Here is a 133,978-nt window from a genome sequence, read left to right on the forward strand (position 1 = left end):
AGACAGATGTACACACAGCTCATTACTCTTCGACAATGAGCAAGATAATTAATCTGAAAATTTATTCTGCTGTAAGCAACAATTCCCTGCTACAATTAATGTGTTGAAAGGAAATGGTGGGAGGCCCATATCCCACATATCCGCAGTAATGTTCGTTTGTGTCCCAAGTTACTGCAGTAATGTAATTAACGCATTAGGATGAATAGAAGAGGATTTAATTGAGCTGAGCTGGCTTGGACCCAGAGCAGGAGATTGCAGGTCAATGGCAGATGGAGATGTGAATGAACATGCCATAAATGTCTTTAGGGCTGAAGGAACAGGGTGGATATTTATCCAGAAGTTAACAACTTGGAGGCTGCCCTCAAATTCCCTGTTCTACAGTAGACAATTTCTCAGTCACATCAAAATGTAAAGAACATGGAGAAGCAGGTGGGTCAGTTTTATCACTTGTGTAAACAAAGAACAAAGCAAGCCACAATTGCATTCTTAAATGCCAGTCGAGCCTCTTTTTCCATTCCTCCTGTTTGCCTCTGAACATGGAAGTTCTGCATGGGGATCCTTTCCGAAATCCATTGGAGCTTGTTCATAAATGATCTGCACTTGGGGATAAGACACCACATCATTTAAGGGGTTCCAAGGTGCTCCAAAGTGATCTCTTCAAACCGGGCAAATGGGCTTTCAAATGGCAAATAAACCACTTAAAAACATCAACTTCACATATACAAGCATAAAATCGTATAACTGGAAATAGACTTTGGTGGTCTTCTCTGCAGGATGCAACTGCAGCACCTCTGGGGGATGGTTGGCCAGCCTCTGGCAACTAATGCCATGTCTGTGGAGATGGAAGCAAAGTCAATGTCATCTTGTCACTGCCCATAGTCAATGAAGCAGAAGTAGATATCTTTCTGGAACTCTCTAGCTTTCTCCATAATCTAGCGCATGTTTGCAATTTGGTCTCTGGTTCCTCTGCCCCTTCGAAATCCAGCTTGCATGTCTGGGAGTTCTTGGTCCACATACTGCTTAAGCCTGCCTTGTAGAATTTTAAGCATAACCTTGCTAGCGTGTGAAATGAGTGCAATTGTGCAGTAGTTGGAGCATTCTTTGGCACTGCCCTTCTTCGGGATTGGGATGTAGACTGATCTTCTCCAATCCTCTGGCCACTGCTGAGTTTTCCAAATTTGCTGACATATTGAGTGTAGCACCTTAACAGCATCATCTTTTAAAATCTTAAATAGTTCAGCTGGAATATCATCACTTCTACTGGCCTTGTTATTAGCAGTGCTTTCTAAGGCCCATTTGACTTCACTCTCCAGGATGTCTGGTTCAAGGTCAGCAACCACACTACCTGGGGTATACGAGACATCCATTTCTTTCTGGTATAGTTCCTCTGTGTATTCTTGCCACCTCTTCTTGATGTCTTCTGCTTCTGTTAGGTCCTTACCACTTTTGTCCTTTATTATGGTTATCTTTGTATAAAATGTTCCTTTCATATCTCCAATTTTCTTGAACAGATCTCTAGTTTTTCCCATTCTGTTGTTTTCCTCTATTTCTTGCATTGCTCGTTTAAGAAGGCCTTCTTGTCTCTCCTTGCTATTTTTTGGATATCTACATTCAATTTCCTGTATCTTTCACTGTCTCCCTCGCACTTTGCTTGCCTTCTCTCCCCCGCTATTTATAAGGCCTCGTTGGACAGCCACTTTGCTTTCTTGCATTTCCTTTTCATTGGGATGGTTTTCGTTGCTGCCTCCTGTATAATGTTACGAGCCTCCATCCATAGTTTTTCAGGCACTCTGTCCAGCAAATCTAAATCCTTAAACCTGTTCCTCACTTCCACTGTGTATTCATAAGGGATTTGACTTAGATTGTATCTTACCAGCCCAGTGGTTTTTCCTACTTTCTTCCGTTTAAGCTTGATTTTTGTTATAAGAAGCTGATGATCTGAGCCACAGTCAGCTCCAGGTCTTGTTTTTGTTGACTGTATAGAGCTTCTCCATCTTTGGCTGCAGAGAATATAATCAATCTGATTTCAGTGCTGCCCATCTGGTGATGTCCATGTGTAGAGTCGTCTCTTGTGTTGTTGGAAAAGAGTGTTTGTGATGACCAGCTTGTTCTCTTGACAGAACTCTATTAGCCTTTGCCCTGCTTTGTTTTGAATTCCAGGCCAAACTTGCCAGTTGTTCCTTTTATCTCTTGATTCCCTACTTTAGCATTCCAATCCCCTATAATGAGAAGAACATCCTTCTTTGGTGTCATTTCTGGAAGGTGGTGTAAGTCTTCATAGAATTGGTCAATTTCAGTTTCTTCAGCACCAGTAGTTGGTGCATAAACTTGGATTACTGTGATGTTAAAAGGTCTGCCTTGGATTCGTATCGAGATCATTCTATCATTTTTGAGATTGCATCCCAGCACAGCTTTCGCCACTCTTTTGTTGACTATGAGGGCCACTCCATTTCCTTTACGGGTTTCTTGCCCACAGTAGTAGAAATGATTGTCATCCGAACTGAATTCGCCCATTCCCGTCCATTTTAGTTCACTGATGCCCAGGATGTCAATATTTATTCTTGCCATCTCATTTTTGACCATTTCCAACTTACCCAGGTTCATGGTTCTTACATTCCAGGTTCCTATGCAATATTTTTCTTTACAGCATTGGACTTTTCTTTCACTTCCAGGCATATCCGCAACTGAGCGTCCTTTTGGCTTTGGCCCAGCCGCTTCATCAGCTCTGAATCTACTTGTACTTGTCCTCTGCTCTTCCTCAGTAGCATGTTGGATGCCTTCCGACCTGAGAGGTTGGTTCATCTTCCAGAATCATAACTTTTATATGCCTGTTGTCTTTGTCCATGGAGTTTTCTTGGCAGGGATACCGGAGTGGCTTGCCGGTTCTTGCTCCAGGTGGATCACGTTTGGTCAAAACTCTCCACTATGACCTGTCCATCTTGGGTGGCCCTACACGGCATAGCTCATAGCTTCTCTGAGTTATTCAAGCCCCTTCGCCATGGCAAGGCAGTGATCCATGAAGGGGAGGGGTCCCTTTACCTTTACCTTATTATTCTATTATATATTCTCTATTAACTATTAGCCTACGTGTTGTGTTTGTATTGTTGTGATTGGTTCTTATTGCAACACAGGGGTTTGTTTTTGGTTCATTGTGGTTCAGTCCTAACAGGAGAGCAGATATTGCCTGTATGCTGAAAGAGAGAGAGAGAGAGAGAGAGAGAGAACGAATGAACACAGAGAAAAGTTCAGGAAGGGCTTTGCACACACACTCTTTCTCTTCACCCAGTGCATTCCCACCACAGATTCAGGAAGCAGTGTGCATATGATGTGAAACACAATCCATAGCCACCCTGTCATTTCCTATGAAATATTGGGTTTGGGGCGCCCCCTCCATTAGATTTGAACTGAATTGAGAAAAAGGAATGACCTAGCTGTGTTCTAAGCATGTACCTAATGCATAGACTACCTTAGAATCTGCCTTCTGTCACCCACATGTGCATACTGGCTCTTGCTTGGGTATATTTCCAGTTTTAGAATCAATCTAATCAGTGCTAGATTCCTCTGCACAGGGTGCCGAGCCAAGGAGACTAATAATAATAATAATAATAATAATAATAATAATAATAATAATATCTGTATTTATATGGGTTCCTCCTGATAAGATCCATAAAAAGCAACTTTACCAAAATGAATTATTGTGAAAATAAGAAATATTTAGGAGAGGGTGCCAAATTTTGTCCTCACTCAAGGCACCATATTATCAAAGTCTGCCCAATCTGCATTTCCCCCTTCATCACTCATGCCTTATCTTGCACAGTTTTGGCAACCCTTTTGTTAATCCACTAGCACTGACAAAATGTTTTTAGCTGGCTATGATAGGGGAAAGATGGTATAGATAGAGATCAAGCCACTTCCCCCTTGCTTTTGCCCATCCAAAGCTGCATTAAATCTGTCTGTAAACTTCAAACATCAAGGCTGCGTTGGCATCAAATATGTTGGCTTGGCTGGAGGCGATGCCTGTGTGTCTAAGATACAGATTTGAAGCCCTGGCTTATTTCAACACTCCAATAATTCTAATGGCAAAAGAGCAACATCAAGTCCTTCATGTATTCAGCAGTCATTACCTTATTTCTCTAAAGATTTTTTAAATCAGTTACAGCTCCCAACTCTTGACATGCCATCTGAGCAAAACTGATTATCTCTTGCGTTGTAGATGGGCTATGTGTCATATGTGGTTTAGCTATCAGATCTTCAGTATCCCTGACTCTGAGATAGTCTCCCTGGCTTATGATGCAATTCAGGCTTAGCTAGTCTGGCAAAGTGAAGGAAGACACACAGAAAAAAAGGCTTGCATGTTGTTTATCTTATCATGTTTAAAATATACATGAATTCATCATGTTTAAAATAAACTACAGTAAGTGGTCTTTTTGTAAAGATGGATCACTGCTTTAGGACAAACAAAAGAAAGTGCTTCTTCACATGGTGCATAGTTAAAATGTGGACCCCCACAGAAGGCATTGGGGTCAGCAGCATGAATTGCTTTAAAAGATGATTAGACGAATTCATAGAGGAGTGAGCTCTTGAAGGCTACTAGCTATTTGGTGCCTCTGCAATTGGAGGCAGGAATATTGTTGAATACCAGTTGAACCACAGGATGTAAGAGCGCTCTTGTGTTCTGGTCCTGCTTGCAGGTTTCCTACATGCATAATAATAATAATAATAATAATTTATTTATTTATTTATACCCCGCCCTCCCCGGCCAGAGCTGGGCTCAGGACAGTTAACACCAGTAAAAGTACAGTAAAAATATAATAGGAAAAAACCCCAATTTAAAATACAGGTTAAAATGCAATTTAAAATGCAGCCTCATTTTAAAGTAGCCGATAAATCAAGACCAAAAGGGGAGGGAAACAAAAGGGTCAGACCGAGGCCAGGCGGAACGGCTCTGTCTTGCAGGCCCTGCGGAAAGATGTCAAGTCCCGCAGGGCCCTAGTCTCTTGTGACAGAGTGTTCCACCAAGTCGGGGCCAGTGCTGAAAAGGCCCTGGCCCTAGTTGAAACCAATCTAAACACCTTGTGGCTTGGGACTTCCAAAGAATTGTTATTTCTGGACCTTAAGGTCCTCCGCAGGGCATACCAGGAGAGGCAGTCCTGTCGGTACATGGGTCCTAGGCCACATAGGGCTTTAAAGGTCAAAACCAGCACCTTAAACCTGACGCTGTACTCCACCAGGAGCTGGTGCAGCTGGTATAGCACTGGATGAATGTGATCCCACAGCAGATCACTGTGGCCAGATCAGGGCGAGAAAGGTAAGGGGCCAACTGCTTGATACGGCGGAGATGGAAAAATGCCACCTTTGCTGTGGCTGCAACCTGCGCCTCCGTGGAAAGGGAGGTTACACCCAAGCTCTTGACAGAAGGCGCTGGCACTAACTGAGCCCCCGCAAGAGATGGTTGTCTGCTGTGAGAACAGGATGCTGGACAAGAGGGGTCAGTAGCTTGGTCCAGTAGGCTCTTCTTGTGTGTTCTTAGGGATCAGATGCAAATAAGGACGCGCCTCTACCCTGTGCCTGGAATGTTTGTGTACAAAGGGAAACTTTGCCTCTCCTCCATGAATTTGTCTAATCCTCTTTTAAATGGCCAAGTTGGTTGCCATCACTGTGTCCTATGGACACAGTTTTACTATGCACTGTGTGAAGAAGTACCGTATTTTTCCTTCTATAAGATGGCCACATGTATAAGATGCCCCCTCTTTTTGGGGACTCCAATTTAAGAAAATGGGAGGAGATACTATCCGTGTATAAGACGACCCCAGATTTTGAACATTATTTTAGAGTGAAAAAACATAGTCTTGTGCATGGAAAAGTACGGTACTTTCTCCCTTAAGCCATTCTTCTCACTGGTACCTAACACCCCCTAATCTTCCTTTTGACCAAGTGCCATGTTCTTCCATTTGTTGCCCAAGTCATTCCAAACTGGAATGGGAACAAATGAATGAATTGGTTCTTATACTGCAAATCATGACTCTGTGTGTTTTAAAGCAGGTCCCCAACACAGACCCTTCCACAATGTTTTCCAAGCCTGACATTCTTTGCCATGCAAGTTTAATGAATGAATTAGGGCATTTAGTACACAGCTGAATGAAAGAGACTTTGGAGAGGCAATTATACTGGTGTTCTGAGATGGCTGCCTGGAGCTTTAGAGGCAAGCACTGATTAAAGTTCTGAATGTTTGCCTGCAATAGTGCAAACGATGGAACAGCTGTTACCAACCAGCTTGCAAATGCAGTGGCCGCAAAGGCCACATGAGTATGGATGGGAGAAGACTTTGCAGTAGGAGACCAGCAACTGGTTGAGGGTGGGGTTTGGGAAGCTATGAGCAGGATTAAAAGTGGCAGTGGGTAAGAGAGAAATTTTCAAGTTTGAGAGCCACCCATAGGAGATTACATTTTAATAACTGAAGGTAAATGAATCAAAGGCTAGAACGAGTTTCTTCTTTAGTAATGCACTGCATCATGCTATTTTACAGGTTCAGACCTGGTCAGTATAGGAAGTAGAACTGTTCAAATGCTACGCTGGGCATGGTCTGTGTGGATTCTACAATCCCACGGCAATCCCCCTAAGCAGGCAAGCACAGGACAGGGGCATGAAATCCAGCTCTCTCAGAACCTTCCCTCTCCAGGCACATGCAGTCTGCTCTGAAGCCACCTTTTGTATTTTGTATCTGAAGTTTTCTTAGCTGTATTATATTTGCATTGAAGTGTAAATAGACCTATTTTTTAAAATCTTACTAAAAATTGTGGTTTGTTCTCTGCAATGGGTGTGAAGAGGAGAAGTCAGCAGACCACAAGTAAAAGGGATAAAAAGGTATAATTGCCACATTCCTAAGCTTTAGTAAGCTGCAAAACATATAAGTGTTTTATTCTTCTAAAAAGGCTTCACGGCCCACTTCCCTTTCACAGGGGTGAAACTAGGCTTTATTTCACCTGGTCAAAGTCCCAGTTTGGCACACAAAGACACACATTTGCATACACACACACACACACACACAGAGAGAGAGAGAGAGAGAGAGAGAGAGAGAGAGAGAGAGGCTGGGAGCCTCAATGGTGTAGGCTTCATCTGGGTCAAAAAACTTGACTAGCCTGTCCTCCCCACCCCACCCCACCCACTGCCGTAACTACGGCACTGCTTTTTGCATTTCTCCCACATACGTGGGATAGGAGGCTTAAATTTTAATCTGCAGATTTAATCCTCAATTCATCTCCTACATAGAGACACATGCCTGATGATGATGATGATGATTAAAATTTGTATACCACCCTTCATCCGAAGATCACATGGCAGGTCACAATGTCTAGGATGCTTCCACCTTTCCTGTCCTTTCCTTTGCCTCTGTTCTGCCTTTGCTACACAGGCAATGAGACCTGAATGAGCCGCCACCCCCATCTCACAAGCATATGGAGTAGCAATCATCTTTATTCCTGCAAAGGTCCACAAAACCACCTGGGCCTCACACAGAGCAGGGCATCTCCCGCAGTATATTTTGAACACTTTGCCTCCACTGTTGCTTGGAAGTTTTTGCTCTTGAAAAGCAGTTATATCCCAATCAAGACATTGATTTCTGGCCATTCAGCTGCCATACTTCAATCAAGTGACATTGTAACACACACCTGGGTAGTCACTTCTTCAAAAGGCACAAAACGAGCGCAGCACCTGCAGCTCCTTTTCAGCTTCGGGAAATGGTTCGTCTTGGTGCCCCAGTTCATTAGACTGAATGCAAAGGTAAGATGGGAGCCAGAAATCTTGTGAAAAATCGGCGAAAATGGGATGCTCTTGCTTCCACCTCCAACAGGGAAAGCAAGTGACGCAGGGCCAAACTAAGTGCAGGAGAACCACAATCCATCTCCACTGGGGAGTCCCCCCCCCCTTTTAATTGGAGTGAAGACGCAGGAGGGAGAAGATGAAAATTTCATTGGCACAGTAACAGCAGCAGCAGCAGGGAGAGGATGCTTGACCTTTCCCTGCAGTTTTTCTTGGATCAAAGCCACTTCCCAAGCTTTCACAGAGGTGGAAATAAATGAGATACTCTTGAATTTAAACCCTGCAGGGGGGATAAGAGGCCAGAAGATTGATGTGTAAAGCTTGCCACAGCATTGCCACGTCTTCAGTCCTATTCACAGCTCTCTGTGTTCATTTTTCAGGGTGGGGGGGGGGGAAATATCAGAAGATTGCTCACACACCTCCCACATGTTATCATCATTTCAACCTCAGTATAGGGGAATAACCTGAAAATAAAGACTTGCAAGTAGTGCCTGAAACATTCTTCCACGTGGCCTGCATGAGCATGCTCAGTCCACCCTTGGCTGTAGTGCTTTCCCTCTCTCATTTTGGGGTTGTTGGGTTTTTTGTGGGGTGAGGATGGGGTGGATCTGCCTGTGTCCATTCCCAGCTTAAAATTCTTTCATTTGGCACATATATCTAGGAACAACACTCTCTTCCATCTGTGGGAACATTAAAAAATCGTTTCTTGGTGTGAACCATAAATTGATGTATCCAGACAATCATACGGCTCTTTCTGCTTTTGAAATGTATTCACGGGTCCTCCAGTTCCAACCACTCAATCCTATTCCCCTCCACAACCCAGTTGTCAGGGTCACAAACGCTCCCCATTTACTCATTTAACACTCCATGCTATTGAAATATTATGGGGCCATTTTAGAGTTCCTCTCCATAGGCTTTTCCTTTGCACATTTTTGTACTTGAGTGTACCCCTTTCTTGTGTGCATAGGTGGTACCATGAGGACTCCAATGCTTCCTCGGGGGGATAACCATTTGTATTTTATTTGAGCTCCTCCCAGCCAGAAGATACAGCTTTGCCACCAGAGGATGTGTCCCTGAAATAATGATTTCCCTAGCATTACAGAACAAAAAGACTAGAAAAGAAGGTGAGGACCTTTAACTAGCCTGTGAGCCGGCCCTACTCCAGGTCTTGTCCACCTAACTAAGGCTTCACTTGACTCTGGTTCCCTCCGGAGACAACATATTCTGCAGCTGCCTTAGGAGGAGAATGCCTCAGTCCACAGGGCCCTCTTGGAACTGTCCAAGGTCCTAGACTTGCACACAACCCTGTTCCCCATTGAGTTTCAAGTTCCCATGGAACTGGGCAGGTGGCAAGTCTCAAATCAGTATTAGCCTGCTATCTTGTTGCACACAAAGCCCTTCCACACCTCTCCAATCTCCATGAGTGGTGTGAGATTCCAGCAGTTGCCGGCATGCCTTTTGGACAAATGAGGCACAGCAAAGACTGTGGTGTCTCTATGATTGTTGTTTAGTCGTTGAGTCATGTCTGACTCTTCATGACCCCATGGACCAGAGCACGCCAGGCACTTCTGTCTTCCACTGCCTCCCGCAGTTTGGTCAAACTCATGCTGGTAGCTTCGAGAACACTGTCCAACCATCTTGTCCTCGGTTGTCCCTTCTCCTTGTGCCCTCCATCTTTCCCAACATCAGGGTCTTTTCCAGGGAGTCTTCTCTTCTCATGAGGTGGCCAAAGTATTGGAGCCTCAGCTTCACAATCTGTCCTTCCAGTGAGCACTCAGGGCTGGTTATGATATGTAGTTTATTTCTATGATATGTGGCATATTTCTATGATATATGATATATGGTTTATTTACACACATTTACAGCCTGAGCCTGCTGTGGGGGGGGCTTCTGAGTATTACATCCAAAGCAATGGCAGCTTCTTTCAAAGGCAGCAGCATCCTTCCCCTGCAGCTTGCCTTTCCCCAAGCACAGTCACATATCACCTGTTCTAGCCTTGCTAACCTAAGCCCTTTTCTAACACAGAGAGAGACCTCATTCAACTGCATCCTCACATCTAGTTCTTTGATGTTTTGTTGTGCTAATGGCTCATTACCCACAGGCTTTCATCTCAAAGGAAATTAGGCTGACTCCATTACCTTTGAACCCATGTTGATTTCACAGGATTAAGGACATCTGGCACACAGTCCAGCACACGGGTCTGACTTAATTAGCCTTCACACATGAGAATTACACTCCAACAACTTAAATACACACCTGGATCTCTCTTAGAACTGGGAAATAACTAGACTCAGGTGTATTTAACGCACAAGCACCAATTAAATTCTAACGTTTACTGAACCCAGACATTTAACACCCACATATCTATTACAATACATTTTGGAAACGGGTTAGTCTCCCCCTTCGGACTTGAAAAGCTTGACTGCCTCTCAAACTAGGAACACCAAGCTTGGCACTAGAGTTCCTGGGCTGGGATTGGCTGTTTTGGTTAATGTTGGGAGGCTGGCTGCCATCTTGAATATGACAGACCCAAATGTGACTTTGGTATAACTTCACCCAATTTTGGGCATGACATCTCCAAACAGCATCAATTTCAAACTCAGCACGGAGGTTCCCAAGGTGGGGAAAGCAGTCTTTGGCAACAGTAGGATGCAGGGCATCATTTTGAATCAAAATAGCAGGCTGAAACCTGACTTGGTTTGACTTCGCCTGACTTTTAGTGTGACAGGTGCAAACTCACAAATTGCATCCATTTAAAAATTGCAATAGTTTTTGGTTTCCACAAATTCCTGGACAGCCCTAGGCGCTCCTCACTATTATTCAATAACCTAGTTCAAGACAAGAGTTAAGGCTATCTCACATTGACTTGCATTCCACAAATTTGGCAACTGGAGGTTAAGGCTGATTGTAAGCAAGAACCATTGCTGATCTTGCGCAATGTCACTAATTGTACTTGCTTAGGACTTACCCTCTTTGCACCCACGTTTCCCTTGGCCTTTTAGGCCCAAATCCAGATGGGGAGGGTGTGGTTCATGTCCTAGTCTCATATTGCCTTACTTTCTCCTAAAGTATGCATTTTTGAATGTGTTATTTGGTGGGAGAACTGCACTTCAAAATTTGAACAAATGTGTGTTTTGAAAGACAGCTGTGTTTGGGTTCATGTATTGTGTAAGGGAGTTAGAATCACATCTAAATTGAACTGAAGCTAATTTCTCCCCATTCCTAACTTGACCGCACTGGACTGTCAAAATGGCACTGCCTGGCCTTTAAACAACAACAACAACAACAACAAATCCTTCTCTCTGACCTTTGCCATTTCCTCTTCTCATTAATTTGCCCACATTAATTACCGGTAGATCATCAACTTTGTATCCAGTAATGAGATTGTTAACTAACTTTGCTTAATCGTTTTAGCTTGGCAATGGTTAAAGAGGCAAGGTTTAAATGCACCAAATCTATTTAGAAGGAAGCAATCAAGATTATTAAATATCCAGAGCAAGTGGGAAAGCAAGCTGAACAACACAGAGGAGAAGATTGCTTTTTCTGCTAATATTTGCACTGGCTTCAAAAAGCTACAGATCTTAATAGAAGCCAACCTCAAAGATTTGGGGAGGATGGTTGTAGTATTGTAATTAGATGGATGTTAGTAGGACTGAGTGGAGGAGACATCAATATTTCATCTTCCTAGTTTCCATTTCATCCTCTAGCCATCTACTCATTCTTTGAAATTCTTTGCTATTCTGTTTTTATTAGAGCTGCTATCACCTTTCACCTTAAGTGAAATATTGAGGGAATTTGGAGGCCCATTTCTAGACAGAACATCTGAAGAATTTAATCAAAAACAGTTTCAGTGGGACTGGCAAAAATTTATTCCCAAGGTTCTTTTGGGAGCTTTGCACGCCTCCGGTGAGCAGTCATCAGCGTTGGGACCAAAAGATAGTCAGGGGGGAATAAACTTTGTGGTTTCCCTCCAAAATCCCAAGCTCTTTATCTTGCCCACCCCATGCCTCTCTTCCTGCATGAAACAACCATGAAACTAACTTGTACTATGTAGTCTTAGAATCTGAAGTCATCCTTAGAAATATGAAGAAACTGTAAGAACAAATGGGACCTCTGTGCATTTTATTTATTCTTTTAAGCAATGCTAGGTAAAGGTAAAGGGACTCCTGGGACTCCTGGAGTTGCGGCATTCATCTCGCTTTATTGGCCGAGGGAGCCGGCATACAGCTTCCGGGTCATGCGGCCAGCATGACTAAGCTGCTTCTGGCAAACCAGAGCAGCGTGTGGAAACGCCGTTCACCTCCCCGCCGGAGCGGTACCTATTTATCTACTTGCACTTTGATGTGCTTTTGAACTGCTAGATTGGCAGGAGCAGGGACCGAGCAACGAAAGCTCACCCCGTCGTGGGGATTCAAACCGCTGACCTTCTGATTGGCAAGTCCTAGGCTCTGTGGTTTAGACCACAGCGCCACCTGCCCTTAAGCAATGCTAGTAGTGTGCAAATGAGACAGAATGAGTGGTAGTGAGACTGGATAGCTCCAAATTCCAAGCACTTTTAACTCTGCTATAAACCAATTTTTATTTTTAAAACCAAATAGTTCTCACATACATTAATATAGACCTACTGAGGAAACCTTTCACATCAAGGGGTGAGGAAAATAGGAAGGACGCTGTTGGATCAGACCATCTAGTCCAGCATCCTGTTCTCATAGTGGCCAACCAGATGCAAGCAGGACCTGAGCACAACAACCCTCTCCTCACTTGTGACCCCCAACAATTGGCATTCAGAAGCAGCAGAGCTGACTTGGGCCCCAGATTTTGGGCGCCCAGTGGCATGTGCGTGTCGCGAATTCCTCGCGGCGCTTTTAGCAGAAACGCTCTGAGTCCCAGGTTTTTCCAGTGCAGTCTTTTTAATGTGAGCTATATACAGGTATTTACAAAAACAGTCCATACAGAGTACCTGCTCCTTAAGGCAAACGAATACTCTCCACCACAGCACCACCATACCACAGCACAACCACCACAACATCACTGTTAAACAGGCTTTCCTTTTAAAACAAGTGATAGCCAATCACATTAACCCCATTCCTGCTGAGTCACTCTGACCCAGCACTTTACAGAGTATTGCATCATCCTGTTGAAGCCTGCAGACTTACTCAGTATCTGTGAATCCCAACAGTGCGACATAATGTGATGTCATAATGGGACGTTACACCGCACATGCCTCAGCGGCTCCTGGAAGACCCAGAAGTCACATCGGAGGCCCTGTGGTATGGGTGCTGAGCACCCACAACAATTTTTTGTGGGTGCCCAGGCCCCCAGGGCCCCCTGGAGTTGGCTCCAGTGTTCGGAAGGGAGAGGAGGGATGGCCTCAAGACGCAGTTGCCATTTTAGTAGCAATCCCTTGTAGATCCCCACATGGTACTCTAGAGATTTTCCAGAGCAGTTTGTGGAGTGGTAGTGGAGGGTCTACTGTTCAAAGGGAAGCAAGTCCAACATCCCACTTGGACAAGACCTTTGCCTTGGAAGGCGTGTTAGCTACTTGGGCAGAATGTGCCCCTGAGCAGGTTGCGTCTCAGTTTCAGCTCTTTGTCTGAATGTGGGCATTGTTGGGATACTGCCAGGGAGACAAAGTCCATCTCGACTCCACGTCGTCTCCGGACGTCCATCGATCTCCCGTAGACACGCAGCATCAGCAATTAGCGACACGAGCTCCAGAAATAGCTTGCCACATTCCAGTGCCGATGCACGCTCTATCAGCAGATAATGCACAGCGAAAGATGCACTCAGGAGAGCATTATTTACAAGTTTATTTCTGCGTTGATCAGAACAAAGAAAAACATGACTGCCTGCTTCAGTGTTCCGGCACAGAGAGAGAGAAACGAAAGCAAAGACACAACAGAAACATCCTGTGAAACAGGAAATACGCAGGCTGTGACACAAACATCCTGCTCCCTTTTAAGGTGGAACGGAAATATCCTAACAGGCTTAACTTCTCCTTTGCTAAAAATGATAAGGAGCAAATGAATATATACCAGTATGCTGTGTTACTGCTTAGCTTAACACAATACTCTGACACAGCAGTTAAGTCTTTTCTTTGAAATAAAATTTAGTGCCTTGTGAACGTAACAGCAGAAGTCACTTCAATTTTGTTTTTAAACCCTTTTAATAAAATGAAACTTTAAGTCCATATGCTGACTTCCAAGTCCCAGCGCTGCATTTCAAGCAGGGCTAATGAAATGGTATAATAAATCAGGCAACGTTTTACAGTTGGAATGAAGATACACACCCACACATCTATGAATTCTTTTTTTAAAAAAAATAAGTGTCTTTTTATTGAAGTTTTCAATATTTACAACCAAATAGCCCACCTCCACTACAAAACCCAGGATGCAACAGGGTGCAAACAATAATATATATGTCTTAAATTCCTTTCCAGATTATACAAAAACAAGAAAAAGGAGACATTACAATATCAAAACTGAACCAACAAAAAATCCTGCAAGCGGTGGGGTTCCCTGCTTCATTTACTGTAGATATCATGTAAGCAATAATGTAAAGTTATTCATAGCAAATGGGTCCTTACATCTCTCACACACACCCTTTCACAGTTTTCATTAAGCTTTTAATTTAGGGCAATTAGCCAGATTTTCCAGCCCTACACCATCAATGACAAACCCCCTCCGAAATCTAGCAATTAGCAACCTCACTGGCACCAATAAAAGTCCAATTAAAGATTTAAAGTATAAGTCTCTTTTTTCCCTCTACAAAATAAATTTAGTAACACCAGTTGCCCTGACTTTGCCAATTTTTGACCCATGATTTTAGCAATCTCTGAAAAAACTGTCCTACAATTGTGTTACCTTAATACAACCCCACCACTAATCGTTTTTTGTTACACCCCCTGCAGAACCAAGGCACACACGCTGCTGTGAATTCTAAATTAATTTTATGAAAATGTTCAGTGTGGTTTTGTGAGCAAGACGTGAGCAAAGCCATTCTTTATCCAAAGGGATCTTTGAATCAGTGGCTAACTAGATACTTATGGGAAGCCCATAAGCAACACAGGAGTGCCACAGCCCTCTTCCCACTTGAGACCTCCAGCGACTGGCATTCAGAGGTCTACTGCCTTTGATGCTGGAGATGGTACACAGCCATTAGGACTAGAGGCTGCTGGATATATTTTTCCTCCATGAATTAGTCAAATCCTGCTTCAAAGCCATCCAAGTTGGGGGCCATCACTCCTTTCAGTTCAGACCTCATGAGCGTATATGTGAAATTGGGGTATATTTTTGCCTCAACGAGCATAACTTGTTTGCATTGAATTCCATTTGCCATTTTATTGCCGACACACACGGTTGAGAGATATTCTTTTGGTCACCTTACACTCGCATTTGGCTGACTTCTATTAACTCAGCCCAGTTCTGATGCTTCTGGAAGCCTCTCTTGCCTTCATTCCAGTCCTCCATCTCTTCTGCCACCCAAAAGTTAATTTGGTGTAAGGGAAGCAGAAGCAGGAACTGGTGGCTTTCTGTGTGCCTACAGAAATTACTAAAATTCCCCATTTCTGGCAGATGAGTTCAGAAGTATGCGTTCCCATGTAGTGTCAGGTGAAACCAACCATCACAGATCATTGTGTTTTTCTGCATTGTTTAGGTCCAGGGCAGCAGTCCCCAGCCCCACTGAGTCAATTTACATCTGGTTTGCATTCAGGTCCTTGATGTCCAACTTTGATGCCCCTAGAGTAACCCCCCAAAGGGCAAGTTCTTCAGCCATGAAGCCCACCAAGTGGCCTTGGGCCAGTCATTGTCTCTCAGCATAGCCAACCTCACAAGGTTGTTGCGAGGGCAAATAGGTTAGGGCACTAGCTGGTGCCCTGAGTTCCTTGGAGGAAGGGTGGGATAAAGGTATATAAACTTTGTGTATATATGCACATCTTTTTCTGCTCCTTTGGTGAGCAGAGAAAATACCTCTCCTGGTAATGAAATAACTATCCTGGTAATTAAGTTCAAGGTATAGGAAAATGATTCACAAAGGACCGGTTGTTACTTCACCTGGATGGTGTGAAAGCCAGTGGAGCCCATGTCCCTTCCGGTGTAACCATTACAGAATGGTTTAACAAGCAATCCCTCTTACCAGGGAATTCTGGGAATTGCAGCTCTGTGAAGGGAACAGGGGTTTCCATATAACTCTCAGCACCCTAAACAAACTACAGTTCCCAGAATTCACTGGGGAAAGCCATGGCTGCTTAAAGTGGCATGATAGTGCTTTAAATGTATGGTGTGATTGTGGCCTATGAAGTGCTTTCTGCAATGTGTGATCATTGTGGAAGGAGGGGGTGGCCTCCAGCAGGGAGCCTTCCTTGGTGTGCCCCACTGCTAGGGCAGAGGGGTCTCCAGCCCCCCCATAAAATATTTGAGGGGGGGCCAGCCCCCCTAAGTTGATGGGTATTGCCATTCAAATAGCATGTGTGCATCACATCATGTGATCGATTATGCAGGGCAGAGCTTATCTGTCCCCCCCCCCCATTTTATTCATGTTGGCACCCCTGTCTCTGATCATTGCACAGTAATGCCACTGTTTTTCCTCCGCAAGATAACAGAGCTTTTTGGCACTGTGGCATCTCTTCTAAGCATCTGAATGACTGGTATTAATGCTTTCCTGAGCACAGCGTGAGGGGAGCCCTCCTGAAGTGACTCATTCTGCCTGCAAAGCACTCAGAAAATAATCCAAGAGGGAGGTGGAAATCTTTCAAATTCAGCCTGAAGAACCGCCTGGCCGATGGGCCTCTTCCTTCTTCCTAATCACTTCATTTAACTCAGCTGTTGTCAGTACACAGGCAGGGCCCCACACTGGGCCAGATTGATCTGTGGATAAGAGAAGCAAGGACCTCCAGCTCCTTGAAAGGATTTATGTCTGGTCTGTTCCATTGTGTGTAAAAGCTAGATGATCGAAGGCATTAGGCAGAACATGTTTCTACAGCAGGCTGGGGTTTTCTTCACAGAGGCCTCCTGTCTTGGTGTGGGAGCTGGCCAGCTTCTGCTCAGGCCCTGGACAGGCTCCTTTGATAATAATAATAATAATAATAATAATAATAATAATAAATTTTATTTATACCCCGCCCTCCCCAGCCAAAGCCGGGCTCAGGGCGGCTAACAACAATAAAAACAATCCAACATTCTAAAAACAGAAGAACCATTTTCTCTGTGCGTCTCCAGTTCAGGTCCACCTCATTGTACAGACCTCTAAAAGAATTATTATTTACATCATGTTTTGGAAAGGAATAATAAAAAAAAGTTATTCAATCTATTTCGATCCAACCTCCAGGCCAGATACTACAGTGGGCTCATAGCACATTTGTTACATTGCTGCCTTGACATGATGGACAAGAGGTTATTGCCCTTGCCATCCTAATATCGCCCATCTGAGGTTGAGATTGGCCAAGAAGTAACAAGAATGGGATGGTGGGGGCATCTGCCCAGCAGCTACCTGGGCAGGGGTTAAAAATTGGCATCATATTATGCATTGTTGCAAGTTGGGGGAGATAGTTTTGATGTCATCTGAAGGGTTTGCATTAAAATCCAACCGGAACCAAATTTCTCCACCAGCAATACACGGGGTTTTTAACTTGGGTTTTTGTTTTTTGCTTTAAATTCCTTTGCTTGTTTCATATTTCAGTGGTTTTTGTTTTCCCCTGGGGAGGGAAAGGGAGGAGTAGACTCAGTAGCCTGACCAGGGTGTTGAAATTACTAGCAAATTGTCTGTTGTATTTGCATGTACTACTTACACCCACTGCCTCTTCTAATATAGCAATCAAGTGCCAAAAATGTAATGGTAGGGAAATTAGTTATTTGGAAACAAAATCCATACAAAGAGGTCTGGCAGCAGTATATATATCCCTGAGCTGCTGTCTTAGCTGATGGCTTACCAGTTACATTGTTACTCTTAATTTTAGAAATTAAATTAGAATGTCAGGAAGACTTTGTGAAGGCCTCTTGATAGCACAACCACTCATGTCAAAGCAATATTTGTTATGGAAGAAAATATGCTGCAAGGAAGAGAATATACTGAGGACATTTGGGCTTCGTGACTGCTCTGTTGTAAGTGGGGTGAGGGGGGAAAACCACTTACAGATGCTGGTGGTGTGTGCTTGGTTTAGGAGGCAGCCCAGAGGTAAAATGTCACTTTTGAGATAAAGGGACACAGAAATTATGGGAATGACAGATAGCTGTTAGATGATGAATTAACAAAGTATGGCCAATAATATATATCCTTAAAGTTGTCCTCTGTGATTTTGCTTTTGATGTTTAATATCTTCTAAACATTTCATTCTAGTAGTAGAGCATCCATCTTTATGTCCATGTAGCAAGGACCTCTGGGATCTTTGCAGGAAGGGGCTGAGCCAATCAGAGACTCATCTTGAGAAATGTTGTGCTAAATGGATAGGGATTCAGAATGCTGACAGCTGAATCTATGCATTTTAAGTTGTTTTGGGTGCAAACCTCTAATGAAGTTATATCAGCTGAGGGGCCTTAGGGTTTGTGCTGCTCTGATCTGCACAGGAATCCACAGAGCAAGGCAGAAAGTTCATGTTGGTCATTGCAGCACCATGGAGAGCACCTAGCAAGCAACTTATTCTGCAAAAGTTAGAAGGCAGTTTTATAATTCCTTTCCTAATGATCCGTGGCATGGAATCTGCCTTTTTCATAGCTGCTACCCAGTAGGTCAGCATCTTCATTGAGCTGTCCTTTACAACCCGAGGGTCTCATTCTAATGCCGAGACAAAGGATTTTGGAGTCCTGATTAAGCTGTGTGCCTCCCATCTGTATATACATTGTTATAAAATGCCACTAAACCTCCAAATACCCCATTCCACAGGAAACCAAAACTGGGTAAGGGTTGTTGGATTGTTTCACCACTCAGAGAATTATGAAAAGCATAACACTATCATATATGCAAGATCTCAGAAAGAGCAACCAAAATGGTCAAAGAAATGGAGTGATTCCCTTGAACCTGTTCTCTGCAGTTGTTCACTCTGTATCAGCAGGAGCCATTAGGTTTTCGTAACTTGCATCTTCTGGAAAAAAAGCAACCTCATATTTCCTACTCATAAATACTTCCTGATGACAGCTAGAAACACTAAATGCTTTTAGCTCAGCACTCTTGTTAATTAGAGTAGCAAACCTGCCTAGATCCAAAATACCCCTTTTTCTCATCTCACTTTCCCCCCCTTCAGGAACCTAGAAGAGCAAATATCTCCTCTCACCCGTAGGAACATCATGTTTCATGTTCTTTTCAGCAATGGTCTAATGCACAGCTACTACAGGGTTTTATTTTTCCTTGTAATGAGAAAGCACTAGGAGCCTTCTGGGGAGTTGGGGTGAGGCTGTAATGGTGGTGGTCCTATTCATCACTGAACATATTAATGTAAGAAAAGCCTTTTGGATCAGACCAGAGGCTCATCTCATCCAGCATGCTATTTTCATAGCAGCCAATCAGATGCCTTTGGGAGACCGGACAGCAGCTCGTGGCCCATCCCAGACTTGAAAGCCAAAGAGTCAGAAATCAAGATGGAATGCAGTTAGGAAGCTGTGGTGAGAGCAAGCCAGTAGGGAGGAGAGATGGAGAAAAAGTCACAGAGTGGACGGGACAGCGGCTGGAAGACTGTGAGAGATTGTGGGTGGGCACATGCACATAAGAGTGTTAGAGAAGAGAATGGGAAAGGTGTGTGCTAGAAAGCAGTGGTTCATAACATAAGAAGAACTCTGCTCACTCAGGCCAGTGCCCCGTCTAGTTCAGCCTGCTGTTCTCAGAGTGGCCAACCAGGGGCCCTGAAGAGACACTTGCAAGCAGGAACTGAGTACAATAGCCCTCCCCCCTCCTGCAGTTTTCAGCAACTGGTATTCAGAAGCATTGCTGCCTCCAACTGTGGAGGCAGAATATCGCCATCATGGCTAGTAGCCATTGATAGCCTTCTCCTCCATGAATTAAAATTATATCCATTTTAATCTGGCTCCAGGCCCAGTTATGAAACAGCACCTTAGTCACTCTGGTAGATGATCTAGGCCAGGAACATCTGGATTTCTGAGCAGCTTCAATACATAAACCATGGTGTCCTTTTCAAGGATCTTGTAGGGAAATGGGTCTTGGGGGGGGCATGGCACGATGAGTGGCTCCAGTCCTTTCTGGAGGGGGCATTCTCCATGGCCACACTGAGGCTCTGAAACTTTCTCCCCAGAGAAGTCCACCTTGTTTCCCTATCAATGACTCATCACCAGGCATCCTTTTTAATAGGTGAAGCACAACCATTGAGCAAGAAGCACCTTCAACCTTTTGCAAGTCCAAAGAAGATGCCTGGAACACGGCTCACTGCCTGAACACAAGAGGAAACTTGCATAGAATTACACCTTTGAAGCTGTTTTGCGTTTGTATTCCACTGGAGAGCTTACGAAAACTCAATATGCACCATTCAAGTCAGACAATAGTTACTCTGTCTCACAGTTTAATATAATAACTGAGCTTTAATGGATCAGAAGTATTCAGATTTTATCTACCAAAGCTTCATATTACTCTGACCAAAATGTGCAAGCCAATAAAGCTCAGACTCCAACAATATTTTTTTATAAAAAAAAAATACCTAGAATGACTAATTTTTTAAGATCATTGGATTGGAAATAACTTTACCAAACTCAGTTAGAACAAAAGTGTTTCTGCCATCTGAGGTTTAAAAGCAATAAAAGTGGAATTAATGGGAAGTCATTTAAAAATAAATTTGAAGTTCTTCTCTTTCTGCTTTCTGCAATGAAGACTAAGGTAAGGGGAGCACTTTTAATCATTGGAGTGGGCAGGAATCCTCTCATTTTGAATTTTGGCATGGCATTTAACCATTTAGAAAGTCAGGGGAGCTGCTTTTTCTAGGGTCACATTCACACCTTGACTTACACCAAGCTGTTGGGAGGCCCTTAACAAATTACCGCTTCGCTTCCAGGATTCTTTGGGGACATGCCCTTGGTGGGACCCCCCCCCCCCACTACTCAGAGTCCAGGCCCACCCACACCTCTCCCATGCCTGCCAAGCTAGCAGGTGAGTGATGGGGCAAGAAGCAAGCTCAAGTCATTCACCCACCCACCTTATTTATTATTGCAATTGATAGCCCACCTTTTCTCCAAGCCATTCAAGGTGGTGTACATGGTTCTATCCCCCCTCATTTAATCCCCACAACAACCCTGTGAGGTAGGGCGAGGCAGTGCCTGGCTCAGTGGGGACTGGAACTCTGATCTCCCAGCTGCACTAGCCCAGCACTCAAACCACTACACCCCTCTGGGTGATGTGGAAGAGTGTGACAGAGGGAATAATAATAATAATAATAATAATAATAATAATAATAATAATATATTTATTAAGGGTGGGCGCCACTACCAAGAAGGCCCTCTGCCTGGTTCCCTGTAACTTGGCTTCTCGCAGCGAGGGAACCGCCAGAAGGCCCTCGGCGCTGGACCTCGGTGTCCAGGCTGAATGGTGGTGGTGGAGAAGCTCCTTCAGATATACCGGACCGAGGCGGAGGGAAAGGGGATGCATCCTCCCCAAGTGTGCCAGGCAGTCTGATTTCCACTGGCAGCCGTGGTCACTGTTGCTTCTCAATTCCAGCTTGCTAGGAGATGGTGCTGTTGGTCCCTCCCAAGGCTCTGGGACCTTGCACAGGAGAGAGAGGGAAGAGAGAAATCTCAGCAAAACTGTACAGGACATTCCCTCCACATGTGCTGAGCCAGGAGGGACAAAGGCTGTGTGTTCATTCACAGTTCAGCAGAATTCAGATCTGACAAGGTGCCACCCTCTGCCCATTTCAACCATTGTTTTTTTCTGTTAGGAATCACTGTCTACATCCATATTCAGGTGGCATCACACATGCAGCATTTCCTTCAAATGCAACACAGTCCCCCATTGTTTCCTCCTTTACACCTGGATGCCAGGTGCAGATAGCAAACCACCACTTTACAGCTCCTGTTCCATATACTATACCAGGCTTGGTGGCACTTACTGATCAAATGCCTGAGACTCTGCCTGTGATGCCAGGGACAGTCTTGTGCCTGCTCCAATCATGACCGAAAGCTACAATTACATTTTGATTAAAGGAAATCTAGCTGAGCTTGTTTTTCTCCCTCCTGTCCCCTCCCCAAAGGTAGCATTTAAGTAGAAGAAACTAGCCCTAAATAATCCTTGCGTCATTGCAATGATGCCAGCTTCCTCTTAGACAACAAGGGGGAAAGGCAAACTTGCTATTTCCAGTGAAATCTTCTAGGTGGGTGTTATTCCCTTAATATGCTCATCCAGTCCAAATGCATTTTGATGAAAATTGCCTTTTCCCTCTCAGGTGAAGTCCTTAGTTGCCTAAGAGGAGGTAATGTGAGTGAATTTTGTCTCCTGCAAAAGAGAGATGCATAGTCCATACAAATCCATTTGCTCCAGGTGAGAATGATTGAGGCCATAGGAGCCAACTCACAGGGGTCAAGGTCCCTTTGCCTCCCCAATAAAATATTTGAGGGGGCTCCCTCCCAAGTTTATGGGCATTGCCATTCAAATGGTGTGTGCACACATCTTGGGATTACCTGCCCACCCCATATTTTATTCAAGTTGGCACCCCTGCTTGAGGCATTTGTTCTTTGCAGATTCCAATAGGAATAGACCTCATCCACACCTCCTGTGGCAGGAGCAAGCCAGCAGTAAATCACACCACACACTTTGGAGTTAACTCTTTATTAGCAAGAACAGGGTCTGCACAGGCCTAACGAACACAGGAACTCATCCCTGGTAGGTCTTGCCTTATTGATCAGTTGCCAAGCCTAATGTTCCCCTCCTCCCCTATGTCTCCTCCTCCCCAGGGTTTTTCCTGAGCAATTGGAGACTGTGCCTGCATGTCTGTCTTTGCTCCTCCTGCTTCATGCCTATTCTGGTTCTGAGAGACCATGGAGGAGGGGAGACACCTATGCCTCTTCCCTAGCCCGATTCACCGCTTTGTTTCTAATCAATGTACTTCCTGTAACTTCCTGCTGAAATCCTTTTACATCACAAATCTTCCAGTTTACTTCTTTTTCACCCCACATTTGTTGTGCCCCTTCAGAAAGCAGTAATGTAATAGAAGTAGGAAAGCACTGCAGAACACCTAAGAAAGTGAAATGGTCCAGTGTAAACCTAGCTCTAGTGTGTTGTATCAATGCCATGTTGCAGAATACACCTGCCACCCATATATATATATATATATATATATATATATATATATATGTATACCCTACCTGGAGGGGCCCCATGGGATTAACCTTTTCTTTTCTGTACATTTATGAACTTGGAGAACTTGAAGATTGGAGAACTGGGTGCAAGCTAACAAAATGAATTTCAACAGGGACAAATGTAAGTTTCTGCACTTAGGCAGGAAGAACCAGATGCACAAATATAGAATGGGGGACACCAGGCTTACTAGGAGTGCATGTGAAAAGGATCTAGGGGTCATGGTGGACCACAAGCTTAACATGAATCAACAGTGTAATTCAACAGCAGGAAAAAAAAGTGAATGCTATCCTAGGCTGCATCAACAGAAGTCTAGTGCCCATATCAAGGGAAGTAATAGTACCACTGTATTCTGCCTGGGTCAAACCACACCTGGAATACTGTGTCCAGTTCTGGCCACCACAATTTAAGAAGGATGTTGACAAACCGGAATGTCTGCAGGAGAGGGCAACTAGGATGATCAAGGGTCTTGAAGCCAAGCCTTATGAGGAGCACTTGAAGCAGCTGTGTATGTTTAGCCTAGAAAAGAGGAGACTGAGAGGAGATATAATAGCCATCTTCAAATATCTAAAGCAGGCTTCCTCAAGGCCCTCCAGATGTTTTGAGACTACAATTCCCATCAACCCTGACCACTGGTCCTGCTAGCTAGGGATGATGGGAGTTGTAGCCCCAAAACACCTGGAGGGCCGAGTTTGAGGAAGCCTGATCTTAAGGGCTGTCACATGGAAGATGGAGCAAGCTAGTTTTCTCCTGCTCTGGGAGGTAGGACTCGAACCAATGGCTTCAAGCTCCAAGAAAGGAGGCTCTGACTAAAACCTTCTGACAGCAAGAGCTGTTTGATAGTGAAATGGTCTCCCTCGGGAGGTTGTAGACTATCCTTTCTTGGAGGTTTATAAGCAGAGGTTGGCCATCTGCCATGGATCCTTAAGCTGAGTTTCCAGCATTGCAGGAGGTTGGACTAGATGACCCTAGGGGTCCCAACTCTGTGATTCTATGATTCTATGTTGAAAAGCCCAGGTTGCAATACTGACTGCTGAAGGTACACACCTGCATTATGAGAAATGTTTGTTTATTACTGCTTTCTGCTTCGTGTTCTTTAACCAGTTCTGATTTGTTAGAGAACCTGACATATACATAAAAATGGAATCTGGGTTTCTCATGCCTTTGCAGCATACTCAGTACTACCAGTGCCTTGTTTCCTGCAGGGGAAAAGTCCAGGGGGCAAATCTGGGTGGAGGGTGCCTTGCTTTGCTTGCAGAAGGTGCCAGGTTCAAGCTGTAGAATCTCCAAGTTGGGCTGGGAAGGACCTCTGTCCCAGGACCCTCTACAGTTACTGCCAGTAGTGCTAGATTTATGGGAAAGCTAAATAATCTATTGTTTAGGCCATCAGACTATGAAAGGCATCTAAATACACCTCCTCCCTGAAAGCCTTACCATGATTCATTTAAAAAGTAAAAAGTAAAAAACAGGGAAAATAGGCTCTAAAACAGACACTATTGCTCTGATAGGAGAAATAAATATCTAATGGCTTCACAATCATTTGTCATATTGCATTTTTAAATCTCTCCCTCACTCTATCTATCTATCTATCTATCTCCTGCAGCTAGATAATTCTGCCATTCAGTTGCTATTTTCATTGTCCTTCCTTGCACATTTTAGGGAGGGCAGTGCTATGGGGCCTCTTGAAGCTGACATAGCTTAGGGCTTTAGCATTTTGCTGATTTAGCCACTCAGCAAATGACACTGAGCTTTAAGGATCATGGTCTGACTTGCTAGAAGGCAGCTTCTTATGTAACTATGAACCCAGGAAATATGTGCTGGTCTTTGAAACAGATTGAGCAAGGCAAAGAAAAACGTTGCACGGATAGAAGTAAATGAAAGACATCTGATTAAATTTATTGGAAGACTAACCTCATTCCAGAGAGGATGCAAAACGCGAGAGACAAAAGTGCAAATAGGAAGATGTGGCTGTTCTAGCACAGACTTTTTGCAACCATCTTCAACTGATACAATGTATTCACCTGCTGCTTGAAGATAATTCTGTGGCCTTCTAGTGGGAATTTTCCCATCAGGAAGGAACATAGCTAATACCATCCCTGACAGCCTCCAAGTCAAGGCCCTTTGCTCTATGGAGCCATTCCCATTCAGACATTTTTCTCTGGACATCTACACGTGAAGTGCAGAGCGCGTCACAAATTTGCGCCTGCCAGCAGAACCTGCATAAAAGTGTAGCTGAAACCCTGTTGTGGTGGTGTCAAAATTGAAATGCTAAACGCGGGGAACCCGTAAAAGTTCCAGAGGGCACAAAACACAACTTGATTTTTGTGTGTGCTTCGTGGGGAGAGAAGCTTCCGGTCCTTCTCCCTCTGCGCCTATTTTGGCTGGTAGCGCCGACACAGCGCCTTAAGGGCCAAGGGCGCAAGGGAGCCCTTTCATTGCTTTCACTTTTGCGGGGCGGAAGTGGGCGGGGCACGCCGCTGGCGAGGCGAAAGAGAAAGTGGCGCGGCGGCGGCGGCGGCGACGACCCAGGTGCCTTTCCCGGCTGGATGGAGGCGCGCCGCTGGCCGGCCTCCCCCGGAAAGGCGCGCCGGAGGAGCCATGGGCGGCGAGGGCTGGCGAGACTCGCTCGTCTACTACTACTGCCTCAAGTTCGCGCTCTCGGCGTACGCCACCCTCTTCTCGGTAGGTGACTCGGCGCCGGGCTCCGGGCGGCTCTCGTGGCTCCCCAGGGCCGCTCAGCGCCGCGCCGGGCGGGGACCAAGCCCAGCCCTTTGTCTCGGGCAGGCCGCTCCTCCATTGCAGCCGGCAGCGCGGGGGGGGGGGGCTTTGCTGTATATGCGCCCCCCGCCGCCGCCGCCGCCTCTCAGCCCCCGGGGCTTTGGTTCCTGGACTCTGCATCTTCCAGCATCGGGTTTGCGGGCCTCTGGCGCCGCCGCTCCCCCCCTCGGCCCCCGCCGTGTGGGAGCGGAAGAAAAGAAGCGGCCCTTGGCCGCCCGCAGCCAGTGCCTTCCCACGGCTGGCTTGGAAGCCGCGTCGATTTTCTCTGTTATTTAGAATTATATACTGCTGGATTGTTTTGCAGACAAGAATAAAACGATAACATTATTGGTAGAAACGGTTAGCAGCCATTTGAAACATTTTTAAAAGATCAAAATCAGCAATAAACTGAAGCAGAAATATGTCACCGTTCTGTGTTATTGGCGAAATCCCCTCCTGGCATGAAGCTCCCTTTGGGCCAGTCACTCCCTGCCCACCTGGCCTACTTCACAGGGTTGTTGTGAGGATAAAATGGGGAGGAGGAGAATTAAGTATCACCAGTTTGAGCTCTTTATGAGAAAGATATAAACAGGAATGTTTGGGGCGGCTGCATTTACACGACATTAGCCACAATCCAGAAGGATCCTGTTGCTTCTTGGAAAATACTGCTGCCTGATGTGGTTTCTCCTCAACCCCCCCCCCCCCAAAACCCCCAGGTGCAATCTAACTAGAAAACTATATGTGGAATAAGCAGTACAGTGGCACCTCAGGTTAAGTCCTTAATTTGTTCCGGAGGTCCGTTCTTAACCTGAAACTGTTCTTAACCTGAAGCACCACTTTTAGCTAATGGGGCCTCCAGCTGCCGCCGCGCGATTTCTGTTCTCATCCTGAAGCAAAGTTCTTAACCCCAAGTAATATTTCTGGGTTAGCGAAGTCTGTAACCTGAAGTGTATGTAACCTGAGGTACCACTGTAATCTGAACATACCCTAACAGCTGTCCTGCTTATTCAGATGATAGCTTATTGAATAGGATTGGGGGGGGGGGGCGTTGCAAGGGCAGGGGAACCAAAAAGCTCATGTGCATCCAGTGAATACTTGCCCACCCCTTCTCTGATGTGAACAGTGCCATGCAGATGTGGCTTGAAGCACAGCAGGAGGAAATAACCTCACTGCATTTCAAGATGCTGATGTGAACACCCCAAAGTGGACCCCTGGGTGTGTTTAGCACAGCACTGTCCACTCTCGCTGGAAGTGGCGCTACCTCTATTCCAGCCCTCCCTGTGAAGTGTAGGCACCTTCTGCATGCTCTACCTCTGCATTCTGACCCTTCCTTTATTATACACATATACAGTCATACCTCAGGATGAATACGCTTCAAGTTAAGCATTTTCGGGTTGTGCTCCGCGGTGACCCGGAAGTAACGGAGTGCGTTACTTCCGGGTTTCTCTGCTTGTGCATGCGCAGACGCTCAAAATGAAGTCATGCGCGGAAGCGGCGAAATGCCGCAGACGCACAGTCATGTGTTACGTTCGCTTCAGGATGCAAACGGGGCTCCGGAATGGATCCCATTCACATCCAGAGGTACCACTGTACTGTACCTTCAACTCAGGATAACCCTGCATGTCCACAAAAAATGTATTTTGTAATAAATGAGTTACTCTTTGATCTGCTGGCCACAGTTTCACCCCCTCCACTAACACATTTTCCCAGCTCATTATAAGGAAAGTTGCTTATTTTTATTTTTATTTATTTAATGTATTTTCTAATTCGCCTTTCATCACCATGCGATATCAGAGAGGGCACCATAATAAAATGCACCAATGTAATCTCCAGTAAAAATGCAGTTTGCTCATGACTCAGATCTCCAGGTCCCCACACAGGTAAACAAAAAAGCCCCAGTCAAGGCTGGCAGGAAAAAGCTTAGACAGATTCTTAGGCAGTTGAGCCTCTGACTGAACATGTGTGCACTTGTGGGAGAACAGCCCCACCTTGCCTAGGGAACTGTAATTAAAACAATGGTGTAACTACCAGTTCCTCTTCAGACAATACATTAATAACTTGTGGAATTTGCCGCCGTAAGCCACTGGCTTAGAGAGCTTGAAAAAGTTTTAAAATTCATGGGGCTTTTTGCTAAAAGGAACTGTGTACAGGGGCAGCATCCTGAGTACCAGTTGTTGGGGAAGAACGACAGACTGGCTGAGAAAATCATGCCTAACTTTGTGTATGTTCAGACCATACTGCAACATTTGAGTTTTGCTTCACGTAATGCCAATCAGAGTGGAGTCCCTAAGGTGGTTGGATGGTGTCTTGTACACCTCCTTCTGGCAACTGGAGCTATCAAAGGAAGGGAATTTTCTTTGCCAAAGATTTTGGTAAAGAAAGTCCAGGATTTAATTTGCGCTCGAATTTTACCAATGTTTGCCCCCGGTCAGAGGTGGAGCTAGCTGCTCCCGCACCTGGAGCGGCATGCACCTGGGGGTGGGGCTAGCTGCCCGTGGAGGCGGGGCGAGTGTCCCAGGGATGCGGGGGGCGCACCAACCACTTCTAGCCTCCTGGGCAAGTGGCAAGTGTTGGGGCGGGGCGGCGATGTCACACCCCACCCTCAGGGATGGCCCCTGGGGCAGGTCACACCCACCGCACCCACCTTTCTCTGCCTCTGCCCCCGGTGTGAGTTCAATGCCAGGGCCCCAGAAAGGCATGATGTAAGGATAAATGGCCTCTGATCAGGTGTGGAGTGCATTTTTCTCCTCCCTGAACATAAGAAGAGCCTGTTGGATCAAGCCCATCTAGTCCAGCATCCTGTTCTCGTGATGGCTAACCAGGTACCTGTGGGAAACCCACAAGCAGGATCCAAGCACTGTCCCCTCTTGTTGTTTTCAGCAACTGGTATTTGGAAGAATTACTTCCTCCATCTGTGGGAACAGAGCATAGTCATCCCGGCTTCAGCCACGGATAGCCCTTAAAGCCATTTACATTGGTGGCCATCCTGGGGGAGTGAGGTCTATAGTTTAACTCTGTGCTGCGTGAAGGAGAACTTGGTTGTATCTGCCCTGAAATTCCCAACGTTCAGCTTCATTGGATGTCCCCAATTTCTAGTGTTGCAAGAGTGGGAGCAGAACTTTGCTCTCTCCACTTTCTCCATGCCATGCATAATTTTAAAAACTTATTTCATGTCGCCTCTTACTCACCTTTTCTCTAAAATGTCCCAAATGCTTCAACCTTTCTTCATAGGAGAGTCTTTCCATCCTCTTCCGCCTTTTGGTTGCCCTTTGCTGATGGCCCTACAGATGAGGGCTGCACATCAGGCATTACAGATGGAGAAGGGTCATGGCTCCTCATAGGTTTGAGCCCCTGCATCTGTTCCTCCATAAATCAAGAAGTAATCTGGATTATTCCATAAATTAACAAGGGAGGACTGGGCTAAAGTACTTGGCCTCTCCTCCTCCTCCTCCTCCTCCTTTGGCGATCACTCGTAGCCGAGTAAGATTGTCTTCCATAAACACGGTTTTAACAATGAGTCTGTAAGTGACTGTGGAAGCCAATTCTGGATCCACACATCCTTCCACAGTGGGGACATCACCTCTTCCTTTGTCTGATGGGTCTGGTAGGGCTGATGAGGCAGGCAGGTGACTCTATCAAGAGGTGCTGAGCAAGCTTGTTTCCTTCAGAAGCTGTTGAGGCTCATCACCTCCTTGGCTTCTGGACTGGAAGGTGGACCTGCCCTCCCTGCTTTTTCCCTGCTAGTTTAACTGCCCCACCTTTGCAAGGTTGGTGTAATTCAGGCAGCCTGGTGCCCCCCAGATTCTTTGGATTATGACTCCCATTGCCTCCAGCCACCATGGGTACAAACTGAGGAAGTGAGCATTTTGGAAGGTGGATAGGCTAGTCTTTCTCCCTGACCTGCTTGTCTCATGCAGATGAGCATAAGAGCACTAGAAGAGCCCCCTCAGGCCAGTGCTCTGTTTCCACAGTCAACCAGATGCCCATGGGATGCCCACAAGCAGAATGTATCCAAACACGCATTTGTTCCCCTGCAAACTGAAGTGGTTCAGTCCAGGCACAGAGGCGGCTTCACGCCTGCCGGCTGATCACAAACTTCAGTTATAAATCAGTCCACTGCTGGTTGAGACTGTAAAAACTTTGGAGGTGAGCTGGTAGCGGTATGTAGAGTAACTGGTGCCGTGCCCTCCTTGTCAAGAACATTTCTCTGTAAATTGCAAGTCTCTTGTTTCTTGCAAGAGTGAGGTATTCTTCGGAAGCTCGCTGTTCAGTAAAACCAGCTGTATGCCGTTATTCATGTCACTGCTTGATATGGATGGGTGACAAAGAAGCTTTTGTTAATAGTACAAAGCTTAATAGTATGACAGGCTTGTCTGCATGAACTTCATGAAAGGAGTGGAACAGAAGCCTTTGAGTAAATGCTGTACTTCTTTGTGATCGCTCCTAATAATTCTACTTCTACCTTGAGCTTTAGTTGAATGTTGAAATCTGCTCCATGAGGAGCGTATTGCCTCAAGAGAAAATTCTATTCCAGTCCCATTCAATGTTATTGAATCCTTTAGTAGAAGTAAATGAGAATGATGTTGTACCACGGATACATGGGCCTGCTTCACTGCGCGATTGGTTACCTGCAGAAGCTATCTGTACTTCGGAACGTGTCAAGGTGCCTTTTCTCTCTCAGCAGGCTTTGTAACATTCACATTCTGCGACTTCGTGAGTAATGGAATGGATCTGCTTTATTGGACAAAGTGATTCTGAGGATTCAGTGTGGTGAGAAACTGCAACAGAGAAGTATTTAGAGCTGAGGTGGCTAACTGCTGCTGCTGCTGTTTAGTCGTTTAGTCGTGTCCGACTCTTCGTGACCCCCTGGACCAGAGCACGCCAGGCACTCCTGTCTTCCACTGCCTCCTGCAGTTTGGTCAAACTCATGTTAGTAGCTTTGAGAACACTGTCCAAGCATCTCGTCCTCCATCGTCCCCTTCTCCTTGTGCCCTCCATCTTTACCAACATCAGGGTCTTTTCCAGGGAGTTTTCTCTTCTCATGAGGTGGCCAAAGTATCGGAGCCTCAGCTTCAGGATTGTCCTTCCAGTGAGAACTCAGGGCTGATTTCCCTAAGAATGGATAGGTTTGATCTTCTTGCTGTCCATGGGACTCTCAAGAGTCTCCTCCAGCACCATAATTCAAAAGCATAAATTCTTCGGTGATCAGTCTTCTTTATGGTCCAGCTCTCACTTCCATACATCACTACTGGGAAAACCATAGCTTTTACTATACGGACCTTTGTTGGTAAGGTGATGTCTCTGCTTTTTAAGATGCTGTCTAGGTTTGTCATTGCTTTTCTCCCAAGGAGCAGGTGTCTTTTAATTTAGTGGCTGCTGTCACCATCTGCAGTGATCATGGAGCCCAAGAAAGTAAAATCTCTCACTGCCTCCATTTCTTCCCCTTCTATTTGCCAGGAGGTGATGGAACCAGTGGCCATGATCTTCGTTTTTTTGATGTTGAGCTTCAGACCATAATTTGTGCTCTCCTCTTTCACCCTCATTAAAAGGTTCTTTAATTCCTCCTCACTTTCTGCCATCAAGGTTGTGTCATCTGCATATCTGAGGTTGTTGATATTTCTTCTGGCAATCTTAATTCCGTCCTGGGATTCATCCAGTCCAGCCTTTCGCATGATGAATTCTGCATATAAGTTAAATAAACAGGGAGACAATATACAGCCTTGCCATACTCCTTTTCCAATTTTGAACCAATCAGTTGTTCCATACTGCTGCTGGCCGGTGTTCAAAAAGCAACAATCTAAAAGTGGGCATCACCAAAGCATCTTTGTCCACCCTGTGTCCACTGTCTCTAGCATCCACACATGTAGGCACAAACCCCACACGTGTGTGTGCACAGATGCTCACCACATAATGGCAGAATGCTGTATTAGCTCTCACAGAAAACAGAGATGCCAAATGAACAAACATCTGTTTTACTGCAGAATATCAAGCATTGGCATGGAATAGCATTAAGGGAAGAAAGTTCCACATAAGCCTCTGATCATGTAAACATGCTCTCTGTTCCGCAGGTGGTTTGCACAGTGGTTTTGAGCAGTTCAGCATGGTCAGTGGGGCACTGTTCCACAGAGAACTTCATTTGCATCCTGTTACTTTGGAACTTCATTTTCCTGGTGATTGAATGTTGTGTGTGTGTGTGTGTGTGTGTGTGCGCGCGCACAGTTGACAGGACAGTGAAAAGGATCTTTTTGGAGGATGCACTGGGTTTTTTGCTTCCCTCTTCTGTTTAAATATAATAAACACAACCAGCAGAAAGTGAAATATCTACACTATATAAATTTAATCAATTAGTAAAGCATCTATAGTTTGAATATTGGGCGGAATATAATTTAGCATTCTGAAACATTCAGTCCATAATGCCTATAAGTGGACCAGCGATCCCAAGGGACATTAACATTGTTTACATCTCATAGAATCACCCTAATTATCATAGGTACTCTCAGTAATGGCTTTCCCCCCTAAGAGCTCTATGTACTTAAGATGCTTATCCATCCAGCAAACCTGTAGGTCAGCATATCATCACCCTCTGTAGAGTTGAGGCCGAGATGGTTTGCTGTGCTTGAGGCCACCAGTGAATGGACTTATGTGAGAGTCCATTTGTTTCATATAACTCACCATTGGAATTTTCCAACAGCTCAGGAGCTTTCCTGGCTGTGGCACCAGCTCCGTTTTTACCTCTGTTTCACTTTCATCATTCAAACCACCAGTCAAGAAATAACCAAGTGTGTGTTAGTCAAAACGTCATGGCCATTGTTGTGCAATAGGCAAACCAAGGGTGGGCAAGATCTGCTCAGCAGCTTCTGTGGGTGATGCAGGATTCTGGTTATATCAGTGGTTTGTCAGGGTCCAGGTTACATTGTGGAGGTAACCAGGAGCCACAGATAAGGGATCGGGAACATCAAGCAGACTCAAAAGTTGGTCAAGTGCACCATATTTAACAAACAAGTCTCCATAGCTGTGATATTACCTAAAACCCACACAGCTTGTTCATGGAAGTGCACCTGTGAAGAAGCCAGCAGCCAATGTTCTGCTATCTACTACAGCTGATGTCTGTTCAGATGTGCCAGAGGCAACGCTGGCTAGTGCCCAAGCAGATTCATATTGATTCTCTATCCCAGCAAACCCAGCGTGAAAAATGCTTTAAAGCTGTCTGCCTTGCTGGGGTGTGTGTGTGTGTGTGTGTGTGTGTGTGTCCGTCCCACTCCACTGGTTCTGTAAGGCTGCGGATGCTCATGCAGGGGCAGTTCCAAAGGGGCAATTTGTGTATATGTACAGTGGTGCCCCGCAAGACGAATGCCTCGCAAGACGGAAAACCCGCTAGACGAAAGGGTTTTCCGTTTTTTCAATGCGCTTCGCAGGACGAATTTCCCTATGGGCTTGCTTCGCAAGACGAAAATGTCTTGCGAGTTCCTGCGATTTTTTTTCACTCCCCACCCCCTTTTTCTAAGGCACTAAGCTGCTAATAGCCTTTTAGCAGCTAATCCGCTAATCCCTTAAGCCTTTAATAGCCGCTAAACCGCTAATAGCGCTAATCCGCTAATAGGCTTGCTTCGCAAGACGAAAAAACCGCTAGACGAAGAGACTCCCGGAACAGATTCTTTTCATCTTGCGAGGCACCACTGTATATGTGTTTCTGCATTTATGGCATATATGGTTCTTGGACAGAACCGTTGTCTAAGTTGTGACTGTGCTGTACGATTGCTAACTGGTGTGGCAATGTGGAAGGCTGAACTTAAGATTAGAAGAATGAGAAATTGAAAATGGCATGTTTGCTCATCGCTAGGAAGGGATAAGGTTTTATGCAGGGTGGATAAAAATCAATGTTTTTTTATAAACTTAAAATGAAAAAAATCAGATTTTTTTTATTTAAATCAGATTTTTTAAAAATTTAAATTGGATTTTTAAAATAAAATGCTTTTGGAGGGAAAATCTTTCTAAAGATAGTTTTCTATTTAAGTTACATTATACCCCAAAGGCTATTCATCAGGAAATAAGGATTTATTTTACGTTTTTCATATGTGCTAAAACTCAGTCTAAGGTTTGTTTGTTTTTTTAAGAAAACCCGTTTAACCACATCAGTTAACAAACATGGATACATATGCTATAATGTTTTTGTTTTAGTTAAATAAATTGTTTATATTGTTATTAAGGAAATTATTATTTTTCTCCTTCCAACAAAGTACAGAAGAAAAGTTGTCCAAATACAAACAGTTAACTTATTAAACCTGACAATAATTTCATAATTATCTGTCTATGTATTTCTAACAGTATAGCCAAATCAGTAATTTTTGATATACCATAACTGTAAAAACTACTCTGAAAATTTATTATTCCAAAATGAAACCTGGATCTGGTTGTAAATATTAAGATTATACCAACAAGAATGAGTCTTTCTGTATAAAAATGATTTAAATCAACTCTTACTGACTAGTGATTTAAATTGTGATCAAATCCACCCTGGTATTATTATTATTATTATTATTATTATTATTATTATTATTATTACAGTGGTGCCCCGCAAGACGAATGCCTCGCAAGAAGGAAAACCCGCTAGACGAAAGGGTTTTCCGTTTTTCAATGCGCTTCGCAGGACGAATTTCTCTATGGGTTTGCTTCGCAAGACGAAAATGTCTTGCGATTCTTGTGATTTTTTCCGCTCCCCATCCCCTTTTTCTAAGGCACTAAGCTGCTAATAGCCTTTTAGCAGCTAATCCGCTAATCCCTTAAACCTTTAATAGCCGCTAAACCGCTAATAGCGCTAATCCGCTAATGGGCTTGCTTCGCAAGACGAAAAAACCGCTAGACGAAGAGACTCGCGGAACGGATTAATTTCATCTTGCGAGGCACCGCTGTATTATTATTATTATTATTATGGAGAGGAATGACCCCATGCAGGCGCTGTGGGGAGGAACTTGCTTGCTTTCTCCTCTTCACAGATGACTGCTGCTGATTATAATATAATGCTGCTTAATTCTTGGGGAAGACATCCGAGGAAAACTTTGGGCAGGCCTGCAGCATTCAAGAAGAGGACTTTCCTGTGAGGCAATGGATCCACTTGTGCTTGTTGGCAGCTTTCAGCTGCAGCATTTCCAATGAGTGGAGGTGCCTGGAGAGCAAACCCTCCTGCCCTGGGTCTTAATTGCTGCTGCTTGAAAGCAAGGAAGGTGGCTAAAGAGCTTGTGAGCAGTTGTCAGGAAAGGCTTTTAAAATTTACCATTTGAGATTGCCAGAGTTAAATACTGAGGGTGATGGAGAATGCATGTGTGCACATGTGTATTCAGAAAGAAATATAGGCAATCCATCAAACTGGGAAGCTGAGAACGTGGAAAGTTTACTTCAGCACCCCCAGGCCCGCTCTCATCTGTACAGAGCTCTGCAAGGTTGGTTTGCATTTCCTTCAGGAATGCAGCAAAGCAGCTGTAGTGGCTGCATATGTGTTGTGTTGTGGCCTAGAGATTGAACTGTGAACCAGGAAGTTGCTTGGAATGGAAGGTAACTGGAGCAAAAGCCGTTTGAACATAATTCTACTCTTAACAGCTGTATCAGCTACATATGAGCATTGTGTTAGCTCTGTTGAAGCTAATGGTCTGTTGAAGCTAATGGTCGGAAACCATCAAGCTGTTGTTTCCCCACTGACCTATGGGGCAGGCAGAAATTCAGCAGATACAGCTCTTTTTTCTCACCTTAAGGCAGAAAAGCTTCACCAGCTGAATCAGATGCCTGCCATGCAGCTAGCTAAGAACAAGGACCCTTGACAGCAAAAAAATCCATCTTATCTTCTCTTCTTTACTCCTCTTCTCCATCCCTGGCACACAATGCTTGGTTATCATGCATTTAAAATTGTATGTACAGTTTAATTTTTCTTGAGTGATTTTCAGTAGCAACTGTGAAGTTTGGGTTAGTCAACTTTTTAGTGAATTTAACAGTGTTTTTAAAAAAATGTTCGTATGATTCTGAATTCTGGGCTTTTGGATAAGCCTTACAGTTGTGTTTTATTTTTATTTATAAAATTATTTATGTGCCACCATTGGGTGGGCATAGGCCTCCTAAGATGGCTGTCATTATCATAGAAACACAACAGATACAATCAAAACTTGAGAACGACAAGCAGCAACATCAACAGCTCAGGTTGCTAAACAGGATGGCTTTCCAGAACCAGGTAGATGTTGATTGGTTAATTCCATAGACGTTGCCATTTTGCGACAAGGGAAATTGAAACCTGCTGCAGGCCTGCATCTTGTCATGAATGTGATATATCTCCTGCCTTGGAAGGCTGCTGCAACTTCTGTTTGCAATACATAAAAGAAGATCTCTGTGCAACTGCTGGGCAATTATGGAGGGTTTACTGGCAAACTTTTATGAGGAGTAGTATAATGGAGTGTGTGCCGGCAGAAGCAACGTCTTCCAAATCGTTCTTCTGACAGCCGAGCACTAATTAAATTCACATCGTAGAAAAGTTCCACTGTAGAAAATCCAAGGCAGGGAGGAGGTTTGTGGGAAACGAAGCAGGCCAGCCCCAGGTATGAGCTTCAGATTCATTTTCTTCTCGTTGTGTTTTCGTTCGGCCCTCCCTCCAAGGTGCTCCAGAGTGGATGGGTTGGGGCTCCCAGTCAGTCTTGCCTTCACAGTGACCCTGGGAAATGTGGCTGAGGGGGCCTGTCTGTCCCAAGGCCACATAGTGAGCTTCATGGCTGAGGTGAGATGTGATCCTGGGACCCCCTGGCCCTCGTTGCATACCCCAGCCTAGACATCCACAATCGGAAGTGGAGGCTGCCTTGCCCCAAGGTCGCCAGAGCCCCATGCCATTGGGTCTGGACTGAGCCATAAAGTTTTTCCATTTGCTTTTCCTCGTCCAACCCAAAGCAGCCACCAGATTGAATGCTTAGTGGAGATTGAAATTGATATTGAAATACTTTATTGTCACTTGCACAACTTGTATACAGTGAGATTACACGAGCACCCTCCACTCAGCTCTCTTAGTCTTAATTTCCCTTGTTTACACACCCACCAAACCCAAAAGTCAGTTGCCCCGTTGTTATCTTTTCATTCAGCAGCCTAACAGCCCACGGATAGAAGCTGTTCTTTACCCTGTTGGTGCGACTAATCATGCTTCTATATCTTCTGCCTGAGGGCAGGAGATCAAGTAAGTGCCGGCCAGGGTGTGATTCATCCCCAAGAATTTTCCTCACTCTCACGAGGCAACATTCTTCTGCTATTTAATCCGGTGGATTCACGGGACAACGCATAATATCTTGTGCTGTATTCACCACCCTCTGTAGGCACTTCCTATCAGTTGATGTCAAACCAGTGTACCACACCGTGATGCAGTATGAATCGGTTGTGGACCGATAGAAAGAGATCATCAAATGCTGATTGACATCATTCTTCCGCAATCCTCTGAGGAGATGAAGCCTCAATTGGGCTTTCTTAACTACCTGGGTTGTATTTATTTTCCAAGTAAGGTCTTCACTGAGATAAACTCCTAGGAATTTCCTCCTCCACCCCAAAGCAGCCACCAGATTGGACGCTTAGTGGAGATGTGGCAGATAGGCGGCCTCTCCATCTGGCAGCAGCACCCACCCTCAAGCCTAGCATGGGTCCGAGTTACAGCCATTGTGGCCTTGTTCAGGTGTTTGCCTGAACACCCAGCAGCTTAAAGTGGGGTGACGGTTTGGGGCCATGTCTCCCCAACACATCTGCATGTCAAGGGTCATCTTCAGACCTTTGCATATTTAGCACAGAAGTCTGCAGGGGCTTCTAGGCACATTTGGCATGTAGAGGCTTCCCTGTGTTTCCTGACGTTGAGGAGGCTTCATGGTTCATTTTGTGCTGAACAGGTAAAGAGATATTTCCATGCACAAGGGAATTTGAATCAGAGAATGGTGGAGACCACAAGGGCCATTTAGTCCAACCTCCTGCAGGCAGATGGCCATCCAATTTCTGCTTAAAAATCTCCAACCACCTTCCAAGGGAGCCTGTTCCACTGTCAAACAGCTTTTACGATCAGAAAGTTCTTCCTAATGTTTGGTAGCAATTTCCTTTCTTGTAATTTGAATCCATTGGTTTGGGTCCTAGCATCTGCAGCAGCAGAGAACAAGCTTGCTCCATCTTCCATGGGACAGCCCTTTAGATATTTGAAAAGGGCTATCATACTCCATCTTCTCCAGGCTAAACATCCCTCACTCCCTCAGTCGCTCCTCATGATGCTTGGTTTCCAGACCCTTCATCAACTTGGTTGCGTTATTGGGCTGGGCGATACCTGGTTTTCAACATCACGATATATCACCAGATAAACGTCACAATATTTCGATATATCATGATGTTTGAAATAAGGCTGGAACTATGTAGAGGTGAATGTGGTAATGCCCTGGCAACTGCTCTGGGTCTAACTAAAACCTTTGTAGGAGCTTAGAACTGGTTTACACATGCAGCAGACTAGGGTGCTAGGATGGTCTGTGTCAGGTGAGAAGGGAGAATAAACTTTTGCCATACATGGGGTTTTTTTTGGGGGGGGGGGGGTTAAGCCTTGCAGGTAGAAAGGTAGTTTTTAACCCAGCCTCTTCCATTCTGTGTTAGATCTCCACTTGCAGGTAGTTCATATCTTGTTCTTCTTAAGGGGAATGTAAAAAAAAATGTAACTTTGTCCATCTTCCACCTTCAGATTTAATTGGTGCAACTTTTTAGAGCATATTGTGCTGCAGTTTATATAGATGAGGGCTCAGAGTTCTGAAGGAGACATTTTTGGGCCTTCTTCTTTAGCAGACCAGGCCGATCCAATGCTTCTGAACTTGCTTGCAGATTAGAATGCAGCTCCCAACCAGATTGTGCACTTACCTGGATTTGCCGTGCACTATTGGTGTGCAAAAAGGGTGCACACAAATGTATATTTCACATACACTTTTATGTGGAATGTGAAATGGCCTGGGGGGGGGGGTGTATTCAAAATGCATACAAGTTAGATGTGGACTTTCTTTCTTTCTTCTCCTTTAAAATAAAACTTGCACAGGACAGATGTAAGGCAGAGCACCAGCAAGGCTGAAATGGGACGGAGTTTCTGTGCAGCCACAGTCATTGCAGAGACAAGAGTCCCAAGGTGTTTTAGTCTAGAGAAAACATTGTGAGAGATGCAGAGCACGGTGTCTGGTAGCCAACATGAGAGAGAGAGAAAAAGCAAAAGCTGCCCATTTAATTAGGCATGGCCAGTTAATTGCTGCTGCTTGGTCAAAATAACTGACCTTTTAAAAATGGAATTAAATCTGGCATCTGCTGGGCAGAAGACCATTTCATCCTTCCCTGTGGTATGTTATGTCGCTAATTGCTAACTATGATTTACTTAGCTGGCTTGTACTTGAATTAAAACACAGCAGACGTGTGCAGTGCAGCAGAGTAAGGCACATCTCTCTTCAGAATGCGCCACGCAGGGATGTTCTTGTGCTCCTGTATTAGCCTTGGCAAGGCTGACTTAGAGTACAATCATGGCAGGGAATGCTGTCATTTTCTGGCACCTAATGTCTCTGGAAGATTCTTCTGCAGAATTCCAGCTCGTCTGGTGGTCTGTCTTTCTATACCCCTTGCAAGCCATTTCTAGCCAGGCGGGTAAACGTCATGGGTGTAGCCGGGGGGGGCAGGGAACAGTTGCCGCCCTAAATAAATCAAAATATCAACAGAGGTTCTGTCTCCCCCCCCCCCCAACAAAAATCCTGGCTACGCCTGTGGTAAACATCCTGTTTGCATTTATTGCAGTGGTTCTGAAAATGGGCTGTAGCGCCCTCTGGGGAGCATTGGAATTGCCTTAGGGGGTGCTAGGAGTAGGCCTGGGTTATGTGCTGGCTGGGCCTGACGGAGTTGTAGTCCAACAATGTCTAGAGGGCACCACATTGGCAAAGGCTGCTCTGCTGGTTCAGTTTCTTGTGAGCAGAGAATACCAGGTATTTGTGGTGTTACCCTTTTAATTTAGCAGCAGACGCGTTGAGTAAGCCTGCCGTCAGGAGCCTCCAACCCTTATTCTCAGGAATACAGGAAGCTGCCTTAGTCAATCTCAGTATTATCTACACAGCGCAAACCTTCCAACATTTCTCCAATGAAAATAGGGACATCCGAAGGAAAAGTGGGACATTCCGGGGTGGCTTCTGTAAATCTGGGACTGTTCCTGGAAGTTAGGGACACCTGGCGGGTCTGTACTGGCTAGCTGGAGTTCTCCTGGTTTCTCCCAGCCCCACCTGAAGATGCTGGGGGTTAAATCTAAGGACTTTCATAAGCAGAACAGATGCTCTCTCACTGCAGACACAGCTTGTAAAAAAACACCCTCTTATTTCTTCACTGGCCCGAACTCCATTGTCAAACTGTTTCTTCTTGAGAGGCTGAACTGATAGTGAGGTGGGACTAGTCCTACTTGGCTACTTGCATCCAGACAACTGATTCATCCACTTTTGTTTGCACAAAATGTCTGAAGAGGTTAAAATACACCCACTGTTTTATTGAGTATACATCCTGGTTTGTTTTGTGGTGAGCTTCGTGTCCAGCCATTATCACCCCACACTTTCCAGGGCACTTTTCTGTCACTCTCCTTCCTGCAAAATGTTTTGTTTTGTTTGCTTTTGGAAGCAGGTTGGTTGTGCAAGGCCAAATCCACTTCAATTGCACAATGTGCATTTGTGGGTCCCCTCTGCAAATACTGACAGCCTACAAGTGTCCTGTGAGCCTCTGATAGGTAATCTGGTGGCAGACACATGTTCACAAAGTCTTTATTGGTGTTGACCTTCCTGGAGCAGATGATGCCTTGTGAAATTGAACAGGTTTGTTAGAAATACTAGCCAAATTGTAGACAAGATGCTGAGGGAGTGTTGGGATTTACTTTGAGGTTCTTTCTTGCAGTGCTTGTGGAAGCCTTAGAAAGCTGTTTGTCCAAAGCTCCAGTGCTTTGTTTGTTTCTTTGCTGGATTAAGATGGCTGAAAGGCAACCCGTTTGCCCTTCTTCATTACCACAGTTCAGAGATGATAGACATAAAGTACATGGTTTTTTGACAGTGCACGGCACTTCAGAGCAAATTGCCAGTTTCAGGCAGATGTATGCAAGTGAAGGAGGCCAATTGTCGTCCATCAACTTAATCGCTATTGGGATGAGAGTCGAGAGCAAATGCTGTAGATGTAGCAAATGGAGAAAAGTCTTCCTCCAACATTCCTGCCTTGAAAATCTTTTTATCCAAACTTCTCTCTCTCTCTCTCTGTGTGTGTGTGTGTGTGGATGTGATGAATTAATCAATTTGTACCTACTTAAGCTTCATTTCAATTGAAGATGAGAAGAAAAGTGTAGTTAAGGTTGAGCTAAAGAAAGCAAGGAAGTAGTGACATTTCAGAAGGTACAATGAGGAAGAGGGAGAGGTGGTGCAACCAGGTGCACTGGGAAGAGAGTTCTAGCTTATCCATGAAGGTCTGGTATTCACCCCAGACACCCCCAGCCCAGTTGCTCTTCTAGCTTCCTGGCCATCTCAAGAACACCCCACATGTTGCCTTCTGAGAGCCAAAATCAATTGATAGTATCTGCCCACCAGAAGAAAATCCCTTTGCCCTCTTATGGCACCATAGTCTTCTTATATGGGCTTGGTGCTCATGAGTGTACCTACAGAGCTACTCCTCTGTGAGCACTATGAGCCTAGCAGGGCAACAAGAGGGTGGTGGTGGGGTATTGTGCATCCCAGCATTCCTCCCAGGGCTTCAACAGCCAGCCACAAAAAGATCCAAAAGCCAAGTTCTGTAGAGCAGTTACTAGTCCCAGTGCTAAACAGTCAAGGAAGAGTTCAGAGGTCACTGAGGTGGAAACTTAGAACTGTGATTGTTAAGGAGGTTTTAATTGTTGCTCAGTTTTCCTATGTGAACTGCTTTGAGAACTAATTCTTGAACAGAAATTTGTGGAACTTGCATTCTTTCCATCTACTATGCCTTTGAGAAAAGTGGACAAATATCTGAAGTTCCTAAACACGTCTCCAATGCTACCATGCGTCTCAAAACTGGATTTGTAAGAATTGAGGCCAGAGTATGGATCACCTCACTAAATTACTGGCTAAGACTATGCTTCGTCCCGTGTGGCCTTGCTCCCTTAACTATTAAGGACGGTTTCCAAGTGGCATGTAAATGCACAGTGATAAAGATTATGACAACCCTAGGCTTCACCTTGCAGATCTTACTCAACATGGGGTATGGTGAAGCCAAAAAAAATCATCTTGGCAGCTATGACATGCAACTTCCCTAACATAGAATCATAGAGTTGGAAGAGACCACAAGGGTCATCGAGTCCAACCCCCTGCCAAGCAGGAAACACCATCAGAGCACTCCTGACATATGGTTGTCAAGCCTCTGCTTAAAGACCTCCAAAGAAGGAGACTCCACCACACTCCTTGGCAGCAAATTCCACTGTCGAACAGCTCTTACTGTCAGGAAGTTCTTCCTAATGTTTAGGTGGAATCTTCTTTCTTGTAGTTTGGATCCATTGCTCCGTGTCCGCTTCTCTGGAGCAGCAGAAAACAACCTTTCTCCCTCCTCTATGTGACATCCTTTTATATATTTGAACATGGCTATCATATCACCCCTTAACCTCCTCTTCTCCAGGCTAAACATGCCCAGCTCCCTTAGCCGTTCCTCATAAGGCATCGTTTCCAGGCCTTTGACCATCTGGGAGCCAGGTGATGGGTACAAACCAGGCAAGCCATCATCTACTTCCTGAGTGTGCATCTGATTCACTGCTGTGGGAAGCAGAGTGTTGGATCAAATGCATCCTTGTGGGTGACTGTGCCAGGCTTTAGAATAGCCTTCCCCAACCTGGTGCCCTCCAGAGGTTTTGGACTCTCTCTTCCCATCTGCCCCAGCCAGCATCTGGAGGGCTCCAGGGAAGGCTGCTTTAGAGCATCTTCCTGATAATTCAGGCTAGGACAAATGGATAAGGCATGTGAGAGAGAATTTTTTCAGCTTCCGTTGGTGCCAACATACAGGGGTAGATTTAAGCAGACTTGACAGATGTGCAGGCAACACATCAGATTGTAACAAATTGCTTCAAAATATGCCTTATTCAAGTCAAGAGAGGCCTGTTATTCCAATAATGGTGGCTATGGTAGAATTATTCTTGTAAAGAACATTTTCTCAAAGACCAGCTTGATGTGTATGATCTCAGAGGAGTCAGTTCCATCCATTCCAAGTTTTCAAACAATCTTCCTTTTGTATTCTTGCTAATGAACAATTGTAGTTCCATGCCTTTAACTGAAATGGGATAATGTTGGTGCTCCCGATGCAGAGCCTATCGTAGAGCTCTCTCCAAGGCTGTGTGAGTGTTTTGCAAGCACCTCAAATTGTTTGCACTCCACTTAATATTTCCCAAATTCAAAAAGTTCTCTCATTGCTGTGAGTGACTGAGGGTGTCCCAGCACTGCCTTTGCAACTCTGGCACTCCAGGCTCCAAGCCATTACAAATTTGAGGGTTTCGGCAAGGGAGACAGAGTAAGCCAGAAAAAGGGACGGAATGAAAAATGTGTCACGCATTGCTGATGACTGTCCTGAGTGCCAGTTGCAATATCCAGGAGCTGGGGATGTCCTGCCATCTCTTAAACTGGGCAATAATTTTTGCTTTGCTTTTGAGAACTGGGCAGCAGGCGAGCTGTGAATATGCCATGAATAAGAGTAATGGCTGTAGCCTTTTGGTAGCTAATTAACTGTTCTTTGTTCATCTCATTTTTATTATTAACACAATTGCTTCATTAACCTTCTGGTTCATCCTTTTAAAATATTTTGTTTCCAACCTTGCTGGAACTCTTCCATGCTCAATGTTGCAGCTCCAATAGGTCATGCAAAGTGTTGAACAAAAAGCTAGCACAGATGCACATTAAGGCTGCAGGGTTGTTTGGGCGGGTGGGCAGGTTCTTGCTGCGCAGTGTGACTCAGGTTTTACAGGAGAAAGTCCCAGTGCAAATTGCGTTGAATGGGGTCTCTCCCACTCTGCTGCCTCCTCTATTCCTGCAGCTGCTTGCCTTAAACAGCTGCTTTCTGGAGCCTCCCTTGCAGGGCTGATACCATTGGGAAGGGGGCTTCATCAGTACTGTGGGGGAAAGGATTAACACCCCCTTTCCCATGCATAATGGCATCAGCCCTAATTGGGTATCCCTGTTTAGAAGTGGGGCAAAGCCTAGAGGCATTTAATGGAACTGTGCATCCAGCTTGACCCAAAAGATGCTTTGATACCTAGAAATTCCCAAGTGAGGCACTTTCCTCCTCCTGTGCCCCTCTATTTTTTTTCTCCAGGTGGCCAAGCTAAAAATGACTTTGATTCCAGATAGTTCCCGGTAGCCCATCCAAGCTAAATCTCCATTGTCAGCCCCTGTAGCTTCGAGTTTCAGCCACACAGTCTCTAGCATTTAAAATATTAATTCATGCAACCTACGGGGGGAAAAGCTTTCCAACATCTCCCCGAGATTTCCAAACAGACTGAGAGCGCCGAGGCAACTCAGTGGCACTTCAGGCCCTTTCTGCAACACCAGCTGCTTGTGGTGCTGAGGCAAAGGGCAAAGCAGCTGCCATCTTGTACCTCTGTAGCAGCCATGCTGGCAGGTAGTTACAAGGGAACCTGCATTGTCTCCGCAGTGGGACCAGGGTTCAGCATGCCTAGTGGGTCACATGGGCACCTGCCTCCTCCTCCCTTCATGATGTTTCTGAACCAGGGTGGATAAAAATCAATGATTTTAAAAAGTATATTAAAAAATCAGATTTTTAAAATTTAAATCAGATTTCTTTTATTTAAATTGGATTTTTAAAATAAAATCCTTTTGGAGGGAAAATCTTTCTAAAGATAGTTTTCTATTTAAGTTACATTATAGTCCAAAGGCTATTCATAGGGAAATAAGGATTTGTTTTACATTTTTCATGTTTGCTAAAACTCAAAGTTTTTTGTTTTTTTTAAACCGTTTAACCACATCAGTTAACAAACATGGATACATATGCTATAATGTTATTGTTTTAGTTAAATAAATTGTTTAAATCGTTATTAAGGAAATAATTATTTTTCTCCTTCAATAAAGTACAGCAGAAAAGTTGTCCAAATACAAACAGTTAACTTATTAAACCTCACAGTAATTTCATAATTATCTGCCTGTATTTCTAATAGTATAACCAAATCAGTATTTTTTTGATATAACTGTAAAAACTACTCTGAAAATATATTATTCCAAAAATGAAACCTTGATCTGGTTGTAAATATTAAGATTATACCAACAAGAACGAGTCTTTCTGTAAAAAAAGAAAAGAAAAAGATTTAAATCAAGTCTTACTGACTAGGGATTTAAATCAAATCCACCCTGTTCTGATCCCTTTATCTGCCTCCCTCTCTTGCTCTGTTTAGGCAGGTCAGGATGTAAGAGGAAGTGGAACTGTGCTGGGCAGCAAGAACTTGGCGATTTTGTCTTGGCTCCAGAACATGTACAGTTATGGGTTCCTCACCTCAAAATGGATATTGTAGAGTTGGACAGAGGCAGATTTAGAGGACCATGACTGGTTTGGTCACACTGACACCACAGGGGATGTCACAGCAATGATTTAGAATGGAGCGTGAGATGCAGGGAGACCTAATGATGGCATCGCACAGGGGGCGCTGAAACCTGAGACCCCAAGGTCTGCCACTGAGTTGGAAAAGGTTCGGAAAAGAGCAACCAAATGATCAAGAGGGTGGAAAGTCTCCCCTATGAGGAAGGGTTGCAGCGTTTTTGGTTTTTAGGCTTAAAGACAAGGTGAATAAGGCAGCATGATAGAAGTTTATAAAATGATGCAGATAGAGCAAAGTTCTTCTTCCTCTCTCATAATGCTAGAAATCCAATGAAGGTGAATGTTGGAAGATTTGGGACAGATAAAATAGACCTTATTGAACTATGGAACTCACTCCCACAGGAGGCAGTGATGACCACCAACTTAGATGACTTAGAAGACAAACCTATGGAGGGCAAAGCTATCGATGGCTACTGGCCACTGTGGCTCTGCTCTGCCTCCACAGTCAGACGCAGCGATAGCCTGATCCTGCAGACTCTTCTGATGTTCTTAATGGCATTCACTCCCAAAGCCCTGCAACCCTGTGACAGATGTTTCCCCTTCCTTCCTCTTTGCAGATCATTGGCCTCGTGATATTGTGCATTGGCATCTATGCCGAAGTGGAAAGGCAGAAGCACCGGACCCTGGAAGGGATCTTCCTTGCACCAGCGCTGATTCTCCTCCTCCTCGGCATAACTATGTTTGCTGTTTCCTTCATTGGGATGGTGGGCTCCCTCCGAGACAACCGGACGCTGCTGAAAACAGTAAGGCTGCTTCCCCCCTTCCTCCACTCCTCGAACTCTTCCAGCTCCAAAGTTCATAGAATCATAGAAGTGCAGAGGTGGAAGGGACCCCGAGGGTCATCCAGTCCAACCCCCTGCAGTGCAGGGGGTAATTCCTGGTGGCCATCCAACCTCTGCTTAAAAACCTCCAATAAAGGAGAGTCCACCACTTCCCATGGGATTCTGTTCCACTGCCAAACAGCTCTTGCCATCAGAAACTTCTTACTAAGGTTCAGTCAGAATCTCCCTTCTGTCATTTGAATCCATTGGTTTGGGTCCTCCCCTCTGGAGCAGCAGAAAACTAGCTGGCGCTCTCTCCCAAGAGCTGACCAGAGCTCTCTCTGCTCTGGTCAGACCTCACCTGGAGTACTGTGTCCAGTTCTGGGCACCACAGTTCAAGAAGTACACTGACAAACTGGAACGTGTCCAGAGGAGGGCAACCAAAATGGTCAAAGGCCTGGAAATGATGCCTTATGAGGAACGGCTAAGGGAGCTGGTCATGTTTAGCCTGGAGAAGAGGAGGTTAAGGGGTGATATAGAATCATAGAATCATAGAGTTGGAAGAGACCACAAGGGCCATCGAGTCCAACCCCCTGCCAAGCAGGAAACACCATCAGAGCACTCCTGACATATGGCTGTCAAGCCTCTGCTTAAAGACCTCCAAAGAAGGAGACTCCACCACACTCCTTGGCAGCAAATTCCACTGTCGAACAGCTCTTACTGTCAGGAAGTTCTTCCTAATGTTTAGGTGGAATCTTCCTTCTTGTAGTTTGGATCCATTGCTCCGTGTCCGCTTCTCTGGAGCAGCAGAAAACAACCTTTCTCCCTCCTCCATGTGACATCCTTTTATATATTTGAACATGGCTATCATATCACCCCTAAACCTCCTCTTCTCCAGGCTAAACATGCCCAGCTCCCTTAGCCGTTCCTCATAAGGCATCGTTTCCAGGCCTTTGACCATTTTGGTTGCCCTCCTCTGGACACGTTCCAGTTTGTCAGTGTCCTTCTTGAACTGTGGTGCCCAGAACTGGACACAGTACTCCAGGTGAGGTCTGACCAGAGCAGAATACAGTGGCACTATTACTTCCCTTGATCTAGATGCTATACTCCTATTGATGCAGCCCAGAATTGCATTGGCTTTTTCAGCTGCCGCGTCACACTGTTGGCTCATGTCAAGTTTGTGGTCAACCAAGACTCCTAGATCCTTTTCACATGTACTGCTCTCAAGCCAGGTGTCACCCATCTTGTATTTGTGCCTCTCATTTTTTTTGCCCAAGTGCAATACTTTACATTTCTCCCTGTTAAAATTCATCTTGTTTGTTTTGGCCCAGTTCTCTAATCTGTCAAGGTCGTTTTGAAGTGTGATCCTGTCCTCTGGGGTGTTAGCCACCCCTCCCAGTTTGGTGTCATCTGCAAATTTGATCAGGATGCCCTTGAGTCCATCATCCAAGTCGTTGATAAAGATGTTGAATAAGACCGGGCCCAAGACAGAACCCTGTGGCACCCCACTAGTCACTCTTCTCCAGGATGAAGAGGAACCATTGATGAACACCCTTTGGGTTCGGTCAGTCAGCCAGTTACAAATCCACTGAGTGGTAGCATAGTCAAGACCGCATTTTACCAACTTCTTTACAAGAATATCATGGGGCACCTTGTCAAATGCCTTGCTGAAATCAAGGTAGGCTACATCCACTGCGTTCCCTTCATCTACCAGGCTTGTAATTCTGTCGAAAAACGAGATCAGGTTAGTCTGACATGACTTATTTTTCAGAAATCCATGCTGACTATTGGTGATCACAGCATTCCTTTCTAGTTGCTCACAGACTGTTAGCTTAATGATCTGCTCCAGAATCCTCCCTCGTATTGATGTCAGACTGACTGGGCAGTAATTATTTGGGTCCTCTCTTTTCCCCTTTTTGAAAATAGGGACAACATTTGCCCTCCTCCAGTCTGCCGGGACTTCGCCTGTTCTCCAGGAATTCTCAAAGATGACTGCCAGTGGTTCTGAGATCACATCTGCCAGTTCTTTTAATACTCTTGGATGCAGTTCATCTGGCCCTGGAGACTTGAATACATCTAAACTAGCCAAGTATTCTTGTACTATCTCCTTAGTTATTCTGGGCTGTGTTTTCTCTGCTGAATCATTTGCTCCAAATTCTTCAGGTCGGGCATTGTTTCCTTTATCGGAGAAGACTGAGGCAAAGAAGGCGAGCAGTTCAGCCCTTTCTGTGTCCCCTGTTTGCATTTCATCATCTTCTCCTCTGAGTGACCCCACTGTTTCTTTGTTCTTCCTTTTGCTACGAACATACCCATAAAAGCCTTTTTTGTTGCTTTTAACCTCTCTAGCAAGCCTGAGTTCATTCTGTGCTTTAGCTTTTCTGACTTTGTGTCTACACGTGCTGGCAATTTGTTTGAATTCCTTTTTGGTGGTTTCCCCCCTTTTCCATTTTTTGTACACATCCTTTTTTAATCTTAACTCAGTTAAAAGTTCTTTAGATAGCCACCCTGGCTTCTTTAGGCACCTTCCATGTTTCCGTCTCATTGGTATTGCCTGAAGTTGTGCTTTTACTATCTCCCTCTTAACAAACTCCCAGCCATCATGAACTCCCTTTCCTTTTAGTATTACTGTCCATGGGATCTCACCCAGCACTTCCCTAAGTTTTATGAAGTCGGCTTTCTTAAAGTCAAGAAATTGAGTCCTAGTATGCTTGGCTGCTCCTTTCCGCTGTATAGTAAACTTCAGAAGAGCATGATCACTCACGCCTAATGATCCTTCCACTTCTACCCCACTAACCAGGTCATCAACATTGGTTAGGACCAGATCTAAAATGGCTGTTCCTCTTGTTGCTTCTCCCACTTTCTGGACAATGAAGTTGTCTGCAAGGCCAGTGAGGAATCTGTTTGACCTTATGCTCTTGGCTGAGATTGACATCCAACAAATATCCGGCTAATTGAAGTCCCCCATTACTACTAATCCGGCTAATTGAAGTCCCCCTTCCTTTTGCATGCTTGGCCATCTGTTCCAGGAAGGCATCATCTATGTCCTCCGTTTGGCTTGGGGATCTATAGTAAACTCCCACAATGAGGTCTCTGTTATTCTTCTCTCCCTTAATTTTGACCCAAATGCTCTCACTTTGGCTTTGAGGTTCTAAATCTTGGATCTCTTCACAGGTATACACATCCTTGACATATAACGCCACTCCTCCTCCTTTCTTGTCTGGTCTGTTTCTCTGAAATAGATTGTATCCCTCCATTATTACATTCCAATCGTGGGACTTATCCCACCAGGTTTCAGTGATGCCTATTATGTCATATTTAGTTTGCTGTACCAAGAGCTCAAGCTCATCTTGTTTATTTCCCATGCTTTGTGCATTAGTGTACAGACATTGAAGTCCATTAATCATTCCCCCGTGTCTCTTATTTAAGGATTTTTTCCTCCCACCACTAGGTCTGCGTGCTGTTTGCTCCATTTGGTCTATGACATTTGGATGATCATCTTCATCAGTTGATAGACTCCTACCTTCAGGAGCACTGTCTCCCTCCCCCACATTAGTCAGTTTAAAGCCCTCCTGATGAGGTTTCTGAGATTTTTGGCAAAAACATTCCTCCCAACCATTGTGAGGTGCAGCCCATCGCTTGCCAGACGTCCATCTTCAAGAAACTGCAGTCCGTGATCTAAGAATGATAGCCATGTTCAAATATATAAAAGGATGTCACAAAGAGGAGGGAGAAAGGTTGTTTTCTGCTGCTCCAGAGAAGCGGACACGGAGCAATGGATCCAAACTACAAGAAAGAAGATTCCGCCTAAACATTAGGAAGAACTTCCTGACAGTAAGAGCTGTTCGACAGTGGAATTTGCTGCCAAGGAGTGTGGTGGAGTCTCCTTCTTTGGAGGTCTTTAAGCAGAGGCTTGACAACCATATGTCAGGAGTGCTCTGATGGTGTTTCCTGCTTGGCAGGGGGTTGGACTCAATGGCCCTTGTGGTCTATTCCAACTCTATGATTCTATTCTATTCTATTCTAAGTAACAGCCCTTTAGATATTTCATGGTGGCTGTCATCTCAGTCTTCTCCAGACTAAACATATCCAACTCCCTCAACAGTTAGTAGTTCTCGAAGTGTTGAGAATTTACTACTGCTCCTTCCTTCTGATATATGGCAGTTCTGTGGGCACAGAGAGGGTCTGCATGGCCCAGGTGTCGACAGGCCCCAAATGCTCAGACATTATTACACCAATTCTGTTTGTATAAGAGGCTATCTGTATCCTTCCAGGTCCAATTCATAGTTCTGCTGGTTACATTTATGGCCCCTGACAGTTTGGAGTCAAGCTACTTGAAGGACCACCTTCACCCATATTAAACCTGCCATGGTGGGTGATGTGGGGAGGGAGGGAGAAGTCTGGCTGTTGGGCACGAAAGTTTCAGCCTTTTCTGTGGTGGCCCCATGGCTGTGGAGCGCCTTGGCTCCTCCTTGCTGTTGTTTAAAGGTAAAGGGACCCCTGACTATTAGGTCCAGTCGTGGCCGACTCTGGGGTTGCGGCGCTCATCTCGCTTTATTGGCCGAGGGAGCCGGTGTTCAGCTTCCGGGTCATGTGGCCAGCATGACTAAGCCGCTTTTTGGAGAACCAGAGCAGAGCATGGAAACGCCATTTAGCTTTCCGCCAGAGCGGTACCTATTTATCTACTTGCACTTTGACGTACTTTCGAACTGCTAGGTTGGCAGGAGTGCTGTTGTTTAGGTGGGCTCTAACAATGTTTCTATTCATTACTGCTTTTAGCAAAGGTGTGGGAAAAGGCAGAACTGGGTTTTGGAAGTGAAATGTTTTACTGTTGCTATTTTATTATTATAGTGTTGGTTGATATTTTATATGATTTTATACGTGGGAAGATTTGGGGTGACATGTCATACTCCAAGTAGATCGACTGAAATGGGTGGATTTATGTAACTTGTGTGATTGATTCGATATGGTGGACCTTCTAAGCTGCCCCAGTTGCTGTGGAATATGCATGCCACCCTATTCTGTTTGCTTCAGATAGTTATTTTGAGAGCCCCAAATGTGCTGCCAAATTGCCTCACAACAGGAGCACCTCTAAAAGATGGGAAGCCTCTACAGGGGTTTGCTTCATTGCCCACGTAAACATCATTTGATGTGAATCTTAATTTATTTTCACTCCAAATTGCTTTTTGGGTGCAAGGGATGACTCTTGGATAAACATCTGTGGGGTTTCTTAAATGATTTTTGCATATGAAGCGCAGAGAAAAATATTTTAATTTTAAAGAAATTTAATTTCAAGAATTGGACAGAATGAGGGCTTCTTTCTCCATCTCCTCCCTTCTCATCCTTCAGAACTATTTTCTGACTCCTCGGGAAGATAGGGGTGGTCTGGAGAAGAGAGAGAGACTGAAGTTGATAAAACAAGAAACTTAATCTCAGGGTGTGGGTTCGAGCCCCATTTTGGGCAAAAAAATTCCTGCATTGCATGGGGTTAGACTAGATGACCCTCATAGTCCCTTCCAACTACTCTATTCTTATGATTTTTCAGGAAGAACAAGAACCCCCTCCAGAGTGTTGGGAGGTTTTTTGCGGGTATATTCTGCAACTTCTCGTTGATGCAATAATAATGCATTAGGGACAAAACAATTAGTGGAATAATGTCTGAAATGTTCAGTATACATCCAGCTCTATTGAACTGCATTAATAACTACATCAATAAAATGTTGCAGAATACTCACACACACACAAAACCCCAGTCTGTAGTGGCTCCATCTTCTCCCTTCTCATCCTACAAACTCTTTTCTGGCCCCTGTTTGCTTTGCAACAAAGTTTTCCCCACCCCTTCAATGGGCTGCTGCAACTGGAAACCAGGCCATATTCCCCCTGCAAAGTCTCGGCTGGAGCATGGCTGTTCCATGTTGTAGTGCTGTTCATTTTTTTTTAAAAAAAAATATTTATTACTTTTCCAACAATTTAAACACTACACAAAAAAAGAAAAAAGAAACAATACATAAAGCAAAAAATAAAAAAGAATGCAATACAATACAAAGACAATACATAACACTAACACATTAAACTAACAAAACCAAACAAAGACAATTTAAAACACCTCAAACATTTTCAATATCTTATCTTTCATTCACTTATTTCAACGACCTCCTCACACCTCCCTTTTTTTATTCCACTTCTATTAATTGTTTCAGCAATTCCTTTCCATCTTCCTCTGTTTTCTATCCTATAATTATCTTAACACATTCTAACCTTATTTTTTTTCCTTTAATATTCTATTAACCTGTTTATACTCATGTTGTAGTGCTGTTCAGGTGAGGCATTGTGAGGGAACTTGATGGCTCCTGCCCACTTGAGCCGGGGGGGGGCGGGAATTTTGCTGTAAAGTGAGAAGTGGCAGGGTGCCCCCACGTTTTCCAGGAAGCACCCAACCCCCAAACGTTGACTTCCTCCTGTCCCCCCACTCCATCACCACCATTGAAAAAGTTGCCCCCAAATTCTTTCCATTTTGCCACCAGCAGACGAGGTGAGAGGGCCTTGTTTCCTCAGCCCTAGAAGTACAAGCCCAGGCAATGGAGTCTTCTTGCTGGCCTTTCTTCAGATTGCAGCTGGAGAAAGATGCTTCCTCCCTCTTCCCATTCTTATGGTGTCTTTGTTCTGCATGCAGGCATTTCAGAACAACTGGCGCGCACACACACACACACACACGCACACCCTTTGGTTTGGCTCCTGTCTGCTCTGTGTAATAGGATGTTGAATGAAACAGCTGGCAGATGCTTCGTAGTTAAACAACAGGGACAAAAGCATTCTTCTGGCTGAGGATGGAAGGGTAGCATTTCTCAGTGGCCTTTGCGGGAAGTCTTAGGTTTAATAAAACTCTTTCATAACCAAGATAGCGGGTGATGACAAATACCGCTCCAGGGCTAAGTGGCAGAATTCGGGGCTGTTTTGACACAGTTTGGGAACTGGTGAGCAGATAGATGCAGCCTGATGTTCTTTTGTAGGCAGGTGCAGATCCCCCCCCCCCATGTTACAATAGATGTGAGAAAAGGAAGTGCTTCCTTTCTGTCATTTCCTATAAGCCTGAATGAAAACTTTAATAGCCATTCTCCTCCTCTTCCCCCAGTCCTTGAAACTGTTACTCTGCAGTTCTGGGGGCTCTCTGTCAAATTATAATTCCAGGATGCTTTGGTTAGCTGGAGGTGGGGAACCAGGGTATTCATAGTTCCAGGTTATGAAATGGATATGTTTAGGGAATAGCAAGGCCTTGTGTTTTCAAAAATGAAATCTGATGGGGGCATCAGTGGATGATGCTCAACCCTTGATGTGCTCCTCTCAAACTCCTTCTGTTCTCAATTTATTGTCTTCATTACACAAGTCTGATTGTTCTTCTGCTGAGCAGGATTATTCTGCCATGTCATGGAGACCTCAGCTCTTGCCCTCCCATATGTTATGACTGGAAGAAGATGAACCCGGAGCAAAAAGGCAAAGGGCACTCTCCAATGGATATTCAGCACCTCTGTATTTTAGGTTTATTGAGAGGAGGCATGGTCCAGAACTCATTCAGGAACAGCAAATCCTTCGGGACTCCATAGGTGGCCTTTGTTTTTGCCGCACAGGAATTGTGGGGTTAAAGACTTTCTCAAGTGGGAGGTGGCTTTCCCCAGTTGTTTGTTCTGGCTACTGTGATCGGTGTGGATTCCACCAGTTAGGACAACTTCCTCTGGACAACAGAGTCCTTCTCTTCCCAGTATCTTTCTCATAAGAACAAAAGAAGAGCCTTCTAGATCAGGCCAGTGGTCCATCTAGTCTAGCATCCTGCTCTCACATTGGACGACCAGATGCCTGTGAGAAACCAGTAAGCAGGATTTGACCCCATGAGCCCTCTTCCCTCTGTGGTTTCCAGCAACTGGGATTCAGAAGCAGTGCTTCCACCAGCCGTGGAGCCAGAGCCATCCTGGCTAAAACTCATCAATAGCCCTCTCCTTCTCCATCAATTTGACTAATCCTCTTTTAAAGCCATCTGAGCTAGTGGCCATTACTGCCTCCTGTGAGAGCGAGTTCCATAAATTAGCTCTGTCTCCTGAATCTTCCAACCTTCAGCGTCATGTTCACAAATTCTAGTGTTAACAAGAGAAGGAGAAAAGCTTTTCTGTGTCCACTTTCTCCATGCCATGCATAATTTTATAAACTTATTCCATGTCCCCTCTTTTGACCATTTGTCCGGAGGAGCAGCAGGCTAGTTCTGAAACCCTGCCCTGATTTCAGCCCCTGGGTCTAATACCCACCACTCCTGGTATAATGTAGAGTTACTCCACAAGTATCTGCTGGATCAGGTCAGTGGCCCGTCAGGTCCAGCATCCAGTTGTTATGGCGGCCAACCAGATGCCCGTGGGAAGCCTGAAAGCAGGACCTGAGTGCAACAGCCCTCTCCTCTTCTGGGGTTTCCAGCATTCGGAGCATTGTCTGGGTGCTACTTAGTAAACAGGGTGCAAGAAGGGAGTGGAAAACGCTGCTGTGGAAAATAGTTGGAGAGCTTCCCTTGTCACTCAGCAGGTAGTTAAAATATGGAACTTGCTCCAACAGGAGGCAGTGATGGCCACCAACTTGGGTGGCTTAAAAAGGCGATGGGGCAAATTCTTGGAGGAGAGGGCTATTGAGGGATACTAGCCACTACAGGTGTACTCTGCCACCAGTGTCAGAGGTAGCAGCGCTTCTGGATTCCAGTTGCTGGAAACCACAGGAAGGGAGAGCGCTCTTGGGCTTGGGTCCTGCCTGAGGGCTTCTTCTTCTAGATGGGTCATTGGCCTCATCCAAATGGCTCACTTTATGTTCTTATGGTGATCTTTCTTGGCTGGTCCGAGTCACATCTTCTAACATGTCAGAAAGACCTGAAAGTTTTTGTCAGTTCAATGACAAATGTGTTATATTATCTTGCTTGTGTCCACACACACCTCCGGCAGTTTTGAAACTGGTGAGCCATACTGTGGCTGCGTGAGAGAGGTGAGTGATCCATTAGTGGTGAGTGAAGTTACACCTGGCATCCCTCACACCACCTAGGTTGTGTTTGGTTAAGGCTAGATCCACACCTGCCACATCTCAAACGTGGGCTGTTTTTGGATTAGGCTAAATCCACTCTCAGTTCCAAACCTCGCGAATGAAATGCTGAAATGCAGTCTTCCAGGGGAGGCTTTTCATTTCGTCCAGTGTTTTTACAAGATCTGTTCTGACATTACAAAATAAGATTGAACTTCGAAACTGAATTTTTTTTTAGGGTATTGCTGTTTCTCCTTTTGTCAGCGCTGCTGGAACAGCCTGAGCAATTCTATGAATGACACTGGCATTTGTCATGTTCTCTTTAATATTATATTCTGTGCCTATCTGACAAAACTCTTTAAGATTGCTGTGTCTGGTATTTCAATTTTTGGACTATTTTGGGGTTTTCTTACAGCAATATTATAGAAAGCAAACATATGCATATGGTGACGAATGAAATGTCAGTAGCCACATCAGTCCTTGTGACATATTGATGCTGATAGTTTCATAGAATTGTAGACTCAAAGGTCATCTAATCCAACCCCCTGCAATGCAGAAATCACGGCTAAAGAAGCTATCCAGTCTCTCTTTGAAAACCTCCAGTGAAAGGGAGTCCACCACCAGCTGAGGTTGTCCATTCCATTTATTGTTAGGATCCAGAGGACATGATTGCCTTGTTTAGCCACTCAGTACCCATGGATACCAAAAGAATGAGTGGGCTCTCTAGAACGCTTCCAGATAGCCCTTCTCCTTAGATCACCACAATCACCTCCACAGCCAGTATATGACTGATGTAGATCTTGTTTGGTACCCACGCTGCTGAGCAGTTGAATATGACTAACACTGCTGAACAAGGACTAGCTCCTGGAATTTTTGTCATGTCTAAGACAAACATCATTAACAACATCTGGTGATAACCAGCAGTTCCCCACCCCCGCCAACCCCAGCAGCACCACCTACTTGTAATTAGGTGAAGTACTTTGCATTATTTGGGAAACAGCTGCTATCTGTCTCCACTTGCAACATCCTTGCTCTGCCTTAGGAAGTCCTCCAGATTGCCCAGTCTCTGCAGCAGCAAAAAAAGCCAGTGTGTGAGAGAGTCTGTTTATTTCAAGAATGTATGAATCACTTTGCATTTAAAGAATACCTACTGAGTGTACAAAAATTGGATATAAATCATACTACAAATAATAAACAGTGTTAAAAACGTGAAGCCAACAATAATTAAAAGCTGCAGCATTGAAATGGACCAATTGGAGAAGGCCTGGGGTGGTGGGGGGAGAATATTGGAGACATAACACTTTGGGGACTTGCTTCACTTCTAGAAGAACATCTAGCTGTGATCTCTGCATTGCAGGGGGTTGGACTAGATGACCCTTGGGGTCCCTTCCAACTCTACAGTTCTTGGCCACCTCAAAACAAAAACACTGCAATCTCTCTCCCCTTTGATTATTTTTGAATTAAATTTATGTTCTCATTAAATGATGGAGAATAGTCAGGGGTGGGAGGAGGAAACACAGAAGAAATTTTCAGCAATGCTAGTGAAAAGTGACCAGCACCAGAACCCAGGTTTAAAAAATGCTGAAAATGTGTTTTGTGCTTTGCAATTTCTGTGCTGTTGCTTTTCTTTCTTTCTTTCTTTCTTTCTTTCTTTCTTTCTTTCTTTCTTCTTTTTTTTTTGGTAATCAATACTATCAGGTTGTTTAACCTCCTGTCTCCTAGCATCCCTGCTCCACTGCAAGCTGAGCTGTGTTTGTATACACTGCAAATCTCTGCTTTCCATTATGCTGGGTGGGGGGACTGGGTTCCTTGAGTTGGTTTTGTTGACATGCTGTGGAGATGATGTGACTGCATCTCCTGGCAGCCGCAGGAGAGCTGTGTGTGACATGTTTTGTCACTGTGTTCTTCTGGAGAACTGATGAGATGGAAGATGCTCTTGCTGTTTAGCAGCTGGCAGGCTTCAGGAGCTGCCTTGTGCTTGCCTTGCTTGCCGCCAGGTGAGCTTTCTCTTGTTCCCCTTGCGGTCCAGTTGGAGTGAACCAGATTTGGGAGGAAGGAGGTGTGTGCCAAGCAGGAGGGGCAGTTTAATGTAACAAAGGATGACACTTTGGGGTTGGGTGGAAATCTTGTCAGTGAGAAGAACTGAGGGGAGCAAATTCTGTGCCAGGGATCATTAGGAAAGCTACTGCCAGTATCATAATGCCATTGTGCAAATCCATGCTGTAGCTGCATTTGGAGGACAGTTCTGGTCACCTCACTGTTGCAGAGTTGGGGAAGTGTTCAGAAAAGGGCAACCAAAATGATAAAGGGGGTGGAGCAACTCCCCTGCGAAGAAAGGGTGCAGCGTTTCAGACTTGTTAGTTTAGAGGAAAGGTGAGTAAGAGCTGACATGATAGAAGTTTAGATAATTATCAGTGACATGAGAAAAGAGGATAGAGAACACAATGGTACAGTGGTACCTCAGGTTAAATACTTAATTCGTTTTGGAGGTCCGTTCTTAACCTGAAACTGTTCTTAACCTGAAGCACCACTTGAGCTAATGGGGCCTCCTGCTGCTGCCACCGCGCCGCTGGAGCACGATTTCTGTTCTCATCCTGAAGCAAAGTTCTTAACCTGAAGCACTATTTCTGGGTTAGCGGAGTCTGTAACCTGAAGCATATGTAACCCGAGGTACCACTGTACCTTGGGTTAAGAACTTAATTCGTTTTGGAGGTCCGTTCTTAACCTGAAACGGTTCTTAACCTGAAGCACCACTTTAGCTAATGGGGCCTCCTGCTGCCACCACGTGATTTCTGTTCTCATCCTGAAGCAAAGTTCTTAACCCGAGGTACTATTTCTGGGTTAGTGGAGTCTGTAACCTGAAGCGTCTGTAACCTGAAGCGTATGTAACCCGAGGTACCACTGTAGCTGTTCTGCCTCTCTCATAATGCTAGAACTCGTGGACATGCAATGAAACTGAATGTTGGAAGATTCTGGACAGATAAAATAAAGTACTTCTTCATGTGGCCAATCAGTTTCAGTATATCTGAAGAAGTGTGCATGCACACGAAAGCTTATACCAAGAACAAACTTAGTTGGTCTCTAAGGTGCTACTTCCACAGGAGGCACTGATGGCCTTCAGCTTGGAATTAAACGAGGATTAGACAAATTCATGGAGGAGAGGGCTATTGGTGGCTGCTAACCAGGATGACTATACAGTAGTACCTTGGGTTACATACGCTTCAGGTTACAGACTCCGCTAAGCCAGAAATATTACCAGTACCTCGGGTTAAGAACTTTGCTTCAGGGTGAGAACAGATATTGTGCTCCGGCGGCGCGGCAGCAGCAGGAGGCCCCATTAGCTAAAGTGGTGCTTCGGGTTAAGAACAGTTTCAGGTTAAGAACAGACCTCCAGAATGAATTAAGTTCTTAACCCAAGGTACCATTGTACTCTGCCCCTGCAGTTAGAGGCAGTAATGCATCTGAATACCAGTAACTGGAAGCCACAAGAGGGGAGAGCACTCTTGTTCTCTGCTTGGGAATTTCCCACAGGCATCTGACTCGCTACGGAGAGAACAGGGTGCTGAGCAAGATGGCCAAAACCAACAGGCTCTTCTTATGTTCTTACGTAACTTCCATCTCTCTGGGTAGTTGTTAAGGCGGCCTCAGCTTCCTCGGTCTCTTGATTTATGATGCAGGGCAACAGCCTTCACCAACCAGGTTGGTGCCCTTCAGATTGTTTTGACTCCAGCTCCCACCAGCCCCAGCCAGCATGGCCTGTGCTCAGAGATGATGGGAATTGTAGTCCAGCGATACCCAGAGGGCCCCTAGTATTCCCACTCCTCCTTTAGAGTTGGCTCTTACTTTGTGTGAAGCAGTCCTTTCCAACACAACAGTGTGAAAAAGCACAAGATGCGTCTCTAGATTTTTAGTTGATCTTGTAGTTAAATCTCAGAGGTGGTTGATCTTTGTAAAGTCATGGGATTACTCCTCCCTTGTGAGAATCTGGCTTCTGCAAGCAGCACAGGGTCTTGTTCATAAATAATGGATTTTAGAGTTCCATTGCTTGTCCTTGGTGTCAGTCTGGTGTGGCCCGCCTCCTTCATTCTAGCTGGCCTCCAGCTGTAAATGTGTAATGAAGGAGAAAAGTGTTCCTCGCTCCTTATTTCAGTGTGGAGATCTGTGAGATGCAAATGGGCAGCAGCCTGCCTCCCTCCCTTCACTCTCAAATATTCCTTCTAAAGGCTGCAACAGCCAAGTCAAGTGTAGCAACAGACAAGCCTGACAGAAATGAGCTAGTGATAGGCACCTTTTCAAACCTAAAGCACATCTTGGAGACAGGATTCTGATCCTTCAAGGCAGCTGAAAGTATAAACACCCATCGTTCTCTGCTTGGTTGTGGAAAGAGCTTACTGCCCTTTCCACATCCACATTTGAATTTGTACCTTATTGTCATCAGTCTCAGATGATGTCTCTTGGGCTTCTCATATTAGTGTTGTTACACATCACCCCAACCTCCAAGCAGTGAGAGACTCCAGGAGTTACAGGAATTTACTCAGCTTCAGTTTCCTTGGATTGAAGTTGTTTTCTCATGAAGTGAGTGCTGCCATGTGCTCCTACGGAGGGCATGAAAGGGATGTGCGTTTGAGGGAAGAACCTGCCCAATTGCTACCCAGTTCTTCAGTGGTGAATTGAGAAAGTTAGTGTATGTGTTTCAAGTCAGCTCACTGTTTTGGCCCCAGACTGTAAGGATGTGCTTACCATGTTGATGGTGGAAATGGCAGGAGTGGCTCATCTGGTGTGATGGAGCCACATCATTTTTCAATATAATTTTTATTCAGTTTACAAATAAAACAAATTAATACAATTCATACAGTTTTTAAAATCCATTCTCTTTTTTTTTACTTCCCTCAACTTGGCTGGTACTCCTTCCCTTCTTAATTTCCTACACATTTCTGAAATCTCATCTAATTTATAAATTAAATCTTGTTTCACTCCAATTCTAATCTTTCTTTTTTACAAAGCTTCATTAAAAGTTACAAGCGATATTTGTTTTTCACTTAAATTATGCATATATTCTGAAAACTTTTCCCATTCTTCAGTAAATCTCTGATCTCGTCGATTTCGGATTCTTCCTGTCAGTCTATCAAGTTCTGCAAAGTCCATCATCTTCATTCTCCATTCTTCCAATGTTGGTAATTCTTCTTGCTTCCATTTCTGAGCTATCAGTATTCTCGCTGCTGTTACTGCATATAAAAATAGTTTCCTATCTTTCTTATTTATCTCATTCCCTACAATACCAAGTAGGAGTGCTTCTGGTTTTTTAACAAAGGTATATTTAAACAGTTTTTTTTCAATTCATTATATATCATTTCCCAGTAGCTTTTTACTTTCTTGCACTCCCACCACATATGGTAAAATGTACCTTCTTTATCTTTACATTTCCAACATTTGTTACATCCCTTGTACATCTTTGCTAATTTCATGGGTGTATGATGGAGCCACATCAATAGTCTCCCACAAGAAATGCAACTCCTGCTTAAGGCAGGATGAGGCTGGCTCTGTGCAAACACACCAGCGGAGCCATTCCAGCACTCCTGCCATGATACCGCTTTAAACAGTCATGGCTTCCCTCAAAGAATTCTGGGAGCTGTAGTGTGTTAAGAATGCTGAGAGTTATTAGGAAACTCCTAATTCTGCTCCCTGAGCTACAGTTCCCAGCGTCTGACAACTAACCGTACATCAAAGGAAACTCTGGGAACCATAGCTCTGGGGGAGGGAACTAGGGGTCTCCTGATCCTACAGCTCCCATAATTCTTTGGGTGAAGCCACGACTATTTAAAGTGGCACCATAGATGTATGGTGTGAATGTGGCCTTAGTTCAGCTTTAGCCTCTAACACTGCCTTTCTGAACCTGTGGGTCCCCAGATGTTGTTGAACTATAACTCCCATCACCCCTAGCTAGCAAGGCCAGAGCTCAGGGATGATGGGAGTTGTACATCTTGGGACCCACAGGTTGAGAACCTCTGCTCTAATACATTAAGTCAGTGTAGGTCATGCCAGATAACAGCAGGCACTGGGCACTCTGGCAGATGCTGCTGGTAGTCATCCAAGGGGCACTGTGAGGCATCCTGAGGCCTTCTGAAGACTGGCTGGTCTGGACCTGTTGTTCCACCTTCCCCTGGGGAGAAGCTGCCTGTTTTTTCAAGGGACATTGCTCAGGTCTGCAGCCATTCATTCTTGTGGCAGGGGGCAGTGAGGAGTGTATGGTCAGAGGACTTGAGCAAAGCCCCAGCTAGGCCTGTGCAGGCATCATTCAAAACCAGTTTGAAGCCCATGTCATGATAACCGTTTCATTATATTTAACCGGCAATGAATTGTGAACAGCCTTCAAAACGCCACAGGGTGGTATAATTGCAAGCAATTTGAGGAGTCCTGTCCCTGTGTGTGCTGATTGCTGGCTGCCGCCTTCCAAAAACCATTTTGCCTCCCCCAAAGTGAGACTGGCTGGCTGCTTCCTTCCAAGCGACAGGAAGGAGAGGAGAGCGGGAAGTGCTGAGATGGACCATGCTCTGTCACAGCTGGCTCCCTCTGACTGGCTGGCTGCCTTCCCTCCTTTCAGCTGCATTTCCCCTCCCCAATCCCTCCTGTGGCGGAACAGTGCCAGCCTCAGCACCTCCCCTAAACCACAGTATTGGTGCTTTAAGAAAGAGTGCTGCCCCTCTGTCTGTGCCTTCCTTCCTTCCTTCCTTCCTTCCTTCCTTCCTTCTCCTGGTTGCTCCTTCTCTCCCTCCCTCCTCAGCTGAGGCACCGCAATCCTGCACACTGCTGGGAAGGACAGCCCAGTCACCACTCCTTATTTCAGACATCAAGATATACTGCTGGTATATCATGATGGTTAGCTGGTGAAAAATCATTATGTTGAAAACCAGGTATCGCCCAGGCCCAACTTCTGACCTGGATGGTCCAGGGATGAGGGATGGTGGCTCACCAGGCAAAACCTCCCTCCCCCCCCCCTTCTGAGGCCAGAGAACATGCCAGGTGGGGAAAGAATGGCCCCTGTCACTGCCATAAGCACTTCTTTCCAAGGAGGCATCATGAAATAGTCCATGGAGTCAACCCTCCTGAAATTATGCCCCAATTTTCAGCAGGGTGAAACAGCCTGCCCTTGAATTTGACCCATATCTGGAGATTTTGGAGACTGGCACCTTTGTGTACAAAACAAGTACTCCACCACTTTTGAAAAAAGATAGGATCTGTATCTGTTTAGCAAAGAACCTAGAATAAAGCAATTCAAATTGAGTACACATATAATCATGTAACATACAAGTGGTTGCAGGGGGCAAATAATAAGTGAGAAGTGCCAAGGTTAAGGGCCTGAAGTTAGTGCAGAGTGAGGTTTGCAATCTGAGAGGTCAACCTTCTGGGGCACATTTGCAAACTGAAGGAGCTGTTGTGGGGAGCATGCACACAGGTACAACCAACAAGCACAGAGAGTCTCTCTCTCTCTCTCTCTCTCTCTCTCTCTCTCTCACACACACACACACACTCAATCTCTCACACACCCGTCCCACCAAATCAGACTTGAAAAAAGCTGTATATCATTTACACCAGTTCAGGTCTCTGAGGGTGCATTTGTGCTTGCAGGGGCCACACGGGTGACCAATGAGTTAGGCTCCCCTTTGTTGATGTATCTGTGATCCCTTCCTGAGACCCTGGAGAATTTCTTTCCATCAGTGGAGGCCGTGCTCGGCAAGATGGACCAATGGCAGCTTCGTATATGAGTTCCAACAGCCAAAGTGGCAGCAGCATGTCTGATTCCCTCCAGCTGAATGAAGACTGAGCAGTCCAGCTCTCCTCTTGAAAGCAGTGGGTGGAACTGAAGAGGGCAATCCATGGCTGTGGGGCTGCCTTGCTGGCACAGAGCCTTTGTTGCCTGTGACTTGACTTGAGAGGGCTAGAAAAGGCATCCCAAAGCATTGCATTGGCTGTCCTCCCCTTATTGCCTTCTGTTTGCTCTGCAGATCTCTAGCTGGCTGGTGCTGATAATGGCAGTCATAGCACAAAACAGCCGAAGGGCTTCAGGTTTGGGGAAGGCTGTGGAATGGGTGCTTTTAATGTTCCCAGATGCACACATTCTGAGTTGAAGACTCTGCAGGGACACTGTAAAAAATTTACAGAATCCATTTAATAAGTTGAAAAGACCACTTTAAATGATAGTGTCAGAAGCCTTCATGAAGATCCAAACAGAACAAAACAGCACAGCCTGTTTAATGGGACAAACTGAACTAGAAAACTTACAATATTTACTTTAAAAGAACACCAATCTAATCAAGCACCAACGGCTGCAACACAGCGTGACATTGTGTCTGCCGGATGTAGAGCACCTTGTATGCAGCACCACTAAAGGCATTGAGTTGCCAACAGCTAAGCCCTCCTCCAGACTCGCATCTATTTCTTGTTTTAATAAAATGTATCTTCAGAAAGACTTTGAAGTCCCCTGTATGCCTCTGTGTCCCCCAACCACCTTTGCTTCCATGGTATCAAACTTCACCCACAAAGGAATGTGCTGTTCTGATTTGGCTTTTGCACACAGCAAGACAGGCTGGTGCTTGCAGCTCCACAGTGAGCAACTTGCTCCAGTGGAGGCTGGAGGTGAACTGGGGACTTCCAAGGCCCTTCATCCAGTTTGCTTCTAGCTGAAGGTTCTGTAAAGGGACCATCCCCTGCTGTTCTTTACACAAATGCTTTTCCAAGGCTAAGCAACAGCTTCTACTCTCATATCAAAATGTTATTTGAGCCATGTTCAGTTGCATCTCTGACTGACAACAAGCTTCTCTCCCTGTTGCTGAATTCTTTTCTCCTGTGGTAAACCCATCCAAGTTAAATGAAATTAAAAGCAAGCAGTTAAATACTCTCTGGGTTTATTGTGGAAGCAGGCACCACAAAGTGATTAATTTTGGCCCCGAACTCGGTGCTGGAACAGTAATTTATTGTCGAATCTGGAACTGATGGGCTTCTTAAGGATGGCTGATGGCAGTTTGTGTTTAATGGAATGAGGGATTTGTTCCTGTTCTCCTGTCCCATTGAGAATGTGATAAATTGATAACTGAACCCTTTATTAACTATCTCGTCTGTTTTGAACTTGAGCCAAATTTCTTTTCCTTACTTAGCAGGTGACGTTATTGCCAGGCACTTGAGCCAAATTAATCCTCCAAGAAGCTCTGTTGAATTTGGCCCCCTTAGCAAATAGAAGATGATGTCTCCAATCACAAAAGAATGCAAAGATTAGAGGGTTCCAGCCAAATATGAAGGTCACGGCAGGATCACTGTCAAGTGGGGTTGAAGCAAATAACAATTAAGAATCAGCCTAATGAACATGTACTCTCTTTACCCTCTTTCTTGGTCCAGCGTTAAGTACAGCTTTCCAGTACAGTCGGAAGTTGAATGGAATCCATTCCGGAAGTCAGTTTGACTTCCAAAACATTTGGAAACCAGAGCACAGCTGCTGATTGGCTGCAAGAAGCTCCTGCAGCCAATTGGAAGCCGCTGAAGCCCTGTCGGACATTCAGCTTCCAAAAATAGTTCACAAACCAGAACAGTCACTTCCGGGCTTGTGGCGTTCAGGAGTCAAAATGTTCAAGAACTAAGCTGTTCAAAAACCAAGGTATAACTGTACATGTTAACAAGCTATTTTGTTACAGATACCTTGTTTCCTCATAACCATAGTTTGCAAACTCTCTTCAAAACATGGTTCGGATCTGTGGCTTTGAGGGGAGCTGTGATTTGTGATTGGTGCACATCATGTAATGTGACTCAATGCCGGAGGAGGGGAAGGAAAAGGATGAGGGAGTCTGCTTTCAAGACTAGTTCTCAGTTTGTAAACTATGTCAAGTCCAGGAACAAGCTGGAGCCCAAGTTATAGCTATGGCCTTATGAAGGCAAGAATGCTTTCAGCTCTCCCTGTTCTGACCATGATAATGCTAGAATTCAGCTAGTGAAGAGTAAAAGGTTTCCTCAGGCAAAGGCAATGCAGTTTAAAACAACATTTGAACCGTAGAATCGTAGAGTTGGAAGGAACCCTGATGATCATCTAGTCCAGGGGTCAGCAAACTTTTTCAGCAGGGGGCCAGTCAACTGTCCCTCAGACCATGTGGGAGCTGGACTATATTTGAGGGGTGGGGTGGAGAATGAATTCCTGTGCCCCGCAAAAAACCCAGAGATGCATTCTAAATAAAAGCACACATTCTACTTATGTAAAAACACCAGGCAGGCCCCACAAATAACCCAGAGTTGCATTTAAAATAAAAGGACACATTCTACTCATGTAAAAACATGCTGATTCCCGGACCATCCGTGGGCCGGATTTAGAAGGCCATTGGGCCGGATCTACCCCCCGGGCCTTAGTTTGCCTACCCATGATCTAGTCTAACCCCCTGCAAGGGAGGAATCTCAACTAAAGCATCCATGACAGATAGCCATCCAGCCTCTGTTTATAAACCTACAAAGGAGAGTCCACCACCTTCTGCGGGAAATTGTTCCACTGTCGATCAGCTCTCACTGTCAGAAAGTATTTCCTGATGCTTAGTCAGAATCTCCTTTCTTGTAACTTGAATGTGTTGGTTTGGGTCCTCCCCTCCAGAGCAGGAGAAAACAAGCTTGCTCCACCTTCGATGTGACAGCCTTTAAGATATTTGAAGATGGCTACCATAACTCCTCTCATTCTCCTCTTATCCAGGTTAAATACAAACATTTCCCTTATCCATTCCTCATGAGGCTTGGTTTCTAGACCCTGGCCATCTTGGTCGCCCTTCCAGCTTGTCAATATCCTTTTAAAATTGTGTTGCCCAGAACTGGACATAGGACTTCATCTGTGGTCTGACCAGAACAGAACAGAACAGTACTAGAATCATAGAATCATAGAGTTGGAAGAGACCACAAGGGCCATCGAGTCCAACCCCCTACCAAGCAGGAAACACCATCAGAGCACTCCTGACATATGGTTGTCAAGCCTCTGCTTAAAGACCTCCAAAGAAGGAGACTCCACCACACTCCTTGGCAGCAAATTCCACTGTCAAACAGCTCTTACTGTCAGGAAGTTCTTCCTAATGTTTAGGTGGAATCTTCTTTCTTGTAGTTTGGATCCATTGCTCCGTGTCCGCTTCTCTGGAGCAGCAGAAAACAACCTTTCTCCCTCCTCTATGTGACATCCTTTTATATATTTGAACATGGCTATCATATCACCCCTTAACCTCCTCTTCTCCAGGCTAAACATGCCCAGTTCCCTTAGCCGTTCCTCATAAGGCATTGTTTCCAGGCCTTTGACCATTTTGGTTGCCCTCCTCTGGACACGTCTCAGTTTGTCAGTGTCCTTCTTGAACTGTGGTGCCCAGAACTGGACACAGTACTCCAGGTGAGGTCTGACCAGAGCAGAATACAGAATATTACTTCCCTTGATCTGTTTTTTGTTTGTTTGTTTTTGCTGCTGCATCACACTGTTGATTCATGTTAAGCCTGTAGTCTACTAAGACCCTTAGATCCTTTTCACATGTACCACTGGCAATACAGGTGTCCCCCATTTTATATTTGTGCAGCTGTTTCTTCCTTCCTAAGAACCTTACATTTCCCCTATTAACATTCATGTTGTTAGTTTTGGTCCAGTTCTCCAATCTGTTAGTGTGATTTTGAATCCTGATTCTGTCTTAAGCAGCATTAGCCGCCCCTCCCAGTTTGGTGTCATCTGGCAATTTGGTGCTTCAACATCTTATTTTGTGGTTTTATGTAGGAGGCTTCTTTTCATTCCACAGCATGCTGAATTTGCAGTAATGGAAAGGTAACTTGGGAGTGCCCTAATTTATGTGTTTTGGCTTGTGCTAATGTTTGCATTGTCTTAGGAATGTTAGTCTGATGTAAGCAGAAGAAAAATGTGACCGAGTTGGTTCGTCTTAATCTGTTTATATCCAGTTTATACCCATCCTGGATCTTTGCTGGATCCTTTGCACTGCAACTCCCAGCAACCCCAACCAGGATGACCATAGAATGCTGGGGCTGATGGCAGTGGCAGTCCTTGGGGGTCTTAAATTTCAGTGGCACCCTGTGCAGTGCAAAAATTTGCCCCCTCGGCCTCTTGCCTTTCAATCTGCATCATAATTGCAGTGCCCCTGAGGCTCTGTGCCAAGTGGACCAAAAGGGTTGTGCTCTCCTAAATCCTCCTCTGCTGGTGGGAGGATAGAAGCCCCAGGCATTGCCCGAGACACAAATAAAATGATGTCCCCGCCTGTGCCCAGGAAGGATTGGGGGGGGGGCAGGGAAGCAACATGTTTGGGATGGGTTGACAAGGATGAAATAAGAAGGCGGAACCAGTTCCTTCTTGAGGAGTTTAGGGGTGCTGAACCTCTTTTCCTTGGCCTTTGACTCCCATGATGAGAGCTTTCACAGCCCATCATATTCCCATGACTGTAATCTGTTTTAACGGTTTTTAATCCTGAATTTTAAATTGTTGTAAGATGCCCTTGTACCTGCTGGTACAGGTTGGTTGGGTGGGTGACGATGATGATACAACCCTGTCCTCCAACCTTGCACAGGTGAAAGTGGACCTACCTCCACCCCAGTTTTCATACCAGGCATCACTGCCTGAGTCCCTCTCTCTCCTATTTCACATTGATGAAGGCTTGACGCTGCGTGCTGAATTATCTTATTCTACTGTCACCTGATTTAAAAGCCAAGGGTGGGTAGGAGGGGAAATGTGTGGAGCTCAACTGCCCAGGGGGGAGGGGGGATGGGAAGAATGTTCTGTGTCTAGTTCATATTTCAGCACAGCCACAGGATGCCAGGCGGGAGAGCACAGCCATGCCAGCTAGGACTGATGGACATCCAGTTTGGTGTTAGCCTGACTTATAGAAGCCGGGGGGGGGGTAATTATTCATGGTTTTTTGTCACCTCTTAAAGTGTCCGCGACTGGACTAACGGTCAGGGGTACCTTTACCTTTAAAGAAATACAAAATCCCCTTCTCTTCCCCACCCTTCTCTCTTTTCTGCCTAGTTCTTCTGGGTCCTGCTGGCCATCTTTATTACTGAGCTGCTGCTGCTGTGTATCGAAATAATCTTTGAAAAGCAGGTGAGCCTCCCACACAAGTAATTACAATGTGTGTTTTGACCCCTTTGGGAGAGACTGGAGATCATCTTGTTCAGTGGACTGTGAATGTTCAGAAGGACTGGCAGGTTTGCTTTTTTACCCAAGTAATTTTTCTGTGTGTGCATAACTTAACAGGCATGCCAGAGCAATTAGGTGTATGATTGAATGCTGAGCTCTTTTCTCCACACTTTGTTCTCCTCTTCTTTCAGACTGAAATTTATCTCTGCCCGATGAAACTGCAGAACTTGGAGAAATCATTTCTGCATTGTTTCAGGCTGGCACCAGGATATAGACAGGAGCAGCAGGTGTTGCACAACCAGGGGTGCACACATCCTGCTCCATAGCACAGCACCTGCCCTGCCCATGGAAACCCATCTTCCTTCTTAAAAGCAACAAAAAGAACAAGGAGCCCCAAGTCCTCATGGATGCAAAGTGTGTCACAAATGCCGTGACTCCCAAAATCACTCCCAAGCTCAAAATGACTCCATAAGTTGCACTCATTGTTTTCCATCTTCATGCAATGCAGAGTTAGACCATGGAACTGGCTTCCCCAGGAGACAGTGAGAGCCATCAATCTGCATGACTTTAAAAGAGGATAAGACAAATTCATGGAGGAGAGGGCTACTGGTAGCTACTAGCCATGATGGCTACACTCTGCCCTCCACATTCAGAGGCAGCAGTTCTTCTGAACCCCAGTTGCTGGAAACCCCAGGAGGGGAGAGGGCTCTTGCGCTCAAATCCTTCTTGCTGGTTTCCCCCAGGCATCTGGTCAGCCACTGTGAGAAGCGGATGCTGGACTAGATGAGCCACTGGCCTGATCCACCAGACTCTGCTTATGTTCTTCTCAAGGAGCTTCAGGTTCTCATGGATGCAAAGTGTGTAACAAATGCTGAGACCGCAACAATCACAGGCTTCACTCTCAAGTCCTTAATAATTCTGCAAATTACATGGCTTGTTTTATATCTATTTGCCTAGAGCAGAGGTGAGCACTGAATAGCAGAATCTGCAGGTTAGGGTTGTTAGATTAATTTGGTCAGATTCTGGACATGGTCTCTGGTGCCTATTTAGGGCATTAGATGGTTTTCGTTGTTTTTAGAAGCATCTTGCCTTTGTAGAAACAGAGATGCAAGGCACACACTATTCTGCCAGGTAGACCAGTCTTATTGATTAGTATCCCATTGACACTTTCTCTCCAATTAATATCATTTATTTAAAGGTGGTACTTCTCCCCCCACCTTTTAATTTGCCTTCCAGACCCTAGCTTTCTAACTGAATAAATAATGTAAATCTAACCAGCATTTGGGACGCGGGTGGCGCTGTGGGTTAAACCAGAGCCTAAGACTTGCCGATCGGAAGGTCGGCAGTTCAAATCCCTGCGACGGGGTGAGCTCCCTGCTCCTGCCCACCTAGCAGTTTGAAAGCACGTCAAAGTGCAAGTAGATAAATAGGTACCACTCCGGCGGAAAGGTAAACGGCGTTTCCATGCGCTGCTCTGGTTTGCAGAAGCGGCTTAGTCATGCTGGCCACATGACCCGGAAGCTGTACGCCGGCTCCCTCAGTCAGTAAAGCAAGATGAGCCCCGCAACCCCAGAGCCGTTCACGACTGGACCTAATGGTCAGGGGTCCCTTTACCTTTACCTAACCAGCATTTATTTATTTTTAATGACAAACATAGTCGCAGAGAGGGGAAGCAGCAGCACTAAGAGCCAGCCCCTCATAGCTCTAGGTAGCTGACATATTTTGTGGCAAACAAGTCCAGGAGTCCAGAGTCTAGTTGCTCTGCTTCAGGTGAGGCAAGCAGTGTGGGAGGGTGCCAGCTCTCTCCTCTGCTCATGTGCATGCGCAGACACCCACCAGCTCCTCTTCCCATGTTCGGAAGCCCTGGCATGTTGGGAATACACATCTAGAAAGGCAGCAAGGAGGGTTTCAGGGTTTTCCCCATGCAGATAGCTACTGGCCACAATGGCTGTGATCTGCCTCTGTGGCTGGAGGCAGCAATGCTTCTGAATACCAGTTGCTGGAAGCCACAGCAAGTGAGAGGGCTCTTGTGCTCAGATCTGGTTGGCTGCTGTGAGAAAAGGATGCTGGACTAGACTGGCCACTGTCCTGATTCAGCAGACTCAACTTAGGTTCTTGTGTTTTTAAATCTCATCCATCCAGATTTCTAACCTGTATTTGCAACTGAGCTTTTGTGCTGCCCACTGTTCATGCCTGACTAGGAAACAAAATGTGTGATGGCTCTGTTCTCCAGATGAATGTAGGAACTGCCCTGGGGAAGTCAACTGCTTGGGCAGGAGATTGACTGTCTTTTTAGAAGGTTGGCAAGGTTGTCAGCTATGAGACAACTGAATTTTTTTGTATGTGGTTTTCCTTTAAGTTAATGTTGGGGATTTAAGGGGGGGAAATACCTGTCAGCCTCATCTTAAGTATGGAAGTGTTGAAACTGACATTTCATGTTTTGTGTTTGGGATACAGGGTTTTTTTTGGGGGGGGGGGGTTCATAAAAAAAAATATTCTTTGTGTTTTCCACCTTGACATGCCTTCACTTCTCCCCGGCTCTGCCTCTTCTTTGAATTCACATTTATTCTCCAGCTCACCCAACCTCTGTAATTTTCATGTCAGAATTAATTAGGCCAAGTAAGTTGGTGAGTTTGTGTGTTTAAGCAAAAAAAAACCCCAATCAGCTTCTTTTCATTAATATTTCTCGGGGTTTGTGTCTGGTGGGGCTTTGTCAGAAGTCAGGTGGCAAATGTTCCTTTAGAAGGTAACTCCTCAGGCATGAGGGGCTCAGCTCTGAGGGGTGCAGGAGCCTTCTGAAGTACTTGTGAAATGCATTTTAGATTCAATTACTGCTTAATTTGAAGCATCTGCCGTGTCAAAATAACCCCAAGGGTATGTTCTCTAGGAATATATGGGAAGAATCTTTGATTGCACCCATCTTGGGTTTTTCTCTATATATGTATCTTTTTTCTAGTAAACTTTGCTATGTGCATAATTAAATTTATCAAAAGCAACTGCTTAAAAATTGAAAAGCAATGTCAGTGCCCCATGCAGAGCAGCCTTCCCCCCAACCATCGTTTTGCTTATTCATTTGCATATTTTTCTTTATTTTCATGGTTGGATTCAGGACACAAAATGCAGCACAGGATCTACAGTGTGTGGGTTTTTACAAATGTGTTCATGGATGCCATGGAAAGAGGAGGCTCTTTTGCAGAATCAAGGCTGTTGAAAGAATGGGGGTGTCTTTTTTTTTTAAAAAAAAGATGGTGTCCTTCACATGAGAACTTTGAGGGACTGAGTTTTAGTTGTGCCCAGTTACAGGAGAGACCCTTTGCTTTCTTCAGAGGCACTGTGTCCTGTGACCCATTTTTCAAACACAAAGGAGACCCCTTCACAAAGGAAAAGCTTTCAGGTGTTTCCGTTTTTGAAGGGAACAGCACCATAAATATATTGCTCCAGGCCAAAGAGCTTTCCCTGCTTTAGGTTCTTTGGGTGGGGCTCTGGCCTGTTTTGGAATATAAGAGCTCAGCTGGGCTTTGGCTTCATGGGAACAAGTCCAGCTCTCTGTACTGAGACCTTTCCCAGGTCCTCTGATGCTGGCCCTGGTCAGTGGCAGAATGGCAGCAGGCTACCTGCCTCTAGTTGTCTGTCCTCGGTTCCAGGCTCTGTTCCCCACAAATCTCACTGGGCACATAACAAAGTCTCTGCCTGGTCAGAAGAAGAGCTGTGCTGAGCACTTGCAACTCCAGCACTTGTCCATTGCCAAGAATACATTGTCCAAGAATACACCCTGATGGCTTCTGGGCACCATCTCTGTAAAGGTAAAAGTAAAGGGACCCCTGACCATTAGGTCCAGTCGTGGCCGACTCTGGGGTTGCGGCGCTCATCTCGCTTTATTGGCCGAGGGAGCTGGCGTACAGCTTCCGGGTCATGTGGGCAGCATGACTAAGCCGCTTCTGGAGAACCAGAGCAGCACACGGAAACGCCGTTTACCTTCCCACCGGATCGGTACCTATTTATCTACTTGCACTTTGACGTGCTTTCGAACTGCTAGGTTGGCAGGAGCAGGGACCGAGCAACGGGAGCTCACCCCGTCGCGGGGATTCGAACCGCTGACCTTCTGATTGGCAAGCACTAGGCTCTGTGGTTTAACCCACAGCACCACCCGCGTCCCATCAGTGCCAAATCTCTTCCTGTCGTGTTTATGAAAATGCTTGTTGTCTAAAAGGTCAAAGAGAAATGGACCGTGATTATTTCAAAGCACTGCCTTTCTATAGCCAGTACAGTGGTACCATGGTTTACAAACTTAATCCGTTCCAGAAGTCCGCTCTTAAACCAAAGCCATTCTTAAACTAAGGTGCGCTTTCCCTAATGAGGCCTCCCACCACCAGGGCCCTTCCACCGTTCGGATTCCGTTCATAGACAATATAGAGTTTGCTAACCGGAACACTACTTCCGGTTTTGCAGAGTTCATATACTGAATAGTTCGTAAACGGGGCTGTTCTTAAACCAAGGTACCACTGCACTACTGCTTTCTGAGGGTGGGAGTTGTTTAGCAACTGATGTTCTGACAGCACATCATTTGTTGTCCCTGCAAGGGAGATTGCACCTTGCAAGGGAGCCTTGCAATGTTGTGTGAAGGCCTTTCCTTGCTAACCTCCTATCTGTTGTTGGAGAGCATTTCTCTCACATTTGGGACTCTGCTTCTTTCCAGATGAATGCAGTTTTCCATTCCACTGTGCAGGATGGGATAAGACACTACTATGATGATTTGGACTTCAAGAATATTTTGGACTTTGTCCAGCAAAAGGTAAATTTTTGTTTTTCTCAGTATGAGCATAAAGTATTGGTGGGTCTGGGTAGGGTGGGGTCTGGGAACCAAGGCTGGTGATGGAGTTGGGTATGTTTAGCTGGGAAAGAGGAGACTGGGAGGTGATAGGAGAGCCATCCTCTGATTTCTAAAGGGCTGTCACATTGAAGGAGCAAGCTTGTTTTCTGCTGCTCCCCAGAGGGTAGGACCTGAACAACTGGATTTAAGTTGCAAGAAAGGAGATTCCAAATAAACATTAGGAGAAACTTTCTGAGGGCAATAACTGTTCAACAGTGGAACAGATGACCTGGGAAGGTGGTGGACTGTCCTTCATTAGAAGTTTTTAAACAGAGGTTGGAAGGCCATCTACCAACCTTAGCTATGTTTCCGTCATCACATGAGGTTAGAATAGATAACTAATAACAATTCTGTTATTAGCAGGCTGTGTACAAGGTGTTTTGACTGACCTCAGAACAAATGGAGATTGACCTGCCGGTTCCTCTAGAGTGGACTGTACAATCTAGGATGGATTCTGACATCCATTCTGGGCTCTGAAATGCTTTCTGCACATGTAGAGTATCCAGCACAGGTATAACAGAGGCGGCGTCAAATGTTGTGTGGTGAGGCAGGGATGTGCACAGTTTTCCACTCATGCTTAGAGACCTCTAAGCCCAGTGCCAGGTTGTTGTAGTCAACTGTGCACACACCAGGGGTGTATTAGGTGAACTGGGGACTTCTCTGGGCCCACACTAAGCCTTGCCTTACACTCCGCATCCAAATAACATACAAAAACATTGTTGGGGGAATTGCTTGCAAGATTATCCACAGAAATGTATACAGTAGGAAAGATGCGCACTAGAATGCTGACAGGTATTTCCAAAAGCATAAATTGGAAGCTGACATGGAAATTCACGGAACAGACTTAAAAACTGGGGAAAGTAGAAACCAAGAGAAACTGAAATTGACCGATTTCTCCATCCCAACTCCCAGTGACTATTCCTTCACTCTTTTACAAAGAGATAAGCCAATCAAGCATTGTGGGAGGAAATGTTCCAGATTACTCCAACAATGTTTTTTGCAGCTGCAAATTGCTGCTGTGTTCAAAACTCGCCAACAAAACTAAGCAAACATTATGCTTTGTTTTGCTCTTGTGTATATCATTAATTGGGACGCGGGTGGCTCTGTGGGTAAAAGCCTCAGCGCCTAGGGCTTGCCAATCGAAAGGTCGGCGGTTCGAATCCCCGCAGCGGGGTGCGCTCCCGTCATTTGGTCCCAGCGCCTGCCAACCTAGCAGTTCGAAAGCACTCCCGGGTGCAAGTAGATAAATAGGGACCGCTTACTAGCGGGAAGGTAAACAGCGTTTCCGTGTGCGGCTCTGGCTCACCAGAGCAGTGATGTCACGCTGGCCACGTGACCCGGAAGTGTCTCCGGACAGTGCTGGCCCCCGGCCTCTTGAGTGAGATGGGCGCACAACCCTAGAGTCTGTCAAGACTGGCCCGTACGGGCAGGGGTACCTTTACCTTTATATCATTAATTACCACTTGAGTACATGATAAAGTTTGACATCTTCATCTTTCATCAGTAGAGCAAATATTGTGGAAAAACAAAGTCCTGTGATTGCCAATGCAAGAGTGTGTGTGTGTGTGTGTGTGTGTGTGTGTGTGTTGTTGTTGTTGTTGTTGTTGTTGTTGTTGTTTAGTCGTTTAGTCGTGTCCGACTCTTCGTGACCCCCTGGACCAGAGCACACCAGGCACTCCTATCTTCCACTACCTCCCACAGTTTGGTCAGACTCATGTTTGTAGCTTCGAGAACACTGTCCCACCATCTCGTCCTCTGCCGTCCCCTTCTCCTTGTGCCCTCCATCTTTCTCAACATCAGGGTCTTTTCCAGGGAGTCTTCTCTTCTCATGAGGTGACCAAAGTACTGGAGCCTCAGCTTCATGATCTGTCCTTCCAGTGAGCACTCAGGGCTGATTTCCTTCAGAATGAAGAGGTTTGATCTTCTTGCAGTGTGAGGAGGTTCTTCTTTTCAAATGAGCAGAATTTGAATTCTTCCACCTGCCTTGCGCCACCCTCCAGTCTCTGCTTCTCAGTTTGTATTGTATATTTTATGCACTGTGACTTGCCATTGTTTTATTGATTATAGTTTAGAAATTATTTATTATAATTGTTAAGAGTGGATTTCTGTTAAATTTTTTATATGCTGATATTTAATATTATTCTATACTATTCTAATGGATTGTTGAGTATTTCTTTATTTGATATAAGTTGCTTATTTTAAAGGTATGTTTTATTATCACCTTTTTGTATTGGATTAGATTGTTATAAGGTGTACATTCTTCATTTCTTCAGCTTGTAAACTGCCTTGGGTATTGTGAAATAGAAAGATGGTATACAAATTAAAAGTGATGATGATGATGAGGTAATCTGCCTTCCTAAAACAAGGCCGTTTACTAGAAATCTCAATTTGCTTCTCAGTAATCCTTTAAGTGTCACACCGCTACTGAAAGATTTGCACAGGCCACCTGTTAGCTACTGGGCTTAAGTTCAAGGTGCTGGTGTACAAAGCTTGTTACCAGCTTGTTACCTGGATACCTAGAAGATTCTCATGGAATAATAGGATTGCAGAGTTGGAAGAGACCCAAAGGGTCGTCTAGTGCATGGGCAGACAAACTAAGGCCTGGGGGCCGGATCCGGCCCAATCGCCTTTAAATTGTGGGGCCTAGGCATTCGTTCATTTTTTCTCTCCAAAATATAGTCCGGCCCCCCACAAGGTCTGAGGAACAGTGGACCGGCCCCCTGCTGGAAAAGTTTGCTGACCCCTGCAATGTAGGAATAATCCCTTATATACCCAACTGGTCACTGTACTCTGCAGAAGAAAAGGTCCTGCAAATAACATCTCATCAAGAAGTCCATCATGTTATATTATGGACTGTGCCTTAGGGGGTGAAGTCAAACCATTGGAGAGTTAACAGCGCCTGCTCTGGCTGTAAAGACTGATAAGAGAGAGACGTGTTTTGTCACACCTGGGGTAGGTGAAGGGATCCAGTTTTGCTGTTACAGATGCACCATGGCATTTCTTCTTTCCGCACCGCTCCCAACAGTTATTCCTTCTCTGGTCACTGCTGTGGATACACAACCTGATCGTCTCCAGGTGCTGCAGTTGTCTGCAAGGGGTTAATGTTGCCAACCTTCATGTCAGATTTGCAGACATCTTTATAACTCAGAGTTGGTCCGTGCCTGAAACTATCTCCCTGTAAAGCACATTCTTGGGGACCCTGCCATCTTCCTTTCTGTAGACATGACCAAGCCAGAGTAGACCTCACTGAGTAGACAAGAGTGTGAACGTGCTGGGAATGTGGGCTTGGGAGAGCACATCTTTGTTTGAACCTCTGTCCTGCCATGTGATACCCAAATTCTTCCTGACACAGCGCATGTAGAAGGCATTGAGGTGTCACTCCTGAGGGTTGGAAGTTGCCCAGGACTCGCTTCCATAAAGCAGCATGCTCATCAGGTAAGCCTGCAAGACCTTCATCTTGCTATGGGATATTAGCATCAGATTCTCCCTTTTGGAGAGGCAAGCCATTGCCATAGCAGCCTTGCTAATATGCTTGTCCAGCTCAGTATCGATGGAGGAGTTGCTGTTTGTGGTGGAGCTACCACCTCAAGCATGTGGTCATCATGCTGATGCATGGAGTGCTGGTGCTGTTCTGACCCAGGATGTTGCTCTACGTAAGGCAGATTGTAAGGGTGAACTCCATGCAGGCTTGGGCAAAATGGTTGATGAGTCTCTGTACAGCTTCCTCGGAGTGCGCTGTTATGGCTGTGTCATCTGCAAATGATATCTCTTAGATAAGGATCTGCCACAGTTTTGTCTTGGTGTGGAGACAGGCCAGGTTCCTCCTTGAATGGATGTATACGCCATCTTGAAACTCCCTATCATGCTGTCTCTGTTTTCTTTTCAGACTCTCTTGAAGAGAGTTTTTTTTAAGGGGAGATTTTATTATTCCCGTTTGTATCTGTATTGGATTTGAAATCGTTTTTGTTTTGATGGTTTTTACTGTTAAGTCAGTTCAGGATATTTAATGGGAAGAGATTCATAAATGAAATGAAATAAATTTTATTTCACACACACATTTTCCCTTTATGATGCTTATTCATTACTTTACATTCCAAAACTCATTTCTTAACAAATCAAAGGAGTGGGAATGCCTCATTGCAAAAAAATAAATAAAAAATGAGTGGTAGTCAACTAAGATTTACTCAGAGTAGACCCATTGAAATGAATGGACCTAATTTAGTCATATTCATTTCAGTGAGTCTACCTGGAGTAAAACCTATTAAATACCACCCATTATTTTAAAAACTTTGGGTCAGATTCAAGTAAACTGTTGTGCTAGCAGGAACCAGTGCAATGAGATGTTTCAGTCTGGCAAACTGACATTCTATCAGTAATGGAACAATGGTAATAGAAGGGCATTCAGTTCTACCCTTTGAATTGAGTAAACTATTTTGCTGTATCTCATAAATATAAACTGCTTTGACAATAGGTTCACCTCTGGAGCTCTGCATTTTGCAGGAGAATTTTCCTCGGGAATATAATTGAAATGCATCCTTAACACACATCCCAGATGATTCTCTTACGGTCCAGCTAGCAGGAAGCATGTCTCCCTCTGTCTCCTTTTGTGGCTCGTTCTGTTTCATCTCCATCTTCCAAACAGCTGGTCACGGCCATGGCAGCCATTAAAAACTCAATGCAGGAATTTGACAGTGACAACCTATTTATAAAAGCCAACTCCAGCATCCCATCATATTTTGGCATGTCCAAGGGACAGAATCCAGAAGTGAGCAGAGTTTGATATTTTAACAGGACATGCACATGTAAATGGAGACAGGAGCTGGAGGCAGCCTGGAGTGGGGGATGGGCTGGTGACAGCAGCACCATCGGTATTTACCTTGGCAGTTGCGACAGGGGCTAGCCAAGTCAGAATACTGCGGAGGGAAGTTTGGCCAAGAGTAGGGAGGTTTGGCCAAGAGTAGAATCTGCTAGGATTCTGCGGCAGAGAGCAGCCTTCCTTAGCTGCTCTCTTGCCTCCAACATCCCCACAATGGGAGCCATGAGTGTCACCTCCCTCTGTGTTCTTGCCACCCTCTCCAACCTTGGCAGAGCCTCTCTCTGGCATGCCCGCTCCAGCACCATCCTATCCTGGGAGTAGCTCTGCCTGCCCAGAGGGGGATGTTTCAATGGTCCCAGCCACCTCAGGGGGGAGAGAGACCCTTGTCCTGTCACCTAGGTCGAGAAGGAGTCAAAAGAGAAGGGAACACAAATGTAGCAGGAGATTGCAGAAATGCTTACAGCCTTAAGAAAAGTCCTCCTTGTTCCTATCTATAGGAAAGCCAAGGATTGTGATAGTGTCATATCAACTTTCAGAGCTTGCCAGGTAGAGAACTTGCCTTTGTTGTAGCTGTATTTAGGATTACCTCTGAAGGGCTTGAAACCAACCGTTCCCATGTACCACAGTGATATAAGCATTTAGGCTTTTGGAAAGAACTTTTTGTCTAGTCTTTGTTCTTCGGCAACTGGGAGACAGGACACGGTGTGGGAGCAATGGTGGAGACAATCTGGTGCTCCCACAGAGGCGCCCAACCCCAGCCCTGCCCCAGCCCTGCCCCATCCAGATAAGAAGCAGCAGCAATGCCACTGCCATGAATCCCGGCTGCTGCTGGCTGGAGAAGACCCTGCTATTGCCCCAAGACTGCACCAGAAATTGGAATAGCATTGTTCATCATGGGAATCTCCTTGCTGAGAGATGACTTGGAGAACTGGGCTAGAAGTTGCCTCTAGCTGTCTCATTTACTTTGAGCGTCTTTCTCCCTTGGTCCCCACAATTCATGGGCTTCATAGTATGGACTGATAACTCAAGGCAGCCTTCCACATTCAGAGGCAGTGAGCATTAGATGCTGTAGAGAACTAACAGGAAGGGTACTTGCCTTTATGTCCATATTATAAGCTCCCTAGAGGAATCTGGCAGGCCCTTGTTGGACATGAAGGATACCCACCCAGTCTTATCCAGAAGGATAGCTCTTGTGTTCTTAGTTTCCCAGCTAGCTGGTTTTTCTGGGATATTGTTCAGACCACTTCTTATCTTTTGGACATTGTGAGAAAGTCCCATAGTGGCAGCTACTTCTCGGAGGTGTGTGAGCTGCTGTTGGCAAGGAAATGCTGCAAGTTGGATCTGGATGATACGCTTTTTAAAAGATTACCTCCTGTTGTTTAGCAGCACTCACTCAGCACAACCCAGGAACACTGGGGATTAATCACAGGGCACCAGATTGGTTTTGGTACCAGATATGTGTGGATCACAGGAGTACTGCAGAAACTCTGGGGCAGAGCAGGCTTCCTAATTTAAGCTTAGAAAATGAACATTTGGGAGAACTGGAGATTTGGGGACTTTTTAATTGTGCTTATTGCATATGGAACAGCTTAAGCCTTTGATTAGTTTTCTGTTAAAAGGCTAATACCTTTACAATTGCTATTCATTTCAGCTTACTCTGCTTAAATAGATCCTTTCATCTATGGAAGAGAGATCATTTTACAAGCTTACTTGTAAGATAAATCAAGATTATTATTCTTCTTATATCAATGGGAAAACATACCCTGATTTGAAACACAAGATGCAGGAGCTAAGTCTCATAGGTATACAATCAATTTTTGCAGGACTTTGTGCAAATAATATACCAAGATGAGAGTTGTAGCTGAAAATATCTGAAAGGCTACAGGTTGGGGTGAGCAGATTTATGTCAACAAAATGATATTTGCTTTCCTGTTGAGACTTAATATTGAGAAAAACTGGTCAGGGATCAAAGTTTATTTGGGTGTTTGAAAAACCAAGAAGATAAAGTGCAGATCTGAAACCAAAATTCTCAGGTTCTTGCAGTTCTTAAGATCATTCTTTTGCAAAGGATCTTGGACATCTTCAGTTCCTTTGATTGAGGAGCCAAGTATGAAAGGAAAAGACCAATTTCAAAAGCAATAAATAGTACAAATTATAGTCCAATGAGAGAGTGGTTGTCTTGAGTCCATAAATCTTCTTGATTTCTGCTTATTTTATCCAGACAGCTTAATGGCTACAATTTTGGGAGATGTCTCCCTTGATGACTGACTTCTTATCTGCATATCAGGCAGACTCCGCAGTGCATGTCCATAGCAGGCTGAATTTGAAATGTCTTTTCTTATTGAGAGGCAAGGATTGGGGTGTCAAACGCATCCCTCCTCATTCCACCCCCAAATCCATCTTGTGACACTTTTCTGGTTTGTGTTGTATAATTCTCCCTTTCAGAGCGCTGTGGGGATGTCTCCTTGGCTGTGCAGTCTGAGGGAGAGGACAATATATCAGACCCCTGGTGACCAGCCTGCAGCCATTTTATTTATTTAAAACATTTATCAACCACTTTTTCAGCACTGATGGTGGGGTACCATAATAAATAAAAATGTTTTTTTAAAATAAATTCAACAGACTAGTGAAAAGGAGCAAAAAAAAGCAGCAGCACCGCCGCCGACAAAAACCTAAGCAAACCATCCTGTCAAACCAAAAACCAAGCAGAAGAGATGTGTTTTGCACACACACACCTGTGGAACCCAATGAGAAAGAGTAGAATTATGTGCTCCAGGAAGCAGTTCACTGCCTTGGGGCAATTGGCATGAAGGTCCAGCTTCTCTCTGGGACAATTTCCACCTTGCACAAAGTTAGAAGAGCATCAGAGCAAAGGGAAAGGCAGCCTCTAAGTGGGACCCAGGCTGTCAATGGCTTGAAATGGTTAGTACTGGCACCTTGAATTACCGTATTTTTCGCTCTATAAGACGCACCAGACCACAAGACACACCTATTTTTTGGAGGAGGAAAACAAGGAAAAAAATATTCTGAATCTCAGAAGCCAGAACACCAAGAGGGATCGCTGTGCAGTGAAAGCAGCAATCCCTCTTGCTGTTCTGGCTTCTGGGGTAGCTGCGCAGTTTGAATTTGCTCCATAAGACGCACACACATTTCCCCTTACTTTTTAGGAGGGAAGAAGGGAGTCTTATAGAGCAAAAAAAAATGGTAAGCCCAAGGATGGAGTGGACTGAGAAAGCCATTTCCCAATTTGCCACCCTATTTTTCCTATTAGGGGTGGCTGTTTCAGGGGTTGCAATTCCACCCTTGGAACAATGTCAGTGGAGACAGAACAGGGCTTACTGGCCACAGAGATAGGGTGGCGGTGGCAGCAGCAAAGCTTTAGCGGCTCAGGAAGGAAGGCAGGCAGGCAGGCTGTGGCCATAGCACTGTTCATGCTGTTGCACCACTGAAGGTAGCAGCTTTTTAAGAGGATAGAGAAGACCTGCCCACAGCTGCCAGTCCTTTCCCAAGAGCTGTTGAACCTTTCCCCCCCCCCCCCCAAATGGAGCTGAAGCAGCTGCCCCAATTCACCACCTGCAAACAGAGTTGTGGGTTGAGGCTGGCAGTTGCAGTCCCATAGATTCACTTCTTCATACACTCATGGAAACATGCCTTGGAGACTGGCTGGTCTCCACCGATGTCTGCTGCCTGTTGTGAGCTGTTTGTCTTTGAGAATTGAAACAGGTAACTGGATCTACCTGCCACACAAACCATTCCTGGAGAAAAGGGATGCTCATTTTGTTCATTTGCTGTGACCGCTGTGGCTGATCTCTCACATACTCCCTAGAGGCCTCTGGTTCAGTCTAATTTCCCAACTAAATGCTGCAGCAAGAGCACATGAGCTCCATAAAACTGCTGGTGTTTAAATGCAGCCCAGCAGGTGAGTTACAAGGAGGATGGATGTACCCAGGCGCTGGCCAATGAGAACAGAGACAGGGGGAAGGCGATAAGTCTCTGCACCCAGCATTGAAATTTCTTGATTGCCTGCAGAAATAATGTATTCTCAAAGCAAATGAAGCAGATTGAATTTCAGCCCTGTGAATCGGAGAACCAATATAGTATGAATGATTTTGCATGCTATTAGCTTGTGTGGATTTTCATGGGGTGAGAGGGGAAAGGAGAGAAGGCAAACATTTCCCTCTTTTTGCAGATGTGAAGACATAATGATGAGTGGCAAGAGGAAATTAGGGCGCAAGGCAACCTTCCCCAACCTGGTGCCCTCCAAATTGCTTTGGACTATGACTCCCATCAGCCCCAAGCAGCACAGCTATATGATCTTGAGACTGAAGGAGGTTGTAGTCCAAGCCGTCTGGAGGGGACCAAGTTGGGGTTGTTATTCATTATTCATATACCACCATTCTTCCAAAGATCACAAGGCAGTTTACAAAATACAAATACAAAATGAGAACACAAAATACATAGCAAAATGCCAGAAACAAACCAATAAGCTCTCTCCCACAAACACATTCAAAAGGCCATAGATTGTTTAATCAGTCTAAAGCACCACAGAAAAGGCCTGTTCCTGTGAACCTCTTGTGGAGCAGGAACACGGAGAACGGCCTCAGATGATGATCGCCCATTTAGGCTTGCCACCTGTCCTGTATAATAGAGGATCAATTGTCCATGTTTCAATGTAAAACGCTACATCCTGTATTGATTCAATAAAGGATGCAGTTTGTCCTGTATTTCTTCTCCACACACACACACACACACACACACACACACACCCCACTTTCTAGGCCAAGTTAGGGATCCTCTCCAAATGTACAGTGGTACCTCTGGTTATGAACTTAATTCGTTCTGGAGGTCTGTTCTTAAGCTGAAACCGTTCTTAACTTGAGGCGCGCTTTCGCTAATGGGGCCTCCCGCTGTGTGATTTCCGTTCGCATCCTGGGGCAAAGTTCGCAACCAGGAGCAGCTACTTCTGGGTTAGTGGAGCTCGTAACCTGAAGCGTTCGTAACCAGAGGTACCACTGTATGTGTGTGAAATATTGTGCATTTAAACTCTGGGTGGCGAAGCACAAAGAGATTTACAAATTTGTGTTGCATGTGACAAATTCCAGAGAGGCCATCCTGTTAGGCAGCAATAGATTGTAATAGATTGCTTTGAAGTAATTTCAGCATCAGATTTTTTTTAAAAAATGCCCCAACCCCCATCCTGCCCTGTCCTATATTTTGCCAGAACAAGGGTGGCAACCCTAGTTCTGGGTCCCTTATACCTCATTGCAAAGTTTTTGAACATGGCAAGGAGATAATGGCTTTAACTGGGTCCCAGATCAAGGGATAGGCCATACGAAGACTGGAGGGAGGGGAAAACAGTCAGTACAGAATATAATTGATCTAAACAACGCTCATTGAAGCGCAGATAAAGTGGCAAGTCAAATAAGTGCTGTGGATTTCTTCTTGGGAACACCATTCATGCCCATGGTACTTGAAATATATTACACTGTTACGTGCTCCCCACTTCTTTTGACAGGTGAGAAGACTTTCTTTTGGAGAAGAGCTCACTGGAGACCAAGGATAGATGGATTTCGTAGTTTTAGTTCTCTCAGTTTCTCATTTCCCCCCATTTCATAGAATCATAGAGTTGGAAGAGACCACAAGGGCCATCGAGTCCAACCCCCTGCCAAGCAGGAAACACCATCAGAGCACTCCTGACATATGGTTGGCAAGCCTCTGCTTAAAGACCTCCAAAGAAGGAGACTCCACCACACTCCTTGGCAGCAAATTCCACTGTCGAACAGCTCTTACTGTCAGGAAGTTCTTCCTAATGTTTAGGTGGAATCTTCTTTCTTGTAGTTTGGATCCATTGCTCCGTGTCTGCTTCTCTGGAGCAGCAGAAAACAACCTTTCTCCCTCCTCTATGTGACATCCTTTTATATATTTGAACATGGCTATCATATCACCCCTAACCTCCTCTTCTCCAGGCTAAATTCAGTTCTGCACATTTTAAATTCAGTTCTGCACATTTTTGCAGATATTTGCTAAAGAGAAAGAAAGCCTCCTTCATTCCACTGTGGTCTCCATGATGATAAAATAAGCAGTGGCAAAGGTTAGCTGAGATGGGATGTTTGAGGATGCAAAGGCTTACCTAGTGCAGCATCCTGATTCCCACAGTTGCTCACCAGATGCAGGTGGGAAGCCTACAAGCAAGGGGTGAGGGCAACAAAGCTCTCCTCATAACCCCCAGCTTCCTCTGAACATGGGTGTAGAATACAAGCAAATAGCACTGGCTCCAAGCTTCTTGTTGGGTCCTCCTGTTCCTGAGACGTAAAAGAAGCATGCAAACAAACCAGGCCTTACAAGGTTGAGGGATTTGAAGATGTTTAGCCTGCAAAAGAGGAGGCTGAGAGGTAATGTGATAGCCTTCTTCAAATATCTAAAGGGCTGTTACTTGGGGGAGAGAGCCAGCTAGTTTTCTGCTGCTCTGGACCCAAACCAATGGATTCAAATTGCAAGAAGGAAGATTCCAATTAAGCATGAGCTGTTTGACAGTAGAGCAGGCTGCCTCAGGAGGTGGTGGGCTCTCCTTCATTGGAGGTTTATAAACAAAGGTTGGATAGCGACCTGTCAGGGATTCTTTAGCTTTCGTTCCTGCATTGCAGGGGGTTGGACTAGATGAGCCTTGGTGTCCCTTCCAGCTTGACAGTTCTAAAATTCTGTGAGTCAGGAGAGCATTGTGTTCATACCCTGCTTGTGGGCTTCTGAAGGTGGACACCTGGTTGGCCACTGTAAGGGCAGGATGGGCTTTTGGTCTGATCCACCCAGAGCTCTTCACGTGTTCTTATCAATTATCTCCTTTCTCTCCCCCCCCCCCCCCAGTTTTCCTGCTGCGGAGGCGATGAGTTCAGAGACTGGCATGTGAATCCATACCATTCCTGCAACAGCAGCGGCCCTCTCTCCTGTGGGGTGCCCTACACATGCTGTATCAAGAAGGTGAGATGAAAGAAGTGCAAACTGTGAGTTTCTAAAAGAAAAAGGAAGTTGCTAGGTGGACCTCTCTCCAACATCATGGGCTTCCTGCAGTGGTACAGTTTTTTGTGGGTCACTGGCAAGCACCCAACACTCCTGCTGAAGACTCCTGGTGGTGGTGGTGGTGGTGTGGCTCAGTGGCTTTCTTGCATTGCTTCACTTCAGGCAGAAGCCCTAGGTTCTGTTACAGCCCCAGCAATACACATCTAACCCTAGAGCCCCCTGAAGCATCGCCAATCTGATAGGGGTGATGAGAGAGGCAGTTGGTTAATAAATACAGGCAACTCCCCAATTGGGCAGAGGTTGCGTTCCAAGGCACCATGTGTGCCAGCTGTTCCGCCCCCTTGCAGTGCCAAAAATGGTGCACGCATGTTGATCGCACACAGATGGGGAGTTGCCTGTATATTATTGTACTACAGATACACTACAGCGTCTTGCTCCACTTTCCAACTCTGCCTACAGCTTTGCCATTTGCCCTTCCCGCACAACTGGCCGAACCCTTTTCCCTTTACACCCCAGCCACCTTCTTGCCTATTCCCTGCTCCTTTCCTCACAGCTCACCCCAATTCTTTTAAAGGAGAGAGGAAGCATTTCACATAATTGCTTAGCCCTTATGTGGTGCCTCCACCCTCTTCATTAAACGTTGCTGCACCTGCATTTAATGGAGGGAAGATAGGCTTCACATAGCAGCTTGCTAAACCACTGTTCAAAGGGCACCCCCTCCTCCATTAAACAGCTCGCCTGAGCCTCCTGCCCACCCACCCCCTATGCTGCTTCCTTGCTTGTCTGCTTGCCATTTGTCATGCTGCAGTTGGTGTGGCCACCTGTTGGCAGCCATGTGAACTGCAGCATGACAATAGCCTTATTTCTATGTATATAGAATGCATATGCAGTACATAGAATATATATACATGAGAGAGAGAAGTTAAACAGGCATATCACATGCTGCAACTTTGTCAAGTTTTAGCATGTTTGGTGAATGTGAGTTGCCCCCAAAAGACTAGCATCTAGATAGATTTTTGCAGTTCAGGTGCATTTTCTCTCCCCCCGCCCTTCCCTCTTCATCTGTATTTATGACTTATTTTGTCCCCACGAACTGTGACATCGATCTTCCAGAATTAAATAAGTTTTTACAAGGGATGGGTCCTGCTGCTCCTAGTATTGTCCAGCTCTGGATGCTGAAACCAGCAACTCCAAGGTTCCCACATTCTCAGCCTAGCTCACATTGTCTGAGGCATTTTCCTTCCTCTGCAGCCGCCTGATTCCTGCCACTTTGTCCCTTTATATCCAGTATTCAATATTGCTTCCTTCTTCTGTGTCACACCACGCCACCAAACCCTCCTGAAAACAATTCCAAATCCTTCATCTGATGGCTTTTGGGGACAAAGCACATTAAGCTGATATATATGAACTTGATGCGATCCACATAAGCTTTTAATGACATTTCATTGTTTTAATAGTTTTAGTCTTTCCCCTTGAATGACTATTGATTCTTGGCTGCTTTTATCTGCTGTTTATAAGACTGTGTTTTTAATATAATGACTGATCTTAGGCGCCTGAGGGCAAGGCAAGATATACTTGGAGGAGGGGAGGGTTGCTGCAGAGTTTCTACCAAAGGGGTTATTGGAGTTCAGACCATCCTGACAGATATCGGCAGATATCGTTACCTTTCATGAATTGGTTGAGTCTTAAAAAAACAAAACAAAACAAAACTTCCAGTCACAGAGAGTTCAGTGGTTTGTTTTTGTTTCAAGAAATGCCTTCAAAATTAACCAGTTAAGATTGCGCCTTCTGGACCATGTGGTACTCATTCCCCACTGACTTTCTGAAATCCACTCAGTATTGTACAGTGAGGGGGGGAAAGTATTTGATCCCCCACTAAATTTGCCCGTTTGTCCTCTGACGAAGAAATGACCAGTCCGTAATTTTAATGGTAGGTTTATTGTAGCTGTGAGAGACAGAATAACAACAGGAAAACCCCCAGAAACCCAGAAGACAAAAGTCAGAGATTGATGTGCATTAGAATGAGTGAAATAAGTATTTGATCCCCTATCAACCAGCCAGATGTCAGGCTACCTGGTATCTTCACTGTATGTAAGGAGCTGAGATTAGAAGCACCTGCTGTAAGGGAGAGGTCTTACCTGTAATCTCAGCTCGTTACAGTACCTGTACAAAAGACACCTGTCGACAGAAGCGATCAATCCAGCAGATTCCAAAGTAGCCACCATGACCAAGACCAAAGAGTTGTCCAAGGATGTCAGGGAAAAGAGGTGTTCAGAGGTGGGCAACCAAGATGAACCATGTCTTACATGGAGTGCTGGAGAGAGTTGGGTATGTTTAACCCAGAGAAGAGAAGACTGAGAGCCATCTTCAAATACTGGAAGGCTGCCACATGGAAGATGGAGCAAGCTTGAAGTGAACCAATGGATTTAAATGACAAGAAAGGAGATTCCACCTAAGCATTAGGAAGAACTTTTTGAGGGCAAAAGCTGTTAGACAGTGGAATGGATTATCTGGGAAGATGGTGGACTCCCCTTCATTGGAAGAGTTTAACCAGAGGTTGGATGGCCATCTGTCAGGGATTCTTGAGCATTGCAGGGGGTTGGACTAGATGACCCTTAAGGTATCCTCCAAGCCTATGATTCTCGGACCCAGTGCAGCCTAGTTGAAGTGATCGGTAAATCGCTTGGTCACTCTACCTCCAAGATAAAGTTATTTTTGGTGCAGACTAGAACGCCATGGGTTTAATAATAATAATAATAATAATAATTTATTTATTTATATCCCGCCCTCCCCAGCCAAAGCCGGGCTCAGAGCGGCTAACAACATTAATGAAGATCAAGTCCCATGGAGTAGCAAGAGCTCTGAATATGTGGCTGATTCAAAAAGTGCTGTGTTTGTCACCTCTCTGTGGGAGCCGGCACAGCTCTGCCATTGCTTTTGAGTTTCCGTGGGTTTTAGCCTCTGTGATTCAGAGTGCTGCGGGGTGCCAAGCTGGTGCATGAAAGGCACACGAGAGGAGGTATTCCTGGGGTTTTAAATCCCATTGTCAGTCCCCTCCGTGCGCAGTTCTCTGGCTGCACGTGATCCCTGCTACACAATTGCTATGTACAGTTCAGCAAGACCTTTTGTCCAAGGATCCACGTGATTTGCAAACATTAGGCAGTCTAGTGGTGGGAGAGGTGTAACAGAGTGGAAGACAGAGGGAGCCTCTGCCTTCTCGGTTTGGGGGTGGGATCCTGCTTCCAAACTGAGCTTCATCACAGTTGCAGGACTGGTCCACCCTTGTGGGCTGTGAATGGCACTCTTGCGACTGTAGCTCAGTGACAGGCCATCTGCTTTGCATGCAGAAGGCCTCAAGTTCAGTCCCTGGCACCCTCAGATATGCCTGGAAGAGATTCCCTGCCTGATACCCTGGAGAGCTGCTGCCAGTCAGTGCACGCAATACTAAGGGAGACCACAGGCAGCTTTCTCCATTCGCGATGGTGGGGAGTGGATTTTTTTAGATGTGCCTCAGAAGAACTTGGAAGCTCCCTTTCGAGAGCCTGCCTGCTGTGATGGTTAGAGTGTCACACCCAGACCTGGGAGACCAGGGTTCATATCGCCCACTCAGCCATGAAGCTCACTGGGTGACCTTAGGCCTGTTGCTGCCTCTCAGCCTAGCCTCAGTCTACCTCATAGGGTTGTTTGGGGGATTAACAGACAGAGGACCTTCTCAGTAGTGGCACCCACCTTGTGGAATGACGTCCCTTCAAATGTCAAGGAGAAAAGTAATTATATCACTTTTAGGAGGCATCTGAAGGCAGCCCTATATAGGGAATCTTTTTAAGATTTAATGTTTTACTATGTTTTTACATATATATATGTTTTATATGAAAGCTGCCCAGAGTGGCTGGGGCAGCCCAATCAGATGGAAGGGGTACAAATAATAATAACTGATGATGATGTCACCTTGAGATCCTTGAAGAAAAAGGTGGGGTGTATATGCAATAATAAATATAAAAAATGAATAAAATAGAGCAAGCGCTTTGCATGCAGAAGGTATTGGATTCAATCCCTGGCATCTCAAGGTAGGGCTGGGAAAAGATTTTTGGGTCTGAAATCCTGCGAAGCTATTGCCAGCCAATGTTGACAATACAACAATATTGTGCTAGATGGGAAATTGCAAAAGTGTGGCTCAGCTGCCCCTTCTGGAACACCAAGCGTTCCTATGTTGCATTTTCACTCCACTCTGTGTTTCAGGAAGGAGCAGCTGAGCCAGACTTGCAGTTTTCTTATAGATTTAAGAGCGGCTCCCGATTCAGCTCAGGACTGACGACCAAGCTTCATGGCATCCATAAAAGAAATGGAGCAATCAAAATAACATGCTCCATTGACACTGTGAACTAAATTCTGCATAGGATGCTATCTCCCTTGAAATAGAAGCAATTAATTCACATCCCATGGGATTCTGCATGGGATTAATTTACATCCAAAAGATAATTTGTGTGACCGTTCTCAGAACATGACCAGCTGTTTTTACTGGTGACTTTTCAAAGCCAGTGGCTTGTCAGAGCAGGAGAGGACTTAGCTTTTACACTGCATCCTGCCTTGGCCTTTACTGCAAAGGTGACTGAACTAATTTCCACACTGAAATCCACTAGATGGGCCAGAAAGAATTGAACTAGCTTTTTCATTATGACAAGCATTGCATCCCACCAGGGTCATATTTAACTTGTCATTATCACCAGGGGCAGAGCTTCTGCCTCCTCCTCATTCTTGGAAACTTGCAAGATGGCAAGTGCTTATTTTTATTTGATTCAAAAAATAGCACTTAAACTGAATCACATTAGTTTAAATGGCTTGTGAATTGGGCTGGAAATTGATTTCTGAAGCTGCATTCTTCACCTGGCCTGGGTGGTTTTCTTTCCAGTGCTTCCAGATAAATATAACCATTTTAAAAAAGAAAAACAGAATCATAGAACTAGAGTTGGGAGGGACGCCAAGAGTTTTAGTCCAAGCCTCTGCAGTGCAGGAATCAATACCATCTTTACTGGCCTCTGGTCTTCTCTGTGTTTTGTGCAGTGATTTAGTCTATCCCAATATTGGAAGGGGGCAGAATATGGAGGACAACTCAGCTTCACAGTCTTTGCCCCCCCCCCCATTCTACTCTAAGCTCCCATCCATCTGGTGTAACAGCACTGGGCTACTTTAGGGAGGCTGGCATTGCCCACACCCTCTAAAATCCAGAGACACAGTGCTGCATAATGGTTAGGGTGTTGGACCATGACCTGAGAGACCAGGGTTTGAATCCCCACTTAGCCATGGCACTCGCTGGGTGACCTTGGGCCAGTCAGTGTGATCTCTTAGCCTGACCTGACTCACAGAACAGTTGTGAGGGTGAAATGGGGAGGAGGAGGCGGACTACATGCCTCACAGTGAGCAACTTGGAAGGTAAAGGTGCTATATAAATCTAATAAAGAAATAAAACAAACACCAGCCCTGTTCCCTGAAATATGGGTATGGTAATTATTACCTATATCTGCAATGGCACAGGCAGAACAAATTTCAGGAAGCTTCCAAACTAAGTAAGGGGAGGTCACATTTTTAGCTGAAACATGACGTTCATAAACGCCAGTCTTTGCTGCTACTTTTCTTGTTCCTGGGATGTCCCACTAATCCATAGTCACAGTGCACTAAAATCCTGGACACCTGAATTGTTTTCTGTGCGGCAACATCGATCCCTTCTCCACCAAGGAAGAGCAAAAGGGAAGTGTCTTCTCTGAAGTCTAGAGATGCTGGATATTTCACTCTTCACCATTCCTTTTTCTTATTGACCAGTTGACTGCTTCCAGAAACATCAGTTATTAATGTGACTTTGTTCAGTGGAATGAAACCCTGAAGGACAGCCAACAGGCCAGTTTCTCACAAAACAAGTGAGGAGAATAATGCCAGCCTGATTTGCTTCAGTTCTCCAGTTCTAGAAGTGCCTTGCTCCTGCTAGATTGTTTAAAGTAGCTGATTCTGACTATGATTCATCCAGAGAGCTCCACAGGGCTGCCCCATTCTATAAGTAACTTCAACTTGGAGTAAAAAAAATATGGGGCACAGCAAACATGTTAGGAAATCATGTATGTGTGGTTGGAGGCCTACAGCATTTTGGAATGTGTCCACAGAGTCTTTCCAGTGGGGAACTGCCATGACCCTTGTATCCAGCAGAGATCAGGACATGAGAGTCAGAGTCTGCAGGCGCACCAGATGGTGGGAGCAGGGTCTGGGACCAGGAGCTGACTGAGGGAGATGGAGAGGCCATTGCACCTGAGATGGCTGGGCAAGAGCTCCCAGGTGACCAGAGCCTATAGGGACCCTCACAGACACCTCCTGAGCTGGAAGAACCAAGTGTGTCCTGCTGCCTATTACATCACCAGTCCAGGAGCTCTGGAAGTGCCCAAGAAGGAGGCTGTGGAAGGGCCAGAGGGTTGGCTCTTAGAGCTATTAGAAGTTCCCTCAAGGGATTGGAGCCTGGAGGAGCGTGGGTGTTAGCAACTTCTGCTTGATGGTTATCCAGCAGAGAAAGAGAGTCATTTTAGTGGAGTGTTAAAAATGATAAGGTTGGTGCTCTATGAATTATGAAAGTGTACAGCCCAGAAACCAAACTTGTCCCCTGTTTGGGGTTGCTGCCGCACAAAGAGACAGAAGTCATGTATATCTCATGTCCATGTACACACACAAACACTGGTGGGATCTGAAGTGGAAATAAGGAAATGGGAAAGGAAACTTAAGCTGCATCCACACCATACATTTAAAGCACATTTGTGGTGTTGCAGTCCCCAGCCCCCTTCACAAACTCATGTTCCGAGGGTTCTTTGGGAAAGGGACATGCTTTAAATGTATGGTGTGGACACACCCCTAGAGTTACAAGTGGGATCATTTTATTTAAACGTTGAGATGAAAATAAATCCCTCTTTTGATGCTGGAGCTGTCGCAGTGGCAGTGCTGCTGTTGTGCGCTGGATTCAAAGTGGATCCAGGTGAGGTTCCAGAGAGGCATGAGTTTGGCAGAGTTAACAGTTCTGGGCACCACAGTTCAAGAAGGACACTGACAAACTGGAACGTGTCCAGAGGAGGGCAACCAAAATGGTCAAAGGCCTGGAAACGATGCCTTATGAGGAACGGCTAAGGGAGCTGGGCATGTTTAGCCTGGAGAAGAGGAGGTGAAGGGGTGATATGATAGCCATGTTCAAATATATAAAAGGATGTCACATAGAGGAGGGAGAAAGGTTGTTTTCTGCTGCTCCAGAGAAGCGGACACGGAGCAATGGATCCAAACTACAAGAAAGAAGATTCCACCTAAACATTAGGAAGAACTTCCTGACAGTAAGAGCTGGTCGACAGTGGAATTTGCTGCCAAGGAGTGTGGTGGAGTCTCCTCCTTTGGAGGTCTTTAAGCAGAGTCTTGACAACCATATGTCAGGAGTGCTCTGATGGTGTTTCCTGCTTGGCAGGGGGTTGGACTCGATGACCCTTGTGGTCTCTTCCAACTCTATGATTCTATGAACAGGAGAGTCGTTGGGCTCACTGATGCAAGGGCGCTGCCTCATCCTGAAAGTCTTGCTGGATCTTTCATGTGCTGACTAGAGGTGGAACAAACTTGTGTTTGGTCCGGCATTTTTAAGCAAACTGATCTAATTCAGACCTGCCTTATGGACTGGAACATTATATTCATTTGAACGCCATTCTTCTCTGAAATTTACAATACAAGTCCTCAGGTCAAGAAAGTTCCAAAATGCATTTAAAATTTATATTTAGGATAAAATTCATTCAGAAATGCATACATATAAATACAATGCATATTTAAATACATATTTTGTGATAAAATACTTTATTCAGTACTACTTCAATACATACTGATTAGTTTTTGAACATATTTTTAATTTGCAGATTAATGTGGAAATGGGACAGAATGAGAATAAACACATGATAAATTGAATTGGACCAAAACAGTGGCCCATCCATCTCTAGTACTACCAGCTTTATTTGATGGATTGGTTAATTGAATCCATTTCTATACTGCCCTTCCTCCAGTGAGAGCTAAGAGCAGTGAACTGCATAAAGATACAATCTAAAAAATACATATCCAAAACCAAAAATACAAAGCAATACCAACTTCTGAAATTTCAGCAAACATATATAATCATCTTTAAAATATAATTGACTAATATGCATAAAGGGGGGACGCGGGTGGCGCTGTGGGTAAAAGCCTCAGCGCCTAGGGCTTGCCGATCGAAACGTCGGCAGTTCGAATCCCCGCGGCGGGGTGCGCTCCCGTTGTTCGGTCCCAGCACCTGCCAACCTAGCAGTTCGAAAGCACCCCCGGGTGCAAGTAGATAAATAGGGACCGCTTACTAGCGGGAAGGTAAACGGTGTTTCCGTGTGCGGCTCTGGCTCGCCAGAGCAGCGATGTCACGCTGGCCACGTGACCCGGAAGTGTCTCCGGACAGCGCTGGCCCCCGGCCTCTTGAGTGAGATGGGCGCACAACCCTAGAGTCAGACATAAAACATCTTAAAAGGCACCTCACTATTCCAAAGCCATTCAAAATGTCTCAGAACGAGAAAAGAACAGTTCACCAGTTTTTGGAAATGTGATCAAGCTGCTCGATCCCATTCTCTTGCCTCAGAAGTAATCACAAAACAGCTGGGATTTCTCCTGGATGTGTGTGTTTGTGTGTGTGTGTGTGTGAGAGAGAGAGAGAGAGAGAGAGAGAGAGAGAGAGAGAGCGCCACCATCTACTTTGCAGCCAGAAGGTACCCAGATTCCTCTTTGCAGAGGGAGGGGGAGAGAGAGTTTAAGCATTCCATGTTGGAGAGAGAGTTTAAGCATTCCTCCATCAACGGACTGCCTGCCCTAGTGGTCTCTCCCTGAAATGATGTTCAGCCTGTGTTTGGCATACAAGTAAATGTTGCCTACATGGTGGAAGGCTCCCCACCCCCTCCGCTCCAAACCATCCTTGAGTATTTCTTAATAGAGGTGCTAGAACTCAAGCCCTTCTATCTCCTTTGCATGCAGATCAATGTGCATAAAAGATCAGAGGTGTGCATGAATAAATAATCACCCAAAAGAATCAGGAGACGATTATGATATCTGGCTTTAGTCAGGTGAGGAAGTATGATATATTTTGAGGGCATTCAATAGTCACTTCCTAGGAACAGAAATGTATTCACGAGATCTGGGATGGATTACGTTCAAAGCCATTGGTCACATGGGAAATATATAACCTGGAGGACCTCAGCTAATTGGGTTTTTTTAAATGAATAATTTGTCCACAAGTCTTAGGTATCCAATACAAGCAGTTTGACAATCCAGTATTCTTTCTACCAACCACCAACCCCTGAAATGCAATCTGCCTTTCTCCAGTGCTCGCTTTCTGGAATCACACACTTGTAAAATCAGTGAATAAAAATATTCTGCCTGCCACCTTGCTGCCAGCCCTTTAAGAATTTTTTGCATTGCACATTAATAGTATTTGTATCTGAGTTTTTCAGCTGTGCCCATTGATGTTCTGAATGGCAGCAGAATACCACTGAGGGAATTTGTAATCGTGTTAGTTCTGCTCAGTCTTATTTTCTGGAGTGTTCTTCTCTAAGCACTTAGGAAGGGAGAATTATTGGTAAAGGACTTCATTGCTTAATGTGACTCTCACACCTAAAGGCATCATTCTGACAATGGGGATAAGAGGCGATATCTTTTTGGAGGAAATAGAACACCTGAGACCAGCAGTCCATTCAAACATTTTTCCGTTTTTCTTCTGAGATCTCCAACAAGTTGACGGGCTTGCAATAACAGCTGGCTGGGAAGTGTGTTGTCTCTAGATCAGACCCCTACAGCAGAACTATCCCTTAACACAATAGTCCAGGGCAAAAAAGACAAAATGACAGTGCAAATGTGTCTTGTACAAAAATGTTCAGAAAAATGAGCTGTTCAACATTGACCTCCTGAACACCAAGTTATGGGGTCAAATGAGGCTTTGGGGATTAATTTGTTATGCCTGCATGTTATGCCTCGTTTGTTTTTTGAAATATAGATACTTGGGTAATATCAAATGAGAAACTCTAACCTTGGTTTATATATATTTTTACAATAATATTTTGGTTTTATTTTTTAATACTGATGACTGGTGTTTTAATGTATTTTTAATCTTTTGTTGGAAGCCGCCCAGAGTGGCTGGGGAAACCCAGCCAGATGGGCAGGGTATAAATATTATTATTATTATTATTATTATTATTATTATTATTATTATTATTATTATACCAAGGTGCTAATTTTGGAATATGAATACAGCTATTTGGGGGGGGGTAATAAAATCCAAAAGTACACTTCTGGTTAATTTGGTTTTTGTTGTTCCATTTTAAAATAATTCAGTTATTAACTGAAGTGTATCATATACAAGAATGGACCTCCAGAACAAATTAAGTTTGTAACTAGAGGTACCACTGCACCAATTTACTGCTTTGCAAGTGGTTCCATTAAGAAGCAGGTATCAGGAATTGCTGACTGTTGCCCCATGTGGTGATATATGCAACTGCAGCTGCTCAGTGAAGAGTTTCCCCAACTTCGGTCTGGCTTCCACCTCCGTTGGTGACCAGTGGATCCCCTGGATAGGAAAGAGGCTAAGAGAAAGAGAAAGATGTCCTTTACAGTGCTGAATTTTGCAAATTCTGCATTTCAGGGCAGAAAAACACACCTATAGGTCTTAAACTATATTTACACATAGCAGTAGCAAATGAAACTCTATTCACCAAAGCAGTTATGTGTTCATCTCCGGAATATGACTGACCTCCAAAAAAGAATCCTGAACTCTACTCAATGTTTCAGGAGGGCCCTTTGTAGACAGAAGAAATTATCACTTTGGGGAGAATCTTGGGAGTCCAATACAGGCTTTCATGAGGAACATGAGATGAACAGCTGGGCCTTAGCATAAGGATGTGGTATGAAGAAGGTTCTATGGTTGATCTAGTCATTGACAGTGTTTGAGTGAGTTCATGCAAAATCTTAGTGGCCTCCCCTACTGTCATGACTCAGTCAAGCAGCTCCAGCTTAAAAAAACCCAGTGCTGAGCTTGAAGAACTTCTGGAACAATGTATATTTACCGGCTCTGTGCTTCTGTCTGCTTTTGAATCTCTTGCCTGTGTGAAAAATGACCACGGAACTGCCCTGACTTTGCCTCTCACCTGACTCTTTGTTGTGTGCTCCACTTGCTTGGACTCTGATCTTGGGCCAGCCCTGCTTTGGGTGTGGTGTGGCTGCTGGCAAGCCCCCTTGTAGATGAAATCGCCTCCACAAGGGAACTGCAGGTTGAGACCTCATGTTTGTGCATGGACAAAGATGTATCATCTACACAGACCATCCTTGCAATGCTAAAACCAGAACAACATTGTAACTTGAGTGAGAGTAAGTGCTGGGTGGCATGGGTGTGAATATAGCCAGGATACTGATACATGACTGGGAAATTAGCCTATATTTGTGTCTTTTTAAAGAAGAATAGAGCTGTGACTCTGGGATCAGAGAAAGCAGTGAAAATTGATGGCAAGGAAGTAGATGTTGTCCAAGATCTGTTCCAGCACTTGGCAGTGATCACCAGCAATGAATGCCCACACAGAGATCAAATAAATTGTGGCGTATGAGTTAGTTGCCTAGCTTTGTTCCAGTCCAAATGTTTTACCAGGTGAGCAAAGCATCATTAGAAGATGCAATTTAGAAGATTACTGATCCAACAACCATTAAGCACAGTCTGCATTCATGCATATACATGACTGATGGTGGTTGGCTTCTGCAAAAGAAAACATGATATGCAAATTTGGTATGTGATGCATATACAAGCAGTTTGATTTGGTTTTGGTTTTCAGAGGCTATAACTCTGGTTCGCCTAAAGGTTTGGAACTATTGAATTTTCTGGAGCAATGAGATTCATTAAGAAAAAGGACATGCTCATTTACAATCCAAAGAACAAAGAAGCATCATTTCTGCTGTTAGAATGGAACTAATCTTAGTTTCCTTTGCATCTGGTGTCCAAGGAAATGATATCTGGTGATATGCACCATGAGGGAACAGTACAGGCCTGCTGGTCTTCCTATTGCTACCTGGTAGTGCTAAGGCCCAAGGACCATATTGTTCAAATCAGAGCTTTTTTTTCCAGCTGGAACTCACCAGAACTCAGTTCTGACACCTTTCAGATGGACACCATTGCCATTCTAAGAGAATGAGGAAGGTGTTCATTGTGAGTTCCAGCACTTCTTTTTCTAGAAAAATAAAGTTACCCCTGCCCGTACGGGCCAGTCGTGTCCAACTCTAGGGTTGTGCGCTCATCTCACTCTATAGGCCGGGAGCCAGCGCTGTCCGGAGACACTTCTGGGTCACGTGGCCAGCGTGACAAGCTGCATCTGGCAAGCCAGCGCAGCACATGGAACGCCGTTTACCTTCCCGCTTGTAAGCAGTTCATATTTATCTACTTGCACCCGGGGGTGCTTTCGAACTGCTAGGTTGGCAGGTGCTGGGACCGAGCAACGGGAGCGCACCCTGCCGCGGGGATTCGAACCGCCGACCTGACGATCGGCAAGTCCTAGGCGCTGAGGTTTTACCCACAGCGCCACCCGCGTCCCAGAAAAATAGCACTTGTTAAAAGTTTGGCAGAAAGACCATTTGGTCCATTCATGCTATTCTGAGCTGGGTTGAGGTGTGACATCTGCTTTCTATAGAACTGAAAAGCAAGTTTGATTGTCACTCCATCTTGACAATACTTAAAATAATGGAGTTGGAAGGTCTGTCATCTGGCATGAAACCAGAAAAGCCTGGGGTGGGTGTATTGTTGGAGAAGTATATGTGCTGGTCATGTCAGACAAGAAACCAGCTCCTTAGAGAACTTTCTGAACAATTCATTGCATGCACTGCAACATATTTGAGAGTGCAGTGTGGAGGCCGAAGGAGACAGCAAGTCACCATGTTGACATATGAGACCTAGGGAGGAGACCACATTGATTATATATTTCTCTCTGTGTAAAATACCGGTAGTTAAACAGCTTGATTAGTTTTGCACTATGTGCCTGAGATCCTGTGTGGAAAATGCAGCAGGGAGCATGGAGGGCCACCCCTATAGTGGCTATAAGCATCTGGGTGTGGTGGCCTGTGCCACCTTCCAGTCCCTTGCTCAACCACAGTGTTCTAAACAGTCACACCAACCTACCCTCAGGTCTTAAGGTGCTATGTAATTATTGTTTTACATTTATATCCCACATTTCCTCCAAGGAACATACAGTGGAGTGTATGGTTCTCCTCCCCCTCCATTTTATCCTCACAACATCCCTGCAAGGTATGTTAGACTGGCCAAGTAGGAATTTGACCCCTGGGCCCCCAGGTCCTCTACCCACTACACCACACTTGGTGCTGGTCAGGATATATCAAGGCATCAGTTTTCAGGACCTACCACTAGTTGGGGGGACACCTCAGTTGCCAGATGTTGGCAGGGTGTATGGAGAATAGCAAGATGTTGGTGAAGAGAGCTGCATATGGCCTGTTTTGGAGGCCCTGCCCTGTCACCAAGGTTCAGTTGCCTGTCTGCTCAGTTTTGGTACATTGAATGGGGGTGGAGAAGTTTGTCCTTTGCCTCAGAAATCAAGTCATCCACAATTTGATCATGAGTGAGGGAGTCTGAGCTGGTCTGCATTAACTCTGGAGGGTGAAGAACCCAGAGTTGTTTTCTCACAGGGTATTTAATATGGCACCGACGTAGCCTCGGGGGTTGCAGAGGAGAAGCCATTGTTGTTTATAGGGTTTCAGTCTCCTTCTCCAAGCTTCCCACCAGACGAGTCATTGGTTTTGAGTGCCTCCCTCACCATCTTGCCACAAGGGCAACGTCATGACAGCACAGCCAACTGTGTGGGACACCATACTCCTTAAACAGCTCTTAAACCCAAAATCAGCCTTTCTCAACCTGTGGGGTCCCCAGATGTTGTTGACCTACAATTCCCATCACCCCTAGCTAGCAAGGCCAGTGCTCAGGGATGATGGGAGTTGTAGTCCAACAACATCTGGGGACCCACAGGTTGAGACCTGCTGCCCTAAATGCTTGCTCAGCTCCTCCTTCTGCCCCTCTGGCTGCCCCCCATCACTCACTTCTCATCTGTGGCAAATTGTAGCATGAGGAAATAATTTATTTATCTCTCCACACATTTCATAATTGTATAAACCTCTGTTGTGTTGCTGTCTCCCACCTTCTTAGTCAACCAAATGCTACCTTTCATATTTAATATCACCCGTGGCCTGTGGTAAATAAAGCATTTCTGTTACTGCAACTGCCAGGGTAACAATTACCCTGAACCAATGCCTGAACTTTCCCCTGCTAGGATACAACCTTAATGGAATTGCTTTCATTTTGGCCTTGGGATCCATGCCTCCCTTCTTTGCCTCTAAATTAAATGCCACTGACAAGGGGCAATTGCCTGAAATGTAACCCAGATAGAAATTCGCAGTCACTTCACGTTTATGCATTAGGCCCAAGAGCATTTCAATCATGTTCTATGGTGGTTAGTAAAAAGGAAAAGGGAAAAAAATCACTTCTAGACTTCTTTGTTCTTCAGAACTCCTCAGTTTTACTATGAGGAGGACTGATATTACTGCTCTGTTTGGCTCTACTACAAATGTGTTTGGCTGACAAAGGAAATCAATGGAAAGGGATTCCTTTGCTTTCTGGAGGCCCATGACTTGCGTGTTCCGTTCCTGGGCCTTGTGTTCCGCAAGAGTCAAAAGGAATATAGGATTATGCAAAGACGTCACACATCATTATTTATGGAAAACCTTTTCTGTCAGAATGACAATGTCTGAAAATGAAAATTAAGTCTGCCTTGAAGGCATGGAGGAGAAAGAAAATGATCAAAAGATGCAATTTGCATTTCTTTGGGCTGGGATATAAGGAATTAGATGATCAGATGTGTGGTTCATATCCACTAGTAGCTGTGTGTTCAGCATTGTGGGCCCAATTTTATGGCTCTCCTTTCGAGCTGAAGTTCAGCAGAACCCTCCGTACAGAAGTTCTGACACCTACTGAAGACTGTTTTTATTCCAGCATTTTAATTGAAGTTGGAATTCGTATTTTAATTGAAGTTGGAATTCGTATTTTTAACTGATCTTTATATTTTTGTATAGTATCTTTGTAACCCACTTAGATACTATTGTAGTTAAGTGGTATATAAATTGTTTAAATAAAAAAGAGATAATCACAACTCACCACCTACCCAGCTACTTAGGTCCACACTACACATTTAAAGGGCTTCCCCCAGAGAATCCTGGGAGCTGTTGTTTATCAAGGATGCAAATAGTTGTTAGGAGACCTCTAATAACTGCTCCTAGCCAGTGTGGTGTAGTGGTTAAGAGCGGTAGTCACGTAATCTGGGTAACCGGGTTCGCGTCTCCGCTCCTCCACATGCAGCTGCTGGGTGACCTTGGGCCAGTCACAGTCTCTCAGCCCCACTCACCTCACAGAGTGTTTGTTGTGGGGGAGGAAGGGAAAGGAGAATGTTAGCCGCTTTGAGACTCCTGAAAGGGAGTGAAAGGCGGGATATCAAATCCAAACTCTTCTTCTTCTTCTTCTTCTTCTTAACAAACTACAGCTCCCAGGATTCTTTGTTATAATAGTTCAAATTTCTAATGCAGACGGGGCCATAGGACAGCCTTCTCCTTGAATGAATAGGAGGAGTTTGGCGTAGATGGAGTTTGATGATTCTGTGAATGGAGGTGGCATACTGGAAGGGAATAGCAAATGGGGCAAAGGCTGAAAAAAGACACCTTTCCACATGTACTCTTGATGTGCCTTCAGGCTATCCCCACCCCCCTTGCATCACCCTCATCACTGTTTGGAATTTTGCAAAATGTTTGGCAGTTATACCCAAATATATCTGTAAAGGAGACTTCCAGACATCTTAAAAGCTGCTGCAGAGTCTGAGATGCTTTCAGTGCAAAGTTCTGACTCTCCAAATGCAAGTGTTCAAAAGGTCAGAGAGTGGCCTCTATTAAACTCCTTTGTGGCTTGGTTTGTCAACAGTTTTTGTGGTCTGGTGAAAAGTCTTAAGAGGAAGAGAGAGAATCCTACCCTCTTTTACCTTTCTTGTGACTTTTAAAAACAACAAATTCCCACCATCCACCTGCACTGTTACTGAGTTTGGGTCTTCTTCCTCCTCTCTTAATAGGCCCCAGGAGAAGTCATTAACACACTGTGTGGATACAAGACACTAAATAAAGAGGTAACAAACATTTTTAAGGTACCTGAGGGCTGAGCCAGGCATTAGGTAGCAGACATTTGTGGAGGGAGGAGGTTGTGCTTTGTGGGGCAGACAAGGGGGGAGTAAGGGATACTTAGTAAGGGAAGAGGACATCATGGAGGCTATAAACATATGCATGGAGCAAAGCAGATAGAGAGGCATTTTGTTCCTCCCTTGTGTAATGGTCGAACCAACTGAGGTCCTCACCCAATGAAGCCAAATAGTGAGAGCTTCAGGACAGGTGACAGGCAAGGCTTCCTCACACAGCACATAGTTCAGGTATGGAATTTGGTTCCACAAGATGGGCAGCTATCTTGGTTGGCATTAAATGCAAGCTAGACAAATTCATGGGGAGCAAGGCTACTGATGGCTGTGGGCTACCTCCAGTGGGAGGTCCTGAGTCCCAGGTGCCAGGATCATAAGCTGGAACATCTGACTGGCTTCTGGAATAAGAGTGTAAGAAGAGCTGTGGAAACTGTTTGCAGAATACTTAAAAACGCAGTGTAAAAAAGTTAGAGAGATAAGGGGAAGGTATAGAGTAACTATAATATGCAACATAAATTGAAATTTTGAGGGAACCATGGAGGGAGGGAGAGGAAGTCATAGGTAGAATGATTGATTGCTAAATTTGAAATGTTGTTGGATTGTTTAAAAATTATAATAAAATAAAATGCAAGAAGAGCCTGCTGGATCAGGCCCAAGTCCCTTCTGGTCCAGCCTCCTCTTCTCATGGTGACCAACCAGGTGCCCCCAGGGGAAGCCCACAAACAGGAACGGAGCTCAACCACAGCTCTCTCCCCACCTGCAATTCCCAGCAACTGGGATTCCCAGGCACACTGTTTTTGACTAGCTATGTTGGAATCAAGTCTCATAATCCCAATTGGTTTTTGGTAGACCCATGAGATCCCTGTTAGTGTCATGTAATTTACAAGGAGAGCTGAGGGGGTTACTCAGACTCAAAATATTGCCTTTAATGTGATTTGTTCTCTTTGTAGCGCCTGGAGCTGGTGGCCACTATCCACGTACGCGGCTGCATCCATGCGGTCGGCTTGTGGCTTAAAGACAATTTTGAAGCCACTTTTGGAATTGTTTGCTCTCTGCTGTTTCCACAGGTATGTAAACAATGTGTTGCTCCTGGATGGCTATTCAGAGGTGTGTGTTTCCCCCCAAAACAGAGGTGAAGACATTACTTCTTTACTATAGATCACCATGAAACTACATCACACACACTTTTTTTAGAGACAAAATTCTGCATTAATTAAGCCAGATGGTTGGGGTATTGATAAAATTATTGTCAAAACTTATTCAGTATGGCTATTTCCATTAACTGACAGACCCTGGTTTCTTCCTCTGGAATTCTGATCCTTACCTCATTTTTTTCAGAGACTCCAGATAGCAACATGGAAAAATTGCCAGAGTTTGCTTCCATGTTTTTTCAACTTGATTTGTGGCACTGAAAATGGGTTGCAATAAACCCCAATTACACTCCAATCTATCCAGAGTGGCAAAGCAGAGCTGAAGTTTTGCAGGTTTCCTGTACCTTTAATCAAAAGCTTCCTGCTGTTGCTTTCTGTTTTATTTCTCATGGACATCAAGTTTCCTAGATTCTAACCTTCATATCTAGTAAAACCTCTTTTAAAGGCATATTCAGATACATAGATAATTGATCAGTGCAGATAATTTATCATACTTCTGGTTCATATATCATAAAATTATTCAGTCATGTACTCAAAAATGCTCTTGTTACTGTTTAACAGCCACTTATGATTAATTCTTCATTTGTAACAGCCACGGCATATTTCATTAGCTTTCAGTTGTGTTTGCAATCTGTTACACATATCAGAAAACCGCTCTGTCTCTTCATCTCTAGGAAACTAACATAAGGGAAGTCATAATACTGCTTTAGTCTGCCTTGGGAAATCCTGTATGTGGTTGGAGCCCTGCAGCCTTTTTTAATGTGTCCACAGAGTCCATCCAGTCAGCTAGTGCCATGACCTTGGTATCCAACAGGGACTGGGAGACGAGAGTCAGAGGCTGCAGGCTCTTCACACTGATGAAGAATGGTGATGTTGGTGACAAGCACGCACATCGTGTGTGGTGTTAACTATCCTAAAGAGCCAGTTGTGGCATAGTGGTTAGAGTGTCAGAATAGAACCTGGGAGACCAGGGTTCAATCCCTGCTCAGCCATGAAGCTCGCCGGATGACCTTGAGCGAGTCACTGTCTCTCAGCCTGACCTACCTCACAGGGTTGTTATGAGGATAAAATTGAGAGGAGGGAAGTGTGTGCGCCATCTTGAGCTCCTTGAAGGGAAAAGTGGGGTATAAGTGTGATGAATAAATATTAAGCCAGTTGAGCAGAGGTTTGTATTGTGTTTCTGAGGGTTGCAAATACTCCGCGAGTTTGTTGAGCAGCTTTCTCCAACCTATTCAGTTGTCTTGGATGGGAATTCTCATCAGTCCAGACCATGCTGAGTAGATCTGATGGGAGATGCAGCCTAATCTGGAGGGCACCAGCTTGTGGAAGGCTGATTTTGAGCATCTACAGTTGTGAATTCATTGGATGCCAGCCTTGCCAAGGGCTCAGTCTTCAGGTAGTCTGGTTGGAGTCTTAGGCTGAATAGCCAGAGTCAACCTCATGCTAACAGAGCCAAAAGCAGGTTCATGTTCTAGCAGGAGAGAAGATTCGGAACTCACATTTGGGATGCACAATCCAAGCCAGGCAGCGATCAGGATCCAAGGCAGATTGTTGGATCAGAAGGGAGTGGAAGCTTAGGCTGTTTCCACATGCGAAAGTTGAAGAGCAAGCATGGGAACTGGTCTCCATTTATACGCCGCTTGATGACTAAAAACAACCACAACCACAAAGCAGTTTACAAAAAACGATAAAACAATGAAATTGTCAATAAGAAAAATTAACAACAATAATTTAAAATGTTCAAAAAGTTAAAATTACTGCCTAACACTCGCATGAACTTTCTAAGCTTCTGGGTAGGCTTGTCTAAACAAAAATGTTTTTGGTAGTACAGTGAAGTGCCTGGCTGACATAATCAGGAAGGGAATTCTTACAAATTGACACCAGGAACAGAGCCAGTTCTGCTGATCAAAGCAGTGAATGGCTGCATATGAAGTAAGGCGATCTTGCAGGTAAACTGGTCCCAAGTTGTTAAAGGCTTTATACTAATAGTAACGACCTGAACCTGGCCCAGTAGCAAATCAGAAACCAGCGGAGATTTCTGAGCACAGTTGTTCTATGCTTAATAATAATAATAATAATAATAATAATTTATTATTTATACCCCGCCCATCTGGCTGGGTTTCCCCAGCCACTCTGGGCGGCTTCCTATTAAACATTAAACATTAACCTATTAAACATTAAAAGCTTCCCTAAACAGGGCTGCAATCATGCTGCAGCATTTTGCACTAACTGCAACTTCCGAACCAAGCACAAGGGAAGCCCCACAGAGTGCATTGCAGTAATCCAAGCTTGAAATAACCAGTGAACTACTGTGGCCAGGCTTTCCCAGTCCAGGAATGGCCATAGCTGTCAAACCAGTTGCAGCTGGTAAAAGGCACAGCTGGGTGCACCAGGATTGGCGCATGCAGGTTGGCTAACTAGAGTGCTGAGGGAAGCCAGGGCTCCAGCCTAGCTGGGGAACTCCAAGCACTGAGCAGTTTGGGAACAGAGCCATGGACTGCACTGGCTTTGAGCTCTGGTTTGAAATGGAAGCCATAATGCTAGCTGGCATTTTTCTGGAAGCTTATCAGTGAGGCCACTCCCTGGCCGCATTGGATAGCATAACCTAGTTGGTGGAGTGCAGGGCAGTACCACACAAGCCCCTTAGTTACTACTTTTTGAATAATTTCTATCCCACTCTTCAGCCAGAAAGTCTCCAGGACAGGGTACGGATCCCTGCTCGGACTTCCACGAAAGGAAAAGGGACTGCGAGAGCAGAGGGGAAAAGAAAACCCAGGCACTGATTCATAGTAACAGAATTCTTTCAAAGACCAGCTGAGCAGAAAGGTTTCAATGAGAGGAGGAGTTGGGGGGTCTTTCGGCAGAGCTGGCAGGGGGCCCCTGCGGGGCTGCCCTCTCCCTTTGCAATGGCTGCTGTGATCAAGCAGGGGAATGCCATCCTCATCCCATTCACTGCTTCTGTTCCCTTCAACGTAAGCAGGTGAAATGTCTCTCTTCCTCAAAGCACACAAAGTCCTCTCCAGCCATAGCAACCCCCCAACCCCCCAGCTGATTAACATCCATTTATAATCCTCAAAGAAGACTCTCTGAAAATCAGGGAAGGTTGCTAAGTGACAGGGAGGCACTTAGCATATCATTTACAAAAACAAAGTGTTTTAAAAGAAGGAAATGTATGCTCTTTAGCACCCCATAAAACCGAAAACTGTCCATTGCTTCAATAAACACATTATTCACATTAAGCAAAAAAAATTGTTAGTGATGGTTTTGCCAAGATAAACAAACTTGAGCTCTCTTCTTTCAAATGTCAATATAGTTTTGTTAAGTAGATGATTCAGATGCAGTAATAATAACTTGCACTGCATGGCTTCAGAAAAAAGCATATTCTGGATGCTTTATTAATAGTATAGGACAGTAAAAACAATTTCTGGCCTTTTGGTCTTCACACATCACAAGACTCGGTGCACTTTGACTGTATAAACGTTAACAAACAAAAAAATGAAGAAAATGTTTTAAAAGCTTTTCTCTGTGTTCTCTCCGAGTCATCAATACCCATTCCTAAAATTAGAGGAAGTGAAGGAGAGTCTTCATCTTGCTGGGTAACACTCATGCAAACTGGGCAGACTGGGTAGGTAGTTAGGGAGGTGAAAACCAGGGGACAGTGTCTGTTCCCCACAGCGGTCTGTTGAATTGCAAGTGTTGCTCTCAAACTGATCCCATCCATTATGCTGGCATCCTTCATAATTATTTGCAAGGGAGATGGTTCTCTTTGGGTAAGAATCCACAGCTACAAGCCAGTATTTGAGCCTTATGATGGCCCCTGGAGCTTCCCCATCGTGGGGGACAGTGTAGGAGAGAGAAGAGAAGAGAAACAGCTTGCCTAGAGTTTTCCCCTAACCTTCCCAGTCCCTGCACTTCCCATGGTGCTACCACCAGTGGGGCAGAGGGATGAAGGGGAGACAGTTATATTTTTAAAAAACCTTGCAGCTTGCCTTATTTTCAGTTTTATGTCTTCGGTAATAATAATAATAATTAATAATTTTATTTATACCCCGCCCTCCCCAGCCAAGGCCGGGCTCAGGGCGGCCAACAACCAATAACAAAAACAAGTTGATTAAAATACAACTTAAAAAACAAGATTAAAATACAACATTAAGATGCAGCCTCTTCACAGGAGGAGAAAGGAAAAAAGAAAGAGGGGGAGGGAATCAAATTGGCTCCAAGCCAAAGGCCAGGTGGAACAACTCTGTCTTATAGGCCCTGCGGAAAGAAATCAGATCCCGCAGGGCCCTGGTCTCATGAGACAGAGCGTTCCACCAGGCCGGAGCCAGTGCTGAAAAGGCCCTGGCTCTGGTTGAGGCTAATCTAACCTCGTTAGGGTCCGGGACCTCTAAGGTGTTGCAATTTACGGACCTTAAGGTCCTCTGTGGGGCATATCAAGAGAGGTGGTCCCATAGGTATGAGGGTCCTAGGCTGTGATGTGCGCAACTGCATACAGCTTAAAATAGTGGTGGTGAACCTACAGCCAATGTGCTGGATTGGGCCCACCAGACCGCCTTTTTTGTCACCAGTGTTTGACCTGAGACAGCAGTGTGGTGTATTACACACCACAGGCAATAATGGCTCCCTTGTATCGCTTTGATAGAAGGGATACAACGGGCTAGAAGTTTATAAAATGGTGCCTGGCATGGAGAAAACTTGTTTCTCCCTCTCATAACACTCGAACTCATGAACATCCAGTGTAGCTGAATGTTGGAAGATTTAGGACAAGATTTGGGACGTATAAAAAAAAGGACTTCTTCACGCAGCACTTAGTCAAACTATGAAACTTGCTCCCCAAGGACACAGGGGTGGCCACCAACTTGGATGGCTCAAATTCAGCCACAATGGCTCTGCTCTGCCTTCACAGTTGGAGGCAGCAATGATTCCAAATGCCAGTTGCTGGAAACCACAGGAGAGGAGAGTGGTCTTCTGCTCATGTTCTGCTCCCTGGTCTTCCACAGGCATCTGGTTGGCCCCTGTGAGAACAGGATGCTGGACTAGATGGGCCCTTGGCCTGATCCCACAGGCTCTTCTGTCCTTATGGCCATGTCCTGCAATATACAAGCCCAGTTCAAGCACTACTGCAGTTGTCTCACACATATACTTTACAAAATGGGACCAGAGGAGCACATTGTAGCTTTAAGAGCTCTCATCTTGACACACCATTGTTTATTTTTAACTGGGTAATGTAAAACCAGGGGACGCGGGTGGCGCTGTGGGTTAAAGCCTCAGCACCTAGGACTTGCCGATCGAAAGGTCGGCAGTTCGAATCCCCGCGGCGGGGTGCGCTCCCGTCGTTCAGTCCCAGCGCCTGCCAACATAGCAGTTCGAAAGCACCCTCGGGTGCAAGTAGATAAATAGGGACCGCTTACCAGCGGGAAGGTAAATGGTGTTTCCGTGTGCGGCTCTGGCTCGCCAGATGCAGCTTTGTCACGCTGGCCACGTGACCCGGAAGTGTCTGCGGACAGCGCTGGCTCCTGGCCTATAGAGTGAGATGAGCGCACAACCCTAGAGTCTGGCAAGACTGGCCCATACGGGCAGGGGTACCTTTACCTTTTTAATGTAAAACCAGATGCCATTTTTTTACTTGAACTGTCACAGAGAATTCAGTGACTATCATAAGAGTGCATCCCAGCTTCTCCCAGGTGTAAATGGATTTGTCAGTGAAAACATTCACCTGTTAATTCATAGTTAAGTGGGCATGCCTGTCAGCAGCTAATTGTTCAGCCCATCTCCTGACTTCTGTATGTTCCTTTGCAATTAACAGAGACAGTGTTGTCTAATTGATAGAGCATATAAACTCTTCTCTTCACCCATTTCAGTTTACAAGGCTGTTTACCAGATCGATTAGCACTAAAAAAAGTCATTAGCATTGTTTATACACAACAAAGCCAACACGAAACAGAAATTGTTCAGCTTAACTTAATAAATATTGCTCTTGTCACTTAGTTCTCTTCATATTGACACTAATCACTATTGGTATAAATCTAATTTTCAAGAAAGTGACAGTTCAGAAGCTCTGAAGAAACAGCAGTGAGAGCCCTTTAGAAATCAAATGTAGCTAAATTGAGCCATGAGAGTCAATGGCATTAATCTGTCAACAGGCTGTTGCTTGAAAGTATCCCACCAGCCCAGGGCCAGATTAAGACTTAAGAAGAGCCTGAGTAGGGAACCTGCATTTTCTCGCTGTTCATGGAGAGCACGTAACATGCCTCAAGCAGAAACTACAATTTTGCATGCACCTGTTTAGACCACACTGTGGGTGTTTCGCCTCTGCTGTGACATCTCCACGTAGATGGGTGGTCACATTATAGACACAGTTGTGTTTTCTAGCCAAATGCTAATTTCTAGCTGTACTTACAGCACCTGGAGCAAATTAGCAGTCGGTGTGTGTCCATCAGTCACAGCTTCATTCGATTTAATTCAAATTATTTTATTCAATCTAAAGTTAGGCAACTCAAACCCTTGAGAATTGCTATGCTAAAAAAACAAAAAACCCAACACTGTTACACACAGATACAGTGGTACCTGGGGTTAAGAACTTAATTCGTTCTGGAGGTCCGTTCTTAACCTAAAACTGTTCTTAACCTGAGGTACCACTTTAGCTAATGGGGCCTCCCGCTGCCGCTGCGTGATTTCTGTTCTCATCCTGAAGCAAAGTTCTTAACCCGAGGTACTATTTCTGGGTTAGTGGAGTCTGTAACCTGAAGCGTCTGTAACCCAAGGTACCACTGTACTTCTGAGCTAGCAAATTGAGCTTGTACGCATTGCACAAATCTATCTTCACCAGTGACCATCCTGTCTGGGAGCCATCTATGGTATTAATCTGAAACCTGACTGTTGCGTGAAAGCATCTCACCAAGCCAGGGCCAAATTGAGAAATAAGATCTTAAGAAGGACCTGCTGTATCAGGCCCACCTAGCCCAACATCCTGTTCTCAAGAGTAGCCAACCAGATGCCCCAATGAGAAACCTGCAAGCAGGATTGGAAGGCAAGAGCTCTCTCTTTCTCCCAACCTGTGGTTTCAATCAGCTGATATTCAGAAGCATTGCTGCCTCCAGCTATGAAGGCAGAGCATAGCCATCATTGCCATTAGCCATCGAGAGCATTCTCTCCTCCTCTGAATTTGTCTAATCATCTTTTAAAGACATCGAGGTTGGTGGCCACCACGGCCCTCTGTGGGAGCAAGTTCCATCATTTAGCTATGCACTTCATGAAGACTTTGTTTTATCTTCCCTGAATCTCTATAAAGACCTTTAGAGGTCCTAAGCACTAAAAAGATTATGGTGCCCCACCCCTGTATGTAATTCAAAATAAAACCAATACTAAACAACAACAACATTATTTTTTGAAATGACAAAGTTTACATGGGTACTGAAATGTGCATGCATGTATGTCATGTGCAGCACATGACAGAATCCATTTTTCTTGCATTATTTTGTTAATATCTCCCTGGTTCAGGTGGATAAGAAGACCGAAAAAGGTGGGAGGAGTGTGGAGTATAAGGAAATCTAGCAAAGTTCTGATTTCCCCCATGGTGATTACTTCATACTTAGACGCTTTATTTGTAATATGTCAAATTCTTTCAAAAATTTCTCATTTTTTTGCTTTGCTGGATCCCTAAGAATATGTGTGGTCTGCCTGTTGGGTAATTCAGCACAGCACCAAACTTACTGATTCCAAGGACTTACCACACCAGAAATAATTACTTAGGAGAACAGCAGGTATGCAAATAGATGTGCTAGCAATACAATGTCATCATCCATGACTCCAAAATTATGTTGCAAGTAGAGGTTTTCATGCAGATCCTTGTTTCTTTATATCCCATCTTTCAAAACAAAGATCCTGCCAAGGCAACATACACAGAGTACAACCAACAATAATATCCAGATTGCTGGTGCTACCCACAGAGGTTTAGAGTTGGAATGGCTTATAAGTATAGCAGTATTTTATAAGAATGAGAGGCTGCAGGGATTGGTTTTAGTTTGGGGCGTGTTTATTATGGCAGCAGTGCAACTTACTGCAATTTTCAAAGGTTTTTAAGGCAAAAAAAGAAAAGAAAACCAGGCAGGGTGATTTTCCAGGGACAATTACCAGAAAATCCCCAACTACCCTTTGCAGGTAGAAATAGTTGGTGCCTTTTATGCGAACCTCACTAGGTTGAAAAGCTGAATGAAGTTGAGCCAAACAACTTCATCACAGCTGCTCTTCATCACAGCTGGTGGCATCAAAAAAACATCATTACCTGGAGATACAGGACCACTTTTAAGAGACTTGAGGGCAGTATGATGAGCTGATGAGAACACTTACTGATTTTTCCCCTGGCTAAGATTGTCCAATCAAAGGGGCACTGCAGATTTTTAAAGCACACACATGCAGACATGCACACAACCCGTCTGATCTCAGAACCATAAAATTATGAGCTAAATTTTTATGGGCTAAAATTATGAGCACACATATAATGGGTGGCAGTGACTCTTAAATGGGAGTCATTTTGGACTCACAGCTGTCCATGGAGGTGCAGGTCAATTCTGTATCCAGGGCAGCTGTCTACCAACTCCACCTGGTACGCAGGCTGAGACCCTACCTGCCTGCGGACTGTCTTGCCAGAGTGGTGCATGCTCTGGTTATCTCCCGCTTGGACTACTGCAATGCGCTCTACGTGGGGTTACCTTTGAAGGTGACTCGGAAGCTACAACTAATCCAGAATGCGGCAGCTAGACTGGTGACTGGGGGCGGCCGCCGAGACCGCCCCCAGTACGTTTCCGAGCACAATTCAAAGTGTTGGTGCTGACCTTTAAAGCCCTAAACGGCCTCGGCCCAGTATACCTGAAGGAGCGTCTCCACCCCCATTGTTCAGCCTGGACACTGAGATCCAGCGCTGAGGGCCTTCTGGCGGTTCCCTCATTGCGAGAAGCAAAGCTACAGGGAACCAGGCAGAGGGCCTTCTCGGTGGTGGCGCCTGTCCTGTGGAACGCCCTCCCATCAGATGTCAAAGTGATAAACAACTACCTGACATTCAGAAGACTTCAGGGAAGTTTTTAATCTGTGATATTTTACTGTATTTTTTGTTTCTATGGAAGCCGCCCAGAGCGGCTGGGGATAGGCGGGGTACAAATAATAAATTATTATTATTATTATTATTATTATTATTATTATTACTACTACTACTACTACTACTATTATTAAACAATATATCTGGGGGAGGGAGAAGAAACGTGTCTGCTGTAGGCCATAGTTTCATTGAATTTGGTTCAAGCTGTTTTCCTGCAAATAAGCTGTCACTGGAGTGATCAAGGAGTTAATGCAAATCAAGCAACTTCTCTGATTTTTCCTGAATGCCTGCTGTTCCTAGTGCACACAGGATGGTGCTGATTAATGCTCTTACAATCATTATTTATCATCAGCATCTGTTTCCTAGCTAACAGCTTCTACCTGATTATTTTTTGAAGAACAGAACACATTCTCTGTTATAGTATATTGCTTGCAGTTGCTGCATTGGGACCGTTATCAAGGGAGATATCAGGTGGAAAGTTATAAATAAGCCCACTTTGCGAATGAAGAAGTTGCGCTTGTCACTAATGAATACATTTTCCTGCTCACAATATACCAGATTGAGCTCTCTCTTGATCTGAAATGACAAAGGCCCAGTTTATAGATTTTTAGGCTGATCTGGCAGTTGCTGGAATCTCAGGCTCTGTCAGCGCTTCTCCAGACGGTTGTCTACGTTATGAATAGCGGCCCACATAATGGGAAGCTACCTGTTTTCAGGAGTCTTCATCCTCCTATTATGCTTGTCTTTGAAGACGTAATGCCTCCAGCAGTAGGACTGGAGCATAGCTATCATGGCTAGTAGTTGCTAGCAAACTTATCCTCCATGATTCAAGTAGGTAGACATGTTGGTCTGTCATAGTAATAATAAATAGCAAGAAGAAAGATTTAAAAAATATATATTAAAAGATGATCCAAAAAGAACTCCCTTAAGAGAATCAAGTATTTTTGTCTTAAGACAGTCTTTGGAAGAATCTTTCCATATATATACAGTGGTACCTCAGGTTACATACGCTTCAGGTTACATATGCTTCAGGTTACAGACTCCGCTAACCCAGAAATAGTACCTTGGGGGGTGGGGTGGGGTGGGGGTTTGTGGAGGGTGGGGGGAGGAAAAATGGGGGGGAATAAGGATGTGTTTTTGGAAAATATGTTTTGTTATAACTTTGAATAAAAAATTTATTAAAAAAAAACCAGTTTCAGGTTAAGAACGGACCTCCGGAACGAATTAAGTACTTAACCCGAGGTACCACTGTGTGTGTGTGTGTGTGTGTGTGTGTTTGTTATATTTCCAGTAGCACCTTAAAGGCCAACTAAGTATAAGCTTTCTAGGTATGAGCTTTCATGTGTTTACACACAAATATATATAATATATCCTCCATGAATTTGTCTAATCCTTCTTTACTGTCATAAGTTAGGTGCTGTTACCCAACACTGCCTCAGCTCTTTATGTTTGGCACATTATACACTGAAGCAGAGCTTTTGTTACATTTTTTAAAAATAAATATTACATTTATATACCACCTTTTCCTTAAGGTGGTCACATGGTTCTCCTCCCCATTTTATCCTCACAACAACCCTGTGAAGTGAGCTTCATGGCTGAGCAGGCCATAGTCCAGCCCCAAGCATTACACCACAGACTGCAATCCTAAGCACACCAGTGAGTAAGCCCTGCTGAACACAAGGAGGTTTACATCAGAGTATACATACATAGGGGACACGGGTGGCGCTGTGGGTTAAACCACAGAGCCTAGGACTTGCTGATCAGAAAGTTGGCGGTTCGAATCCCCGTGACGGGGTGAGCTCCCATTGCTCAGTCCCTGCTCCTGCCAACCTAGCAGCTCGAAAGCACTGCTGTCAAAGTATCAAAATGCAAGTAGATAAATAGGTACCACTCTGGCGGGAAGATAAATGGCGTTTCCGTGCTTTGCTCTGGTTCGCCAGAAGTGGCTTAGTCACGCTGGCCACATGACCCGGAAGCTGTACGCCGGCTCCCTTGGCCAGTAAAGCGAGATGAGCGCCGCAACCCCAGAGTCGGCCATGACTGGACCTAATGGCCAGGGATCCCTTTACCTTTTTATACATGCATAGCATGAGGGGTAAGCCCCGCCCTGCGTAATCAGTCACATGACGCAGTGCATGCACACCATTTGAATGGCAATGCTCATCTACTTGGGGGGGGGGAGTGACTCCCTCAAATATTTTATTTGGGGAGAGCAAAAACTCCTCGGCCTCTAGGAGTTGGCTCCTATGCATAGCATTGCACTATTACTCATTTAGTTTTACCTAATTTTAATATTGTATTTTTAAATTGTTGCAACTCAACCTGGGATCACATGGTGAAGGGTGGGCAGGATTATACCTTGTGTAGTTATTACAGTTATTCTGACAGTATACTGGAGTACAGGGATGGGAAGCCTTCTAGACCCCATGGGCCAGATATTTAATTACCTGCCCCCTGCACCTGGGCCAACTTTGACAGGTGGGCAAGATTTGAGAGGTGGGCGAGTCCACCTACCTGTCAAAGTTGGCTAGCGGGGGTGAAGGGAGCTAGTGACCGAGCAGGATTGAACTCCTCGTCGATCAGCTGATGGGCGGGTGGGATCAGTCCAGCCAGATGCCCACAGCCAGACCAAGCAGATTTGAACAGCTTTCTGCAGGAATAGACCATATGCCCTAGTTCCCCACAGGAGTGACTGAAGCAAGCAGAATTTGTGCTCTCCCTGCTCATTAGCTGATGGGAAGCAAGGGTGTTGAATTCTGCGGAGTGCAGGGATCCACTGTGCATGCAGAACTGTCCATCAACGTGATGTCAGCAGTCCATTGATGTGATGTCATAGAAATAAATCCCAGTGAAGCAAGTAGTTGCATTCGCATGTACAGTCATACCTGGGGATAAATGTGCTTCAAGTTAAGTATTTTCAGGTTGCGCTCTACAGAGACCCAGAAGTAATGGAGCGCGTTACTTCCGGGCTTCGCTGCGCGCGCATGCGCAGTCAAAATGACATCACGCGGAAACGGCAACATGCGGATGCGGGTTGCGTTCGCTTCAGGATGCGAACGGGGCTCCAGAACGGATCCCGTTCGCATCCCGAGGTACCACTGTAATACCACTGTAATAGTAAACCATGGTTAAATGCTACGTCTGTTAGCTGTTACAAACCCAAGCAAGTCTTGAGCTTCCACGCCCCTATTCCTTGGGGGAAGTGTTTAACAGAAGTTAGTTTTGCTTTCATAGAATCGGGCTGGTTACTTCATACTAACCAGAGATTTTCATTTATTACAAGCTGCAGTTAGTTGAACAAGCCAGCTTCATGGTTTAAAGTTGACGCGTGAGCCAGAATCCCACCCACCAGGCTCATTCCAGCTTGTGCTAGTTGCACAAGCCCCTAGTTTTACATTAAATGCATTGGGACTTACTGCTGAGTAAATACAAACAGGTTTGTGCTGCGCAGCCTTCATGGTGCTGCTTTTGGACCTCTCACTGCTCAGGGATGTGTGCACTACCACGTCAGAGGGACGGTTAACAGACTGAATCATAAACTGGGCTGTTCTTGCTAGAGGCTATAAAGGGAGTTCTTTTTCAATCTAATATTATATATCGGGCTTCTCTAAGTTTTAGAGTGATTAAGCAATATGAGCAATCTTTTTGAAAACGAGCTTCCACTGCGCAGGATCCTTATTTAAATAAAATAAACCAAAGACCCCCCCCAAAAAAATACATTATGAAAACCTACATTCCCACACAAACATCACAACTAATAACACTACGCATCTGTAAAACATGGTATTAAGGGATCTACAAGCTAGTAGAAACAAAAATGATCTCTGGTTTTCTGGAGAAATTGTGAACGAAATGAAGATCCACAATTCTCCCACAAAGGTATCTTCATGCTTTGTTCTTCTTGCCATTCTTAATTTGAGAGTCGTTTTTTCTGTAAGGGCATCACACCACACTCCCTTGTACCAGGCCTTCAAGTTTGTACTTTTAAAGTCCTTAACTGTTCCTCCTCATCTTGGTTGCCCTCCTCTGCACACCTTCCAGCTTGTCAACATCCTTCTTAGATTGTGGTGCCCAGAATTGGACACAGTATTCCAGGTGTGGTCTGACCAAGGCAGAATAGAGTGGGACTATGACTTCCCTAGGGACACAGGTGGCACTGTGGTCTAAACTACTGAGACTAGGGCTTGCCGATCGGAAGGTCGGCGGTTCGAATCCCCGCGACGGGGTGAGCTCCCATTGCTTGGTCCCTGCTCCTGCCAACCTAGCAGTTCGAAAGCACATCAAAATGCAAGTAGAAAAATAGGTACCACTCCAACGGGAAGGTAAATGGCGTTTCCGTGCGCTGCTCTGGTTTCACCAGAAGCAGCTTAGTCATGCTGGCCACATGACCTGGAAAAACTGTCTGTGGACAAACGTCGGCTCCCTCGGCCAGTAAAGCAAGATGAGCTCCACAACCCCAGTCGTTTGTGACTGGACTTAACTGTCAGGGGTCCTTTACCTTTACCTTTATGACTTCCCTTGACCTGGACATTCGACTTCTGCTGATGCAGCGTAGAATTGCATTAGCTTTTTTGCAAGGACCGATTAAAGGTACCTCTGCTGCTAATAAGGTTAGCTTCCAAGAGTGCCCAAATGGACCCATTGCCTTTTGCACGTTGGCTGCTGTGCTGGACCATGGAAGGTAAACACAGCTGTTCTTACTTGCTGTGAACTTTCCCTGCAGGTTCTTCTATCAAAGCAGCTTTGCTTGGGTTACGCATACTCACACTGTTGTATTAGGGAAACCCTGGCTGTACACATACATACCCTGTCATAATTGCATTTTAAAGCACACATGTTAACAAGTAATTTTGTCTCCATCTTTTCTTGCAGGCAGTAGGTTTGGTGATGGCCTGGTTATACTGGCAAAAGCTCAACGAGATTCATTACAGGCTGGACACTGTGGATTTCAAGGCACTAGACATGGCTGACTTCGACTTTGCCTCTCTGGACCTCACTGGTGCTGGTTGGTGCTGGTGTTTGCCCCGTGAAGGTGGCTACTTACCAGTCCTTGACAAAGAGGATGACACAGTAAATGATGACATCTTCCAGAGTAAAGTTTGATTGTATTTTGGGACTGTCTGCAAGACCGGCTTTCTGAGAGATTCTGGTCAAGGCTTAGTGCATCCGTAGATGCAGGGTAGTATTGTGATTTGTTTCATTTAGCAAAGCGAGAAGTAGGTATGACAAAGGGTGCTATGTCTTTAAAATCCCACACAGTCTTCAGAAGGGTGTGGTTGGTTGGTGTTAATGTGGGTTAAGTTGGGTTTGGTGAGTGTCCTGAGATAGCATTTTGTATTATTTTATGATTCCACACTTTTTTTGTATGTCTTTTTTGGAAATAAAATATGTTCTTGCCTTTATCCAATATCTTCCACTGAAAGCATCCTGGAATGTAGGAGCAGGTACAACAAGAAAGTCGCACATGTTTGCATCCCGTGTAAAATTCCAAAATGCTCCTCTTTTCTCACCCAGATGCATCTGGTCCCCTGAAATCCCCTGTATTTATCTGCAGCTTTGACTTCACACCATTTTAAAGGCTACATAAACCCAGTCAGCCAGGGATAATGATGGTGTCATAGCTGTATAGTCATCAGATCTGCCTTTGTGGGCATCACTGAGGAACAAGCATGTCTTCATGTAAATTGGTGTCACTGTGCTGCCAAAAAACATCAAGGTGATTTCCTCTTGGCACTCTGGCAATTTTACTACAACAAAGTGTTGCAAAAAGTGGGTGTCAGCCTTGGCAACGAAGACCCTGTTTCAGCTCAGCAATAATCACGCTGCACACTCCCAAACCACCAAATAGGTGCAAAGTAGTTATCTATTAAGCACAGATCTGACCTGGTCTTTGTGTGTATCGAATACTATATATATATAGGCAGGACCCAAACCAATGGGCTCAAATTACAAGAACTTTCCAAGAGTAGGAGCTGTTTGACGGTGGAATGAGCTACCTCAGAAGGGGTTGGACATGATGATCCTTGGGGTCTCTTCCAACTCTACCATTTTATGAGAGAGAGAAAGATATCCTGATAATAATATAAGGCAAGACCTAACAGAACTATAAACCTCATCCTTACATGAGATTGTGTCCTCATTCAGAGCAGGAATTTCTCCAGCTTACCGGTGGAGTGGGGAGACCCCTTCCACCAGCAGCTCCATCTCATCTGCACCAAGTTGAAATTTGTTCACCCACAACCAGTCCACCACTGATGTACACCTTCCAGGGATATCGCCATCCACCAGCAATGTTGTTAGCAAATGTGTATCTGTGTTTAGCATTTATGTGGGCTGCTGTGGAGCTCTAACGGTAACATCTTTGACACATAATATACGCATGGTCTGGGGAAAGTGAGTAGAAATCAGTTTGCTCATTTTCTCATATTACTAGAATTCGGAGCTATCTAATGATGCTGACTATTGGAACATTCACATTGGTTGGCATCCATCTGTCTTGGGAGGCAATGGAAGAGTTTGCCTTCACGGTTGGACCTTCAGAACAGACATAAAGGAGCTACTTCTTCACACAGCACATAGTTAAATGATGGAGTTTGCTCCCACAAGGTCACAGACTTTGATGGCTTTACAAGAGGATTGGGTCTGCAATGACTACCAGCACACCCTACAATATTTATCTGATAAAATGTTGCCCCAGCCATTCTGGCTTCAAACATATATAAAAACATGAAACATTAAAAAAACCAAAAACCTCCCTTGACAGGACCACCTTCAGTGCTATTTTTCTAGAAAAATTGGTGCCGGAACTCACCATGAACCCTTCCTTCATTCTGTTATAATGACAATGGAGCCCACCTGAGAGATGCCAGAACTGAGTTCCAGTGAGTTCCAGCTGAAAAAAAGCCCTGGTTGTATAGTTATTTATCTCCTTGGTTCGGGGTTCGCATAACTCCACACCCTCCAACATTTCTATGATGAAAATAGGGACATCCTAAGGAAAAGTGGGACATTCTGGGATCAAATCAGAAATGGGACTAACCCTGGAAAATAGGTCTATGTTCTACAGCCATATTTTGAAACCGTATGCCTCTGAATACCAGTTTCTGGAAATCACAAGAGTTGCACTCACACCCTGCCTGTGGGCTCCCCATTGGGGCGTCTAGTTGGCCATTATCTGCGGAAATGGCTGGAGGATTAGAACTTTGGTCTAATCTAGCAGGGTTCTCCTGACATTCTTAGAAGTCCTCAGCACCACCAGGCTATGGGAGTGAACAGAAAGAAGGAGCTTCGCTTGTTGCAGCAGGAGCCCCATGAGTGGCTGGGCAGTGGTGGCTAGTACAACCCTGGGTCTAAATAGACCAGGAGTGCTAATTTAAATTGCACTTGGATCCCTGCCCAGATCTAAGTGCTTTGCCTTGGGCTTTCCCAGTGAGTTGTAGTAACAAATTATTGTAGTTATGGAAAACATCTGGTACGTTCTAACATACATAGCACTGCTAAACAAACACTCTGGTGTTATTGGATCAGCGCCCAATAAAGCAAATAGGCTCTTTTAAACAGATGCTATATGCTGGTCCAGTGAGTAAGTAGTTGAACACAGACTGGGGAATTCTGGATTCATCCCAGCTCTGCAGTGGCACTCACTGGTCATATTAAATCAGGCCATTGGTCCATTTAGCTCAGCATAGTCTACACATTGAGGTCCAGCACTGGGGGCCTTCTGGCGGTTCCCTCACTGCGAGAAGTGAGGTTACAGTGAACCAGGCAGAGGGCCTTCTTGGTAGTGGCGCCCTACCTGTGGAATGCCCTCCCATCAGATGTCAAGGAAATAAACAACTGACTTTTAGACGACATCTGAAGGTAGCCCCGTTCAGGGAAATTTTTATTGTTTGATGTTTTATCGCATTTTTAATATTCTGTTAGGAGTAGCCCAGAGTGACTGGGGAAACTCAGCCAGATGGTTTGGGCATAAATAATAAATTATTATTATATTAAGACTGGAAACAGCTCTCCATAATTTCAGAGGGGTAAGGCCACTCCTTAACCTACAGATGCCAGCAACTAAACATGGGATTCTGTGCATGTACAACAGATACTATACAACAGAGGCGCAGTATACCTGAAGGAGTGTTTCCATCCCCATCGCTCAGCCCAGGCACTGAGGTCCAGCTCTGAGGGCCTCCTGGTGGTTCCATCACTACAAGATGTGAGGTTCCAGGAAACCAGGCAGAGGGCCTTCTTGGCAGTGGCACACACCCACCATCAGATGCCAAGGAGATAAGGGGGGGTCTTATTGGGTTGTTTTTATTTTGATTATATATCTTGTTTTATATTTTGATTTTGTTCTGTGAATCACCCTGAGACCTCTGGGTATAGGGCAGTATATAAATTCAAACAACAACAACAGAAGACATCTGAAGGCAGCCCTGTATCAGGAATTTTTTAATGTTTGTCATTTTACTATACTTTTATATGTGCTGTAAACTGCCCAGAGTGGGTGGGGAAACCCAGCCAGATGGGTGGGAAACAAACAAACAAAAACAACAACATATTATTAATAATAGTAGTAGTAAAAAAAGGTAAAGGACCCCTGGACAGTTAAGTCCAGTAAAAGGTGACTATGGGGTGTGGCGCTCATCTCACTTCAGGTTGAGGGAACTGGCGTTTGTCCACAGACAGCTTTCCAGTTCATGTGGCCAGCATGAATAAACCGCTTCTGGCGCAACAGAACACCATTACAGAAAACAAGACGGTACAGAAATGCCATTCACCTCCCTGCCACAGTGGTACCCATTTATCTACTTGTGTTGGTATGGATTCAAACTGCTAGGTTGGCAGAAGCTGGGACAGAGCAACAGGAGCTTACCCCATCGCAGGGATTCAAACCACCGACCTTCCAATCAGCGAACCCAAGAGGCCAGTGTGGTGTAGTGGTTAAGAGCGGTAGTCTCGTAATCTGGGGAACCGGGTTCGCGTCTCCGCTCCTCCACATGCAGCTGCTGGGTGACCTTGGGCCAGTCACACTTCTTTGAAGTCTCTCAGCCCCACTCACCTCACAGAGTGTTTGTTGTGGGGGAGGAAGGGAAAGGAGAATGTTAGCTGTGGGGGAGGAAGGGAAAGGAGAATGTTATGAGACTCCTTAAAGGGAGTGAAAGGTGGGATATCAAATCCAAACTCTACTTCTTCTTCTTCTTCTTCTTCTTCTTCATTGGTTTAGACCACAGCGCCACCCGCATCCCATGTTTTTTACTTTTTATCATTATTATTATTATTATTACAACTGAGCTACAACCCTGGGTCTTAGACCAAGCCACTAAGCTGCATTGCAGGTTTTCTGAGATGTAATACACAAGGCTGTAAAGCAGACGACATGTTAAAGCATCGGTGTGTATGGACTTACATGTAAATTATTAAGTCCTATCCTCTTCCTTCCACCTTAGTAGACTTTATTTTTAAAATAAATAAATAAAGGGGCTCTTAAAATACCCTCATTTTTATTCGGGAGCCTGTCTCCATCTGATATTTCCAGAGGCCGTTTCCCACTGGTCGTTTCCGCCTTGTTTTGCATGAAGGCTCATCTGTGGGTGCTTTGCCTTGTCAGGCTGAAACAGCAGCGTTCATGGAGCTTTGATTTCCTCCATTGCCAGGCCCCTTGATGTATAATGCATGGCTGCAGAGCAGCATAAATCATTTAGCACTCGTTTCATACCTAGCTGGACATGAATCTGCGCAGGAATGAATTCAGCCTGTAGGATCCCAAGGTGAAGCTTTTCAGAGAAAACAAAAAAAGGCTTGTGGCACTTTAAATATTTAACAAATTTAGTATGGCATCAGCTTTTGCAGATCATGCCATAATAAATTCACCAGTCAATTCAACAAAATTCTTTGGGGTTTTTTCTTCTTCTGCAACATAGCCTAGCACTGCTACTCCTCTGGAATATCTTCAGAGAAAATATTAATCCCCAAATAGCACAATCAACCCAGGTCTGTTCTTAGACCATGGAACTGAATCCTACTCTTCTTAGTTCCTGTGTGGATTCACCAGTTTGTCCTCAACAACCCTTGCCTTATCTTTAAAATAATAGCAATGAGCAAGGGTGGACAAACTGCATTTGCAAACGAGCTATGATCTGGGACTAGAAATTCAGATGGCTCTGAAATAAAATCCCTTTTGTCTTCCACAAAGCTCTGCATTCCGAACAAGTGGGCTTCTTTTCACGAGGAGAAAACTCTACAGTCTTTGGGGTTGGAAACTGCTCCTTCACTTTTAATTTGTGTGTCATGTTTGGCTGAGAAATGGCAGGCATTTGTCATCCCCAGGCAAAAATACCACTCTGTAAATGGCACAGGATAATTATAGTACAGTGTTTTATATTTTGTCCGCTAAGCTGCCAGGTTTCACTAATGCTAGAGAGACGAAGGCAGATGGCTGAATGAGTATTTCCATTTCTGGGTTAATGCTAAGCATGGTGATGTCTAACCATTAATGCAAAGGGCAGAATTTCAGCAATGATCCAAGGACAAACTGCATAAAGGTGTCAGTACAGTGGTGCCCCGCAAGACGAATGCCTCGCAAGACGGAAAACCCGCAAGACGAAAGGGTTTTCCATCTGCAGAGGCGCTTCGCAAGACGAATTTCCCTATGGGCTTGCTTCGCAAGATGAAAAATGACGAAAAAAATCGATTTATTTATTTTTTTGCTCCAAACCCCCTTATTCTGAATCGCTAAGCTGCTAAAAGCATTTTAGCAGCAAAACCGCTAATCCCCCCCCTAAAAAAGCCATTTTTAGCCCTTTTTTAGCCAATAGCGCTAATAGCGCTACTCCGTCAATGGGCTTGCTTTGCAAGACGAAAAAACCGCAAGACGAAAAGACTCCCGGAACGGATTCTGTTTGTCTTGCGAGGCACCACTGTATATGGAAACATCACCGCTGCAGACAGCCAGATTGTTGACATCACATGATGCGCCTATCTGTGGGAAAGAAGAATTTCCCCGGACGTTCACAGGCTGGATAAGTCATTGTGAAGAGTGTAATTTGAAACCTTCCGTTTGCACATGTTCAGGAAGTTTGTCAGACGTGCTGGAAGAACTGAACTGAAAGGACGTGTTTTCCTTTAGTGCTGTAATGTCAGAAATAAACATCATGTAAATAGATTTCTGACTACTTTTCTTTCCCCTGCGGAAGCAGGAGGGAGGGGTTGTGCATTTTACCCACGCTTGGGAAAATGTCACCTATCAAAATCTCCCTAGTCTGTCCAAGACATCAGCCAGAGGAGGTTACCGGTAAGCAAGCTCCGAGGACAGTGAGAGGGGCCAGCCTCTATGGAGGGGGGCTTGCAAACCAACAAAAGGAACCCTTTTGCTGCAGTGCACTGCCATGTTAGCCATACACATGTGTCAGGGGTTCAGGAGCAGAGGCACAGGAGAGGGAGGAAATGGAGAGCGAAGGGGAGGAGTCCGAAGGAAATGTCAGCGATGACAGCAATCCGAGGTCTCTGAGTCTGTCCAGTGAATCAGAGGATTCACAAAAAGGGGCTCCCATGGTCAGGGCAAGGGGAGTACCCAGGGGGGCACTTCAGGGAGAAGGGGCCAGAGGGGACTCAGAGAGCAGCAGCTGGAAATCTGGACCAGCGTCCACACCAGAGGGAAGTAGGGGGGAGGAGTCCCAGACATCGGGATCAGGCGGCGCGCTACCAGCGGGAGAACATGAGGCAGGATTGACCACGCCTCCGTCAGGGAGCGAGGAAACGGTTAAGAGGAAAGTTAAACGCGCGCGCGCGCCAAGTTCAAATGTACAGGAAGGCGGCCCAGTTGGCAGCCCGGGTAGGGAGCCAAGTCCTAAAGCCCACCGAAGAGAGCGGGAGGAGTCAGGAGGGTCAACGTCTGCGTCAGAGGAGTCCAGGAGGGAGGAGACCCCGGGGGGCAGCAGGACCCAGAGGAGAAAGGAGAGAAGGGAGAGGTGGAGTAAGATTAGAGTCTTAAACTGGTGTACAGGGGGCGGAGACTCAGACGGAGCTTCGCCGGTCTAGACTCCAGACGTAGAGCTGGGACGCTGAGGTTTGGAAATGGAAACTATTCTTCAATAAAGACTTTGATACTTTACTACTGGCAAGCGTTGGTCCTTTGTGAGCTGGGACCAAGAGCCAGCTCTGACAGTAAGCTCCGTCTCAAGTTTCGGCACCAAGAACCTCGCCACGTGAGTCGACGCGGCGAGGGCAGAGAAGGGGTGCTTCGAGAGCTCACACAAATCAGGCAAAATGACTCCAGAACAGCAACTGACAGAACTGCGAAATGCAGTAACTCAACTCAACGCGGAGGTACGGGCCTCCAAGAAAAGGGAAGAGGAAATGGATGCCGCCTGCAGAGATCTCCGAACCAGGTTGGAAACGCTCACTACACTGGGGCAAATGGGACCCAGGTCCGAAGGCATTGGACTGGGGAGGAGGGGAGGCAGTCTGGTATCTCATTTCGACGGGAGTTTACAGCAGTACCCCAACTTCAGAGCCGACCTGCTGTTTGCGCTGGATCTGCTAGGAAAAGACTTTAGAGATGAGAGAGATAAAGTGGGGTTTATCTTGTCCCATTTGCATGGGGAGGCCAAAACGTGGCTGAGGAATTTATGGAGAGATAATGATCCGGCGCTCCAAGATGCGAAGGCTTTCATTAAAGCAATGGATTCATGTTTTTTATCAAAGATAGACATCGACATTGCCAGAAGAGACATACACGGGCTTAAACAAGGCAGAGCCAGTGTGAGGCAGTACCATGCACGCTTTTTTGGCTTAGTTCATGCACTGGGATGGGAGAAAGATTCTGCTCCAGTGAGAGACCTCTTCTGGGAAGGATTGAATGCAGATGTAAAAGCTGAGATTGCAAGGGGAGAGAGGCCAAAGAACACTCAGCAAGTGGTCCAGAGGGCGCTGGAGATTGGGGTGCGCTTGGAGGAACGTCCTTGGAACAGAGAAGAAGGACGTTGGGGAAGGGCGCCAGCCAGAGCACCTCCCTTCTCTCCCAAAGAGGCAACGCGTGCGCAATCCACACCCTCGCAGGGAGGGGGAGAAGAACCGATGGAGATAGGAGGTGCCAGGGCTCAGTCAGCTACCAGAGCCCTAACACCGGGAGCAGTCAAAACGAAGCCTCCTAGAGGGAACAGGAAGTGCTACATCTGCGAGAGTGCTCAGCACATGGCGAAAGAGTGTCCCCAGAGGCTCCACAAGCACACTGCAGCCTCGGCAACAGTCACAGACGCAACTCCACAGGGAACACCGCAACAGGGAAACGACGGAGTCTGGCTGGAGGAAGAGGCACTGGGGTCCAGCCAGACAAGTCAATGAAGCAATCCCCAGCAAGTTTGCAGCCCACAGACCCCCTCCCACCCAAACCAGTGGTGCAGCTTACAGCGTCTCTCCAACTGCCCAATGGACGCACTCTGGAAGTGCCGAACACCATTGACTCCGGCAGCAACGCCGACTTTATAGCACTGGATTTCATTCAGCAGCACAATATACCACTACTACCAGCCACGCTGCCCCTGAAGGTTGTCACAGTGGATGGCAGAGAATTGTTGGGGGGGCAAGTGGTGCAACAAACGCAGCCAATGGTGATGCGGATTGGAAATCACAGAGAAGTCATCAGCTTCAATGTCACCCACCTGTCGGACACGCCTGTAGTCTTGGGCATGAGTTGGCTGCACAGGCACAGCCCAGCATTGGCGTGGTACCAGCGCCAACTGACCTTCGGCTCATCCTATTGCGCGGAACATTGCATCCTACCTAGCCCGGAAGAGGGAGGGGAAGACCCGCAGCTACAATTAGGCACGCTGCAAGCAGTGCCAAGCAAGTACGCAGCGTTTTTGGAGGTTTTCTGCGAGAAAGAAGCGGACAAGCTGCCTCCCCACAGGCCCTATGACTGCAAGATTGACCTCCTGCCAGGGGCAACGCTGCCAAACGGGAAACTGTATTCAATGTCTGAAGACGAGCTGCAGGAGCTCAAGGAGTTCATAGACCTCAACTTGAAGCGCGGTTTCATCCGGGAGTCGAAGGCAGTGGGGGGCAGTCCTGTATTCTTTGTGAAGAAAAAGGACACGCCCCAAAAGAGACTTGTAGTTGATTTCAGGCTCTTAAATTCCAAGACCAAGCCCACGGCCTTTCCCATGCCCAAAATAGATGACCTGCTCGCAACGGTGAGGAAAGGACGCGTTTTCACAAAGTTGGATCTACGAGGGGCGTACAACCTGATTCGCATACGGGAGGGAGACGAGTGGAAGACTGCCATGTTCACGCCCCTGGGCACCTATGAATACAGAGTTATGCCCTTCGGTTTACAAAATGGCGCTCACTGTTTTCAAGCCTTCATGCATCACGTCCTGGCGGGTCTCCTCTACAAGAAATGCGTCTGCTTCTTGGACGGCATCCTGATATTCTCCGAATCAGAGGAGGCCCACGAGGGAGACGTCAAGGAGGTTCTGCAGAGGCTGCAGGAGAACCGGCTGTACGCCAAGCTGGAGAAGTGCCAGTTCGACAGGCAGGAGGTGGATTTCCTGGGCTACAAGTTGTCAGACAAGGGGCTCGCCATGGACAGCGCCAAGGTTCGCGCTGTGTTGGACTGGAAGAGCCCGCGCAATCGGAAGGAGGTCCAGCGGTTTGTGGGTTTCGCCAACTTTTACCGCAAGTTCATCAAGGGGTTCGCGATGCAGACGGCGGCCATTACCGACACGCTCAGCTCCAAGAAGAAGAAGTTCATCTGGGCGGAGCAAGCGGAGCAGTCCTTCCAGAACCTTAAGCGTCTCTTCTCGTCCGAAGGGCAGCTACTGCATGTGAATCCCAGCAGACCGATGAGAGTTGAAACGGACGCCTCAGACAGAGCCGTGGGCGCAGTACTGTTGCAGCAGGACCCGCATGGGGACTGGAGACCGTGTGCCTTCTACTCTAGGAAGCTCAGCAAGTCAGAACAGAACTACACCATCTGGGACAGGGAGTTGCTGGCCATTCATGCAGCATTCAAGGCGTGGCGGCACTTCCTCATCGGAGCCAAACACACAGTGCAGGTTCGCACGGATCATAAGAACCTGGAGTACTGGTGTACGGCAAGGTTCCTGAACCAGCGGCACATCAGATGGGCGGAGTTCTTTGCGGATTTCGACTTCAGGATAGAGTACATCCCAGGTGACAACAACATCATGGCAGATGCACTGTCCAGAAAGCCGCAATACCTCGAAGAGGCGGCACCAGCAGCGGCCAAGCACATTTTCGCACCGAAAGCGTGGGCGTGCGCTTCAGCAACCGTGGACCTGGATGCGGTCCGTCGAGCGCTGCAGGAGGACCCCTTCGCACAAGCCAAAATGGAGGAGGTGCACAAGGGCACGGTGAAGGACGACGAGTTCCAAATACGTGATGGATTGCTCATCCGCAGAGGGGCACTCTATGTACCGGGAGACGACCTCCGCGCGAAAGTACTGCAGCAGTTGCACGACGCACCCACCGCCGGGCACTTTGGCAAGGAGAAGACGGCAGAATTAGTTGCCAGAGATTTTTGGTGGCCCAAGATGAGGGGGGAAGTCGCGGAGTACGTCTCGAGGTGCGACACCTGCCAAAGGGCCAAGTCAGTGCGCAAACCTCCGGCGGGACTGCTCGAACCGCTGCAGACACCGAGCGAACCGTGGGAGAGGGTGGCCCTGGACTTTGTCACGGATTTACCCAACTCGAGGGGTAAAACGGCAGTGCTAGTGGTGGTGGACATGTTCACCAAAATGGCCCACTTCATTCCGTGCGCGAAGGTGGCCACGGCGGAACAGACCGCCAAACTGTTCATAGACCACGTCTTCAGGGTGCACGGTCTGCCACGGTCTATCTTGTCCGACAGGGGGCGACAGTTCATCTCGAACTTCTGGCAGAAGCTGATGGGTTTCCTGAACGTCAAGATCAACCTAGCGTCGGCGAGACACCCGCAGACCAACGGACAAGCGGAGCGCGTCAACGCCATCATGCAGCAGTACCTGAGATGCTATGCAAATCAGCAGCCGGCAACATGGGTGGACTACCTGCCGCTCGCTGAGTTCGCCTACAACAACATGAAGCACGTGTCCACGGGGGTGACACCGTTCTTCGCCAACAACGGGAGGCATCCCAGAACCTTCCCGGGATTAGAGAGACTGGGGGAGGGGGAGCCACAGGCAGCGGAAGTCTTAGCGTCAGAATTGCAGGAGGTTCACGAACAGCTTAGGAGGCAGTTAGGACTTGCAAAGCACGCATACAAACTGCAGGCTGACAAGCACAGAAGGGTCGGGGAGGACATACAGGTGGGAGACTGGGTGTGGTTAGCGGCCCACGCAGTGCCGACCAGATCATTAGCGAAGAAGAAACTCGGACATAAGCAGCTAGGACCTTACCAAGTTGAGGCACAGATCAATCCAGTGGCCTTCCGGTTGACACTTCCGGAGGGATCCAGAATGCACCCAGTATTCCATAGGTCGGTGCTCACGCCCTACAAAGCACCTCACCGATTTCAGGCGCAGGGCACGGCACCAGACCCGTATAGGGAGACCCCCCCAAGGAGGGAGTCGCCAAGAGGGGAGCCCATCAACCAGGTCACAGAGATTTTAGACTCGAGATGGGGGGAAGAGGGCGTAGAATATTTTCTCGCCAGTGAAGGTACCCCGGCCAGCGCCAACCGTTGGGTGCCGGACTATGCCCTGAACGAGCCTCTTCTCAAGGAGGAGTTTCATGCCTTGTTCCCACACAGGCCCATGCCAGCCGAGTATTTCGACGACTGGCTTTTCACACCCACGCTTTCAACCAGCACATTCCAGGGGTTCACCTCGGACGAAGAACCGGCAATAGAAACACGTTCCCCGGAGGGATCGCCCTCGGGGTTTGCCTCAGACCGCTCGTTTTGGTGGGACGATCGAGGAGAGGAGCGGTGGAGCAGGAGGTGGCTGGGGGGTCCTTGGCAGGCAACGGACCCAGAGGTGACAGAGGGAGAGATGGACATGGACGTGCTGGGGGAGGACGTTGGGTTCGAGCACGGCGGCACGGAGATGGAAGCAGAGGAGATCGAGGTCGGCGAAAACACGGAGGACGAGCCGGACTTATCCAGCTGGATGCACGCCACGGGGGACGAACTGTATCCGCCATTCACCCCCACAACGACGGAGCACCCAGCACCCCCGCCTGAGGAAGGGGAGGGGGAAGGGGGGGCTTCGAGGGGGGGATGGATGTCAGGGGTTCAGGAGCAGAGGCACAGGAGAGGGAGGAAATGGAGAGCGAAGGGGAGGAGTCCGAAGGAAATGTCAGCGATGACAGCAATCCGAGGTCTCTGAGTCTGTCCAGTGAATCAGAGGATTCACAAAAAGGGGCTCCCATGGTCAGGGCAAGAGGAGTACCCAGGGGGGCACTTCAGGGAGAAGGGGCCAGAGGGGACTCAGAGAGCAGCAGCTGGAAATCTGGACCATCGTCCACACCAGAGGGAAGTAGGGGGGAGGAGTCCCAGGCATCGGGATCAGGCGGCGCGCTACCAGCGGGAGAACATGAGGCAGGATTGACCACGCCTCCGTCAGGGAGCGAGGAAACGGTTAAGAGGAAAGTTAAACGCACACGCGCGCCAAGTTCAAATGTACAGGAAGGCGGCCCAGTTGGCAGCCCGGGTAGGGAGCCAAGTCCTAAAGCCCGCCGAAGAGAGCGGGAGGAGTCAGGAGGGTCAACGTCTGCGTCAGAGGAGTCCAGGAGGGAGGAGACCCCGGGGGGCAGCAGGACCCAGAGGAGAAAGGAGAGAAGGGAGAGGTGGAGTAAGATTAGAGTCTTAAACTGGTGTACAGGGGGCGGAGACTCAGACGGAGCTTCGCCGGTCTAGACTCCAGATGTAGAGCTGGGACGCTGAGGTTTGGAAATGGAAACTATTCTTCAATAAAGACTTTGATACTTTACTACTGGCAAGCGTTGGTCCTTTGTGAGCTGGGACCAAGAGCCAGCTCTGACAACATGCAACACCAGTCAATGCACAAGAACAGCAGGGTGGAACACAGTTGCATATTCCCTCTGAGCATCTTGGCTGGGGGTCCATTGGGACTGGAAGGGCAGAAAATCAGGAGGCCAACAGTAGTTCAAATCAGAGCCAATGGCAGATAAGGCAGAATTCTGCAAAACCTATTATCAATAAGACCCGTTTCACTTTGCAAGGGTGCAGCCTAACCAAAAACTGGTAAGAAACAATTTAGGAGGCACCTAATGCAGACTGTAAGAGTAAAAAACAACTCCAGATAAGGTGCAAGGGTGGGAGGAAACCTTTGGTTGAGAATCAAATTAGGTTATTACATTTCTGTAATGCCCTTCAAGGGTCACTGGGTAGTTTACAGTATAAAAACCCAAAAATACATATAATAGTAACCAGTGCTTTTTTTCTGAGGTTACTCAAGGGTACACAGTACTGGCACCTATTTTCAAATGTTAATAGTGTGGCACTTACTGTAACAACTTTATGGTGAGTACCGGCACCTTTTTTTTTATTAAAAAAAAGAGAGAAAGCACTGATAGTAACAAACAAAAACAGCAATCCCCCCAAACACACACGGTTTCGAAGGCCATAGTGTGCTCATCCTGTGGCCAGACAGACAGTGGGCCAAGACCAAGTCCAAAAGCCAAGACTCAATCGGCATCTGCAAAGTCCACAGTCCAAGATCCAAAGCTGAAGGTCAAGAAATGAGGTTCAGGGTCAATCCAAGTCTGGATGCAGTCCAGCATCAGGCCTGAAGTAGAAACCGGTGGAGGTCCAGGAGTATCCAAGACCAGGTCCCTTGACATGGGCAGTTGAGCAGACACAGCACCTCAGCTCTGCTGCCTTCTGACCCTGTGCCTGCTGATTGCAGCATCTGGGCTTGATGAGGTCTCTGACCCTCACCTGCTCTCAGCTTGCCACAGCTAAGGGAATCACTTGCCTTCTTCCCCACCTGGCCAGCTAGTAAACTAGGCTGCAGGCCCTGGCCTGTCTCTGTTTCCCGGAGTGCCCCACCTGCTGTTCCCTACACCTCAGGACCCGCCATGTTTGTGGGGATGGGGGCCTCTCTGGCTCTGGCAAAGGGTCCCGCTGCTCAGCTTCCTGTACACTGGCCTCTGGCCCCTCATCATCCTCTGTCACCCCGTGAATATTGTCTGCCACAACCTCTCCTTCCCCATCCCAGCTTCACCCCTCGCCAGGATCCACTTCCTCCTCTCCAAAGTCCTGCCATTTCATAACAGATAGGTTGCCTAATTAGCCAAAGGCCTGGGAGAAGAGAAGTGTTTTTTCCTGGTGCCTAAAGATATGTAATGAAGGAGCCAGGCAGGTCTCTCTGCAGAGAGCATTCCACAAGTGGGAAAGCACCGCAGAAAAGGCCTGTTCTTGTCTTGCCACCCTCTGGCAGAGGAAACCCACGAAGAAGGGCCTCGGATGCTTGTCACAGGGTTTGGGTCAGTTCATATGGGGAGAGGCAGCCCTTGAGGTATTTTCAAGGACTGGTTGGATGAAGAGATGGTGGGGTGGCAGACGGTGGTTGACTAGAGACTAAACAGCTCCTGACTCTGATCCAGTTACATGGAATAAAATACCTTGCATGTCCAAATAATCAGAAGTAAGCCCCAAGGAATTCAGTGGGGCAGACTTTCATGAGGACTGCAACCTAAAGTTGTTCTATTAACAGGGTTAATAGATTCTCAGTCTCTAGTGTTTTCTTTCTGTGGCTGATTACCCGATTAGAAGCCAGATCTTTATTTAATTCAGGAGTGGGGAATGTTTTCCCTTAGAAGAGCCATTGACCCACAATCAAGTGGTGGTAGCATAATAGATGGGGCAGAGCCCAGAGTCGAGGGACAGTAGAGCCCATGTTGGGTGGATGTCTACAGCATTCCAAGCACCCCACACAGGGGAAGCGATGCCCAGAGGAGCAGGAGTGGGCCCAGAAAACTGGATGGTGCTTAGGGCCGCATGAAATGAGGCCAAATGCTGAAACAGACCCCCCATCCCAGGTTTAACTGTACAAACGCTGTAGTTTGGAATTTGTGGACATGCATAGCACTATGGTGGTGCGTGGAGGGGGCATGGCAGGAGACTAATTTCCACCTGGGGGGCAGACAGAACTTCATTTGCATAACCCATCCCGATGGGAAGTCAAGACTCTGCACACTTGGAAATGCCCCCAAGTGTGACGGGAAGCATTCCTTGTGCTCAGTTCCTGCCTGCATGTCTCCCATGGGGGCATCTGACGGGCCACTGTGAGAACAGGATGCTGGACGAGGCAAGTCATGGGCCTGATCCAGCAGGATCTTCTTATGTTCTTGCCTGAATCAGGTCTTTAAGACAGGATTTGGGGTTGGAACTGGGGCAGGAATGGGTATGAGATGCTGATGGTCAAGATGCCCTTACACAATCGCCACAAGAAGAAATAGCTTCAGAAACAGGGAGAGTGAATGAAGAAGGAAAAACAGCAAACACAAATGCACCCCAGCAAGCATGAAAGGGCCTTGGGGAAATAATAATAGAATTTTGGTTGGAAAAGTTCGTGAAAGGTTAGATTATACATCACTGGGCCTTTCACAAATTAGCCCACTGTGGACTGGGCATGACAGCTGAATGATGACTAATAAAGGCAGTGTAATTCTGGAGAGCCCGCTTCTACAGAGAAATAAGTACCCAAAATAACTATAACTCCAGTCATCACAATGAAGTGAGCTGGCCAGGAGTGCTGCCTGTGCACAGAGACGGATTTCAAGGAGCCCAACCGGTTCAGTGGCGCTGGGCGCAGAGCCTTGGGGATGTTGCTGGGAACACTGCAACTATGATGTATAGTGGAGCGCTAGAGGCAGAGGGGCACTGAATTTTCGTGTTGTGCAGGGCGCCGCTGAAATTTGAGCCTGCAAGATCCCCCACTGCACTCCTCTTGGTGTGGCTTTTTTCTGCTGCATTTAGCCTGGCTGGGGCAGCAAGGAGGTCAAGGAGCAGCTCTAGCTGCTGCAGAGGGGCTGAACTCCTTAAACAGGAAGAGTTAGATGCATTGCTTTTGAGTAGTGCAGAGTTTCTAAGCGGGGGCTGGTTTGGACTCTTTACTTTTTGTTGGGTATTTGGAACTGCCACAACCAGGTAAATGCACCCTAATGAAAGCTCCTCTTCCCTCTATTTGGTGGATAGTTTTGCTTGTTTGTTATTAATTTTAAAAATCCCTACGCAGCCACAAAGGTTACTGGGTGACCTTGGGCCAGCCACTTGCTCCCTGCCTAACCTACCTCACAGGGCTGCTGTGGGATTACTTTGTATGCCACCTAGAACTCACTGAAGGAAAAGGTGGGATATAACTCCAATAAATGCATAATAAGAGTATTTACCGTATTTTTCGCTCTATAAGACGCACCAGACCATAAGACGCACCTAGTTTTTGGAGGAGGAAAACAAGAAAAAACATTCTGAATCTCAGAAGCCAGAACAACAAGAGGGATCGCTGTGCAGTGAAAGCAGCAATCCCTCTTGCTGTTCTGGCTTCTGGGATAGCTGCGCAGCCTGCATTCGCTCCATAAGACGCATTTGCTCCATAAGATGCACACACATTTCCCCTTACTTGTTGGGAGGGAAAAAGTGAGTCTTATGGAGCAAAAAATACGGTATATACCATGAATTCATAAAGAAACCATCCAAAGTGGTTCACAACAACTGTATGCAAAACCAAACAATTAAAACCATATGAAAAAGTTAAAATTGGAAACTGGAGAACTACTGTGGAATGGTTTCTTGTTAATCGCCAGCATAAGACTGATGGAATAGCAGAGTTTTCAGAAGGCACTTAAAAGTTGGCGCAGAAAGTGCCTGCTGAATCTCTAGTGTTGCCCTTGGAAAAGCTGCTGTTTTGTTTGCAGTGATACAAACCATGTAATAATGCAAAATCTTGGTAAGAACAAGAAGTAATAGCAGTGGAGAACGCACAATCTCAATAAACGCAATAAACACAAACAACAAATGCTTGTCTGAATAAAAAGTTTTCAGCCACCCATTTGGAATAGGAGATTCAGCTGGTGCCTTCATTTTACACCTTTAGCTGCCAGGCAAAAACGTTCCTCTTTAACCAGGCATTTGGCTCATTCACATCCAATGCCCTTTGCAAATGTGCTGGAGGCGGGTTATTGGGTTGGTTTTGTTTCTATTTTGATTAAGTATTTTGTATTTTTATACTGCGATTTTATCTTGTGAACTTCCCTGAGACCTGCGAATATCGGGCAGTATGCAAATTTAAATAATAATAATTTATAATATAAATTTATAATTTA

The 133,978-nt window shown here is 45.6% G+C and overlaps 1 protein-coding gene across 2 annotated transcripts; it reads left to right on the forward strand.

The window, feature by feature from the left end:
* Positions 1-25,608: 25,608 nt before the first annotated feature.
* On the forward strand, positions 25,609-117,099 carry LOC310683831 (tetraspanin-15-like). Of its 2 annotated transcripts, XM_083454255.1 has the most exons (8): positions 25,609-25,782; positions 46,050-46,235; positions 68,314-68,388; positions 73,121-73,216; positions 84,972-85,085; positions 101,336-101,389; positions 102,403-102,519; positions 116,570-117,099. In XM_083454255.1, exons 1-8 carry the CDS (start codon positions 25,699-25,701, stop codon positions 116,798-116,800), a joined length of 957 nt encoding a protein of 318 aa, XP_083310381.1. In that variant the 5' UTR covers positions 25,609-25,698; the 3' UTR covers positions 116,801-117,099. The 2 variants fall into 2 exon arrangements, with proteins under 2 accessions (XP_083310381.1, XP_083310382.1); XM_083454256.1 differs by lacking the exon at positions 68,314-68,388.
* Positions 117,100-133,978: the final 16,879 nt, after the last annotated feature.

This window comes from Podarcis tiliguerta (assembly GCF_965153285.1).
Source record: "Podarcis tiliguerta genome assembly, chromosome: 8".
Classification (NCBI taxonomy): Eukaryota; Metazoa; Chordata; class Lepidosauria; order Squamata; family Lacertidae; genus Podarcis; species Podarcis tiliguerta.

Bases quoted from the DNA above. Each gene is read 5' to 3' on its own strand.
- LOC310683831 (XM_083454255.1), top strand. From the start codon at position 25,699: ATGGGCGGCGAGGGCTGGCGAGACTCGCTCGTCTACTACTACTGCCTC. The intron at 101,390-102,402 runs GTAACAAACATT...TTCTCTTTGTAG, and splicing joins ACAAGACACTAAATAAAGAG to CGCCTGGAGCTGGTGGCCAC. The intron at 102,520-116,569 runs GTATGTAAACAA...CTTTTCTTGCAG, and splicing joins GCTCTCTGCTGTTTCCACAG to GCAGTAGGTTTGGTGATGGC.